Below are 110,637 nucleotides of genomic sequence, written 5' to 3'. Positions count from 1 at the left end.
TTGGAGCACCAGGTTCCGTGACAACAGCAAGCCTATACCTATGGATCTGGTCCTCCTGGAATCGAGTATACTCCGTTTGCTGTTCAGCTGGAAAACATCTTCAGCCTTTCCAACCTAATCCCGGAACCGTGATTTGTGGCAACAGAAATACCTCAACTAAACGCAAAAAAAAGACGCTGAGGCAAGAGGCCAGAACTGTGCCGAGCAGGAACCCAGAGTCCACGCTTGCCCAGGGCTGCTGCCGCTGACCGAAAGAAATAAAAGGGTAAATCCTCTCTTGCACTCCCCTCCCCCACACTACAGTTTTCTGGATTCAAAGTAAGTAACAAGAAGCCAGCAGGCAAAGGGAGTCTGCGAAGTGTAGTTTCCAAGATTAAGCCCTTTGGATCTGCAAGCAAACAAATAACCAGTGTGGGTAAGTTAAGAAGCAAACACACAGCTTCCCATTAACAACAGTAGAACAGAATTGCCAGTTAAACCACCGCAACCACCTCATCAGTTTAAAGAAGATGTTTACTTCAGATCCAGGGACCATCCTGTGAAATTCAGACCCAGTTCCACATGAAATGAAGAAATCTATCAGGCTGAGACTGTACCCCTTGCCCAAGAGGCAGACAAGTTCCTGCCCCTGGCAGTCAGAGAGGCAAAAGACGCCAGCAGTTGGTACACATAGCAAATGCTTTATTTTCATATTAACATTAAAACATAAAGCACAAACATTAAAACACAGAACATGATCCCACTGCCCTGTTTGTCACAGCAGGTACAAGGATATATGCCAATAAGATATTTGGAGTCTGCTTAACTCCAAACCCTCATATGGGAAACCTCCCTTAGAGACAGGGGGTTGGGAACATGTCGGGGCAGAGCCTGCTGCAGCACAGGAGACCAGAGCCTGGGACTACATGATCTCCTGCTGGATGAGGGATGCAAGGGTAGGATGGCTGGGGGCAAGGTCTTTTCTTTTAAAGAAACCAGTTGAAGTTACATAAATTTCTCTCTAAAATGTCCAAATTTACTGGAGGAATGCAAGAATTGGCAAGACATGAGATTCACCCAACTTCCCTCGTAGTTAAGTCCCTTGGTTCCTCTGCGTGGCGGAATCAATCAGCATCCGCCTTGGTCAAATCCTAACCCTACCGTGGGATTTGTCTCTGCCAAAGACAAAGGCAGCCAGGGCCAACTGCATCCTCTCTGATGACCTGCTGAAACCAGATGAGTCCTGCTTTTTAATCCAAATCCCTTTCTGCCACTGATGCTCTAGGTCTGGGCCGTCATTCTGAATCATCAACATATTAAAAGGAGTATCTCCTCTGAGAAAAGGGGCTCTTTCCCAGGCTCTGGAAACTGGCTTTTTGAAAGATGTCCTAAAACAGAAGGAGGCCACTCTTTAGAAGGCACAACAGGAACTTGAAACTCTGGGGATATCTGTGGCAATAACCCTCTGCTGGTGAGAAATGCTGGAAACCGCTCAGGAGTTGTCGGTCAGAACTATTTTAAAATAAAAATAATAACGCTTCTAGAGCAATTATTTAAAAAAGTCACACTGTTGGCCATCCTACTTCCAAGAACGGGGCACTGACCGCCCACACCCTGAGGCGCGTTCTATTGTAGACTGCAGTTTAGCAGAGCAGCCGTAGGCGAGGCAAACAGATACAAACGGAAGCCTTTCCCCCTACTGGAGAAGAGTGAAGTTCGCAATGTTGGACAATCCATGGCTGGAACAAAAGCTGATGGGCTTCTCCCTGCAATCTGCACAGGTCTCCAACCACTCTTCTCTTCCTGAGAATATTTCACTGACAAGAGTCTTTAAAAAGGCTAGAAGGGAGGCATATCAGAGGAAGCTGAAGTCACACACCAGTTTCACATGCGGAAGGCTTTAGCTTCTGTTCCCAGCAGTGGTCTCAGCAGCTTCTCTTTTGCAAGCCTGTCTTGCTTAGCCCCTCTCCCTTGACCTCTTTTACGGGGAGAGAATCAAACAAGAGCTGTGACATGTTGCTCATGTTTTCCTAGTAAGAGGGAAAAGGAAGGGTCTTCAGAGCACTGGGTTATGTAAAATCAATCCGGAGGTCCTCAGACAGCAAGAAAAAAGGAGGCTTCCCCACTGCTCAAACAACCGGTCTCTTCTCTCGGCTCCCACGATGTGATGAACCTAATGTACTCAGCATTCCGAAAGGGTCCACAGCGCATCAGCTGCCTCCATCACTGGGCCTGCCAATATCCCAGCACCGCACACCTGGAATGTATCTGTTGCTGCCACAAAGTAGACCAGATGCGCTCGACCTCACACTTCTGCGGGGATAAGACCAAGTTGCTGAAAGGCTGTCAACACGCAAGGTCAGAAATGGATCAAATTCTTCACCAGGTCGTACAGTGCCCTCTTGTGTTCAACTGAAGACTCTTCTGCATCCACACAACATGGAGATGGTCAGTCTCTTCTGGGACGTTAGCATCCGTTCCTGAGTTTGAGTGACAAGACCACTTAGGTGGGTGTCACACCCTCCAGAAAATGCTTGCTGCACACTCGTTCTAAATGACTGCTGGGAGGATACGATACTCTCTGAGGTCCAGTAGAATGTCTGATCGGAAATACAGATTCTCAACAGATTCATGAAGGCTTTGAGCCCAAGACAATGATAATGTAGATGCAATTACCAATCACGTATTCTTTGGATGGACACCGCAAATACACAGTCTGTAGTGTTTCAGTGACCTGGCCTCTTAGAATCACATTAATCCAAAGGAACCATGATCCCAGAAGTTCTAGGCCACAGACAGTAAGCAGAGATCTTGCTCAGGGCTGTTGTTACGTGCTAGCAAACATTTAACATTCACCAGCAGCATGCCTGACAAGTTCCAGACACAGTCACTCCCACCGATACATGTGGACCATCTTCTCTGTTAAGGTAGCCAAGTAGCTGTTGTGGTTCACCTCAAAAGGGCAGATGTCCAAGACGGGCTGATCGGCCTGCAGTTCCTGTAGCAACGAGCCACTGCCAGCATCCCACAGCTAAAGAAGACAGACAGAGTTCAGGGTCAGGAGTCATTCAACTGAGCTGGGGGACTTGCTTGCTCTATTGCTATAGTGCTATACAATATAGCGGTTCCACAGCTCCGTACAGCACCCGTTGCTCACCACGAGTGCACTCCTTAATATCATCGGACAACTTTGAAAGGGCTGCAGAGAGAGCGCTGCCAGGGGAGTACGACAGACTGTTCTCAACCTTCACAAAGCCAGGACATACAACATCAGGCGTGGGCTCTGCCACTGTGATCAGCAATGAGTCTACCTCTGAAAAGCAAGCCCAGCATTCAGCTCTTCCATCAAGGTGCCAGCAACTCTTCTAGGCACAGAACACTCAGCAAGACAGAAAGTCCCTTTCTCAGCCCTCATGAAATCTATCTAATAACTAGCGCTTTCTTTTCCTTTTCAAAAACTTTTTGTTATGAAAAAATTATTTTTTTTTAACATTTATTTATTTTTGAGAGACAGAGCACAAGTTGGGGAGGGGCAGAGAGAGAATGAGACCCAGAATGCAAAGCAGGCTCCAGGCTCTGAGCTGTCAGCACAGTTCGAACTCACGAACTGTGAGTCGGATGCCCAACAGACTGAGACCCCCAGGTGCCCCTGTTATGAAAAAAAATTTTAGGGGGCACCGGGGTGGCTCAGTCGGTTAAGTGTTCGACTTCAGCCCAGGCCATGATCTCACAGCTCGTGAGTTCGCGCCGTGTCGGGCTCTATGCTGACAGCTCAGAGCCTGGAGCCGGCTTTGGATTCTGTGTCTCCCTCTCTCTCTGCCTCTCCCCTCTCGTGCTCTGCCTCTCACTCTCTCAGAAATAAATGTTAAAAAAATGAAAAAAAAAATTTTAATATAAAGCATAGTAGTACAACAAATTATTAAGCTTTCACCATATCTGCTTTACTGATTCTATTGTTTTCTTTACTGACTTCATATCATTTTACCCTTAACCTATAGTGTTATCCAGTATGGTGGCCACTAGCCACATAAAGCTATTTAAATTAAAAATGAAAAAAAAAATTAAAAAAATTAAAGTCTTCATTCACACTAATCACATTTCAAGAGCTCATGTGGCTAGCACAACTGTATTGGTCAGCAATGCTCCAAAGCTTGATTACATTTAGGTTCAAGGGCATCTCATAAAAGGCGCTATGTACTTCCTATCTTCTTACATCAAGAGGCAAATTGGGGTGCCTGGGTGGCTGAGTTGGTTAAGCACTTGATTGTTGATTTTGGCTCAAGTCTGATCTTGTAGTTTGTGAATAACTTGAGCCCCACGTTAGGTTCCTTGCTGACAACATGGAGCCTGCGTTGGATTCTCTCTCTCTCCCCCTCCACTGCTCACACACGTGCGCTCTCTCAAAATAAATTTTTTTAAGAGGCGAATTATTTTTTGTTAACCCACTTACAGTGATGTCGATCACTGTGTTCAGGTTATAAAAGACTGACCCATCCACTCTACAATCCCTCATCAATCATTCATCTTTTGGTGATGAAACTGTTGCCTGAAACAATTGTTTTATAGGAGTTTCAGTAGTTCCTTAATTTTTGTTTTAAAGGTTCACAAGACGGCCCATGGGATACTACAGCTCATATAAAAAAGAATGAGGCGAATCTACAGATATTGAAATGGAAAGATATCCAAGCTAGGAAGCTAAATGGGAAAAGAGCAAATTACAGAGTGTGTCTCAAGCGTGCCTGGTGTAAAAACAAGCAATCGTACATATACACATACACAGATGTGTGCAATCAAGGAGAACGTCGGTTTTTCGCTTTACATACTTCTGTATAAAAAAATAATAGGCTCACCAGGGCAGAATTTGATGCTTCATCCCCAGTACACACCAGGATGCTGCCATCACTCTCCGGGTTTTGGAAAATGGCACTTTTGGTCAGTAGTTTGCAAGAGGGTCCCCCAAGGAATGTTTGCACAGGATGGCAGGAACAGACCAGCTCTCCAGCATCGTCCAGCGTGGAGGACATCTCCATCAGCACACTTCGTAAAGTGCTGTGATTTTTATCTACGGGACAGAGGAGTCAGTGTTGCTCTGTGGGGATGATCCCAGGAAATTAATGAAGATCCTGAACCTCACACGATTACAAACTACTGAGTGGAAGAGCCACAGTTTATTAGATCATCAAGAGTAGCTACAAAGCAAACAAAGCAACAAGAACAAAATAATACAGCACAAATGAAATTCCGAACCGCAGGCTAGGATAAAGCAAGTTATCTACAACAGACTTTTGCCTATGAGGGAAACAATTCTCGGCATAAGCTATCCTTTTTAGTAAAATCACTGTATCCTTCCGCCCCCTGCCTCAGTTTTTATCTTCCTTCAGGGCAGGCGGATGACACGAAACTGCGCTGAGGGGGATGCCCTGGCCGCAGGGGCAGGACTCTTCATTCCATTACTAAGTCACAGGGGCTCCTAAAGGGGCTAACTCGCTCCAGGGAGTACCTGGCAGAATTTGCCCTGTCACATAAGCGAGGGGTAGAGGCGGCATCTATGGAGGAATGCGGAGCCACTAGCCTCAATATAGTAGCAAGAGCTGTTAGCCTGCGAGGGGCTCTCTGGTGCCACCTGAAGGGCAGGGCAAGCTCTCCCCTCCTCCCCTGAACCGACTTGCTCCCAAACAGAACAAGGACGTCCCAGCACTCACCAGGCCTGTAGGTCACAAGACAATGCCGGGTGCTGCTCTCCGTCTGAAAGTCTACGCAACCCCCTGGCTCTATGGGCAGCACATGAGGACAATGAGAAAAGCCCATCTTTAGCTCCCAGAAGGAAGCGTTCTCTAAGGTTCCAGCCAACACGCCACCATAAGGAAATGCAGCCGAGGCAGCTCTGGGTATGTATGACAGGGATACCAGTGGGCATCTGAAGGGAAAGAAAGGAAATGATGTGTCACATTCCAATACTTGTACTACTCCAGACTCCACTAGCAGGAGCCCTCAAGCACACTTCCACCTCTACAGAAGAGGTTAAAGACCTTCTGGAGCACCTGGGTGGCTCGGTTGATTAAGCATTCGACTTCAGCTCAGGTCATGGTCTCACAGTTTGTGGGTTCAAGCCCCATATCCAGCTCTGTGCTGACAGCTAGGAGCCTGGAGCCTGCTTCGGATTCTGTGTCTCCCTCTCTGTCCCTCCCCAGCTCGTGCTCTGTCTCGGTCTCTCAAAAATTACCGTTCAAAAAAAAAAAAAAAAAGACCTTCTTTGGGTCACTATCCTTTGACATCTGGTAAAATCTACCAACCCATACTGCAGAAACTTTAAAAGAGTACACATATAATCTTTGGCATCTAATTTCAGAGGAGATGCCGCATATTCTAGAATTAGCTTTTAAAAATGACTAGGGGGGCACCCGGGTGGCTCAGTCAGTTAAGTGTCTGACTTCGGCACAGGTCATGATCTTGTGGTTCATGAGATCGAGCCCTGCATTGGGCTCTGTGCTGACAAGCTCAGAGCCTGGAGCGGCCTTCAGAGTCTGTGTCTCCCTCTCTCTCTGCTCCTCCCTCACTAGTGATTCCTCTCTCCCATCTCACTCTCTCTCAAAAAATAAACAAACATTAAAAAAATTTTTTAAATTAAAAAAAAAAGGACTAGGAAATTTAATACTACAAAGTCACAGTTACAAGAGAGCTTGACCAGTGTGAAGTTTCTAGAAATGGGGTTAGATGTGTACACAAGGAAAGTCAGAAAGGAAATGCAGCTTATACATCTAATAAAGTCTCCAAGATGCAGTTGACAGACCCTTCAATTAAAATACAGCCTGAAGCAAAAACATTTTTTTTAGATTTGTGTAAGTAATCTCTACACCCAATGTGGAGCTTGAACTCATGACCATGATATCAAGAGTCACATGCTCTTCTGACTGAGCCAGCCAGGCGCCCCTGAAAAAACTACATTTTAATTCAGAAACAGGATGGTTTCATTAGAAATGTTCTAAATCTCTTTCTGCAAGCACATGACCAGGAATGTGTGCCAAGAATTCTCTCAGAAGTGTCAGCCGGTAGACTATGTTCCTGTGAACTTTGTTTCTGCTGAAGTTGCCCAAGTGGTCGCTGTGCCTCCTTTCTTTCATTGCCCCGTCATGTCACAATGAAGCAAACTAAAACAGAAATGAACACTGCATACAACTATTCTTTCCTTGCTATTTGCTCTATTCGATTGCCTACTCTTGAGCAGAACTCTCCACATCAGTGGCAGTTACCATGCTTGCCTGCAGTTCACACTTCTAGAAGTTTACATCAAGTCATCTTCAGGCCTACAGACCACATAACTGAAGCATGATTCTACCCCACTCAAATGAAAAGACCTCAAAGTGTTGAGCCTAGGTTTTCGTAACCAGTTACTACTATGGTGATATCTTCTGAAGAGTCACAGTGGTGCTGGTGACCAGCCATCCTCAGAATCCGGGCTGACTTTATAAACCTCCCAACTTTGTAAATGGTTATAAAGGATAAATCATAGTAATTGGTATCTTTAGACCAAGTTGGTTTAGCTGGAGATTAGGGAAGTTTTAAATCTTTTTTTTTATAGGCCTGCCTCTTACTGATCTCTTCCTGTGTGTTAGACATGTGGCCATTAAAGCAAGTCTGTGTAACAGGCCAAGAACTGAGACCAAGGAGTTTGGTTTTGAACGCAGATCTGACTTCATTTTGCCACGCTGGGGGAGGAGCGACTGTATGAACCTGGCTATACTTGGTACCAGGGCTTTCTACTGTGTAGAAATACCACGAACACATGCTCTAAGGATCTTAGTGGTTCCCAAGTGACAACACCTCACTGGACTCAGGAGAACTGCCCTCTGAGGAATTCTGATCAACTGTGAAACACACTCAGAAGACAGGATTCATACAACGGTCCAAGAGAAAGCTGCTACAGGGGAAAAGTAAGTGGCTACCCACCTGGCTTTCTGGGGTACTAACTCCTGGATGTGACAGCTCGTGTTTCGAAGGTCATACATCAGAATTGAACCATTGACCAGTCCAGCATAGATGTGATTACTTTCATCAAGACACCAGCAGCAGCTCCAGACAGGACGTCCAGCGTTGTAAGTCTGGACCACTGTATTTGTCTCCAGGCTGTGGCGATAGAAGACTTTTACAACCATGTGTTAAGGAAATCAATTATAAAACAAAGATGTAAAGACTATCACTGAAATGATAATCCCTTAAGAACACACCCCCACACCCAAACTATTTGGGATTTCCAATTTCCTCTAGGGACTGCCCAGGTAATCCCTTTTAATTCCAAAATATTTATTTTGGGGGTTACAGGTTTTCTTCTTGAAATGTAAGGAGATCAAAGAGATATTTAAACAGTACATTCCCTACTCTACCCCTATTTTCTATAATTACTATTATGCAAGTAATCCATATTCAATGCTGAAAAAATTAGAATATACCTATGAGAAAAATAAAAACTAATAATCTAACCACCCAGAGGTAGTCATTAATAACACTTTGGTATTTAACCTGCCCTTTGCATCTATTTTTTAACACGACTAGAGAAAAAAATCATAACCTATATATACATATAAAACATAATGCTACATGGAGTTTTGGGGCAAATTAAGCTGAAGCATTCTTGAAAAGTAAAGAGGCTGGGGCGCCTGGGTGGCGCAGTCAGTTAAGCGTCCGACTTCAGCCAGGTCACGATCTCGCAGTCCGTGAGTTTGAGCCCCGCGTCGGGCTCTGGGCTGATGGCTCAGAGCCTGGAGCCTGTTTCTGATTCTGTGTCTCCCTCTCTCTCTGCCCCTCCCCCGTTCATGCTCTGTCTCTCTGTCCCAAAAATAAATAAACGTTGAAAAAAAAAATTTAAAAAAAGAAAAGTCAAGAGGCTTCTCAGGTCTGACAGTGCTATCATGATATTCCTCAGATTTAACTGCAGAATAGGAAGCCAACTATCAGACATCTGATCAGAACTACTTTCTAAAAGATGAAGGCACTTAAGTACATCCCATCTGGTTCACAGCAGTCACATGAAAGATGAAATATCGTGACTGAGGGTTACTGATGAGAGAAGTCATGGCACCCCAGGACAGTGAGTTCCTGGTGAGCATTTCTGTTAGGCAGAATGGTCCTCGTAACAGACCAGCAACAAGCAGTTCCAAGCTGGTTTGGTAACTCCATGGTGCCAGGTACCAAGGCTCCTTCCACGTTGTCATTCGACCATCTCTAGCGTATTACTCTCATCTGCGCGGCTTAAGATGCATTTTGTAACATAAGTAATTTTAAAACATAACGTTGTACATAACATTTATGATGTCGCATCTACTTTGATGAGCAGCACATTTTATATTCAATGAAACTGGATCTCAGAAGACAATGCCTTAGACCAAAAAATGCAAGCTAAGGCCATCTTAATACAGATACTAATTTCTACGCTGTTTAACACTAAACAGCCCAGGCCCCACCGTCCTCCCTAAAGCACTCACCTGGTCAGTTTAATAGTGCTGTCTAGGGAAGCAGAGAGCAGTAGGCCTTTGGGCTGATTGCTGAAAGCCAGTCCACGGATCTGTTTGCTATGCATGGGAATGTACTGACTGCTTTGCATGTTGGCAGTACTCAACATCTTAACACCAAAGCCTGCCAAAGACAAGAGAGTGTGAAATAGATCACCGAAAGTCAATTCAAGGCAAAGCAAACGACCTTTTCAAGTAGCTCCTTCGTTCACCTTTCCTGGCATATAAATCCCTGGAAAACAGCTGGTCAAACAAACAAAAAAATTCCCCAGGGTTATAATTATTTTAAAAAGCATATTCTACTCCAAATGCCCAGCAACAGGTGAATGGATAAACCACTATGTGAACATGTACACAGAACAGAATGCTACCCGTAATAAAAGGAAATGAAATATTGATATACATATTAATACGGACGAATCTCCAAAACTTTATGCTGGAAGAAGCCAGACAAAAAAGAACAATGCTGCATGATTATGTTTAAGTTAAATTCTGGAAAATGCAAACTAATGTATAGTGACAGAGAGTAGATCAGTGGCTGCCTGGGAATGGGGAGAGGAGGGAGGGGCAGGTGGGAGATGGATTATAAAAGGGCATGAGAAAACTTTGGGGCAATAGATATGTTCATTATCTTGATTACGGGGATAGTTTCAAGGGTGTATACATAACTCACCCAACTGTATACTTTCAATATGTGCAATTTATTGTATGTCAGTCATACTTCAATAAAGCTATTAGCACAGAGACTATTCTACTTGAACCACAGACACTGAAGATGTAGAAGAGAAGGAACAATAAAGAATGAACACAGGTAATCTCTATATCAGGTGGTTAAGATATGCTACATTTGTTTGAATGGAATAAAAACAGATGACACTTCAAGTATTCTAATTAACTTGTGTCATTCCAGAAAGGGAAAAAAATCCCCCCCAAACTTGTCCTTGATAGGTCCTTAAAAAGTCATGTTACTGTTCTCTTACTAGGCTATGTAAATATATTATATTTGTTTTTACTAAGTATCCATTATTATCCAAGTTATCCACAAACAGGATTTGTCAAATCCTAGATTCAGGACAGCCTCGAGTCATACCTCAGCTTCTCCAGGGAACCAAGTGGGAAAAGTTTATTGTGTTCTCTGCTGAAACAGAATTAGGACAGCCAGAGAGACAAACAGAGAAACCACAGGCTTTAAAGCAACAAGGGAACACGAATACTGGCCTAGTTAATGATCAAGAGAAGCAAGGAGAAATTAGCACCAACAGGCTATCAAAAAGAGCTAGCTGTACACTGTGGAATACGTGCATTAGAAAAAAGGAACCGGGGCGCCTGGGTGGCTCAGTTGGTTGGGCGGCCGACTACAGCTCAGGTCATGATCTCGTGGTCTGTGAGTTCGAGCCCCACGTTGGGCTCTGTGCTGACAGCTTGGGGCCTGGAGCCTGCTTCAGATTTTTTGTATCCCTCTCTCTCTGCCCCTTCCCTGCTTGCTCTCTGTCTCTGTCTCTCTCTCAAAAATAATAACCATTAAAAAAAAAAAAAAAAGGAACTGGGTGGCTGAGTCAGTTAAGTGTCTAACTTGGGACTTCGGCTCAGGTCTCACGGTTCCCGAGATCATTTGTGAGATCAAGTCCCACATCAGGCTCTGCACTGACAGCATGCAGCCTGCTTAAGATTCTCTCTCACTCCCTCTCTCTCTGCCCCTCCCCTTCTTGTGAGCTCTCTCTCAAAATAGATAAACTTTAAATAAACAAACAAGAAAAAAGGAATGGGGTCTCCTGGAGGCTCAGCCTCACAAACCATGAGACCATGACCTGAACTGAAATCAAGAGTTGGACGCTTAACCAACTGAGCCACCGAGGAATCCCTGAGCTTCCAACTCTTGATTTTTGGCTCAGATCATGACCTAACGGTTGTGGGACTGAGCCCCACATTGAGCTCCGCGACAGCGTGGAGTCTGCTTCGGATTCTCTCTCTCTGCCCCTCTTCCTTGCTCGTGAGCTCTCTCTAAAATTTAAAAATAAATATTTTCCCAATTTGGTGAATCTTACTAAAAATGTGGATGGGATACAGAAACATTATAAACAGTCCTTTTATGTTCTCCTCAAAAGGACTTTCTCTCAACTCACAGCTATAAGTGATTAGAAAAATATATAATAATCTAGGAATTCTACTCCAAATCCTGATTATACCTAAGTTTGGAGGGACAGAGTTTTGAAGCATTTGAACGGAATGTTTAAGTGAGTAAACAGGAAATCAGGCTAAAGCAAAAAGACCTGACAGCTGGAGGAAATCATATGCTGAAGATCATGGAAAGAAACATCTATAACCATCAGGAACAATTTAATTGAGCATGTGAGGAGATTTGTTTTTCAACCTTAAGACAATCTAAAATTTGGGGCACCTGGGTGGTTCAGTCAGTTGAGCCACCGACTTCACCTCAAATCATGATCTCACAGTTTGTGAGTTCAAGCCCCACATCGGGCTCTGTGCTGACAGCTCTGAGCCTGGAGCCTGCTTTGGATTCTGGGTCTCCCTCACTCCCTGCCCCTCCCCGGCTCATGCTGTCTCTCTCTGTCTCAGAAATGAACATTAAAAAAAAAAAAAAAAAAAAAAAAAAAAAAAAAAAAAAAAGACAATCTAAAATTAATCTTAAAAAAGCACAAAATTTGAGAAAATTTAGTATTAATGTATTATTATCAATACTAATCTATGTATTTCCAAATTCTTTTATTTGGAATTTGTCAATTTAACACTACTGAACATAAGTATTAAATCTCGTTTCAACTTGAATTAGCCCTTGGGATATTATTTTAAAAAAGAATTCGAGGGGTGCCTGGGTGGCTAGTTGGTTAAGCATCCCACTCCTGATTCTGGCTCAGGGAATGATCTCACGGTTCATGAGATCGAGCCCTGTGTTGGGCTCTGCGATGACAGCACAGAGCCTGCTTGGGATTCTCTCTCTCTCTCTCTCTCTCTCTCTCTCTCTCTCTCTCCCCCTCCCTCCCCACCCTCTCTCAAAATAAATAAATAAACATTAAAAAAAAATTATTAAAAAAATATTCCTAGTCTAGGGATGCCTGGCTGGCTCAGTTGGTAGAGCATGCGACTCTTGATCTCAACGTTCTAAGTCTGAGCCCCACGTTGGGTGTACAGATAACATTTTATTGATTTAAAGTTTATTTAGAGGAAGAGAGAGAGTGTGCGCACATGAGCAGGGGAGGCACAGAGAGAGACGGAGAGAGAGAATCCCAAGCAGGCCCTGCGCTGTCATCGCAGAGCCCAACACAGGGCTCAATCTCACGAATCATGAGATCATTACCTGAGCAAGAATCAGGAGTGGGACACTTGACTGAATGAGCTACTCAGGCACCCACCCTCCTTTTTTTTATTTCAGAGAGAGAGAGAGCGCGCGCGCAGGCGTGCACATGAGCAGGGGACAGGGGCAGAGGGAAAGAGAGAGAGACTCTTAGGCAGGTCCCACACTGAGCATGGAACCTGACACAGGGATCATGACCTGAAAAAAAAAATCAATCAAGACCAGAGCAAAAATCAACAGTCGGACACTGAACCGACTGAGCCACCCAGGGACCCCAAGATAACTCAAAAAAACTAATACCTTAAAAAAAAAAAATTCCAGTGTAAAATGAATCTGTGACAAGGGCAACTGGGCAGCTCAGTCGATTGAGCATCCAACTTCAGCTCGGGTCATGATCTCACGGTTTCCGAGTTCGAGCCCCACATTGGGCTTGTTGCTGTCAGCCTGTCAGCGCAAAGTCCGCTTTGGGTCCTGTTTCCCGCTCTCTGCCCCCCACCCCCAAACTTACATTCTCTCTCTCTCTCAAAAAATTAAACATTAAAAAAAAAAATCTGTGACCTTATTTATTAAAAAAATTTTTTTTGCCCCTAAGTAATATCTCTACACCCAACATGGGGCTCAAACGTAAGTCACATGCTCTACCAAGTGAGCCAGCGAGGTGCCTCCAAGGGGCATACAGGGAGTGCTGTCCTTGTCCTTGGCCTACACTAGTAACCCATACTTCCAAGAGCCCCATCTTCCTCTTACTTTATCACAGTTATTGGCATTTCTGAGCTCTTGGTGAAAAAATCTACAGGATGAAGCCAACACTTTGGCCAGACACTAAAGATACCTTTGCAGTACCTCAGAGGACCTGCATTAACAGACTAGGGAAGGTGATCTGGTGGGCCAGGGTCAGTGTTCACCCACTAGTGAGTCCTGGATTCTCCAAAAAGAGAGAGAAATAAATGAAGTCCAATAATGAACACGAACGCTGAGGATCTGGATGGTTCACCTGGCAGGAAGGAGGACTGAGGAGAAGGCTGTGACACCACCAGGCAGCTCAGAGTGTCACAGTATGTCATGATTCGGCAGTTTCCTGTCTGAGACACCGTGAAGGTCTTCTGGAAACGGTACTTGTGCTGGCCCTGGCTGGAGGGCAGGCAGCTCAGGAAACGTGCCTGGGAGCCCCCGGGTTGCTGTGAAATCTGATCCCGATGCTGCACAAGAAGTTTTTGCAAATCCTAAAGTGAAAAAGATTTTGTAAATGTGCAGTCTTTTCATTTGATATTCCCCTCATACACAATTCCTTGATTTAATATGGGATGTTTTCTCCATTATATGAAACCGCTGACATGAATCCTAGAGGACTGATGCGGTTTTCACAGTATTTCAACCAGCAACTGAACTAAGGAGAGCACAGATCATAAAATAGTAGAGTTCAAAGTCTTTAATGGTCATTTTGTCTAAACCCATCATTTTAGGGGTGGATTCAGGGAGGTAAAAATGACTTAGGGTTCAAATTATCAGCTAGCTGACTAATGTTTTAAAAGTTCAAATTGCAGAATTCACCCTCAAGTGTGCACGCTGCCGTAATCAAGAATGAAACACTTGTTCTTGTTTATTTTCTGAAAAGCTAGATAGATCCTTCTTTGTATCTGAGAGGAACGGAAATCCAATTTAGATTCCTCTTCCGTTTTTATCCCGAAAGCTCTCTGGATGAGAAAGGGTAAACCTACCTGGACACGACTATGAAGCTTAGCGCACTCATCAGTGAGGACTTGAAGTTGGAGCCGGCACTGTGCCGATTCTAACTCGGCCTGCTTCCTTAGCATCTGCTCCTTTAGTAAGGAACTAGAATGGGAAGCCAACAACAGGGGGAGATTAGAAAGGCGGCAAAAGACCTCCCATCAAGATGTCAGATTAACTTCATGCTCTGATATACACACTTTGCTGTAAATATGTCGCGATGGTGAATATGAATGTAACCAAAGAGAAAGCTCTCACATCCAGAAACACTACAGAAAAGTAGCATGCAGGGCCGAACTCTTGAATCACTGAGGTTCAGTGTTAAGGAAGGCAGTGAGGACCAGGAGTTTGGCTCTTACCATGGAATGAGACTAAAAATGCAAAAATGCCAAAAGAGGGAACAGAGCCAAACTTATCACTTGAGTTAGGGCCAAAAGAGTAAAATGGCATGTTAAAAGACCACAAAGTTATCTGCTGGATTAAAAGAAAATAATAAGCTGCCAGCTGTTCATCAGATACTGAAATTAAGTAATACTACAAAAAAGAGGCTGAAGTTAAAAAGATAGAAAGTATATACCTGGAAAATACTAAGATCGTTTAGAATTCAACAGCATGAATAGGTATAAAGAGGAATTATACATAAGGAAAAAAATACATTCACCAAGAACAAAAATAAATTTGTATGTACCTAAAGACACTTTCAAAATATGAAATGCAAAAAAAAAATATTTCCACTCCAACAAGATAGGATAGAAAAAAGATGAAAGCTGGAAAGGAAGGGATAAAGCTGCCCAACTTATCTTCACGGAAAATTCAAGAGAAGTCACAAATTATTAGAGCTCAGCAAGGCGCTGGAATTAAGATCAAGAAAATTAGATTGGGGCACCTGGCTGGCTCAGTAGGAGTAGCATGTGTCTCTTAATCTCAGGGTCGTGAGTTCGGGCCCCATGTTGGGTATAGAGATTACTAAAAAAATAGACTTAAGAAAACAAAGAAATTTAGATCAAGTATTTCCCATATGCCAGATAACTGATTAGTAAATGTAATACAAAAAAATTCATTCACAACAGCAAGTCTAACAATAACAACCTAGGAATACAGTGAAAGGGCATGCCAAGACCTTTATGAAGCAAAGTACACTAGTAGAAGGCACAAGAAAACAGCGAATAAGCGGAAGGATATTATAGAATGCTCATGGCTGGAAAGACTCAAAATCATGAAGATGGAACTTCTCAAAAATTTAATGCAATTTCAATCAAGATTTCAAAAGTTTCCTTTGAAATCTTGATTGAAATTACATTAAATGGAACTCAGCCAACTAATTTTAAAATTAATATGGAAGAGCAAAGTGCCAAGAATAGCAAAGTCAATTTGAAGAACAAGGTGGGGGGACGTATTTTAAAGCTACAACCTGGGAATACTGGGGTGAGAATTAACAAAGAGACCACAGAACCTAAGAGTAGTTCGTTTATATACAGAAACTTAATCTAGCGTAGAGGTAGCAATGAAAACTTACACAGGAAGAACATATTACTTAATAATTACACTACAACAACTGGCTATCTGTAAAACGAGATTTAAGAAATATTCAAAACCTATGTAAAAAGCAAAAAATTTAAAGACCTTTAGATAATGTTACGTCTTTAAGACTTTGAAGTACTAGAGACAAAAAAACCCACAAAACAAGTGATAAAGGACTGTGTTAAAATTAAAAACTCATGTTCAACCAAAGATACCATAAACAAATTAAAGAGACAAGCCCAGACTGGAGGCCTATATCTGCAATATACACAAGCAACAAAGCATCAGTACAGCTGACCCTGAACAACACGGGTTTGAGCCTTGCCAGTCCATTTACTGTGGATTTTTTTCAATACATACATTGGAAAACTTTTTGGAAATTTGGAACAATTTGAAAAAATTCACAGATAAACTGCGTAGCCCAGAAATATGGAAAAAATTAAAAGTTAGATATTATTGTAAGGATATAGTGTAGAATACATATAACATATAAAATATATGTTAACCCACTGTTTATGTTACCAGGGAGGTTTCTACTCAACAGTAGGCTATTAATTAGTTCAGCTTCGGGGGAGTTGAAAGTTATATGTGGATTTTCCACTGTGGGATGGGCTGGCACCTCCAACTCCTGGGTCAACTGTATAAGGAAAACACAAAAAACTATACAGATCAATAAGAAACAAGCAATGTATTTTGCTCAGTATCAATGAACAAATGATAAAAGCAAAACTGACAGAAGAGTATGTCCAACTTCGTTAATAACTTAGGAAATGCAGATTAAGTAAATACTATTTCACTTCATGAGACCATCAAAATTAAGTCTGATAATACAAAGCAGACAAAGTATGAAAAAATAAGAAATCTGGCTTCTGCTGGCGGGAATATATATATTGGGAAGAGCTTCTTGGAGGAACAATTTGACAGTATCTAGTAAAGCTGAAATTATATGTGACCTATGATAAAGTAATTCCATTTCTAGACCTAAAGAGACTATTGCTCATCTCTCTGCATCGTGGCTTATGTTAACAAAAACTGGAAACCACCTTAACTGTCCACAACTACAAAATATGGATAGGAAAATTTTAAATTAGAGAACTAGAAGACTATACAGAAGTTAAAATGAATAAGCTAGAGCTATACGAAGTTGGATATGTGCCCCAATCATAATGCTAAACCAAAAAAACAAGTTACAGAGGAAAATCATAATCTAATAACATTTGTATAAAGTGTAAAAACTTCCTAAATCATACTATAATATGATTTATAACTCCTCTGAGGAAAGTGATGGAATTAAGGACATGTAGTTCACAAGGAAGCTTTTGCTCTATCTGTAATGATTTATTTATTTACTTAAGGCCTTAAACAAATATGGCAAGTTGTTAAGATCTGAAAAAGTCAAGTACAAGGGTGCTCATTGAAGTCTCTATTTATTGGCATTTTCAAAATGTTCACATTTTCTAAAGAGGATAGGGGGCATACTGATTATGTGTAATCAGCAAGGTTTATTTTTAATTTTACTTCCAGTGTAGCTAACATACAGTGTTCTATTAATTTCAGGTGTGCAATATAGTGTTTCAACAACTCTATATATTACTCAGTGCTCCTCAAGGTAAGTGTACTCTTGGGGTGCTTGGGTGGCTCGGTAGGTTGAGTGTCCAACTCTTGATGTCGACTCAGGTCATGATCCCAGGGTCGTGGGATCAAGTCCCGTGTCTGGCTCTGTGCTGAGCATGGAGCCTGCTTGGGATTTTCTCTCTCCCTTTGCCCCTCTTCCTAGATTGCGCACTTGCTCTCTTTCAAAAATAAATAAATAAATAATAATAACAACAGTAAGTGTACTCTTAATCTCCATCACCTATTTCACCCATCACCTGCCTCCCCCCCCCCCCCCCCGCCCCCATCTCCCCTCTGGTAACCATGTGTTTGTTGTCTATAGTTAAAAGTCTGTTTTTTGGTTTGTCTTCCCCCACCCCCCCTCTTTGTCTACTTGTTTCTCAAATTGCACATGAGTGAAATCATACGGTATTTGTCTTTCCCTGACTGGCTTACTTCACTTAGAATAATACTCTTTAGCTTCATCCATGTTGTTGTAAATGGCAAGATTTGGTATATATATACTACCTCTTCTTTCTCCGTTCATCTATTGATGGACACTTGGGCCGCTTCCACAGTTTGGCTATTGTACATAATGCTGCTCGAAACATAGGGGAGCATATATCCCTAAGAATTAGTGTTTTTTGTAAACTATGGCTAAATACTCAGTAACATGATGATTGGATTGTAGGATAGTTCTATTTTTAATTATTTGAGGCAACTTCCATACTGTCTTCCACAGTGACTGCACCAGTTTGCATTCCCATCAACAGTGCACGATGGTTCCCTTTTCTCCACATCCTCGCCAACACCTACTGTTTCTTGTGGTTTTGATTTTAGCCAACAGGTGTGAGAGGATATCTCATTACAGTTTTGATTTGCATTTCCCTGATGAGTGACGTCCACCATTTTTCATGTGTCTGTTGGTCATGTGTACGTCTTCTTTGGAGAAATGTCTGGTCATGTCTTCTGCCCATTTTTAAATTGGATTCTTTGGGGGGGGTGTGTGTGTATTGATTTGTATAAATTCTTTATATATTTTGGATACTAACCCTTTATCAGATATGTGATTTGTGAATATTTTCTCCCATTCCATAGGTTGCCTTTTAGTTTTATTGGTTGTTTCCTTTGCTATGCAGAAGATTTTTATTTTGATGTGGTTCCAATAGCTTATTTTTGCTTTTGTTTACCTTGTCTCAGGAGATCTATCTAGAAAAATATTGCTACGGCTGACGGCAGAGTAATTAGTGCCTGTGTTCTCTTCTAGGATTTTTATGGTTTTAGCTCTCAAATTTAGGTCCTCCATCCATTTTGAGTTTATTCTTGTGTATGGTGTGACAAAGTGGTACAGTTTCATTCTTCTGCATGTAGCTGCCCAGTTTTCCCAATACTATTTGTTGAAGAAACGGTCTTTTTCTCATTGCGTATTCTTTCCTGCTTTCTCAAAGATTAATGGCCATATAACTGTGGGTTGATTTCTGGGCTTTCCAGTGTTCCAGTGATCCACGTATCTATTTTTGTGCCAGTACCATACAGTTTTGACTACTACATCTTTGTGATATAACTTGAAGTCTGAACTGTGATGCTTTCAGGTTTATTTTTCTTTTCCCAAATTGCTTTGGCTATTCGGGGTCTTTTATCATTCCATACAAATTTTAGGACTGCTTGTTCTAGTTCTGTGAAAAATGCTGTTGGTATTTTGACAGGGATCACATTAAATGAGTACACTGCTTTGGGCAATATAGACATTTTAACAATATCTGTTCTTCCAGTCCACGAGCATGGAATGTCTTCCATTTCTTTGTGTCATCTTGAATTTCTTTCATCAATGTTTTATAGTTTTCAGAGTACAGGTCTTTCACCTCTTAAGTTTATTCCTAGGTTTTGGGGTTTTTTGGTGCAATTGTAAGTGGGACTGTTAATTTCTCCTTCTGCTGCTTCATCATTAGTATACAGAAATGCAACAGATTTCTGCACACTGATTTTTCATCCTGCCAATTGACTGAATTCATTTATCAGTTCTAGTAGTTTTTGGTGGCCTTTGGGTTCTCTACATATAGTATCATGTCATCAGCAAACAGTGAAAGTTTTACTTCTTCCTTACCAATTTCGATGCCTTTTATTTTTATATTTTATTTCTCTTGTCTGATTGCTGTGGTGAGAATGGACATCCCGGTCTTGGTCCTGCCCTCAGGGAAAAAACTCTCAGTTTTTAAGGATGATGGGTTTTCCATATATCGCCTTTATTGTGTTGAGGTATGTTCCCTCTAAATCTACTTTGTTGAGGGTTTTTTATCATGAACGGATGTTGTACTTTGTCAAATGCTTTTTCTGCATCTACTGAAATGGCTATGCTTTTTATCCTTTCTCTGAGAAAATATATCACACTGGTTAATTTGTAAATAACAGATTACCCTTGTATCTCAGGAATAAATCCCACTTGATCATGGTTAAATTTTTTTTAAATGTATTATTGGATTTGGTTTGCTAATACTCTGTTGAGGATTTCTATATCTATGTTCATCAGAGATATTAGTCTATAGTTCTCTCTCTCTCTCTCTCTTTTTTAGTTCTCTTTTTTTTGTGTGGTGTCTTTATCTGGTTTTGGTATTAGGGAGGCACTTGCCTCATAGAATGAATTTGGAAGTTTTCCTTCTTCTTCTATTTTTTGGAAAAGTTAGAAGAATAGTTATTAACTTTTCTTTAAACTTTGGTAGACTTCACCTGTAAAGTCAACTGGTCCTGGACGTTGGTTTGTTGGGAGTTTTCTGAGTAATCAGCAAAGTTTTTTTTTTTTTAATTTATTTTTGAGACAAAGAGAGACAGAGCATGAGCAGGGGAGGGGCAGAGGCAGAGGGAGACACAGAATCCGAAGCAGGCTCCAGGCTCTGAGCGTCAGCACAGATCCTATGCGGGGCTCAAACTCACAGACCGTGAGATCATGACCTGAGCTGAAGTCGGACGCTCAACCGACTGAGCCACCCAGGCGCCCCGCAAAGTTTTAAATACAATCATATATTAACTGCGACACCTACAAAGTAAGCTTTTTAAACAAAATTGCCCTCTCCACACAGCTACCATGTAAAAATGCTAAGTATTTGTTGGACCAAATACGAAAAAATAAGGAAGAAAATGAAAATCACCTGTAATTCCACTACTCAGTGACTACCTGTAGTATTTTTTTTTCACTTTGCAAAAATATAATCACCATAATGTACTTTCACATGACAAAATATTATGTGCACTTTAACATCAGTTTAAATAAATGTGTAGAATTCTATCACATGAATATGCCAGAGTTTACTCAATCAGTTAATTCTCTCAGTTTGGATTATTAACAATGCTTACATTTTTTTTTTTTAAGTTTCTTTTTGAGGGGGAAAGAGAGAGAGACAGAGCACATGAGTGGGGGAGGGGCAGAGAGAGCGACACACAGAATCTGAAGCAGGCTCCAGGCTCTGAGCTGTCAGCACAGAGCCCAAAATGGGGCTCGAATCCAGGGATAAGATCATGACCTGAGCCGAAGTCAGATGCTTAACAAACCAAGCCACCCAGGCTCCCTGGATTATTAACAATGTTTAAATGAAAAGTCTCATTAAATAAATCTTTGCACGCATTTCTTCACAAATTGTTTCTTTAGAATAAATGCCTGCAGATTTACTTTTGAAGGCTTTTAAAGCATAGTGCCAAAGGCCTCTAAAGAGTTGTGTTGGTGTACATTCTTACCAGCAGTGTTGTGAGAAAACCCAAGTCCCTACACTCTTGCAGTGGGGGGATATATATTTTTTTAATGTTCTTAAAGTTTATTTTAAGTAGTGTTATTACCAATTGTTCTTGGGCTTCCAAAATGCTGATAATTTCTTGTACTGCACTACACGTGCAAAGCTTCACTTAGGAATCTTCCATGGAGAGTGCTGCTGTAGGAGGGCTTAGCGACACGAACAAACAAACGGGGGAACAAATGGCAACACTTAAGCCGTGTGCCAGATCCTCTTTTCTGTTACTGGTTTGTTTAAAGTATCATTAAGCCTATTCTAGGGAAGAGGAGATTAAGACTTGGAGAATGTTCCAAGTGGTCATGAACTGTATACAAAAAGTAAGATGAGGAATTCCTGACTAAGGTATTTAGCAGCAGAGGCAGGCAGTAAATGTAATCCTTAGGGAAGAATCTGAATAAGCTACAAAAATTCCAGGGACTCACTCTGCTGGGGTCTGCCGCCCACACCAGGTGTGCGGTATTACTGGAGGGCTATAGGTTTCTCTATGACTTTTGATTTGGAGAGGGCTTAAGACACCATGGTCTTCTTTCCTGGGTCACGCTACTACAGGCTTAAGTGTCAGAGCTGATTCCAAGTTGGTGGGGATAGCTAAGTGCTCCTGTGAAAGGAGAAGTCACTCCATTCCTTCTGAATTTACCTGTTCTAATCTGCACATGGCACTCAGGCCCTGAAAGCAGAAACTTACAAGACGTACAGGGCACAGAAGAAATGAGCGGCAGGTCTACCACCTGTCATCCTTCTTTCACCTTTCCCTTCCCCCCACCCCCCCCTTATTTTAGACTGAGAGAGCGAGCGGGGGAGAGGGGCAGAGGGAAAAACAGAGCGAATCTTAAGTAGGCTCCATGGTCAGTGTGGAGCCCAATGCAGGGCTTGATCCCACGACCCTGGGATCATGACCTGAGCTGAAATCAAGACTGGGCTCAATTGAGCCACCCAGGTGCCCCTTCCCCTCGTTTCGAGGAAGGAGATTTTCATGATCCAGGTGTCAGTCTTCCCAGAATGAAAATATTATGTGATGAAACACTGGTTAATATTCCTTAGATTACAGGACAGAAACTTTACTTTAGCTGGCCAACTAAAATTGAAAACTAATGTTATCACTGAGAAATCCACTGGAAACTAATTTAGGCATGGCTGAATTGAGGGTCAGGAATCCGTCTTCCTCCACTGCTTAGCTCTGCTTTCTGTGCACTGACTTCATTTTTAGATAAACTCCCCCTACCCTATAGTTGAGAAGGTTCATTCAGTGAACCTGGGGCCTATACTCACTGAGCTAGCTGAAGTTGGAATTAGTTGTTGCTCTGAAACCGCATTTTAAAAAAAATGTTCATTTATTTTCAAAAGAGGGTGAGAGAGAGAGTGCAAATGGGGGAAGGCAGAGAGAGAGAGAGAGGGGGAGACAGAATCCAAAGCAGGCTCCAGGTTCTGAACTGTCAGCACAGAGCCTGACACGGGGCTCAAACCCACAAACCACGAGATCATGACCTGAGCCGAAGTCGGACGCTTAGCTGACTGAGCCACCCAGGTGCCCCTCCAAAACATCAAGAACACATCATGTAGACCTCCCTCAGAAGACATCAGACGTGTATTTAGAAATCACAATGAGAGACAGATTGCCAGTGATCCCCAGTGCGGTCCAAGTAAAGCCCGAGAACCACATTAAGTGTGACTCATACCTCCTTTTTCAGATTTGCCAGGTAGTCAGATTCTTGTCACCTACCTTTTCATTTGCTCATGTTCACTAGTGTCCAGAGCTCTCAGGGTTCGGGCATAAAGAACCACGATGTCACTGTGCTTGGCTTTCTTGTTGCACTAAAGAGCCCAACAAGACAAAGTTAGTGTGGTTCTAGGAACCCTGACCTAACATGCTGACTGTGCACATGCACAGTCCTTATGTACGGTTCTTACCTGAGGACATTTTCGTGTCTGTCCCTTGAGCCACTTAGAAATGCACTTATATCCAAAGAGGTGCCCACAGCGTAACGCTGAGAGTCGGTGATCCCCAGCATTGGTCCAAAGTTCCAAACATATTGTGCAAGTGTCCCCTTCTTCATCATCCATAGGAACAGAAGATAGAAGAGGACTGGTCTTCTGGGGAGACTGGACGGAAACCAGAATACATTCAAATTAGAGAGAATGCATATCGGTCTTGAAGAGGATGTGCGACTGTCACATCAACAAAACGACACAAAAACAATACAAACCGAACTGAAAACACCATAGCAAAACTGCAACAGCTCGGAATCACTTGCCATTCTTTGTTAAAATGCAAGCTGGCCAAATGTTTCATAACAAGCCAGGAAAATACTACCATCCTTTCATCTTAGGAAATTCTTGGATATTTTTTTCATGCAAATGAAGAAAAGGAGCTATGTTTACAAAGATACAAAACAGAACAAAACAGACCTGGCAGTTACCCAGATAATCAACAACAGGGAATAGCAGGTTTGTTATACGTTCAAAATTAGATTCATAATCAACTCAAGCAGTTATACTTGGCTCATGTAAATCAAAATTAAAAACAAAAACAGAAAAACAAAGGACATAAACAGCTTACCAAAAAATACAAATGGTTCGTTAAGTGTTTATTTATAACTGAAAAATGCAAATTAAAGTAAGAGATCATTTTTTCATTTATTAGATGGTATAAGCTGATGTCTGATGACACCAAGCAATGTTGAGGGTTAATGAAGAAATGGGCATGTTTATATATTGTTGCTGCAGGTAGAAAGTGACACAAATTGTCCATGGCATTATCTATAAAGACTAAAATACATGTATCTTTCCTTTTTTAAAAAATGTCTATTTATTTTGAGAGAGAGAGGAGAGAGCACGTGCATGTGAGTGGAGGATGGGCAGACAGAGAATCCCAAGCAGCTGTCAGCGTAGAGCCTGATGTGGGCTCAATCCCACAGGCCATGAGATCATGACCTGAGCCAAAATCAAGAGTTGGATGCTTAACTGACTGAGCTCCCATGTATCTTTCCTTTGACAGAGCAATCTCTCTGCTAAAATATACCTAGCATATATTCATCACAAATACTTGCAAACAACTGTACAAAGCACGCACTTGTACCAGGGAAGGAAGGAAGGAAGGAAGGAAGGAAGGAAGGAAGGGAGGGAGGGAGGGAGGGAGGAAGGAAGGAAGGAAGGAAGGAAGGAAGGAAGGAAGGAAAGGGAGAGCAAGAGAAAGAAGAAACAAGTATAGTGTATGTGACAAAAGAGTTGACCAAAAATTTATTTATAGATGGGACACTATGCAGTGATTCATGAGAGTCAACTTTATGTACTGATAAAAGGTATAATCAAAACTTAACCTTGTTAGGTAGGTAGGACAAGTTATCCTCACATCTACCCCTACTTTTTATTTTTTAATATTTATTTATTTTTGAGAGAGAAACAGAGAGACAGAGCACGAGTGGAGAAGGGGCAGAGAGAGAGGGAGACATAAATCCAAAGCAGTCTCCAGGCTCTGAGCTGTCAGCGCAGAGCCTGACGTAGGACTGGAAACCATGAGCTGTGAGATCATGACCTCAGATCATGACGTCCAAGTAGGACGTCTAACACCTGAGCCACCCAGGTGCCCCTACCCCTGCTTTTTTAAACCTATGAGGAAGCAGCCACATAAATAAGTGGACTGGACCCACACGCTGACCTCCCACCTACAAAGTCTGCAAACTTTCCACTTTAGCCTGCAGCCTCTTCTTTAAATGCAAATCACCACTTCATTTAAAAGGATGCTCATATTACCTGTTTGGGAAGGGTCTCTCCTTCACGGATACTTGTAACTTCTTGTTCTGCTGAGGTACCTCCTACTTGGTCTGCCAAGTCATTTCCAGAAATGATAAGATTAGTAACGCACAAAAGAAGACAGAAGTCAGGAATGAGAGTCTAGCAGGAGAGCCTAGCGTATCACAGCTTTCCATTTCTAATTGGTAGTATTGTTTTAAGTTCCTAAGTTGTAACAGTGAATTTATTTTTTAACTTATTTTGGATATTTTCAAATATGCATAAAACTAGACTGAACAGTATAAATAACATGTAAGTACTCATCACCCAATTAAAAAAAAAAAAATCGATCTTGTTGCCAATCTTTTCCCAACTAAGCCCCCCCAGCCCCATTATTTTCTTTTACAAAGCTTAACAACAAACTCTAAAATGTCATTTCACTTATAAAAACTTTTGTAATACTAACTGATAAAGATTTCTTTTTACATCAACACTATCCTTATCACGCCTAACAAAACTAATAATCTCTTAATACTAATACCCAGTTCATATTCAAAATTTCCCAGTTGTTTTCAAGTTACTCATTACACTACATTTATTGCTATCAGAATCTAAGCAAGGCTTCCACAACGAGTTTGACTGTTACATATGTGACGTTTTTTTCACTCTAACAATTCTTCATTTTTATCCCTTCCCTGTCACTGATTTGTTGGAAGATATCTGGTCATTTGTCTTATGAAACACTCTAATCCCAGATTTGACTGACTGCTTCCCTGTGGTATTGCTTAACTATTTGCTCTATCACCGATATTTCCTATAAACTGGCAGTTAAACCTAAGGGCTTCAGTGGATTCAATTCTATTTTCTGGCAAGAAGAGGGGCAGCAAGAATAATTCTTTGGTTGTATGCTTCTTCTTTTTTTTAATTTTTTAACATTTGTTCATCTTTCAGAGACAGAGACAGAATGCAAGCAGGGGAGGGGCAGAGAGAGAGGGAGACACAGAATCGCAAGCAGGCTCCAGGCTGTGAGCTGTCAGCACAAGAGCCCGACACGGGGCTCAAACCCACGAACTGTGAAATCATGACCTGAGCCAAAGTCAGACGCTCAACTGACTGAGCCACCCAGCACCACCACCCCCCCACCGACCAAAGTTTTTTTTTTTTTGTAATTTTACTGTACTGTCTCTAGACTTCAAAGTGCTCCCTACTTCTGGGTTTTATCACATCTATTATTCTAATAATAGAATGGTTTCTTTTTTTACACTAGGTCTCTGATTCACTTATTTCTTAATTTTATAGTGTGAGGAATGAATCCAGTTTGTTTTCCAGTTAGCAATCCAGTTTTTACAATATTAATTTAAAAGTCTGTCTTTTCCCCACTATTTGAGATATTCTCTTTCCAATATACTAGAACTTCATGTATGTTTAGATCTTTTTTCTAGATGTTCCAATGGAACACATTTTAGATTTAAATGGTTGCATCTCTGGTATTATTTACCTTGTTCTTCTACTTACTGCAAACTGGGCAACCTGGTTATTATATCTAGAGTCTTAAGCAGACTCAGGGATTTGGGGGGCAGTAACAGTATTTCCTAAGTGCTATGGATGTTTCTTTCTTTTTTTAAATTTTATTTTTAACTAATCTCTACACACATCATGGGCTTGAACTTACAACCCTGAGACCAAGAGTCGCTTGCTCTGCTGACTCAGCCAGCCAGGCGCCCCTCTATGGAAATTTCTGATTGCAACACATCAAAATGCACATTATGGTCTGGTGGTGTCAGCTTGCTTCCTCCACTGAAAGGAATCCCATCAACCTTTCAACCTAATGGTTTTAGGATCCACTGCTGATCTTTGCCTAGATACAGAATTCCATGAGGAGTCACACAATTATGACTTTTTCCTGTCATCTCTGCTCCAATATTAGCTGGAGTTTTTCTATTTCAAAGAACTTCCTTGGGGGTAGGTGGGAGAAATGAAGAGGCAAAGAGAATTTTTAGGGCAGTAAGAGTACCCTGTATAATGATGGGGATGTCATTACACATTTGTCGAAACCCACAGAATGGAAAACCTGAGGTGAACCCCAAGGTAAAGCACGGACTTGGAGTGAACATGCCACGGATTAGATGCACCATTCTGGCGAGCGGTGCTAACAGGGAGGCTGTGCACGTGTGAGGACAGGAGTGTGTGGAAATCTCCACGCTGTCCTCTCAATTTTGTTGTGAACCTTAAATACTCTTAACAAACAAACAAAACCTCCTTCATCAGCCAATATTTGATTTTCCTGAATACAGTTCACCCAGGGAAAACAGGATAAATGCGTAATCCTTTATTTACCAGTTTTCAGAGTAATGCGTCAGGGCTCTAATAACTTAGGATGCTGATAAGTGAGCTTTTAAAAAAGCACATAATTATGAATTAGGATTTTTCACAGATTTGATGTATTTCAACCTATATCTCAATCCATACTCCAAGAATACACCCATTATTCGTTTTGATGCTCAAACTGTCCCATCTTGAGGCCACTTAGGAGCCCCTTTAAAGTTGCCCCTACGCCTACCGAACTGATGACTCTCTGAGAGATGGCTCCCTTGCTTTCTAGCACAAACGCCCTAGGCTCATTTTGTATATTTCCTATCCCAGTCTTGGAAAGCCACTTCTCCAAGAAGTCCTGGGTCCCTTTAGTGGGAAAAGACCATAATCTGGGGTATCAGAGGGTAAGCAGGACATATGCTCCAGGGTCTCTGCCCACTACTGCTAAACATAGCTCTACTTGCATAATACATGGCATTATAGTAGGACTTAAAAACTGGCCGACTAGACAGGGTACCGAATTTACAATGCTTTTCTTTAAATAAAGAACCTACTACCTTATAAGATGTCAAAGAAGATGAAAGAGAATATAAAATGCCATCACAAAGTGACCAACTGACTGGGTCACAGATCACATTAAATTTCAAGTCAGATCAAATCCTCTATATGGAATCATGGCCAGTGAAAGCTTTGTACTGTATGAAGCAGGAATCTACTGACATCTGGGGGCAAAAGGGAAAGTATCACATCACAAGTCTAGACTTTCTAGCTTTCTGGGTATTAGCCCTGTGAATCCAAAACTGAGCAACATACTCACCTTCTATAACAACGGCTCTAGGTTCCTCTCCCTGGACAACAACCTCCTCATACTCTGTGGAGCTGTCGGAATCAGAACTACTAGAGACCTCCAAGTCCTCAGAGACAGGAGTCCTGGTCTCTGAACCATGAGACGTGGTTGGCAACTGAGGCTGGGTCCGGCTCACTTGAAAGTAAGCATCCAATGGTGCTCTGGACCTACGTAAGCAAAAAGACAACAGAATTACAGTACCATGGACCATCAACACGAGAAAAAGCCACAGTAATCTGAGAGTAAATCCTGGTCATTTCAACCCATCTCCAGGCAGTTAAATGTGCCATTGAACACTGAAGCACAAATAGCAGTTTTAGGCAGATGTTGGCTGGCCCGGATATTCTCTTTTCCACTCAATTATTACATTAGCCACACTGGAGGTTGACTCTTGCTAAAACCAAATTCTACTTTACTGGCCTTTGGCCGTGTGTCAGTATCTTTTCAAGGACACAACTCAGCAATCTGTCTCCTGATATTAGGGGTTGAAAGAGAGCGGGAAAGAAGAAAAAGGGCTCTGCTGATCAAAAATGGCCTCAAGGGAATTCCTGCAACAACACAGACCAAGGTCCTTCGGGGTAGAATGTGAAGTCCTGCTTCAGTCATCATGGTTTTACCTCTTATTTTAAAACATTATTTTTCTTTTTAAGTTTAAATAATGTCAGCTATGGTATCAAATGTCGGCATGATATCAAAAATTAACTCAAGATGAGAAGAGCAGGGAGCAGAATTAACCCTATTCTGGCTGGCTGAGTTTTAACCATACCCATTACTGTGCTGTAGTTTCGTTCACAAGCCACCTATCAAACCACACCCTACTTACAGCACAGAATGACATTCGATAGTAAAAATCAGAAAGGTGTTCTGTACTTCCTCTAGGTGATAATTATAAAGTATTACTGAAAGGTAATCTACTTTTAAGTTTTAATAACTGTCTTTATAACATTAAGATACATTATTACCCAGAAACATTGTTGGAGACTGCACACTCAGAAAAAAATTGATTTCTTCTAGTTCAGCTACAATTTATGGCAAACTAGGGTGTTCTATTAAAAATGATGATAGAATGGAACAAAATAAATATTTGGTATCTAATTCAACAGAAGATACACCTTTGTAAAAAAAAAAAAAAAAGAAAGAAATGTGAATAAATTGAAATGAGAAGTAGCAATTGTGAATCCTTTTTGACTCACAATTTAAAAGTGTGCCGTTCAGGGCACCTGGGTGGCTCAGTCGGTTAAGCGTCCGACTTCAGCTCAGGCCACGATCTTGCAGTTTGTAGGTTTGAGCCCCACATGGGGCTCTCTGCTGTCAGTGTGGAGCCTGCTTCAAATCCTCTGTCTTCCTCTCTCTCTGCCCCTTCCCTGCTTGCACTCTCTTGCTCAAAAATAAAAAATACGAATTTAAAAAAAGTACACCAATTCAGTGGTTTTCAGCATAACTACAGGTTAGATAACCATCACCATTATCTTCTTCCAAAACATTTTCGCCATACCTAAAAGGAACCCTGTACACATATAACCAGTCCTTCCTTCTTCTCCCCTTTCTGCAACCTCTAGCAATCACTAATTTAATTTCGGTCTCTGTAGACTTGCCTATTCTGGACATTTCATATGGTACAATCATAATATATATGGCCTTTTGGGTCTGGTCTCTTTCATGACTTCATGATATATACAAGGACCACATCACCTGTGAATAGCTATAGTTTGATTTCATCCTTTCTACTTGGAATGACTTTTATTTCTTTTTTTTTTTTTTTTTTTTTGGTCTAATTGCTCTGGCGAGAACCTCCAGTACAGAGGCAAACAGAATTGGCAAATTCTTGTTCCTGACCTTAGGAGTAAAGCTTTCAGTCTTTAGTAAGTTAGTAAGTTAGATGAGGGTTTTTTTATTCATGGTCTTTATCAGGTTGAAGAAGTTCCCTTCCACTGCTAGTCTGTTCATCATTAAAGAGTTTTGTCAAATGCTTCTTCATCTATTAAGATGTTCATGTTTTTTTCCCCTTTATTGTATTAATATAGTATATCACTATTTATTATTTTTTTTAACGTTTATTTATTATTGAGAGACAGAGACAGAGCATGAGCAGGGGAGGGGCAGAGAGAGGGGGAGACACAGAATTCAAAGCAGGCTCCAGGCTCTGAGCTGTCGGCACAGAGCACGACGCGGGGCCTGAACCCACAAACTGTGAGATCATGACCCGAGCTGAAGTCGGACACTTTACCGACTGAGCCACCCAGGGACCCTATTTTTTTATATGTTGAATCAGCCTTGCTTTCCTAGAACAAATCCTGTTTGGTTTTAGTATATCATCTTTTTTATATGTTGTTGGATTCAGTTTGCTAGTATTTTGTTGAGAAACGTTGTATCTACATTCATAAATTACCAATAAACGATATTGGTCTATAGTTTTCTTGTGATGCCTTTATATGTTTTTGGTATTGGAATAATACTGACCTCAAAGAATCAGGAAGTATTCCCCCTGCTTCCATTTTTTTGAAAAGTTTGTTAAGTATTGGTGTTATTTCATTTTTTCTTTTAACTGGGAAAATAACTTTATTTTCTTTAGGTGTATGGGCAGATGTTTAGTCTCAGAATGTTTGGAATTGCTTCTTGGTACCAGCAGCCTTGGTGACTTTGAGCTCAGGGAAGCACACAGACTTGCTCAATGGCTAGCAGTCGTCCACTGTTACAATGTTGCCAGTCTAGACATCCCCGAAGCAGGGGGACAGGTGCACAGACAAGCTCTGGTGGCGTTTTTCAAAGCAGTTGTATTTTTGGAGGTAGTGGAAGTAGGCTCAGTGGATGACAATGGTTCTTTTCATCTTTATCTTCATCACCAGACCAGACAGAATCTGCCCTCGGATGGAGACCTTATGAGTAAAGGGGCATTTCTTGCCACTACAGGTGCACTCAATGGCCTCCTTGGGCATCTGGAAGCCCCAACCAATGTTTTTGTAGTATCACAGGAGCTTCTCCTTGCTGGTTTCTCCAAACAAAACCCTCATTTTTTGCTTGTTTTTTAATGTTTATTGAGAGAGCGAGCGAGCGAGCGTGCGCGAGCAGGAGAGGAGCAGAGAGACAGAGAGAGAGAATCCTAAGTAGGCTCCACATTGTCAGCACAAAGCCCAATGTGCTCGATCCCACAATCCATGAGATCATGACCTGAGCCAAAATCAAGTCAGACGCTCAACTGACTGAGCCACCCAGGTGCCCCTAGCAGAACCCTCTTCTTATTTTGAAAGATAATTGGCTGCTTTTGGTAGGCATGCTCAGTCAGAATGTCTGCCATCTTCCCAATCGTCTGAAAAAAGGAAAGTCCAGAGGGTGTCTGGGCTTCCTCATCAACTGCCTATTGATTTCCCCTTTAAACATTTGGTAGACTTCACCAGGGAAGCCACTTACTTCTGGGCTGTTCTGTGTGAATTTTGTTTTTAAATTACTAATTCAATCCCTTTATTTGTTAATCATCTATTCAGATTTTCTTTCTCTTCTTGAAAGAATACTGATAAACATGTCTTCTTAGAAGTTTGTCAATTTCACCTAAATTATCTAATTTCTTGGTATAACACTGTTCACAGGGGTGCTTGGGTGGCTCAGTCAGTGGAGCATCCGACTCTTGATTTTGGCTCAGGTCACAATCCCAGGGTCACAGGATTGAGCCCCACATGGGGCTCTGTGCCAGGTGTGGAGCCTGCTTGGGATTCTGTCTCTCTTCCTTTGCCCCTGTCCCCTGCTCTCTAAAACACCAAAAAAATCCCAAAACAAAAACAAAAATGTTCACAGTATTCCCTTATAAAATTGCTTTCTTCTGTAAGAGTGATAGTGATGTTCTTTCACTCCTGATTACTCTGGGTCTTCTCTCTTTCTTGATCAGTCTACCTAGAAGTTTGTCAATTTTGTTGATTTTTCAGAAAACCAACTTTTGGATTAGCTGGTTTTCTCTCTTGGTTTTCTATTTCTATGAAGTCTATTTCATTCATATCTGCTCTAATGGTCATTATTTCCTTCTTTCTGCTTGCTTGCTTTGAATTCTGGATTTTTTATTTTGTTTGCTTTTCTTTTTCTAGTTCCTTAAGCTAGGTTATTGAGTACTTTATCCTTTCTTAGCATGGCATTTAACAGCTATACATTTCCTTCTAAGCACTGCTTTAGCTGCATCCTAAAAGTTTTGGTATACTAGGTTTTTCTTTTCATTCATCTCAAAGTATTTCCTAATTTTTCTTGGGATTTCTTCTTTGAACTGTTGGTTATTTAGGAGTTGTGTAATTTCTGCATACTTGTGAAATGCCCCAAATTCTTTGTTACTGATGTCCAGCTTCATTCTGTTGTGTTCAGAGAACATATTTTATATGATTTCAATCCTTTAAATTTATTGGTCTTGTTTTATGCCCTAACATATGATCTGTCCTGGAAAATGTTCCGTGTGCACTTGAGAAATAGGGTACTCTGCTAGTAAGTGGAATTTTCTATTAGATCTAGTACGGTTACAGTATTGTTCAAGTTTTCCGGCTCCTTGTTGACTTTCTGCCTAGTTGTTAAACTCATTATCAAAAGTGTACTGACATCTCCTATTATTACCGGTGAATGGTAGATTTCTACCACCAATTATGACAGTTTTTGCTTCATGTACTGTTACATGGGCACTGTTACAGGGGCATATAGGTTTATAATTGTTGTATCTTCTAGATGGATTGGCCCTTTTATCATTATAAAATGTCATTCTTGACTCTTATAACAATCTTTAAAAAAAATTTTTTTTTAAAGTTTATTCATTTTGAGAGGGAAGAGCATAAGCACAAGGTGGGGAGGGGCCGGGAGAGAAAGGGAGAAAGAGAGAGAATCCCAAGCAGGCTCCACACCACAAGCACAGAGTCCAATGCGTGTCTTGAATGCACGAACCTTGAGATCTTGACCCAAACTGAGGTTGGACGCTTAACCGACTGAGTCACCCAGGCACCCCGACTCTTATAACAATCTTGGTCTTAAGGTCTATTTCATCTGATATTAGTACATTAACTCCTACTCTCTTATGGTTACTGTTTGCATAATGTTATTTTGGTCCATCTTTTTACTCTCAACCTACTAATATCTTTGAATCTAAACTGTCTTGTAGACAGAATACAGTTGGATTAAAAAAAAAAAACAAAACTCAATGCTGCTGATCTGTACCTTTTGATTTGTGTTTAATACAACTGCATTTAAGGCAGGATTTATATCTACTGTTTTGGTGTTTTCCTTCTTTCTTTAAGATTTCTTTTATTTTTAAGCAAACTCTACACCTAACATGGGGCTCAAACTCACAACTGTGAGATCAAGAGCCACAGGCTTAAACTGAGAGGCACCCCTGCTTTGCCCTTTTCTATATGACTATGTCTTTTTTGTTCATATAGAAATGTCTATTCCAAATTCTAATAGAAAAGTTTAGGGGTGCCTGGCTGGCTAGTCGGTGAAGCATGTGACTCTTGATGTTGGGGTTGTGGATTCAAGCCCCGTGTTAGGTGCAGAAAATACTAAAAAATTTTAAAAATCTTGGGACACCTGGGTGGCTTAGTCTGGTGAACATCCAACTCTTGATTTCAGCTCAGGTCATTATCTCAGGGTTCAAGAGTTTGAGGAGTCAATAAGTCTCCTGGTCTTCGCTGAGTGTATGACCGTGTGTGTATACTGGGGCACACCTTCAGTAATCAGCCAGGCAGGTGACAATTCTTCCTGCTTGTGCAGAGCCTCAATGCCAATAAGAGTTAAGGAATTAGTGCCTTCTTAGGTCTTTCCTGGGCGCGGGCACAGTTGTACACAGCCCTTGGCATATGTGTGGCCTTCTAGATTTCTAAGAATATGTCAGAGCTTTTCAAAACCCCTACGAAGATCTCATTCCTTAGCTTTTCCTTTTAAGCTTTTTGGTTAGTTTAGTTTGCCCCAGTCATTATGCACCACCTCAGGCAGCCTCTGGGGAAAAGGCTTTTAGGCTTTTTAGACTGGGCCTAAGTGCTAAATCAGGAATAGCCCTGCAGGTGAGATCTTCTAGGAAACCACCAAACAGGACAAAGAAAGGGAATTCTCTGGGAATGAGGCTCTGAAGGAGCTCCCATTCCATTCTACTCCCTCACGTTTTCACCGTGATCGCAGGCAGTGGCTTTTCATGGTTACACTAAGCCGAAGAGGGATCTGGGAACAAGGAATGTCACGAAGCTTACTGTTCTACTGACATCAGCTGTTTGGTTTGGTTTGGTTTTTAATATTCGCTCCCTGAAAATGGTGTAAGTATCTGTTTAATTTCCAGCATCCTGCAAGTTGATTCTGCTAAATTTTGCCAACTGTTTCAGAGGTCCGGCCATTTTTACTGAGGTCACTCAGGTTTTCTTTTTAAAAAATACTAATAAGCAACTTTATCAACTTATTTTTGGGAATTGTGTGTGAACAGCAGCTTTAGCTACCACGAGACCAGCACATAAGAACAGTATTTCTTAAGTACATTTTAATCAAATGAAATCCACACTAACGTGAGGCTGAGGGGCTACTGGGCATGCACACTGAGCATTCCTGCATAGAAACTGGTAAAAAAATCAAGTGATTAAAAAACACTCATTAACATTAAGATAGTAAAAGGCATTTCCAAAGTCAGACGGGGACACAGGAAAGGGGACTATCGTCATGAGGAAGTGCTAGGGTGTCTTTGGGAGTACAACCTTGAAACCCAAGAAATCCTCTTTCCCTCCACTTATTATCTCTGAATTAAAAACCAGTGTTAGTTCTTGCCCCTTGCCTAGCCTCTATAGTCCCAGATTCCATAAGCTCCATGAAAACAGGTACCCTGATCTGTCCTGTTCACAATGTATCTCCAAGGCAAAGTTCAGTCTCTCCCAGAGTGGAATGTCAGAAATATTTGATGAATGAGTGATGATGCTGACAGCCAGAATCAGAATCAAGCAGCCTCAAACAAAGAAACGGGAAAGGAGTTTGTGATCTTGGCTGAGAAGCCTGTTAGGAAAAATACCTCATTACTCACTTTTCTCCGACTCTGGCTTCTCGGTGGTCTGAGGCACAGCTGCTCACCCTGGCCCAGGCTGTCAGCACCTGGCCCAGAAATGGTCTATCAGGGGAGTAAATGCCAAACACCATAGTGAGAAATTCATGTTAAGAATTCAGAAGGTATAGGGGCGCCTGGGTGGCTCAGTCAGTTAAGCGTCCGACTTCGGCTCGGGTCATGATCTCGCGGTCCGTGAGTTCGAGCCCCGCGTTGGGCTCTGTGCTGACCGCTCAGAGCCTGGAGCCTGTTTCAGATTCTGTGTCTCCCTCTCTCTGACCCTCCCCTGTTCATGCTCTGTCTCTCTCTGTCTCAAAAATAAATAAACGTTAAAAAAAATTAAAAAAAAAAAAAGACTTCAGGAGGTATAAAAAAAATAATAAAAAGAAATTTAGAAGGTAAAATAAGCAATTGGTCCTGGAAAAGCTCATATTTTTATGTGAATTTAGTATGGCATTTACTTACCACACAATATTCAGGGGGAAGAAGTTTCAATACCACATTTACGTGGCTCCAGAATCCATGTTCTCTCCATGTAACTGCACAGTCCCTGGCCCCTTAGATTTATTCGCTTTGTACAGACAAACATACAGTTGTCAAAGAGCTCAACTAACATCCTTCAATATCTAGATTCTGTAACCCAGTTTCTGAGCACAGAAGCAATTTTCTGATCAGAGTTTAGCTTCTGTGTATAAATACCTTTTAGGAGAATTATGCTAACGGTGCCAGCAAGAGAATCTGGTCTCTGTGGTATTTCCATTTGTCTCTGTAAATTGGCATCTGGTTTATAAGCATCACTCTCCTGTGAGTTGGTAAGTGTACCCCACCAAGAGCAATCAACTCTGCCCCCAACTCCCCTCCCCCAAGAGAGTATATGAACATCCAAGGCTGAGGAATACTGTGAGGCCTCCTGGCAGTCAGCCAGTTCCTGGGGACACTACTCTCAACTCTCAGCACACTTACTTTGAAAGGCTCCCCAAACAGCACTGCAAGGTGCCTCCCCTATGACATAAACATACGAAATCTTATTCTGCCTTCACAATCAGAATGGCACCTTAAATAACAGTAGCATGCGTGTGAAACTCTTGTCGACACAAAATGAAGCACATCAACCCTGATGGGTCACATCCAGAAAAGACCAGGCTCCAGAGACTGGACCAGCTGTAACAGAGCACCCTCCCCTTGCCCCAAACAGTAATCGCCAGAACCCAGGCAAAAGGATGCCGAATCCAGGATCAGAAGGCGCAATCCCAATTCCAGAGGTACCACAGTCAAAACACAAATGATTCCATCAGCTTCCTCATTTGTAAAACACAGTGAACAGGTGGCCTAGTTACTGCTTGTTAGTATCATCTCTTCATTTCCATAATGTAAGGAAAACACACGGATCTGACCGAAGCTTCCTCTGTCTGTCTGTATAGAAAACAAGTGAGATCAGGGTTCCAATACCAGCTCAACTCCATCCCTGCAGTGGCTATGAGACCCTGAACAAAACACTTTCTCAGGGTCCAAGTTTCCCTCACATATAAAATAAAGATCTTAAATTCAATCTACGTGAAATAAAGGGTTTCAAATAAAGGAGGAAGTTAAAAAACAGACAAGGCATAGACACCGGTTACTTTTCATAACGACCCTGTCAGGACCTGACAGCTAAGGTCTTCAAGAGGCAAGTTCAACCCAAAAACTATAAAAGAAAATTACTTTCAACTCCGCAACACACTCTCGGGTGAGGAGGGGTGGAATGTTTCCCCACTTAGCGAGACAAGCTCTAACTTTATTGACACCGTACTTTTCACAAGGCTTCTCTGAATCCAGCCCGCCTGTCTTCCAAAGTCTACTACCCCGTTACACGGAATGCCAATGAACAACGGATCCTGGGTAGCCGAAGTGTGGACTCAGGACTTAAAAAAGTACTTCTGCGACATGCCAGCGATCTGAGGAAGAGCCACTTACTTCTCCAGAAGCCGCTGCCAACGAACCAGCACCTACTTTCCAAAGCACCTCAGTGTAACTGAGTCTCTCGGTTACTCTGTGAAGTGAATAAGGCAAGCGCTTTCATTTTCATCTAACTCCCGAGGAAATGGGGGTTCAGCAAGGCCACCTGATTTGCCAAAAGTCACAGTGGCAGCCCTCGGCGCACTAGGGCCAGAACCGGCGTTGGCAACTCCCAGGGCGGCACCGATCCCGAGACGGACACGAGTTTTTACCTGGCACGGTCAGTCCTCTGAGACGCTCCGGGTCTTGACCTGCGGGAGGCAGACCCCCTCCTCCTCCTGGCCCTCACTGGCCCCACGCCGTTGTCTGAAGGGGGCCTCAGGAACTCCAGCATGCCGTGAAGCCTCTGCAGCCCGCTGAGGAAGCTGTTCATCGACTCCAGTGACGACACTTGGACGGGGCGGTTAACACCAGGTCCCTGCCCACGCTCCTCCGAAGCTCCCGGATGAACGTCCTCCACACCATCTTCTCCCAACCGCTCCACTTCCTCCGTCGGGTCAGCAGACACCCGCGGAGCAGGCTGGAGCGGGGGCGGCCCCCCGTGGCTGCTGGCCACTTCGGCAGGTAGAGGCTGGAGCAGGGACGGTCCCTCCTGGCTGCCGGCCACTTCGGCAGGGGCGGGCTGTTCTGCAGCATGATGCTCTAACTGCATCTCAAGACTATACTCCATTTCTTCATGAGCCATCACTGGGGAAGTAATGTTTGTAAAAAGTATCAGCAAAGGAGAGAAAACATGCCAGGTAGCCGATATAATCACATCTAAGTCTTCTAGATGTTCTGTTTAAGATCATTCTCAGCAAAACTGAAAATCTTCAAGAGATTTTAGTTACTTATTTTAGGTCAGAAGGGTTCGGCCATCAACTTTTTCCCTCCGTAACAAGTACTTATAAAACTAGCTTTCCGGCTTACCCTTTACAAATGTGAAGGCATGTGATTACAGTACTATCTTCTAAAGCAGAAACATCTAGGAAATAAGAGGGTTGAACTACTGTATCTGAAAGTAATTTCCCAGACCTCCTGCAGTTCTTTGTCATGACCTGAATACAGAGATTCACCAAAACAAATGCATAGAATGCTACATCTGATTTTAGTGGGCAATATTCATCTTTCACAGCACCAAGTTACAAAGGATAAGCAGAAAAAGGACATTTTTACACTTGCAAAATTAACTCAAAACTAACTCAAAACAGAAATTTACCTAATTTTTCCAAAAAAGGCTGAGCAAACCTGATTTACTTCATCCTTGTCATTATTTTTGTTTCCCCTCTCTAATGCCATTTGTTAGCCCATTTAACAAATATTTATTCAGTGCCTGTCATGTCCCTTTCCTTATTTGGTTCTTGTCTCTAATTCCACTATGTTAATCCATTCAAGAAATATTAAGCACCTGTTAAGTAGTCAGATCCCCCACAGAGGCAATGACAGGATAAAACTGTGTAAAGGATAAAATTCTGTCACAGAGTTTACATTCTAGCAAACGCAAGAATAATCAAATAAATGTGGAAATTATACATGGTGATATTTGGTTTTGGGAGGAGTCGTGGATTACCATTTTAGACGCTCTTTCAGAAAGACTGAAAATTGAGCCCAGGCATGAAGGACTAAAAGAAGCTGGCCATAGGAAGAGCCAAAGAAGAGTTTCAGAAGGAAATCAGTACACAGCTCCCTGATGAGCATGGGTTTGGTAAAACAGAAACCAGGCAGATGTAATGAACACAGTAATGAAGAGTCCAAGTATGGGATGAGGTTGATGAGGCCAAACACTAGCACTAAAAGCTTTGGTAAGGAGTTTCTTTTCTTTCTTTCTTATTCTTTATTTGAGAGAGAGAGAGAGAGAGCGCGTGCGTGCACTACCAGGGCAGAGCGGGAGAGAGAGAGAATATCAAGCAGGCTCTACGGTCAGTATGGAGCCCGACACGGGGCTTGATCTCACATCCCTGGGAACATGACCTGAGCTGAAATCAAGACTCAAGAGTCACCCGGGCGCCCCAGGAGTTTCTTCTATGTTAGGAATGGACTGTAGGGGGAGCAAGATTGCAAGTAAGCTAAGCCGTTTACAGACTACTTGTGGGAGTGCATACTAGTGGTCCAGAAGCCTGGGCAAGAGCGGTAGCAGTGGAGATGGAAAGTAGTAGACAGCTGTAAGAACTGTCAGCATAGACATGCCACTTAAAATCATAGATTAAACTACCTAAGAAGGAAAGGGAGAGAAGAAAAGTGGGCCAAGGATTCAAAACCGAGAGGTTAACATTAAAAGGATAAGTTACAGGACAAGAGCCCAGAACAAAGGCTGTGAAGGAGGAGAAAACCTGGTAGAGCATGGCGTCTTGGTCTTGGAAGAATGTTTCAAGGAGGGAATGGTCAAGTGTGTCCAGTGCAGAAGAATGGTCACTAGATTTAACAATGTAGCGAGGACACATAACCTAGAAAAGAGCAGTTTCCGCACAGCGAGGGGGCCCGAGGCCACACTGGGGTGGGCCGAGTAAGATGATGGAATACAATACAGATGGTGGATGAAGCACACGTATCTTTCTTTTTCTAGTCATTCCTGAAAACCCATTAACATGACAACTCCCCCCAACTGCATTAGAGAAAGGATAAAGGATAAATCACAAAGACAAAGCAAATTCAAACAGGGCACGAGACAATGCAATTTTTGCTAGAACTGGTAACTTCTTAGTAGAGCTGAAAAGATGAAGCCCAAGTGACTGCAAAGAGGGGGTTACTGTGTGCTACAGAGAAGCAAGCGGACTCCCACCAAGGGGACTGCAGAAACCAGGCAACACAGAGGACAGTGTTGAACGTGGAGCTGAAGAACAGGACTGGTTGAAAGCCTGTCTCAAACGAACAAAAGCCAACCAAACACACACCTCCTCCACCTCTGCTGTAGGAAGCTGGAGGCTTGTACCAGACAGGCTTAAGACCAGCATGGGTGACAGCAAAGCAGTGAAAATAAGCAGTTAAGTGCAAGTCTACAAACTGAACAGTGTGAGACTCTCCCAACTCTTCTCCTCACCTTTTCCCCCTGCACAAATCCAGGACACAATATTCTGGTTTATATACGTCCTCTGCCTAAAGCAGGAAATTTAGAGGACTCTTCTCTAGAAAAAAAAAAAAAAAAACTAAAAATATTGACAGTTGTGAATCCCCAAGAAAGTGGGTGAGGCTCTGTCCCTCTATCTAACAGTAAAAGCCTACTACCTGATAGCTTGACAGGGTTCAGCCACTCATATAAAGCTTCCAAACAGCCTCAAGGGGGAGGGCAGGGGCTCTCCTTAAAAAGGAACTAATAGCCAAGGACCAACTGACATTTTGAGTAAAGCCTCCAAAATGAGGGAGAGACCAGAGCAGACAAACAGAAAAAACTTGGAGGGAAGAAAGGAAATTAATGCAAGAAACTGTAAAAAACAAAACAAAAACCAAAAACATATACAAACAAAAACAAAACAAAAAAAAACTCCTCAAACTTACAAGAAAAGAATGCCAGGGAGGAAAAAAGGACACATTGGAAAGCAAGGAAGAGCTCTGGGAAATGAAAAATGCAAGATGACAGCCAAAATAAAATAGTTAATACAAGGATCAGAAAAAGTCGAGGAACTCTTTCAGAAAGTAGAATAAAAGATGGTCAAAAAAAGACAGTAATAAAATACAAATGTTAAGCCAGGATATTTCATTACCTTTAGTCCTGGAAAGAGAACTCAGAAAGTGGAGAAGAAACTAAAACAGGTTATAAAGGAATCCACTATAATGCCATTTTTAGGATAATGAAAAACATGAAAAATCATGCTACTATCTGGACTTATACAACTGCAGTACAAAACAAACCTGGGCATGAAAAATATCAAATTCAGGAAGAGAGTTCCGAGGTTCTCATGGGCTTCAACTCTATACATGTATGTATGTATGTGTGTGTATGTCTATATATATACCTTTTTTTATTTCTTAAAAAAGAAAAAGAAAAAAGAAAAGGATGCAATTACAGCAAAAGGTTTGTTAGATCCAGATGGTGTGTGCACAGGTTTTTATTTTTTATTATTCTCCGTACATATCAGTATGATTAAACATTAGAAATGAAGTTTCTTCCCACCTTATGTCAGTTTTCATTTAAGAGCAACCAGTTTTCATTAGAACAGCAAAGCAGACAGCTGAATCCAACCGATTCATTACGGTATACACCGCAGCAACAAGTACACAGCAGGTGCTAAATACCTACTGAATTATCCACACACCTAGAGGCAGTCTGGAGCAAAGCTTCCCAACCACTGCGGGGAAATATACATCCTCCAGCCCAGGACTATGTCAGGAGTGACCAGAGCCAAAAAGCCACCCCAAGCCTTGAGCTGCCTTATCCTGGACCTCGGCATGCCATACAAATGCCATTTTCTATGTGTGGCGTTTAAGTGGACGCTTAAGACGTTAATTTCCCACTTGTCATCTTTCCAAACTTTGTTACTCAGATATGTCTGTAACAGGTGGGACGATGGTCGCCAATTACAGGATAAGGGGCCGAGGCATGCAGTGTAGCCTATCTGGTTCAAATCCCCGTACTACCTGTGGCACCTTAGGCCGGTTTCCTAGCCTCTCTGTTCAACTTGTTCATTTCTAAAACGGGGAATAAAAGTATTTACTTTTTATTTATTTACTGAGTAAATAGTATTTACTGAGCGCCTGGGTGGCTCAGTCGGTTGAGCGTCCGACTTCAGCTCGGGTCATGATCTCACGGCTCGTGAGTTCGAGCCCCCCGACGGGCTCTGTGCCTGCACAGAGCCTGGAGTCCGCTTCGGATTCTGTGTCTCCCTCTTTCTCTACCCCTCCCCCGCTCATGCTCTGTCTCTCTCTCAAAAATAAACATTCAAAAAAATTTTTTGTAAGTATTTACGTCACAGTGTCGCTGCGAAGTAAAGCTGGATAAAACCAAAGAACAGGTTCCTCCGTGAACTTGAAAGTTACGCAAGTAACGGGCGCCCAGCGGGAAAGCAATTCTATTTGTACATGAAGAGCTAGGGGCTCGGCACCCCGGATGGAGAACGGCCGGCGGCGGACTCTTCTCCTGCCTTCCCTGCCTTCACCCCCACCTCCGGCACCTCCCCGATCAAGCCAGAAAAAGCGTGGGTTCGGGGCCCTCAACCCCAACCGTTGGGGCCGCCCGGAGCCACCGAACCTCCCTATGCTGCCAGGTTCTGTGCCCGCCCGCAGCTCCCCTCGTGGGGGCGACCCCAGGCCCTGCAGCCAGGGATCCAGCCCGGGAAGTTATCCTGGAGCCAGGGGCCCAAGGCCTGGGTAAAGGCAAGTGCTGCCCTTACCTAAGGCCGGGGGGTACACTGCAGGGCTTGCAAAATCGCTGCGGTGGCGGCCGTTTCTTCGGAAGAACTCGCACACTTCGGAGGCAGCAGCTACTTCCTGAGCAGCTCAAGCTGCCCGCCCGACTTGCGGGCGCAGCCTGCTCCTATTGGACAGCACTCCTAGACGGCAGCCAATACCCTCTCTTCTTCTTCCGTTGGTCTCCGCGGGCTGAAAAAGTGGCACTCTCATTGGCTGGTTCTTCATTGGCTTGTTCTTCGTAAACTGACTGCGCGAGGCCACGCGCAAGGGGTCCTTCTACAATTGGTAGAAATCTTCGTCCGTCACCTTGTGCCCAGCCCACAAAGAGAAGACTCCAACAAGGGTTTCCCCGCTCTTTATTTGAACTTTCTGGCGGGAGAAAGTTGTAAAAAGATCCCTCGGATCTTTCTGGAGCCCGAACCGTGGGACAACCCAGCTCATGTATATCCTTTCGTGAGGTTGAAGAGCTCCTGAAAAAGAACTTGCTTACACCATCTCTTTAATCCCAAACCATTGCTATAAATTGCTTGCTAATAGTAGCAAACTATTGTAACTAGGTGACTATGGTCACATTATTTGACAGCAAACATTTTTTGAGGAATCTTGCTTAAAGTCGAAATCTCACTTTTTAGAAGGAAGACCTAAAAATCTAAACCTCAGGCAGAGACTGCACATTGCCAAAATTTTATTTACTTAGCTGTCAATTTTCAGTGGAATTGGTGGCAGAGGAGAGCATAAATAATTGAAAGTCATGGATAATCCAATTTTCTCCTCTGAACCTGTTAACCAAAGTCAGTGTTAGCGTTTGTATTTTTTTCGTTTCCTGCCGCCTAAGGGACCTGCTACTGAGCTGTATAGCCTGGCTAATATGAGGAGAAAGAAACTTGCTTTTGTAAACAAACATAAATGAAAAACGTATGTGCTCATATAAATCCTGCATGTTCAATGGAGCAAAATTAGAGGATGCAGAGAAGCAAAAAACAAAAATGATCTCTATCCAGAGAAATCATTATTAACTTTGTTTAAAATCTTCATTTATCTAAATATATACATTTAGATATAGATGCGATAGTGTTTTAATCTTAAAATATATTTTTTTGAATTGCTTGCCATGTTAATAAATACATAGGCACATTATTGAATACTGGGTGATTCTTTGAAAAAATTTTAAATAAAAATAGGTGACATAATCACATGATAAAAAACATTGGACAACACAAAGAGCTATTTAGTGAAAAGTATACAGAATGTTTCTAAATGGTTCTGATATTCATTCATGATGCACCTGCTGGACTAGCTAGGAGAAAAACAATAAAGACACAAGTCAGAAACTTATAGTCTTGGGCACCTGGGTGGCTCTGTCCATTAACCACCTGACTTGCGCTCAGGTCATGATCTCACCGTTCGTGAGATGGAGCCCAACTCACAGCCTGCTTGGGGTTGGTTCTCTCTCTCCCTCTCTCTGCCCTTTCCCTGCTCATGCTTGCACATGCTCTCTCTCTTAAAATAAATAAACTTAAAAAAAATAAAGTGCAGCACATCCATAAAACTACAATACGCTGCAGAGCTTCAATGCAAGTTGGGAAAAAGAACAATCTCCTTTACCAAATATTGACGACCAGAACAGTGTTGGCCTGCAGTCCTTTTGCTAATTCCCGTAGCAAAGAGATCATAGACTTAAATGTAAATTCTAAAAACTATAAAACTTCTGCAAGAGAGCAGGAGAAAATATTCCTGACCTTGGGTTAGGTAAAGATTTTTTAGATATGACCCTCAAAAGCATGACTCATACGAGCAAAAACTGATCAATTGGATCCCATCAAAATTTAAAACTCTGCTCTCCAAAAGACATTGTTTGGAAAATGAAAAGATGAACTGCATACAGGTAGAAAAAATTTGCAAATCATGTATCTGATAAAGGATTTGTACCCACCATTTATAGAGAACCCTCAAAACTCAATAACTGGCAAAACAAAACAACCCAATTTAAAATATGGGCACAAGATTTGAACAGACACTGGGCCAAAGAAGATGTATCAACAACAAGTTAAATGAAAGGATCCTCAACATTATTAGTCATTAAGGGAATGTAAATTAAAGGCTCAATGACATACCGCCATTATATAATTATTAGAATTGCCAAAATTAAAAATCTTGGCCATACCAAATGTTGGCTAGGATATAGAGGAACTGGAGCTACACTGCTAGTGGCATGGAAAATTCCACAACCCTTTTGGAAAACAGTTTGACAGTTTCTTAAAAAGTTAAATGTGATCTTATGATCACATATAATCCAGCAATTTGTTTTTAGGTTTGTACCCAACAGAAAGGAAAGCATATGGTCAAATAAAGACTTGTACGTGAAAGTTCGTAGCAGCCTTAATTTTCATAGCCAAAAGCAATAACCAATTCAAATTTTCATCAACAGGTGAATGGATAAAAAATGTGAAATCCATACAACGCAATTGTTTTCAACAGTCAGAAGGAATGAATTAGCAATACATGCAAGCACATGGATGAATCTCCAAATAATTATATTGAGTAAAAGAAAGCAAACTTTTACACACCAAATGATTTCAGGCACATAAAATCTTAAAATGGAAACTAATCTATAGTGGCAGTCAGTAGGTCAGTGGTTGCCTAGGGGGAAAGGGGAGTAGAAGGCAGTGATTACAAAGGAGCATGAGGACGCTTTGGGAGTTGATGGGTATATTCATTATGTTGATTGCGGTGGTATATACATACATCAAAACTTATCAAATTACATTGGGGGGGCTGGGTGGCCCAGTTGGTTAAGACTCCGACTTTGGCTCAGGTCATGATCTCCTGGTTTGTGGGTTCAAGCCCTGCATTGACTCTGTGCTGACAGCTTGGAGCCTAGAGCCTGCTTTGGATTCTTGTCTCTTCCTCTCTCTGCTCTTCCCCTGCTCACACTCTGTCTCTCCCTAAAAAATAAGTAAACATTAAAGAAAGTTTTAAAAACTTATCAAATCACACACTTTTAAGTATTATAGTTTATCGTATGATAATTCTACCTCAAAAATGCTGCTAAAAGTCAAGATTGCGGGGCAGGAGTGGATTGTGTGGGCATAATGGAACTTTCTGGCATGATGATAATGTTTATTATCTTGATGGGGTTTGAGTTACTCATGTGTATACATTTGTGAAAACTCATCACATGGTATGTTTAATATTTGTGCATTTCACAACATCGAAAATTTACCTGCCCCTTGCCCCCAAAATGCATAAGCAAACATTAAACTCTAGTTCATGATAGAAATGCTGAGCTGTTTAGAAATGAAGTGTACTGATGCCTGATATTTTCTTTTAAATGCATAAAAAATAAGGATGGATTAATGGGTATAAAGAGGCATGGTTATAGGGGTGTGTGATAAATATAGTACATCGTTAGTTGTAGAATTTAGGTGATGAGTACACAGGTGTTTGGAGTGTAACCCCACTGATTTTTTGGTGTATTTGAAAATTTTCATAAATAGTGTTGGAGAAAAAAATTAGGTACAAGGCCTTAGAGGATGTCCTGTGGAAGAGAGGGACCCAGGAGATTAAGTGTTGTAAGTTTCTTTTCTTTTTTTTTTTTTATGTTTTATTTCATTTTTGAGGAGAGAGAGAGAGATATAGAGTGCAAGTGGAGCAGGGACAGAGAGAGAGAGGGAGACACAGAATCCAAAGCAGGCTCTAGGCTCTGAGCTGTCAGCACAGAGCCCAATGCGGGGCTCGAACCCATGAACTGGGGGATCATGACCTGAGCCAAAGTCAGAGGCTTAATCGACTGAGCCACCCAGGTGCCCCTAAGTGTTGTAAGTTTCACAGTGAATCCACTTCTGCTGTGGGTCTGCCTGAGTATAAATAATTAATCTACAAGAAAGACTTCTCATTGTACCTCCTACAGCAAAGACAACAAGGGATTTTAAAGATGAAAATTGTAGTACCTGATAAACTCTAGAAAAGAATACTTTTAAATGTTCAGCCTGTCCATATTTATTCTTCTCCATTTTTTTATTTATAGAAAAAATATGTTCCAGGTTTTTAAAGAAACAAGAATAAGTAAACAGTAAAAAAAAAAAAAAAAAAAAAAAGAATTCAGCCATAATTTTATTCCTCAGAGATGATTACTAGACTATAAGCTCCAAATGTATTTTGTCTATTGTCTCCTCAGTGATTGGAACAATGCCCAGCGCATTTGCTATTGAATGACTTGGGATGAGTTCTGGGTGGGTGGGTGGGGGGGAACAACACGCAGAGGTAAGTGTTGGTGTATCCTAGGTAAAGCATACACCATGAGCAAAAGCGTAAAAATTCAGAACAAATGGCCACATGCAGGAGACACGGGTCTGAGTCCGTCAGGGTTTAAAATTGAGAGCTCTTAGGCTAACATACTGTGTCCTCTACAACACTAAAATAATTTTTAATAGATGCCAACTTTTAAAAAGATGAAAAATTTACAGAAAAATATGAATTTTCAGCAACTTTTTTTTTTTTTTTTGCATAACAGAAAGCTCTGGAAATATTAGAACCCCTTTCCTATGTGATAAAAATAGGCTGGAGCAGAGTAGAGGCTGTCCTTCTTTACAAAGTTCATCTGTTTGCTGAAGTCCCCTCCAGGCTCAACTTAACACATTTAGGTTCCCCTCCTAGACACTTTAGGTAACCAGAGTTTGCAGTCTCTAGTAGGAGAGCTCTGGGATCTGATACTGGAAGTTAGGTTTGGGTCAGATATACAAGGCCACGGGTATCCACTGAAGAATTTGTACCGATTTCTATGGGCAAGAGGAAGGATTGAACAGTGTTTGCTCAGTTACTACCCTTTATACTCTGTAGTAACTTTAGTGGAAACACTTCCCCATTCCAGGGATGCTCTCCTCTGTCTGGAGCTTTGTGGAAGGTCTGAGAGATGTGGATCTAGAATGGGAGGAGACATTCCCAGGGACGGAGATGGTGTGAAGAAACTATGGATAAGCAGCTAATAACACGGTGAGATAAAAATCCGAGGAGGAGAAATTATCCCAGGGATACTGGAAAATGGAAGGAAGGAAGAAAGGAAGGAAGGAAGGAAGGAAAGAAGGATGGAAGGAAGAGAGAGAGGGAGGGAAAAAGACAGAGAGAGAGAGAGAGAAGGAGAGAGGGGGGGAAGAGAGAGAGAAAGAATATAGGCTGGCGTAAAGTAATCTGCCTTCTGAACCTACTTTGGACTAAGCAGTGGCCTTAGGGCAGGGTTTCTGAATAACACTGATGTTTGGCTGGCTAATTCTTTGTTGTAGGGGGCTCTCCTGTGCACTGTAGGGTGCTAAGCAGTATCCGTCCACTAGATGCCAGTAGCATGCCCCACCCGCCGAACTGTGAAAACCAGCAATGTCTTAAGAGATTGCCAAATGTCCCCTGAGAAGCAAAACCACCCCTGATTGTGATCACAAAGGAAATCTTTCACAAATGTGAAATAACACGTGTGGTTCATGCTCTTCAGACCGCAAAGAACCCCACCATTAAGAGAGAGCCACCTGGAGGGCTCACGTGCCTGGGAATCATCAAGGATCTCCCGCAACTGTGAAGGGCAGTCATCACCCAGTGGCTCCTAGTGCCGGTCCACAGATACCAGCTGGTAAATTTTAGAATCACAGCCTGGCATGGAAACAATGACATGAGAGGTTTAAAAAATTGCTCTGGCACTCACATACCTCTCTGGATGCTAATGGTTGGCATCAGAACTAGGGAAGAAACAAGAAACAAGAGCTTCCAGTGACCCACTGACCAGTCCGGGCAATGCCCACTTTGAAGAATGGACCTCCCAGGACAGCATTGATGGGAATCTCTAGTCTATTGAAAGGGGAACCCAAACCCATCTGAGCCAGCCTTCACACCGGTTACTTTCAAACGGGATCTTCACAGTGACGATTTCCCAGAGGACAGTTCCAAAGCCAAAAGAAAACCAAAAACTGAACAATCATGACGGGTTTCCCTTTTTCCATACCTCTCTATTTCCATAAAGCTCTGAATTTTCTCATTACCACCCAGTACCACTCAACAGAGTTGAGTTCTGAGGGTCCTCAGAAGTTTGACTTGGGCTTTCCCACTCAGTTCACTGAGTTAGAATCTTCACGAGAACACGGACATAGCTGTATATTTAAGCTTTTTTTTTTAACTTTTTAAAATTTATTTTTGAGACAGAGAGAGACAGAGCATGAACGGGGGAGGGGCAGAGAGAGAGGGAGACACAGAATCGGAAGCAGGCTCCAGGCTCTGAGCCATCAGCCCAGAGCCCGACGCGGGGCTCGAACTCACGGACTGAGAGATCTCGACCTGAGCTGAAGTCGGAGGCTTAACCAGCTGAGCCACCCAGGCACCCCTGTATATTTAAGCTTTTATGGCATATTTATTATACACATTTTCCAGTATCTGAAGTGAGAAGTAGGGTGCAGAATTGACTCTCTTAGCCTTTTTTCTCCCAGTTTCTTAACTGATGGAAGTCTGTGATTTGCTCACTTGAAATCCTACAGGCTAGACACCAAGGCGACTTACAGACAGAACGAAATAGCACAATCTTGGGTGGGGGTGGGGGGTAGAGAGCAGAGGGCTGGTGTTACACATGACTGTCAGGGAAAAACTACAGGATGCATTTCCACCGGTATCTTCTACCTGGGTGTCTACACTAGTAACATTATGGGTTCAACTTATTATTGGGCAGCAACCAAGAGAAACACAGAGAAGTTTCTTCTGTATAAAATGGGCAACGCGGATCACTCGAGATAATGGTTATAAAGCACCTGTAAAACTTGGTAAGTTGTAGTTGTCCTCTCATTCCTGTATTAGATACGGGGCTTTCTCAGTTGAGGACTCAACTCCACTAAGTGAGGCTGGACAGGGTGCACAGAGCCACCCTATGCCTTGCTTTCTCTCCGAAGCAGGTGAAGACAGAGGGTATTACGCTAAAGCGAAATAAGTCAGAGAAAGACAAATATCCTATGATTTCGTATGTGGAATTTAAGAAGCAAAACAGATGAACATAGGGGAAGGGAAGGAAAAATAAGATGGGATAAAAACAGAGAAGGAGGCAAACCATAAGAGACTCTTAAGTACAGAGAACAAACTGAGATCAAACTCAGGGGTGGGGGATGTGGGTGGGGGATGGGTTACACAGGTGCTGGGCATCAAGGAGGTCACTTGCTGGGATGAGCACTGGGTGTTGTATGTAAGTGACGAATCACTAAAGTCTATACCCGAAACCAATACTGTATGTTAACTAACTTGCATTTAAATTAAAAAGAGATGATGTGAAGAAACCAATTTTGCATCATGTTAGAGTTTGTTGATTACTATAAAATTGAAAATTGCTGTTCTGCCTTCACTAAAAAAATAAATAAATAATCATGCCCCACGTCGGGCTCTGTGCTGACAGCTCAGAGCCCGGAACCTGCTTCGGATTCTGTGTCTCCCTCTCTCTCTCTACCCCTCCCCTGCTCACACTCTGCCTCTCTCTCTCTCAAAAATAAATAAGCGTTAAAAAAAATTAAAATTAAAAAAAGCAGCAGGTGAGAAAATGATATGGGGGCATCCCTCACCCCCTCTGCTCTATCCGACCCTATAGGATGGCCAGCCTGTGCCTTTGGATTTAATGTGACAACTGTGAGTTACTCTGTTGCCCCTGCTTGGTCAACACCATGACTTTAAAGAAGCCACAGCACAACTGATGTTCCCTTTGCTCCACGCACGCTGGCCATTAGTGCCATGCCTTAGTGCAGAGAACTGCCAGCCCCAAACTCAGCCAGACACCCAACTCTAGGGGCAAGGTCAGGAAAAGGAGTCGACGCTTAGATGGCTCATTCCCCTTTCACTCACATGTTTACTGAGCACTGACGTCCTCTGACATCTAGCGCCCTGCTGGATACTGGGGATGAAAGGCTGAGAAGCACATGTTTCAGTCCGGTGAGGACCACGAGAGTGGTGCAGGCACGGTGTTTGAGAGCACTTATATCCCACTGGCGAGGGGGAAAGGCATCTGGAAGTCAGGAAAGACCTATCTTGTGTTATTTAAGGGCTGTCCCAGGCACTTGTAAGGCTGGAAGAAAGTCATCTGTGGATGACAAAGAGAATATTCTTCTAGCATTTGGGAATTGTGGACATCGAGTTAACAAAACCCTTTCCTCTTTTGTAAAAGGATCTTTCAGTTAACTTAAAATTTTTTTTAAATGTTTATTTATTTCTGAGAGAGAGAGAGAGAGAGAGAGAATGACTGGGGGAGGGCAGAGAGGTAGACACAGAATCCAAAGCAGGCTCCAGGCTCTAAGCTGTCCACATAGAGCCTGACGTGGGGCTCTATGAACTCATGAACCATGAGATCATGACCTGAGCTGAAGTCGGACGCTTAACCCACTGAGCCACCCAGGCACCCCTCAGTTAACTTTTTAGCTCCATTCCCCTGAGAACCTGATAAGGGCAGATGGTCATCTATGTGCCCAAATATTGCTGATGACTAAAGACCCCTGATTGGTAAATTGCTTATGAGCTAGGCGTTGGGAGGGTATGAGAACTATAAATGAGGGATGCTGGGCTCTGTGGCCACTCTTATTACTGACACACCCTTTGTGGTGACACCTGAAGATATGCCCATGGAGTTGTTACAAGAGAATATTGACTCCTGTGTGTCACAAGACTTCTAAGCCTGGATGGCCCCACACCCACCGGAGGGGAGCTTCTTTCGCTAGCACCTGGGGTGAGAGCAAAGAGACTATCTCCTGGATGACTGTGGGGACAGCTGCGGGGACTCCCACTGGAGAGAGGGATTTGATGCTATCCTCCGCCAAGCCATGTATCCTGCATGCCATTACTCTCAATGCCAAGTGTGGCTTATGGTAGTCCCATGAGTCTGAATGCCTAGTTGGATCTAGGAAAATCCTGCAGGGACACAGAAGTGGTGTCCAGGTATTTAACTGGAAATGACTCTTAGCCTGTCCCTGCTAAGCAGGTGTGAGGGAAGATAGGCATCTGAACAGCAGGCAGGATTGAGCCTATCCTGTGGTGGGCGCACGGAAAACTGTCCAGACAGGTGTAGAGGTGAGCCCAGTGCTAAGGTTAAGGCAGAGAAACAAGCAAGCACAGCCTTTCCGGGAAACATGTGTCCCTTTCCCAGCATTAGTGACACAGGTCGAAATCAGAGTCACCTGGAAGACTGTGCTCGCCATCACTTTGTAGCAGTCTGTCACCAGGAAGCTCGAGCTCTTGATGTTTCCGTGGGGTTCTGCAGGTGCTTCCAAATGGTGCTGTCTGACACGACCAAAAGCATTATATACCCACATCAGTTGTTTGACGGCTATGGACGGAGGGCGAGGGGCCCTGGGACAGGGACGGGAGGCTATAAAACTTTTAGGCACTTTCAACTACCCATAAGTGCCAAGGGTCTTCATAATTTTACATATAGAAATTTTACATATAGAAAACTCAAAGAATTCATAAAATTCTTTTTACTAGAGCTAATAAATGAATTCAGGGGTACCTGGGTGGCTCAGTTGGTTAAGCCTCCGACTTCCGCTCAGGTCACGATCTCCCAGTTCACTAGTTCAAGTCCCATGTCAGGCTCTGTGCTGACATCTCAGAGCCTAAATCCTGCTTCAGATTCGTTGTCTCCTGCTTTCTCTGCCCCTCCCCCACTCACGCTCTGTCTCTCTCTAAAAAATAAATAAGCATTAAAAAAAGTAAAATAAATGAATTCAGCAGAGTTGCATGATACAAGACTAACACATGAAAGTCAGCTGTGTTTCTATAAATCAGTAATGAAAAAGACAAGAAGGAAATTAAGAAAACAATTCCATTTACAATAGCAGCCAAAAGAATAAAATATTTGGGAGTAAATGTGAGCAAGTGGGTGAAAAGACATGTACGCTGAAAATGACAAAACAGTGCAGAAAAAAAAAAAAGAGCTCTAGGAATAAATACGTGGACCCCACTCTCCATCCTGCCAATCTCTTGTAGGTGCCTCTATTTGCAGCCAATAAGCAAGTGAAGAAACTGACGCAGTTCACACACAGTATGGTGTGGAATGGGGGAAAGATGCAGAGTGAATCGGGAGAACAAATGGAAAATAACTAGCACATCTCGTAATTCTAATGTTTGATGTCTTTTTGAGTGTATTTCTGTTGCATATTGTTTCTTTTTTTTTAATATAATTTATTGTCAAGTTGGCTAACATACTCTTGGTTTTGGGGGTAGATTCCCATGCTTCATCACTTACATACAACACCCAGTGCTCATCCCAAGTGCCCTCCTCAATGCCCATCTGTTGCATATTGTTTCCATCAGCTTTTACTCATGGTGCCTTTTTTCCTTGTGCGTTTTGTTTTGTTTTTATTGTGAGTTTATAGTCCTTGGAATTTTATCTGTGGGAATTTTAGGGGACCTTGATTTATGTTGCATTTCTCCACTGAAATGTATAAGGGCTCCTGCTGAAAGCCCTGGGGTTTCACCAGTCGGGAATACTTTACATGAAATTTTTGACCTGGGGTGTTTCAGACCACCCAGTTTGCATAAATTCAGGCTTCAGACCTCCATCAGGGCTGTGCTTGTGGTTCTACATTCTCAAGAGAAACTTTCTCCTCTCCATGCAGGCAGTGCCCTGGGAAGGTAGGTGTATTTCTGGTTCACTCTTACACTGACAATACAGCCCTTTGGGTTCTGTGGCAGACATATATGGTGACCCTGTTCTCACCCTTCTGTCCACCTCTGGTCTTAACCTTAATTGTGGCGGAAGGTTCTGTCTGACCACTGTCTCAGCTTTGATTTTGGCCACAGTTACAAGCGAAGCTCCCACTCAGCTTGTAGTAATTGCATCCCATTTCAAGTACACACATTCATCTCTCTGCTTTTGCTCCAGGACCTTTGTCAAAGAATCTGGTTGGCTTACATGCCTGGACAACTTATAAGTGAGGAGGGAGTAGACACCCCGGAAGAAATCCTCAACCAACAGGAAAGGAAGCTGGTCGATAAACGTTCCAGCCTCTTGTCCTTTAGGTGGACAATCCTGGCAGATATCCTGTCTGCTTCTCAAGATGACCCTGTAGAATCTGCATAAGAACCTCACATACTCATCCTTAAAATTTAAAAAAATGTTTACTTTGAGAGAGAGAGAGAGAGAGAGAGAGAGAGAGAGAGAGAGAGAGATCTTAAGCAGGGGAGGGGCAGAGAGAGAGGGAGACACAGAATCCGAAGTGGGCTCCAGGCTCTGAGCTGTCAGCACAGAGCCCGATGTGGGGCTCAAACTCACAAACGGTGAGATCATGACCTGAGCCTAAGTCAGATGCTTAAGCAACTGAGCCACCCAGGCGCCCCTCACATACTCATCCTTATATGCTCTCCCCCACTTTCCCTTTCTAATCCTTCCCAATTCCTCACTCTATTTCCACAATCACCTCCCAAATTAACTACTATGTCCATGTTCTCATTTTAGGGACCCTAAATGAAAATAGGTTCCCCCTGCTTTATGCTTTTGCCAAAACAAGATCTCCTTCTCCTTCTCCTTCTTTCTCCTTCTCCTTCTTCCTCTTTATCACTTCTTTTTTCCTGCTACAAGCTTATAAGGTATTGGGGATGGAGTGAAGATGGGAATTCTGGCATTTTCCAAATTTCACATTCAACTTGCAGCATCCTTAGTAGATACAATTTATTCATTGTGCTATTATCACCTCACTGTAAAGAAATCTCCAATCAAATCTCTACAGCCAGCATATCTTCATAGAAAATTAGAACCAGAAACTCCTCAACATAGTTCCAGGTTTCCCTCAAAAACATCAGATGAGACAAAACAGTAAGTCAAGAGAACACGTAAAGTGGAAAAGTGCTGGAATTTTACAACCAGCGACGTGTGATTTGCAAATAGTCACGAAGGCAGTCAGAAGGGGCAGAGCCCCATGCTGTCACCAGAGGGCAGCAGAGGCCAGAGAACAGGTGGAGAAGCAAGACTCCAACAATGTAACCCGTCAGAGATTTGACAGAGACAAGACTAACATTTATTGAAGCCTGTTACAAGTTGGGCATTGTGCTGGGCACAATAAGAAATAGTACAAAGTTCAAAGACAGAGAACAGAAGCCAGAGCCAATGGAGGAAAAGAACGGAGTCCAGTTAAAAGGGCAGTTCTTCAGGTCAGCCAAGAAACGCCCAAAGACAGCCTATCTAGAAGTACAAGCACAGCGCCAGAAATAAATATAATGGCTAGGGCCTGTCCTCTGCCAGGGCAGCTGGCTTGTTGGTACAGAATCAGATAGGGTAAATTGCTCAGATCACTGAATCATTCAGCCTGGTTATTTACACCAATCAGAATTTCAATGGCCCTTTGCCTGAGCAAACATTCAACTTTCTTGATGGTTTTGTGTCTGCTCCCACTACAGAAATAAATATAATCACGTGCCATGAGTTCCAGGCTTTCCCATCATGCTATCTGTGTTGGCATTTTGATAATGCCCCCTGCTTGCTTTAGATCTGATCTTTGGCTCATGTCTCTTACACATGATAATAAATTCCCTGACTCTACTAGACGGTCGCTGGGCAAGGAATGCACCATGAGTACCAATTTGCTTGAGGTTAAGGGCCTCATAGCACTTATATTCTTTTCTGTACAGTGAGACTTACTGTCTTTCAAAGGCTCTGTGGAAATTCCTAACCCCCTGGAAAGTTCTAGTGGGCACAGGAAGCTCTGGGGGAATCTGTCCAATGTTCACCAAGAAGACTTTCTCATTAATAGGTTGGCTTGGTTTTACTATTTTTTCCCCTAAATCTTATTACCATGCTATAAACTTACTTAGATTTCAGTGTTTCTTATGAGTTTTGTTTCAATCTTTTTAAATAAGTTTTTTCCAGTGCCTTTTTTTTTTCCTCAAACTTGTTCATCTTAGACTTTTCTCTGATGGACTTACATATTTACACCCAAGCAATCTCTTCCTCTGTTCTTCCTTCTTGTTTCTTCCTGTTCCTTGGGTGCGATGCTCTGCTGTCAGATTTCCAGCAACATCGAGGAAACACAGGTTGTGATTTCTGCTGCTTGGATGGGCCCGATTCCAGGAGCTTGTGGGATGGGTGGCTCAGACAGGTCACACCTGTCTTCAGGCTGGGAGCCACATGGACAAAGTCACCGCGTGGCTGCTGGAGCAGGGAGAGGCAGCAGGGGCGGGGGCTCTCGCCTCGTCGCCAGAGTCTCACCAAGGTTAGCTTTCTTCCGCTTCCCCATCTTTAGGCAGGCAAATTCAGAGCCCACCTCCGCCAGACCAATTGAATTAGACACTGAGGGTGGAGGACTTGGATCTGTACTTCGACAGGTTCCCCAGGTGGGAACTGACGTGGCTGAGAAGGCATCCCAGGAAACTACGTTACATCTAGACCGAACTGGCCTGAAATTCTAGTTCCCACTGTGGGCATTTGTTGTTACAGCCTTTCCCCCTTCATTTTAGGAAAGTCGACTGGAACCTCATTTGGGATCTGATAAATTCCAGAAGAAACACCTCCCCAGTGGTGCACCAAGGCGGCTGGGAAGAATGCCGACCCTCCAGCTCCAGCCCATCTCCCAGCAGTGAGGGGAGATGTGGTCTGCGGAGAATTTTAAGACAGTAATAAGACTGAATAAGATGATAAGAGTTGGCAAGCTTTGTAGCATGGAGCCTGCTTGGGATTCTCTCTCTCCCTCTTTCTCTGCCCCTCCCCTGCTCCTGCCTGCTCTCTCAAAATAAGTAGAATAAACTTGAAAAAAGAAAGAGTCGGCAAGCTTTTTATCATCACTATGCTCCAGCAAGTCCACACAGCCTGGTCAGTAGTAACATAAACACCCCTCCCTGCTGGACCAACTGCCTTCATCCCCCCCCCCCCCCACCCCGTCACCCCTCCCCCACTCCCCCCCCCCCACCCCGGCCATGAAGTTTGGTGAGGCCCCAATCAACAAGTGCCAACAAACTTTTGTTGATTTCTTTTTCAAGGTTTTTATTTTTCAAAATATACAATTTATTTACACCTTTATGTCACAACTGTAGTTTGTATATTTATTCCAAAATCTTTAAATAACTCCACAGTAAACAGTACAAATCACAGGATCCGTCAAGCTGCTTCTCTGTAGCCTTTACACTCTTAGAGATTCTAAAATGTTTCAAGTAGTAACGGTTTCTGGGTGAGAAGAGAACAAAAACGGGACAAAATGTCTTACATAAGCCTGACGTGTGGGATTAGATACGGCGATCTGAGCAGCTACTCGGTCGGGGGCCAGACTAAGGGCATTTATATAGTTGATAAATAAGACCCTCTCATGAGCAGTGAGGGTTTTGGTTACGAGACAGGGATGGGAACCTCATCTGCTGGGGGAGGTGCAGGGAAGCAGCTGGGGAGGGGGTAAGGCACCGCACGAAGGCTCCTTCTCGGCGTGAAGAGGTGCTGGCTGGAAGGGTCCTGAGTGGGGCGGCAGAGGCCCACCGGTGCCAGGCGGAGGTCAAGAATGGCCAGAGACGGGGTGGGGCTCCTGCCCACCGAGAGGCCCCGGTCGCCTCCCCCGGGGAAAAGCTGTGTGATTCTGAAGGCAGGTGGGGAGGTGGCTAGAGGAGCTGGCGGTTCCTCAAGAAAGGGGCCCGGGGTCCCGCCACCTAGGAGGCCATGCCAGAGGCCCCCCACCCCTCTGCATAGGCCGGTAAAGGGCCGAGCGTGTGGGTGGGGCACGTGTGGCAGCCTGAGGCATCCGACGGTGCAGCTGGCATTTGTGATTGGGGGCAAGGGGACAAAGGCACTGCCCCGGGTCTGGAGGTGGCCCATGGGAGGCATCATGTTGTCTCTCTCTTTGTGAGAGCCCTTCATCTACCTCAGTGTTCTCCTTTCATCAGGAGAACAGCCAGAGCCACCAAACCCTCCCCGGGAAGGGAGGAAGAGGAAGACAAGGACCCCAGGCCCCGTAGACTCACTTTGCTGTTAACACCGGCAGCTCCACCACTGGGGGGTGGGTGGGGGGTTCTCCCAGGTGGCCCAAGGTGTTGAGACACAGGTGGGTCACAGGCCTGGCCCCAGGGGTCAGTTTCCTTCATTCCCCTTGGGAAATTCCCCATTGGCCAGGTCCTGAAGCCATCCTGTGGGCTAAGGCTCTGGGCAGGGAAGCTAATGGAGAGGCCATGATGCTCTAGAAAAGAGCTAGACCCTGAGAGCCACCTGGGCACCTCATGGACATGACCCTCCAGTGGGGGGTCAGGAGGGCAGTCTCAGGGTCTGTCTCAGTCTTCCGGGTCTCTCCAGCATGCCCCCACCAAGCCCAAAGGCCCGACAAAGCCTGTCCCGCCTGGCCAAGCAAACCTTCTTTTCAGGGTCTGGATGGGGGGTGGGGGTGAGGCAGGGGCCACGGCTGGGCTGAGGGCAGGACGGTGGGGCTGGGAGTTGTCACTGCATCTTCAGGTGGGGCTCTTCCGGCATAAGGGTGTGGAAGAAATGATCCCACAATTTAGTGCTGATGCCAAATCCTAGAGAAGGAGAGAAATGGGGAGAAGATGAGGGACCGGTGAAGGCGTGGGAGAAATTTCCTCGGGAAGGGAGCCTGGGGAGGGCTAGCACGCAGGCAGGGTTTGAACATCTGTCCCCGCTGGCCTTCCCAACTCTCAGGGCCCTCCTGGCAGAGGTTGAGAGCAGAGTACTTGTGTTTGTAGTCTCCCAAGGATGCCACTGGAATAAACCCAAATTCCTTATCCAGCCTGTGTTTGGTGGGACAGCCTGGCCCTTGCCTGAGTCTCTTCCCCTCTGTCTCACACTTCAGCCTCTTCCTTCTCTTTGGAGATGTCAAGTTCATTCCTGCTGCAGAGGCTGGAACAGAGGCTTTGCACCTGTTGCTTCTGGGATGTTCTTTCCCCAGACGTTGGATGCTGGCTTCTCTTAGCTTAGGCCTCAGCTGTAAAGACACTTCTGCAATGATACGTTCCTAGACCCCTTTACCTAGTGCTGTTTCATCCAATGCGGTAGCCACTGACCTGTGTGGCTGCTGAGCCCCGAGAAGGTGGCTGGAGCTACGGAGGCACTCGATTCCTAATTTCATTTCATTTCATTTTTTTAAGTTTTTTTTTTTTTAATGCTTATTTATTTTTGAGAGAGATAGAGACAGAGACAGAGCATGAGTGGTGGAGGGGCAGAGAGAGAGGGAGACACAGAATCCAAAGCAGGCTCCAGGCTCTGAGCTGTTAGCACAGAGCCCGATATGAGGCTGGAACTCGTGAACCACAAGATCATGACCTGAGCCAAAGTTGGAGGCTTAACCTACTGAGCTACCCAGGTGCACCCCCCCCCCACCTTTGTAAGTTTTAATTTCATTTTATTAAAAAAAATTTTTTTTAATGTTTATTTATTTTTGACACAGCTAGAGACAGAGCATGAGTAGGGGAGGGGCAGAGAGAGAGGGAGACACAGAATCCGAAGCAGGCTCCAGGCTCTGAGCTGTCAGCACAGAGTCCAATGTGGGGCTCAAACTCACAGACCACGAGATCATGATCTGAGCCGAAGCTGGACGCCCAACAGACTGAGCCACCCAGGTGCCCCAATTTCATTTTAAATAACTCTAATTCCAATTTAAAAATTTATAGTTGACTGAGTTACTGGAAAACTTTTTTTAATTAATTAATTTTTTACATTTATTTATTTATTTTGAAGGGGGGGCAGAGAGAGAATCCCAAGCAGGTTCCCTGCTGTCAGCACAGAGCCCCATACAGGGCTTGATCTCCTGAACTGTGAGATCATGACCTGAATTGAAATTAAGAGTCAGAAACTTAACCAACTGAGCCAGAGGGAGACAGAGTGAGCGAGCAAGAATCCCAAGCAGGCTTTGCACTGTCAGCATGAAGCCTGACTCGGGGCTCAAACTCACAAACTGTGGGATCATGACCTGAGCCGAAATCAAGAGTCATGAGTTGAGTGATTACTCAACCAACTGAGCCACCCAGGCACCCCGATCTACTGAAAAACTTTTAGGCATGTTTAGGACAACTCACCTAATGTGAATTCACTTTTTTAAATAGTCAATTTTATAAACTCTAAATATAGATCAAGTATTTCTAATAAGGGGCGCCTGGGTGACTCAGTCGGTTAAGCGTCTGACTTCGGCTCAGGTCATGATTTCGTGGTTTGTGAGTTCAAGCCCTGCATCAGGCTCTGTGCTGACAGCTTGGAGCCTGGAGCCTGCTTCGGATTCTGTGTCTCCCTCTCTCTCTGCCCCTCCCCTGCTCATGCTCTATGTCTCTCTCAAAAATAAATAAGCATTAAAATTTTTTTTAAAGCATTTCAAACGAAAACTTAGCACTTGAACTGAGATGTGCTGTAAGTGCAAAGTACACACTAGATGTTGTGAAGATGTAACATAAGAAAAATAATGTAAAATATCTCATTAGTGTTTTTTTATATTGGTTACAGGCGGAAATGGTAATATTTTGGTTGTATTTGGCTTAATAAAATATATATATTTTTTACTTTTTTTAATGTTAATTTTTTTTTTGAGAGAGAGAGACGGAGTGCAAGCAGGGGAGGGGCAGAGAGAGAGGGAGACACAGAATCCAAAGTAGGCTCCAGGCTCCAACCTGTCAACACAGAGCCTGACATGGGGCTTGAACCCATGAACCAGGAGATCATGACCTGAGCTGAAGTCAGATGTCCAACCGACTAAGCCACCCAGCGCCCCTTAATAAAATATATAATAAAAAAATTTTTTTAATGTTTTTATTTATATTTGAGAGAGAGAGAGAGACAGAGAGAGAAAGCGAGCTTGAATGGGGGAGGGGCAGAGAGACAGAGACAGAATCTGAAGCATGCCCAGGCTCCAAGCTGTTAGCACAGAGCCTGATGCAGGGCTGGAACCCATGAGCCGATGTCAGGCGCTTAACCCACTGCGTCACCCAGGCACCTGTAAAATATATTATTAAAACTAACTATATCTGTTTAATTTTGCTTGTTAACGTGGCTACTAGAAAATCTGAAATCATATCTGTGACTCGCGTTGTTTTTATGACACAGAGCCGGACCCTCCCCGACAGCTCGTGGTTTCTTTTCTTTGTGGCCCTTATCACTGTCTAAAGTTATCTTTGCTATTTGTTGATTTCCCTGTTTGTCTCCCAGTGGGTAGGGTGGGAGCCCCCGGCTTGCCTTCCTGTGTATCCCCAGCACCCAGAACAGTACCCGACCCTTGGTAGGGGCTCACTGGTGGCTGTAAAATAAATACGAGAACGAATGAAGGAGGCTGGGTGTGGGCGGCCTCACCTGACTGCTGATGTGCAAAGTGATGCTTGACGTGGTGAGCCTTCATGTTGTACAGGTAGGAGCCCTTGTGCGGCGAGCCGAAGTGCAGGTAGTAATGTGTCATGTCGTAGAGGATGTACCCCAGGAGGCCCCCAGTGAACACAGTGCCCCCCACCGCCTCCGGCAGGAGGAGCTGTAGCAACGCGTAGAAGAAGGCAATCCCCAGAGAAGCCGGCACCGGGGGAAAGACCAGGCGGGACTCATCGAAGGGTGCCTGCGGAGGGAGAGGCTCACGCGTCAGCAGACGGCCGGGCCGGGCGGCCTGCCTGTGGTCCCAGCACCGCAGAGGACAGGGGCAGAGCCGCCCGCGCGTTCCAGTGAGGCGGCAGCAACCTGTCACGGGTGGGCTTGGCACCTTCGGTGGCTTTGGGGAGGGCAGGCCACCATGCTTGAAGGCCCTTGAGAGACTGTCCCGCTCCCAATTTCCAAGCCAGGACGGGCCCTGGAGACCTGTCCAAGAACAGGGCGGCGGTGATGTGGGCGGCGGGCTCCCAGCCCACGAGGCCACGTTGGCTCCGGAACTTGTTAGGTGCTAGAGAGGAGCCTCACCGCCAGATACCATGCGGGGTACCCGGACGGAGGCCTGATGTTGTCTGGGGGGCCAGCACACCAGCAAGAGGAGGTTAACGCAGGCTCACAAGGTAGACCGGTACCAGAAGTGTGAGCGGACGCGGTCTCCCTGTCCCCACCTCCTAGGGGGCGTTCCAAGGGGGTGTGGTCACAGTGAAGCAGATAAGAGAGCCAAGCCTTAGACTCCAGCTTCAAGAGCCAAGGGCCTGGCATAGAGGTAAGGTTTTAGAGACTGCTTGGTGAGTGTTCTGAGAAGGGACAGACCCTCTCTGGGCTGGAGGAGAAGAGAGAGAGAAAGCAGGTAACAGCCACAGAGCAGTGCGCGGGTGTGCGCCTCCCCACCCCCCCCCCACCCCCCCAGGACCAGCTCCTGGAAGCAAAAGGCAGGGAGAGAGGGAAGCGGGGAGGGAGAAAAGAAGAAAGACAGTTGAGAGCACAGACTCTGGGGTTCACAGAATGGGGCCCAACATCCTGGCTGTGCCAGGTGTGACTTTGGACAAGTTCCTCAGTTTCTTAATTTCTCTAAGCCTCAGTTTGCAGCTCTGCGGAATGGGGAGAACTGTAGCACCATCCTCAGAAGGAAGCTCCACCAGGACAGTGAGTTTTTAGTTTTGTTCTGTTGTATCTAGAACAGTGCCCGCAGGTAGTGAGCGCTCAGGGAACGTCTGTTGAACGAACGAACGAATGAATGAGATGGTGTGAGGATTAAAGATGACGGCTGAAACGTACCTGCAGCGTGCCTGGTGTCAAAAATGAATGGTGTGCAGACACGCATGCTCACTCTGTCCACGCCCGCTTCCAGTTAGGACCCAGTCACCCGTCTGAGCAGCAGCAAATGCCCTGATGGCCACTTGTTCCCGGCCTGACTCCCAGAAAGATCAGCAGCTCCCCCGAGCGGGTCACGGTTGCCAGGCCCCGGGCAGGAGCCTGCCCTGCTCACCTTGTGGTGCTGGCCATGCAGGACGAAGTGCAGCAGGATAAGGTAATAGCTGTCCCCGGGGGGCTTCATGTGGAACAGGAAGCGGTGGATGAGGTACTCCGTGAGGCTCCAGAGGAGCAGCCCCAGCACGAAGAGGCCCGGGAACACGGACTTAGGCATGGCCACCGAGTACTCTGCAGAATGGCCAGACAGAGGCAAAGTCAGGGCAGACAGCCCCAGTGGGCGCTAAGGCCTGGTGGCTCCAGACACGCCATCTCAAGGCCCCGTCACCTTGGGGGCTGCTGCTCTCCATCCAGCAGCTATGGGGCCGGGCCACACTGATGGGACTCTTGGGTCAAAATGGGAAGGAGGACGTGAGGGGCTGCGGCGCTCAGAGGGGTCCTCCTCGGGAACAATGGGGCTGCTGGCCAGAGGTCTGAGATCTTCCTTAGGGGGACTGAGGGGAGCAGCTGTTGCCAGTGCTGGAAATTTCTCTGGTGCTATGTTCTGAATGTGTCCCCCCCCAAATTCATAGGTGAACAGAAACATCACTGCCAATGCGATGGGATTAGGAGGTGGGGCCTTTGGGAGGTGATTGGGTCATGAAACGGGAACCCTTATGAACAGGACTAGTGTCCTTATAAAAGAGACTGCACGGGGCGCATGGGTGGCTCAGTCGGTTAAGCGTCTGACTTCGGATCAGGTCATAATCTCGTGTTTCTTCAGGCTCTGTGCTGACAGCTCAGAGCCTAGAGCCTGTTTAGGATTCTGTGTCTCCCTCTCTCTCTCTGCCCCTCCCCCACTCATGCTCTGTCTCTCTCTCTCAAAAATAAATAAACATTAAAAAAAAGGGGGGGGTGGTGAGAAAAAAAGGACAGAGACTGCACCTAGCTCCTTCCCCTTTTGGCCATGTGAGGACACGATAAGACATTTGAGACCTGCAAGAGAGGCCTTCACCTGACCAGGCTGGCATCCTGATCTGGGACTTTTAGTCTTTTGAACTGTGAGTAATACATTTCCTATTTTTTATAAGTTACCCAAGCTGTGATGTTTGATTAAAACGGTCCAAATGGCTGACGCTTCTGGGAAGGGTGACTTTGTTTCGGTGGCATAAGGGAGAGGGAGGGACGATCCCAATGAAGCCAGCAGAGCCTGGGGGTTATTGATGAAAACTGTTAACAACCCGGGATCGGTGGGGCTGGGGGTAGGGCAGGAGGGACAGGAAACCCAAGCAGAGAAATCTTAGCAGACAAGACTTAACATCACAGCTGTGAGGGAGACGTGAAAAAACCGAAGATGATTCGCTCGGAGACCAGAAGACTTCAGAGATGTAACTGTCATCAGGTGCGAGTTCCCAACACCCAGTGGTCTGAGGACAGCCCACAGTCGCTGAGGGTCTCCTTCCCTTTCCCCATTCATTCTTGACTTCATGGTGACGTCAGCTCTGGTCACTGTTTTCTCCAAGCCTAACCTCACCCTCTTAGCTTCACTTTTCCCCACAAGCCACTCCTTTAGCCAGACTTCCTCTCCCTTTTTAAAAATAATAGTCTCACTGAAATATAATTCACATGCTGTACAATTTACCCACTTAAAGTGTATAATTCAGTGGTTTCTAGTATACTCAGGATTGTGCCACCATCACTAGTCAATTTTAGAACATTTTCATCACCCCAAAAAGAAACCCTGTATCCATTACCAGTCACTCCCCACTTCCTTCCACACCCCTGCCACTTTGCAACCCATGGAAACCACAAATCTATGTTCTGTCTATGGATTTGCCTATTCAGGACAGTTGATATAAATGGACTCATAAAATACGTGGTCTTTTATGACTGGCTTCTTTTACATACACTATTTTGAAGGTTCACTGATATCGGGTGCCTGGGTGGCTCAGTCGGTTAAGTGTCTGACTCTTGATTTCTGTTTAGGTATTAATCTCACGGTGCATGAGATCGAGCCCTGCGTGTGGCTCTCTGCTGACAGCTCAGAGCCCGCTTTGGATCCTCTGTCTCTCTCTCTCTCTCTCTGTGTCTCTGCCCTCCCCCACTGCTGCCACTGTCTCTATATACGTCAAAAATAAACATTTTTTAAGAAGGTTCATCCATGTTGTCGTATGTATCAGGACTTCCTTCCTTTATAAGACTGAATATTTTTCCATGTTATGCATAGACCGTCTCCGTTTATCCATTCCTCAGTTGATGGGCATCTGGGTTATTTCTATTTTGGGGCTGTGACGAATAATGCTGCTATGAGCGTTCATGGACAAGTTTTTGTGGGGGCATGCTTCAGTTGTCCTGGGGATAAGCCTAGGAATGAAATTGCTGGGTCGTATTGTAACTATGTTTACTCTTTTGAGGAACCACCAAACTGTTTTCCAAAGATAACCGTTCTCTTTTGATCTTTCCTCCATCTCCCTTACCCACCCCCATGAATCCTCAACCCAGTACAAGAACCTGTGTGTCCTCTGCATATGCAAGCTGCTGAGCACAGAGGGACAGCTGTGTAGACACGGGTCTGGAAGCTTCAACCTCAGCTCTTGCGCGGTGATCCTTTTATGTCTCCAGGCTTAGATCCCTTCCTGCTGCTCTCAAACACTGCCCCCCTCCGTCCACCCAGCCTCCTACTTCAGACTTCCTCCACACCTTCCCTTCCACCTTTAACCATACCCAATTCTGCCCCCGCCCTTGAACTTCTTTCCTGCTCCTCAGGGAAGAGAGAGGCACCCAGGCACCTGGGTACTGGATGGTGGCAATAATCATAACAGCAGGTGTATACTGATCAGTAACTACATACCGAGCACCATGTAAGTGATTTACATGGATTACTTCATGTTTCCCCTCACTGCAACCTTATGAGGGAAGCCCTGACATTACCCATATGGGTGAGGATATGGAGATACAGACAACTTAAGTTACTTGTCAGGCTCAACCCACTAGGGAGTGCAGAGGCCACAGCCTGCTTCCCCCACCCCCTCCATCCCGAGCCCCTCCATCCCAAACAACTCCTCTCTGGGCATCTTCAACTTCTTCTCTAGTGGGCTTTCCCGTCATAGACTCTGTCCCTGATTCATAGCCAAGCCTATGGGAAAGACAGACTAGACTCATATCTCTACTTGATTGCTTCCCATTTGATTCTCAAGCCCCTACAGTCCGTCTTCTGCCCCAAGCCACTGGAATTGCAAAGGCTATTCAGGATGTACTTCTTGCCAGATCTAGTAAGCTTTTCAATTCATCCCCTGCTTGGCTGTGGCATATGATATTAGTGACCAGTCTCTTCTTGAATCTGGAGCCCCCACGAGTTCCTAACCTGAGGTTGTTGAACACCCAGAGTCCTCAGCTGGATTCCAGGGTGTCTGTGAAACTCCTGAAATGGTAACCCAAATGATGCCTCTTCGTACGATTTTTCAGGAAAGCGAGTCCACAGCTTCGCAGAATATCTCGAAGGATCTACGACCAGTATGGTGAGAATACACAGCTTGGCTTTTCTCCTCTTCCCTAGATGCCCCTTGTCAGGTTCCATCATGGAAATGCTGCCTCAGTCCCCAGCGTCAAAGCCTTCCTGCTCCACTCTCCCGTACTCCCTGCTCGATGCGGGAAGGTGGCCACACCCACAGGCTGACCACCCCCCACCCCAGACCCACACTTCACCCCAGCCCCGGACAGCCACTTGCTACAGGGGAACCTCCACATGGCTGTCCACAGGCCCCCAAAGTCAACAGTGGCCAGACGAGACCAATCTTCTTCCTCTTCTCCGTGCCCACCCTATCACTCCACGATGCTCCTCTTGGGTTCTTTCCTCTGCCAGAGGCACCAATATCCACATGTGACCAAAGGCTTAACTTATCCCCTTCTCTCGCATCCATCCAGGCACCTGTAGGCTCCCCCTCTTTAACATGTCTTGGCAAAGCAAAAGAAGCCAGACACAAAAATCCATGTTCTGTATGATTCCATTTGTATGGAGTGTCTAGAAGTGGCAAATGTGTAGAGACAGAAGGTAGATGTGGTGGTTGCCAAGGGCTTGGGGCATGGGAAATGGAGAGCAATGGGATTTCCTTTTGGGGTGATGAGAATGTTCTGGAACTAGACAGAGGCGGCAGTTGCACAATGTTGTGGATGTACTAAATGGCACTGAATTGCTCGCTGTGAAATGGTTACTTTTGTTATGTGAATCTCATCTCAATTAAAAAAAAAAAATCTCTCTCTGGTCGATTCTTTGCTCTTAATCCCCTACTACCTTATTACTTCTTGCCCAGTGATGGCATCTGCCTCCCATCCCAGTCCCCTGCCTCCCCGTGCATGTTCAAACCCTTCCACGGCGCCTCGTTACCTTTAGGTAAAGTGCAAACACCCAACGAGGCACTCAGAGTCCCTTGAGACCCGCCCAGCCAGCCACATCCCGCCTCGGTTCCCTGTTGCCTGGTAGTGGGACCAAACCAAAGCATGCGTGGCTCCTTAGATGTACCACATCCTCCCACCTCCCCATCTTATCCCTAATTTTGTTCATATTTTCTTTACTGGGATTCCCTCCCTGCTCCCTTATCCTCGGAGATTCAGCCCATGTGTCTCCTGCGAAAAGCCTCTGCAGACGCCCCTCATCCCCACTGGGGCTGGTTTTGAAGCTCCTACCCCACCCTTCATATCATATCACAGCTACCGTGCTGCACCCTGGCTTACGGGTTTTATCATTGGTCCCCATTTTATGGCAAGGGAGGCCTTTCATTTGATATCTCCAGGGCTTCACACAGCAGGTGCCTGGATACTTGAGAGATGGGTGGTTGGAAGCAAGCCCCTCTGAAGGGCTGTGCCCAGGTGAGGTCTGATCTGTGTCATTCTAAGTGTAGAACTGGGCCTAGAGGAAGGCAGCTTCGGGTTCTGTTGAAGGAAGCGTGGATGGCCACAGGTGGCTGCTGAGGAAGGAAGAAAGCCCAGGAAGGCAGGGAGGAGGAGGTGAGCTTCTAGCTCTTTGGAACAGAATCTAGGCCCAGCCCCATTCGGACAAAACAATGAAAGACCAAGGTGAACCTGACCTTTTGTACCAGGCTGAGCTGAGGGTGGGGGGAAGGGTGGGCAATAATCATGACCTTGGCTTGAAAACTTCTCAAATGGGACCGTAGTGATGACTGTTGGCTCAGTGGGGAGGGAGCAGTGGCTTTCTAAAACCCCTCCCCCACACAGGGCCTACCAGCCACAGAGTGGTAATTTAGAGCCAGATCCCTAAGAACGGGCACTGAGAGGAGGCTGGCTTCCTCCTTTCTACAGTTCCTGACCTGCAGCTCTGCAGGTTACTGTCCCACTGTGGTGGGCTCAGTGGGTGGCAATTTATCAGGACATCAACCTACGCCACGTCCACATTTGGTACAAGATGCTTCCCTAACAGCTCTGTGCGAGTGGCCGCCTGACCTTGGCTGAGCTGCCCTGGTAGGCGAGGAACCCTGCTTCTAGGGAGGTCCTGACACCTTTGGGGTCCTTCAAAACACGCTGGTTTTGGGCTTTGGCTTTGCAGACGTGGGTTCAAATCCTAGCTCTGTACCACCTACCTCGGTGTTTTCTCAACAGTAAAATATCCTACGCATTGTGAAAGGCTGTTGTTAGGATGGAGGGAATAGACCACCTAATTATATGATAAGTATAGATAATACACAGTAAGAATAATATATTTTCAGATAGTAATACTGATAATATAATGCTCCTCATATATAATAAGTAGCTACTATAATATTTATTTAGCTACTATAATTTTTAAATGGGATCATTCACATTTAAATATGAGGCAAAATACATCTAAGTTCTAACTTGTGGTCCTACTGTGCCCATCTTCTCTTGATTCTCCTTGTAGAGTTCTGGAGGGTTCCTGCTTGAAGAAGTTCCCCAGCCCCCCGCCTCCCCCTGCCCAGAGTGCAGGATCCCCACCTCGGTGCTCAGCTTTCCCATCAGCAGGGAGAGGACTGGACACACAGGAACATTCTGTGGCCACAGACTTTGGTCTTGACCTTGGCTCGGACTCCCACAACAGAGCCCGTTGGAGGCCTGCAGCGCCACCTGGGGTGCCGCTGGGCAATGGTTCTGGCTCAGCACTCCCTCTCATCTGCTCCCAGGAACTGCTCTAGGGGCCATCCTCAGTTTCCAGAACCCCTCTGCCTTTCAGAGCATTCTCATTCACGCATGTAGGCATCTCAGCATCGCACTGGTGTCTCCGTTCAGCTTCCACTGCCTCTCGGCCTCCCGAGTCCTCTGCCTCTATTCCAGCGCGCCCTCTGTCCACCAGCTGCACCGGGACCCTGCTGAGCACCCCCCTGCCTCACTTCGCCGGCTCTTAGTTTCTCTGCTGGCACCCGTGCCTTGCCTGACGAGCTTGGGGAGGAGGGAGGGATGTGGACACATCTCTCTCACGCCATCATCACTGGCATCACGGTCACAGACTCTACACTGGGCCTCTATTAGCGCATTTCAGCGCTCTGCAGAGGTCTGCCTTCAGGCCAAGCCCCCAGGTCACCCTCCCTGCCACGCAGAAGAGTCCCCTCCTATAGGTCAAGTCTCTGCCCGCCCCCTCACCCCAGCATCACCCCTGTCGGCCCATCCGGCCGGAGCTGGTACCGAGTGGCATCTCTGGAGGGCTCCTGCAGAGGGACCCGGGCCAAAGCTCTGGCATCCCCTTCCCCCTCCGGCTGCCAGCCCCGGCGGCCCAGCCACTGTTGGTGATTGTTAGGGGAGCGCCGGGTGGACAGTGGGCGATTCAGCGAGCAGGCCTTCTGAGCAACAAGCCTTGTGCTGTGCCTGAGCTATTCAGCGTGGGCAGAAAAGGGTAACCTTGGCATGTGGGGCGTGCATATTAACCCTTGGTGACCGGGAGCAGTTTGGGGCTCAGGGGGACTTCCTGCACTTGTTCGTCCCCCATCCCAACCTGGGCCAGGTGGGAAAACTGAAGCTCCCACCGCTGTGGCCAGGGCCCCTCTCACCTAAGCCATTCAGGCCCTCAACTTGTCCCCCACCCCGCAAAGGTGGGCTGGGAAGAGACGTCGGAGTGTGGGGAGAAGGAGCCTGTGTCCGGCAGAGAGAGGGAGGCTCTGAAGGTGCACAGTCAGGAATGGGAGACATGCGATCAGAAGAGGAAAGCCCGACTCACCCGCTCCCGGCACCCCTCCGCTGCCTGTCCCCTAACCTTGCCTGGGTCCGAGCCACCCACCAGGGGCTAGCACCTCCCTGAGGCAGGCTGTGACAGGACACGGGACCATCTGTGCAGGCGGTATGTTTCTGGGGACACAGGTAGGCGGTAAGCTTGGGAGGCAGTGGGCAGAAGTGGCCACCCCCAAATCTTAGAGACCCAGTCACATAGGCTCTTTGGAAGTTGCCCCACATCGGCCCTTCCCTCTGTCCCCTGATCCTCAAAGCTGGGGGGCACCCGACATTCACATGCTAGCCATATGACCCTGAATCCTCATTTGACTTTTCTGAGGCATTATGTCCTTGTTTCTAAAAGGGCATGATGATAGTACCTTTCTCATGGGGATGCTGGGAGGGTTAAGTGAGGTGGTCCCTGGAACCTGACACGTGGTAAGCGCCCAATAGTGGTTAGTGGGGTTCGTACTCCAAGTCAGGGGTTCTGTTGCATGAGCTTTTGCTCAGGAGACACCGTAGGACACTTCCAGATCTTTCTCTCCCAGGTTCTAATCTGTGCTGTGTTCAGTGGGCCATTTTGAGTTAAGCTCTCAGCTGTGCATCTAGTGAAATGATTTCATTTTGGTTTCTTTGACAGTCCCAAGTCATACGTTTTCTAGTATTACACTCAGCAAGAAGCCCTCTCCTTCATTGCTACGCCTCCTGATGAAATAATTTCGTTTAGTTTCTGCTCACGTATTGTTGTTGTTGTTGTTGTTTTTATCCATGTGGGGCTGCGGTCGGGGGAGCCTGACAGTTTTCTTTGTCTATTGCTACAGATAGGTCTCATTTACAAATGTTTGTGAGGTGGTTTGGGGTTCTGTGTTCTTCAAAACTCAGGACCAGAGACACCACTGAAATTTCCTGCCTCCAGGACCCAGGGGAGCAAACCAGGAAGGAACCAACGTTACCTGTGGAGAAGGAAGCAAAGAGTCGAACGTTGCCCTGGGCAAAGGTTCGGTAGTAGGACCAGCTGAGGTACAGCACCAGGGGTGTCCAGATGAGGGGGACAGAGTACCTGCAGGAGGATCCTCAGGGTGAGAAAAATACATGCACAGGGGCTCGACAGGGTTCAGCTTCCCCAGAGACGCATCGCTCAACTAGAGGAAGGAGTAAATGATACCAAAGCATGTGCGGAAAGCATATGGAGACATAGGGCCAAAGGGACACTGCTTTGGGGATGGGGAGAAGAAAAGAAGAGAGAGGCTGTAAGTCTATCTCCTTCTGTCTCTGAAGTGAGTTACTGGCAGAAAAGAATTGCATCCCTGTGGCCAGACTCTGCGCCGCTGGATTGATGCCGACCTCTTGTGGCAAAGAAGCCAATTGCAGGCAAAATTGTTCCCATGGGCTTTCCAGGCTGGAAAACCCTCCTAAGAGTCTGGAATGGAACAGGGTGGCTGTTCTATTGAGCCTGGGTGGCTCAGTTGGTTAAGCATCTGACTCAATTTCAGCTCAGGTCATGATCTCATGGTTGTGGGATCAATCGTGGTGTTGGGCTTAGCACGAAGCCTGCTTGGGATTCTCTCTCCCCCTCGCTATGCCCCTCCTCCACTCATGCTCTCTCTTAAAATAAATACATAAACTTAAAAAAAAAAGAATGAGGTGACATTTAAAGTGGCTTCTGGCTACATGTTAGCTTGCCACTCACTCAATGGATAAACCATGCATAGGAATGGATTGTATCTATGGCATGTTCCACTATCCCCAAGAGTTGACACTACAGCTCTGGGCTCTGGAGAGGGACCCAACTGTCCCTTCTCCTTCTGTATCCGACTGGCAGCAACAGGAGAGAAGGACAGCCCCACCATGGGCCCAGAGCAGGGCTCACCAGGCAGTCTTGGAGAGGGCCTCGATGAGGTCGGAGTGGAAGAGGCGGATGGGCCTGGTCACTGGCTGGTGGACCCACTCGTCATACTTCTCTCCCAAGTGGCCTACCTGCCACAGCAGGGGCTTCCGCCAGTCTACCAAATCCTGCAAGAGACAAAGTCAAGTGGAATTGATATTCACACCTGTGCACATTCACTCTCCCATTTTCTGGTACGATATCCCAATCTCCATTCCCCACCTAAGCTCACATGATCTGTACCCACCCCTCCACTTCAATGATCCTAGAACTGACCAAGACACTCATCTCAGCCTTCCAGTCACAGAAACGGGATCCAGGACAGGTCCATGGCCTAAGCCGGTGCAATGAGCTGTCAGACACCCTTTCTTCCTGCTGGGGTTGCTAAGCTGGCACGGCACGACCCTGGAGTTGCTAGCAGACTTGGTCAACACAGAGGATGGCCAACCTAGGAGCTAGAGACACTGAATCTGGGTCATGACACCCGAGCACCCAGATTCAACCACACCCGAAGACTGAAGTCTCGCTCAGGACTCTTTAGGTCCAGAAGCCTCAGACAACAGGCCTGCTCTCTCAGCTGAAGGTGGGGCAAAAGGTGCAGCATCAATCTGAGGACACAGCTGTGAGGGTCCATGTCTGCATCGTATAGGCATGTTTAGAATCCAGGCCTGCATGTTAATGAATTGGAGGTGATGTGCTGTTGGAATTCTCCAGTGTTAACTTTGGAACTCTGTATCCGATTGGGACAAGAGTGCTGTGGAGCCTTTATGGTCAGCAACCCAGTAAACCTCACACAAAGTGAAGGCTGTTGGACACCGTTTTGAAGGTCATGGCTGGCAGCCGACACAGGTCTTTTCTGATAGCACAGCATCTGCTGAAGCCGGAAGTTGCGATGAGATTTTGGTAGGAGAGAGACCCTAAGCTTTCTGTACATCTTTGCTCTTCTCCACTGTAATTTTTATTTCTTTGCACATTTTGAGCATGAACACTTGATGTGACATTGTAGCAAATGATGCATGACTTGCCTTCCACATCTAGCTTTAGTCCCTCAAACCCATGGCCGGGTCGTGGGCATGGACTTACTTTAGATAGGAATGGGAAAAAAGGTCTATGATAGGCATATTAAGTCTGCAATTTTATGAAGTTAGCTAGAGAAAATAAATTATTTGGCCCCTGCAAAAATGAAAACAAAAACAATAAAAAACAAAAAAAACTATATTAGTGGGGCACCAGGGTGGCTCACTCGGTTAAGTGTCCGACTTCAGCTCAGGTCATGATCTCATGGTTTGTGAATTCAAGCCTCACATCGGGATCTGTGCTTATAGCTCAGAGCCTGGAGCCTACTTTGGATTCTGTGTCTCCCTCTCTTTCTGCCCCTCCCCCACTCATTCTCTCTCTCTCTCTCTCTCTCTCTCTCTCTCTCTCTCTCTCTCTCTCTCAAAAATAAACATTTAAAAATTAAAGGGGCACCTGGGTGGCTCAGTCGGTTAAGCGTCCGACTTCAGCTCAGGTCACGATCTCGCGGTCCGCGAGTTCGAGCCCCGCGTCGGGCTCTGGGCTGATGGCTCAGAGCCTGGAGCCTGCTTCCGATTCTGTGTCTCCCTCTCTCTCTGCCCCTCCCCCGTTCATGCTGTGTCTCTCTCTGTCTCAAAAATAAATAAAAACGTTAAAAAAAAAGTTTAAAAATTAAAAAAAAAACTGTAGTAGCAATAAAATAGGCCTTTTCCCTTTTACCATGGGCTTTCTTCTTGATATTGGTCTGGATGATTCATTCAATCACCCATTCAAACTATTATTCATTCAAAAATTTGCTTGATATTTCATATATGTGTATATTTTTATGCAAGCAGCTGGGAAAAAGAAATGGAAATGTAAGAGACCATCTTTGCTTTATATAGCTTAGTGCTTAATTAGAGTTGACTGTAGAGTCAGGCCTAGGTGCAATTCCTGCCTCCATCACTTACTGTGTGACCTTAGGCAAATTACTTGACTTCTCTGAGCCTCAGTTTTCCCAGCTATGAGATGGAAGTAATGATACCTGCATAAAGTGTTCAGCAAGCTAAAACACGCCAGGGGAGAGGCGCCTGGGTGGCTCAGTCAGTTAAACGTCTGACTTTGGTTCAGGTCATGATCTCACGGTTTGTGGGTTCGAGCCCCACATCAGGCTCTGTGCTGACCGCTTGCTCAGAGCCTGGAGCCTGCTTCGGATTCTCTGTCTCCTTCTCTCTCTGCCCCTCCCCCACTTGGGCTCTGTCTCTCTCTGTATCTCAAGAATAAATAAATGTAAAACTTTCTAAACAACAACAACAACAACAACAACAAACACACCAGGTGAGGTAGTTTAGTGGTGATGCAAGCAGACTGAGATTAGAAGGCAGAATGATTGATACCAACGCCTGGGTCCAGGGTAGGAGAAAGGCCTTGCAGAAAACCTAGGGTTTGGGTTAGAGCCCACAAAGCATGGAAGACTTGGAAAGAAGAGGGGAAGGGTGCAGGAGGAGATATGGAGTTGAGACTATGACCTATGGAGGTCAACTCTATGGAGTTGAGACTGTGGCCTATATGGTATTTTGACACCAGTCTGCAGGGCAGTAGGAAGAAATCTGTTGATGGTCTTAGATGACAGAACACCCAGTACCAGGCCCAGGAGTTGGTACTTTATCCTCCAGGCCAACTGTCTCCAGGGTGGGGGTGTATGCATCCCCTAGGGGTACTCAAGGCTGGTCCACAGATGCAGGGAGAAAATTTTAGAGACTCTTTCTGTTTGTGACACATTTATCTCATCTTTAAACCATGTATGGATATTTTCTAATACAAGAGTACATTAGCACATGCAAATAATTTAGAGATAATTAAAATAGACATGTAATGGACAAGGTGCTCTAAATGTTTTACTCATAGGGATGCAAGATCAAAAAAGCCCGGAAGCTGCAGCTCTAGGAAACGCAAAGCCCTTGAAGATTTCTGAGGAGTCCGCATATTGAAGAAGATTAACCTGGGCGCAAATCAGTAAACCACAACCGGTAAAGAACAATGAACTTGTAGTGAGAGACCGCTTTCAAAGCCAGCCATGTATCAGCCATGGGCATGGGCAAGCGCCTTTACCTCTTGGAGCTCCTAGGCTCTGGCATCTGTAAAGCTGGGTGTGCCCTGACCTTCCACCCACAATAGGAGAGGGGGTCAGATGCGCCCAGTGCATGGTGGGTATCAATAAATCTCCAAAATAAGGGAGTTAGGCAGTGTCAGGAAACTAAGAGTGTGTATGTGGAGGAATAGCACTCGCGCCTGGGACAAGGAGTCAAAGTGATTCAGAGACCTGCCTTCCCGCGTCCCTGGCTGGAACGTCATCCTTGCACAGGCCTCCATGCCAAAGCTGGTGTGGCTTCAGCAGATCCCAGCCCTGCCAGAGGCGAAACTAGCCCCATTATCACAGCCTTGGAACAGGGTTTAGGGGCCTCAGGGCCAGCAGGGAGTTCACTGGGCATTCTTTCTGCGCCTGTCACCAGGGAGGAAAGGCCCCAAATCTTTGTGGTTCCTGCCATGTGAACTTGGTGATTCCCAGGTGGTGGCTGCCTTCCTGCTTCCCAGGCTAGAGGATGACTCATGTCAGCCTGGAGCCATCCATCCAGCACCAGTTACACCTGGCGATCACCCAAACCTCACCTGGCCCCAGCTCCCTTCCTGGCCCCAGTCCCCAAGTCTCCTTGACTTTCTCCCTTGGTTCTAGCAGCAGATAGATTCATTGGGTACACACTGTCTCATTCCTTCCATTCCTCTGCCTTAGGTCTCTACACACGCACGTACACAGCACCATCGCCACCAGGAAAAAGAACTGGAGGAACCAGCTAGCGGCCTTTGTTTACACCTTATCTTGCAGCGCCTCCAGAGCCCCACCTCAGAGGAAGCTAAGCCGGGGTCATGGTGAGAGCTTGAGGCTTTGTCCCAATTGCAATAACCTTAGAACTAACATTCTACAGGGCATTTGTCATCTGTATATTCATCATGTACCAAGCATGGTTCTAAACATCTTACGTGAATTAAATCATTTGACCCTTGCCGTACCCCTAACTAGGTAGCTACTATTATTACTGTTATTTTGCAGATGGGAAACGAAGGTGGGCAACTTGCCCAAGGTTGCCCAGTTACATCTTTTTGATGAGTTGGCTCCTTTATCATTGGGAAATGGCATTTTGGTCCCTGGTAATATCCTTTATCCAAAGCCCACTTCGTCTGATTTTAATAGAGGCACACTGGGCTTTTTTATGCTTGGTGTTTGTACGGTCTGTCTTTTCCTACCCTTTTACTTTCCTCTTGCATTTGTCTTTACATTTAAAGAGCATCTCTTGCAGACAGCATATAGCTGGGTCTTGCTTTTTTATCTAGTCAGACAATCTCTGCCTCTTAATTGGAGTGTTTGGTCTATTTACATTTAATGCTGGGTAGGTCTACTACCTTCTTTACTACCTTGTTTTCTATTTGTCTCCTCCACTTTTCTTTCTTGACTTGTTTGCATTAATCAAGTATTTAAAAATATGCTATATTATAATCTCTATTGGCTTTTTAGCTATGTTTTTGTATTTTTCCTCCAGCTATGCTCTAAGGATGATAATATGCATATTTAACCTACCACCATCTATCTTTTTTTTTTTAATTTTTTTAATGTGTTTATTTGTTTTTGAGACAGAGAGACACCGAGCATGAGCAGGGGAGGGGCAGAAAGAGGGGGAGACACAGAATCTGAAGCGAGCTCCAGGCTCTGAGCTGTCAGCACAGAGCCCGACACGGGGCTTGAACTCACAGAGTGTGAGATCATGACCTGAGCTGAAGTCGGACGCTCAACCGACTGAGCCACCCAGGCGCCCCTATCACCATCTATCTTGAATGAACCCCCTGGATTTTGTATGTTCCATTTTTGCATGTTACACACAACACTCTATGCCTGTACACTTAGTTCAGACTTAGCTACCTTAGACAATGAACCTTTCTAGCTATATATAACACAAGGGTATGGCCAGGCAGGCCTCTCTCTCAGCCTAGCAGTGGTTTGGGCAAATTTTTGCCTGTTGATCCATTTTGCCCTTATTTCATAAAGTGAGTAGAAAACAGCATAGGATTTATAAGCTTAATTCAGTTGAGACACAGGAAGAATGTCTAGGTGAGCAGCAAGCTGGGAATCTAGCCTGAATCTTATACCCAATTGCAAAGGGAACAGAACAAAAGGACAGAGCAGGTGTGGGGAGCTGGTTGTTTACAGGTGGGGTAGATAGGGCCACCTCCCTCAGCCCCCCCCCCCCAACATGGGCATCTCTTGTTTGATGTCCTGTGGCCCACCTGGTCTTTGGACATGACTTTGGTTCCTTCCTGGGTAGGCCAGTGGGCACTGGCCATGTACGAATGGAAGACTTGCTATCTAGAGTTGGTCACAAGGCTGCCTCCGACCTGATCACTGGCCTTGGAGGACCTCAAACCTGGCTCCATGTCTTGCCCACAGTACATTTCTGTGAGGGAGCCCTCCTTGGTGCCAGGGAGGGCCATGTCACTCTGGGGGCTGAGGCACTGCCCTGAAAGAATCCCAAGGAGGCTCATTTTCCCCTCTGCAAACATCCCCCTCAGTCCTCAATAGCCAACACCTATATTTCCACTACTGGAGCATTAGCCACTGTTCCAGGGGAAGTAAAGCGAGTCTTCCATGCAAGTATGGAAATCCAGGCCCACTGCCCTCCTCCCCATTTTATGGGTAAGGGCATTGTGGCCCAGAGGGTACAAGTGACTCTTGAGGTGGGACTGGTTGGTCCTGGGGCAGGGGTGACCCCGCCACCCCCCCTTCCCTCCACACAATCTCCTAGGAGCTGGGACATTCACCATATGCTCAACCTTCAGTTAGATATACATGCACTGACAGGGTGTCTTTTCTCAATTCTCTTCCAGCCCCAATCCCTGCCCGAGAAAGTGTCAGCTGGATGCTAATGCGTCCAACACTTCTCACTTCCTGGGTCATTTCCAACATGGCAGCTGGCTGGGAACTGGTCTTGAGAAGGGAGGATGGTAGAGAGGAGAGCTCAGAATCCAGGGAGATGGGAAGGGTCTCAAAGTAAATTTCACTTCCTCTTCTCCCCGGCTGAGGGCCCTTAATCCTCCCATACAAATGGCTCTCTTCCTTCCCCTTCCAAGCGGGGCCCCAGGTCCTGGCCCCTCCCCACCTCTACGTCCTGGGGCTCTGCAAAACAAGGAACTGCAAGGAAAAAGATCTGCAGCCTTTGTCTGGTCCTGAGTGGGGAAAGGAGGGGGGAACAGACCACTGACCACACTTCCAGTTCCCAGGCATCTGGGGGTTTCCATAGCAACCTTCTCAATAACAAATCCTCCTTTTTCAAATGCGGAACCTGATGCTCAGAGACAGCAAGTCATTCACTCAGGGGTGCCCAGCTAAAACTGACAGCATGGGTGAGGGTGAGGATGTATTCAGAAACTGTTTGTTGGGGAGGGGGGTGGTCATTTAATGAACTCAAAAATCCTGAGCTACAGGCTGGGCCCCGGAAAACACATGTAAATCGGGATAAATTTGGCCCAGAGTCCTACGCCCCTCCCCCACCCGGCTCTGCCCTTGACCCAAGGGTGGGGGAGGGCTCTCCCGGCCTATGTCTGGAATGCAGCTGCAGCAAGGCCTGCAGGGCGAAAGGGCAGCCTGCTGCCCAGAGGGAGCCTGGAAGGGTTTGCATGCTGCCAGGGTTGGAAGGGAGCCTTCTCTGCTCCCCGGGTCCCCCTCCCCCCAGGCAGCACAGGGGTCTGCTGGCACAGAACTCTTCTGAGGGCCAGCCCCAGCTCAGGAGTGGCAAACTGGGAATCTGCTCTTCCCTGGACAGGGCACGTGTGGGGAAAGGGGACAGCAGCTCTGTGCCAGCAGCTCCTCCCACCTCTGCAGCCATAACCTAAGGCAATTGTTTAAAGAAATGTCCACCCCAACCGCAGAGCTGCTGAGCTCATAGCTCCAGGGATGGCTTCTGAGCCAGAAAGGTGGGGGATGGGCTTCTAACCAGCAGTGGCCAGTGGGGAGGGGAGTGAGGGCTAGAAGCTCTACAAGAATCCTGGCCACTGTTCCTTTATCCTTGTCACAGGTCCCCTGGGCTCAGACTTCATGTCCGTTATCCTACATAAGTTGCGATTTTGAGAACTGAAGCCTGACATGGTCCCATTTTACAGGTGAGGAGACTGAGGTCAGATGCTCAGTGGTATATGCTGCAGGGGGGACGTGCGCCCAAGCCAGCGCAGCTCCAGAGCCCGAGGTCTCAAAGGGCCAGGAGGCCTCCTGTCAGCTGGCTAGGCGCTGCGGTGACTGTGAATTCGCCAGCACAGAGGCTTTGAGGGTCCCACAGGAGGCCTTACGGGGTGGCTGGAGGCCTGTCCTGTACAGTCTAAATGGGGGTTCCCAGCTGGACAAGCTCAAACCCACAAAGGCAGTTCTGGACCACCCACCTCCACCCTATACCCCGGGGGAAGTGGTGGCCTTCCCCCATGAGGGTTCAGAGATGAGAGTGGTTGGGGAGCAGGAGGTGAGGGCCAGACCCCAGGGAGAGAGGTGTGGCCATGTCATACAGAAAGCCAATGGGAACTCAATCCTCAAGGCTGAAGAACCCAGAGGGGACCTGCCCTGCCCCCCCACCCCATCCCAAAGCGAGGTGGGCTCTTCTTTAACCCTTTCTATACCCTTTCCTACACTCTGGGCAGCCTGGCTTTCTTGACACCTACCCTGGGGAGGGTCAAGGTGAGACAGGAGGCCCAAGGAGACCCAAGGTAACCAGGGGACAGAATGCTGGGAGGTGAGCCAGGCCTGCACCCACAGTGTTGAGGTTGACCCTTCCCCAGATGTGGGCTGGCCAAGGGGCCCTTGTCTGATCCAGGGGCTATTCTCCCCAGTTCTCAGTGACATATCCGGGTGTGCTGAAAAGCTAAACCCATGCAACCAACGTCAACATCTTTGTAGGTGCAGGGGAACCCCGGAGCAGCCCCTGATGCCGAGGGTCATGTGTGTGGGGACGTGTGTATAGACCTAGGGTTAGAGAGCTTCCCAGTGCTTATTGCTTCGTGACACACCTGGATGGATGGTTCTACCGGTTTCTTAGGGGAAGAGAGTGGGCCTCACCCCCTGGTAGCCTGTGGAGCTACAGCACTTCTGGCTCGGCTCAAGGCAAGATGGGAAGGAAGACTATACCTCAGCCTCCACCCTCCCTTCTGCCCTCCCCTCCCCCAGTACAGGCCTCAGGGTCTTATTCGTGGCCAGCTGTCAGGGTGGAAGGGGCCCAGGACACATGGAAGGAACAGGTCAGGGGAGGGGGCTCAACAGCCCTGTGGTTACAGGTAGGGCCACTGAGCCAACCAGCAGAGTCACTTGGGACAGGAGCCCTCAGCTCTTCCTCATTAGTAAAACCAGGATCATTTTTTTTTTAAGTTTGTTTTGAAAGAGAGAGGAAAAAAGACAGAGAGAGAGAGAGAGAGAGAGAGAGAGGGAGAGAGAGCATGAGCAGGGGAGGGACAGTCAGAAAGACAGAATCCCAAGCAGGCTCTAGTCAGCACAGAGCTCAAAACAGGGCTTGAACCCATGAACCATGAGATCATGACCTGAGCTGAAATCAAGAGCCAGAGCTTACCTGACTGAGCTACCCAGGTGCTCCAAAGCAGGATCATTCTAATCCTTATCTTGTCCTGGTGTTCAAATGATTGGATCAGACAATAGACAATGTATATAAAGTGCTCAGCCCCGCATCTGGCACTTGGTAAGACCTCAATGAAAGAAGCGTTAATTCAGGGCTAACTCCGCTTCCCCGGGGGGATCTGGGCTGGGAACTTTTGCAAACCCCTCGAATCCCTCCAGTTCTGATTCTTGGGAGGCTGGCCCCCAAACTGGGGAGGGTGGAGGAGGCTGGGGGTGCAGAGAGACTGAAATGGACACAGTCGAGCGGTGAAAAGAGGCAGTGGAACAAATAGGACAGGTGCATCTAGAAGCCAGGAGCAGTGGGTGGCTCCGGCCGCCTATACGGAGACAAGCTCCAGGCTGGCTGGGTTCCAGAACACGGGGAGAGACATGCAGGGGCTAGTGTAGGGTGAGGAGCTACAGTGTGGTTTCTCATCCCACAAGGAAGCTGGGCATGACTGAGTGATCCAGTGAATGATTTAGAAATTGTTCCAGTAAAATCCCATGCAGAGCCTGAAAGTCAGCCGATATTGCACCTGTAAGCAGGGCGAGGCACCCTGGGCTTGCTTCCTGGCCCTTTCAGAACCTTCCGCCCTTTGCCCAGGTACCCCCACCTCAGTTTCCCCTCACTCTTTCCAGAACAGCTCACTCTGTCCTCCAGCTTCCAGGCCCTTCCTTAGCAGCCCCCCAGAGGGCCTCCCTTGAACACAAAACACGAAGGGTTAACTTTGGCAAGTCCTGCCCTAAGAGCGGTGTCCAAGTCCCCGCCAGGCCCGGGACCCCGGGCCGAGTCAAAGCTACTGCCCTGTTGGTCTCTGAAGGTCCAGACCCAACAGACGCCCCCAAGCCCCTGGCCTGGGGCAGAAACAGGTATAGGGTCTAAATCAGACCAGGGGCTTAAGGGCTCGCCCAGCCTCTCCACTCCCCCAAAGGGACTGGGATTGAACCTATGGTAGACGAATGCAAAAATAAGGAAAAGCGGGGCACCTGGTTCAGTCAGATGAGCGTCCGACTCTTGATGTCAGCTCAGGTCATGATCCGACCTGGTTCGTGAGATTAAGCCCCGTGTGGGGCTCTGCAGTGACAACACTGAGCCTGCCTGGGATTCTCTCTCTCCCTCTCTCTCTCTCTCTGCCCCTCCTCAGCTCACGTTCTCTTTTTCTTTCTCTCTCTCTCAAAATAAATAAATAAACTTAAAAAAAAAATAAGAAAAAGCAAGCCAGGCACTGTTCACTCTCCCTGAGAAGCCCAGCTTTGCAGGCTGACCCCCACTGCTCCCAGTGGGTGTGGGGACCCCTTCCCAGGACAGGTCTCCAAGCCCTCTCTCAGCTGGAGACACAGGAGGAGGGGGGAGGAGGAAGAGAGAAAGTGTGTGAAAGAATGACGGAGGGGCAGGGAAGGTGAGTCAGGCTGGGCTGCCAGGAGCCAGGAGCAGGCCCTGGGAGGGGAGGAGGAGGAGGGAGGCCTCTCTTCCACTCTGGTGGGGAGTGGGGCTGGTGGGGAGCGGGGCACGGGGCACATGGAGGAACAGGACTTGATTTCCCCTCCCCCTGCCACATACAGTGACATGGCTGGAGTCAGCCTTGAACCTGCAGCCTGGGGAGACTGAGAGGACCCTGCCCCAGGGCGGGGCTGGCAACACAAGATCCCCTTGTCCCCTGGGGTGCCGGGGTGGCCCAGTCTGTTAAGCGTCAGACTTTGCCTTGGGTTGTGTGTTCATGGTTCGGTTCGTGAGTTTGAGCCTGCGTTGGGCTCTGCGCTGACAGTGTGGAGCCTGCTTGGTGGGGCGGGGGACTCTTCCTCTCTCTGCCCATCCCCGGCTCTCGCTCGCGTGCTCTCTCTTCAGATAAATAAATAAACTTAAAAAAAAAAAAAAGAATCCCCTTGTCCCCAGCCAGCCTCCCTTAGCAGTCCCCTCCCTTCCAGGATGATTCTCTCTGATTCTCTCTTGCCGCGGTGCCACAGGGCTGCCCACATCCATCCAGTCCTGGTTGGCTCTCTCTTTATTGCCTTTCCTACACTCAACCCTCCAGGCCAAGCTCACGGGCCCCAAGCATCCCTCTTCGCTGCTCCTTTCCAGACCACCTGGCTGCTGAGCCCTGAGCTGGACACCCTCAGCTCACTCTCTGGGCCTGCCCTCATCCCCACACCCTCCCCCCACTTCAGCTGCTCCTGTTTTTCCAGGATGAGGCCCTGACGCCACAGCTTCCGGGGTCCCTGTCCCATTCAAGCTGGCTGTCTCCCCATCCATCCTACCCATGTGCAGAACAAGTCCAAGCCCCCAAAACTTCCAGAGAAGACACCCAAGAGGCGTCTTTGCCATGGGCTGAGGGGCTCCCCCAAAGGCAGTGGCAGTTCCCATGTGACAGATGCTGTCTCCGGGTTCCCGGGGTCCTTCCTGAAAGGGGCCCAGGAAACAAGCAGCTTTGTGGATCCTCCCCACCTCTGGCCACCTATGTTCTCTGGGTGTGCTTCTCACATCTCCCCAAGTTGTAATAACTGTTGGCCGGGATGCTCAGTCCTCCCCAGCAGGTTGTGTGCTCCTTGGGGGCGGGGGCCTGTCCTGTTGTCTCCTGACCCTGGTGTCCAGCACAGGTAGGGGACATTCATGGATGTGCACGGTGGTGTCTATTCCAGGCTTGGGACAGTTCCACAACCCAGGTTGGAGGGAAATGGCGCTCAAGTCTGGTTCCCCCCAGATCTCCCAGGTGATACAGCTTCTACCCCTGTTCCACTGAATGACCTCACTTCCTCTGTGACCCGTCAGCTCATCCAGGATTCCTCAAACCAGCATGTGTGACCCGCTTCATCACAGCAAGAGAGGTCAGGTGCCACAGATGGATGTTGTAAATGGTGCCAGCTGTCTCCCCCGGGGCCTCAAGGCTCCCCCCTCCCCCCACCCCTCCCCTGTACGGCCGGTGACCCCTGAGAGTGATTATTAGCGCCTAGGGGCAGCTCTGCCCTGCAGGCTGGTCAAGCTGGGTTTGTCTGGACCTTCTGAACTTGTCATTGTGTTCTTCTCAGCCCCAGGCTCTGTGGGAGACCACCCTCTGGGGTGTTTGGTCTGAAGAACCCCCGTGTGCGCAGTTTCCCCACACCCACCACCTCGGCTCTGGTTTGCTTTCGCGCTATGAATGTCTGCTTCCCCATCTCAACCCTCCTGGGAGGATGTCACAAACACGCACAGCCTCTGGCTCCACACACTCCCGCCTCGGCCCCAGGAGCCCCCGATCATCTCCCAGCCCTGCCCTCTGCCAGCTACCTTGTCCCAGTCCACCACTTTGAACTTTGGCTCCATCAAAGGGTCTGTCTTCTGAGTGTTCACAGAGGCCACAGTCCCATTCTCCACGGAGCCCTGGGGAGAGAAGATACAGGTGGTTATCTGTGGTGCTGGGGTGGGAGTGGGGGGAAGGGAGCAGGGAGCCAGCCCAAGGCGAGGCAGCCCACAGTGACGAGAGCCTCTTGCTGGGGCAGGGTGGGCGGAAATCAAGGACACCGAGTGCATCTGAAAATAGGTAGACGCTACTTGTGTCGTTCTCTGCACTTTTCTCCTCCTTTTAAAAAATAATTTCTGTAAGAACAAGAGGCAGAAAGGTATGGGAGAGAAAAAAAGCTGGCAGAGAGTCTGTAGGAAGTTAGAGCCATCAGTGGGTATGCTGTGGGCAAGGGAGTCCCTGCCAGCCTCTCTCTCTCTCTAGGTCCCTGGCAGGTGTCAGGCAGAGGGAGGCACAGGGTGGCACCCTGGGCACCTGGTAGGCTCACTGTGCCGTTCCAGTGACCACCGCACCTCCCTCCCTTCCCAGGAATTGCAGAGCCCATGGGTCACAGGCTGGGGCAGCTAGGTCCACATGCCCATAAGAAATGCAGCCCAGAGAAGACAGTCCCTCTAGGAGCTCCCATGGGTGGGTCAGCAGCTGTACATGGGGCAGAACTGGCAGAGAGGTGCCCAGATGGGCTCAAGGTGAAATCGAAGTCACAGAGAAGCCAAGTCAGAAGGAAATGGAATTGTGGAATGTACCAGGAAAGTCACATGGCTGCAGCTGGCCCTGACGTCATGGGGTGGTGGTGAGGAGGCTGGGGAGGGCAGGAGAGAGGTGGGGAGAGCAATGCCACTGGGAGGCCTGCCCTCAGATGCCCCGTGACTAAAGCATACTGTGGTGCTGGTGACCGTGGTGGGGACCCCGGAAGCAGCGTACTTGGCAAGGACTGAGGAACCGAAGCAGCCCTCTGGGGTTTCTATTGGCACAATTCTTCCGTTTTTGCTTCCAAACGAACCAAGAGAAACTGGGGGTGACAGCGAAGCTGGCATTCTCCGGGGAAACCCATATCAACCCAAGTAAAAGTAGACTTCTGTGGTCCTGTCTTGGGGTGGATATGTCAGTGTTTTTAGTCTGGGTCACCGTACTGATACCTGAATTCTTTTCTTTTCTTTTCTTTTTTCTTTTCTTTTCTTTTTCTTTTTCTTTTCTCTTTTCTCTTTATTTCTCCCTTCCTTTCTTTGCTTTCCTTCCTTCCTTCAATGTTTTTAAAGTTTATTTATTTATTTATTTAGAGAGAGCACACGCAGTGGTGGGGCAGAGAGAGAGGGAGAGAGAGAGAATCCCAAGCAGGCTCTGCACGGTCAGCACAAAGCCGGATGCGGGGCTTGAACTCATGAACTGTGACATCATGACCTGAGCCAAAATCAGGAGTCAGACGCCTAACCAACTGAGCCACCCAGGCACCCCTTGAATTCTTAGAAAAGGATCTTGGGGCACCTGGGTGGTTCAGTTGGTTGAGCGTCTGACTTCGGCTCAGGTCATGATCTCACGGTTTGTGAGTTTGAGCCCCCCATTGGGCTCTGTGCTGAGTGTGCAGAGCCTGCTTCATATCCTCTGTCTCCCTCTCTCCCTGCCCCTCCCCCACTTGCTCTCTCTTAAAAATAAACATTAAAAAATTATAAAAAAGGATCTCGAATGACCTCTTAAGGTCAAGGAAGAGTGGATTTCATAGCATATTGTACAATGAAATTCCCTAAATATCCAATACAAATGTCACATAATAAACTCGTCCCTTCTAGTTCTGTTCTACCCTCAAAATACTCTGGAGCACCCCCAGTCACTGAGCTATTGATTCTCCCTTCCTCCTGATAGTTATTTTCTCCGGGGCACCCCAAATCCTTTCTTAAAAATTTTTTTTAACATTTGCTTATTTTTGAGACAGAGAGAGACAAAGTATGAACGGGGGAGGGGCAGAGAGAGAGGGAGACACAGAATCCGAAGCAGGCTCCAGGCTCTGAGCCATCAGCCCAGAGCCTGATGCGGGGCTCGAACTCACAGACCGCAAGATCGTGACCTGAGCTGAAGTTGGACGCTCAACCGACTGAGCCACCCAGGCACCCCCCAAATCCTTTCTTAAATTGTGTAATCTGACCCTTCTCTGCACCCCCACGTCCACTCACTGCAACCCCATCGGTCCCTCTCAATAAAACAAAATGCTGGTCTTGGGGACCTGCCCGCCCATCCCAAACAGGGAAGGAGTCAGCACACGTATTATCATTTAATGTTTCTGTGCTACGCTTTTCACACATCCCTGAATGGCAGACCCAAACCGGAAGCAGAAGAAAGGGCCATCCCCTCACGGCCCTGGGCCGCATCCAACCCGTGTTTCTGCTCACTCAAGTCTGGACTGTTTCCTGAGATTTCCAGTCCTTGGAAAAGTCTTCTTTCTGCCCAACTGGCTGCCTCCGATTTTCCAGGAGTCGCTCCTGGTTCCTTCCCTCTAGGACTGTGCATACTTTCTCCTTTTCACCTGCGAGGCTCACACCTATTTGAGGCTATGCAACACCCTAGCCCTCTGTCATCTGCTTTTCCTCAAGACCCTCTTAGCACATAACAGAGTCTCTCAGAGTAAGGATTGGCCGGCTGTTCCTCGTCTAAGGCAGATGTGATGGGGCCAGCACAGAACCCAGCAGCGTTCACGCCTCCCTGGTGTGGAACATGAGGGGGGCTGAGCTCCCGCCGGCCCTTGGGGACTGCCATCCGACGCACACACGTTCACTTAGCTTCCACCCCCCCTTGAAGCCTTTTGTATGGACGTCTGCTGCTGGCATCGTGTGGAGAGCTGGTGTGGCCCGGGAGGTGGTTTGGACCGGCACACCTGTTCACTGGAGGGCCCCAAAAGATATGTGATGAGGGTTGGGATGCCCAGAAGAGCAATGAAGGAGAGACCAGCAGGCAGCAGAAAACAGAGAAAGCCTGAAAAGGAGACCTGCAAGGGGGAGTTTGCAGGGACCGGAAGCCCTGGCTCCTCATCAGCTTCCTCTTCGGGGCTGATGGTCTCAGCGCGGCACCACCGTGGCCCCTGCCTCTTCCCTCACATCTTTCCTCCCACGCGGCTCTCATCCACAGCCACCGTTTTCATGCATTCATCCAGCCACACACGTCCGAGCATCCATGATGTGCCTCAACATCAGCCCAGAAGACTCCCCATCTCTATCTCTCTGACCCTGGCCCCACTCCTTGCCTCCGGAGAATGTTCCCAACTACCCACATTATGGTCTAACCCAAAGCCCTGCTGTCCCCTGTCCCCTCTGACACCACTTCCTAAAAGCGAACACAGTATCACCTCCTGTAAATCGGCTTATGGTTGACTTCCCTATATTTAAAATCTTTCCCCTGTATTTCCAAGCTGCTCTGCTGTCACGCCCTTGGATTTAACTCTAATTTTCCCCTCTAGCCAGCATTTTCCTTCTCGAATGTCATCCTTCCAGGATGATGACAAAGGTGAATATTCACAAATGCTTCCTCTGTGCCCAGTCCTTTAATCTTCAAAATGACTGTATGAACAACTGTATCATCTCTTCATTTGCCAACTTTTTCTTATTTTTGTAAATATTTATTTATTTTTGAGAGAGAGAGAGAGAGAGAGAGAGAGAGAGAGAGAGCGCACAGAGAGAGAAAGGGAGACAATTCCAAGCAGGCTCCACGTTGTCAGTGCAGAACCCGACGCGGGGCTCAACCCCCACACACCATTAGGTCACGACCTGAACCGAAATCAAGTCAGACGCTCAACAGACTGAGTCACTCAGGCGCCTCTCATCTGTCAATTAAAAAAAAAAATAAATACTGTCCATGTGTCCCCCCTGCCTCAGTTGGTACTTATAATTTCCTGCCTCTTGCTTGGGCAACGGATTTGTGCAATGGATCCCAATAGGGCAGGATACATTTCCTCTTTCTTACGGTGCCTAGGATGGGCTTCTGGAAATATTAGGTGCTCCACTCATTATTTCTTGAATGGACCACGTTTCAATGTTCTTTGCGAAACGGCCAGGGTTCCCTGAGGGTCAGGCAGTAGGGGGGGCGTGGCCGCCGGGGGCTTGGCTGCTGGGTATAAAGTCCTGAGGCTCCACAGGGCTACTGCTTCCTGAGAATGTAAAATGAACCTTCTTAGATGAGACAAGTGGCCCCGGACACTGAGCACACCTTCTTAAGATGCCACTCTGGATAGGGCAGTGCCCAGATACAAGGGTCAAAATTACAATAATCTGAGCCATATATTCTTGGCGCTCTTTGGCCAAGTACACGTGTTAAGCAGAATCAAAAGTGAGTCAGACTTACACAGGAGTGCTAGCATTTTATTTTGCCAAATAAAAATATTTTTTAGGGGTACCTGGGTGGCTCAGTCTGTTAAGCATCCGACTTTAGCTCAGGGCATGATCTCAGAGTTCGTGAGTTCAAGCCCAGCATTGGGCTCTGTGCTGTCAGTGCAGAGCCTGCTTTGGATCCTCTGTCCCCTGTCTCTCTGCCCCTACCCTGCTCTCTCTCTTTCTCTCTCTCTGTCTTAAAAATAAACATTAAAAAAATTTTTTTAAGTACCATCAGCAGCATTTCATAAATGAATGAAAATTTCAACACCAAATAGGTAGGAAACACATACTTTCAGAATGAAAGACAGTTCTTCCTAAGGAAGGACATTTGGCAACTTTATGTTTACTTTTTTTTAAAGGGACCTATTTATAAATATTTATTAATGCAGAAAAATTACAACCTAAAATTTTGTTTTGTGAGAACTAATTGTGCATAATTATTTTCTTGATTCAAACTGGCCTGTGTGGGGCTCTCTCATCTACATGTGACAGGAAGTACAGTCAATGTCTACACGTTCCACTTCCAAGGTTTTCTTAAAAATTAGTAAAAACCCAGTTTCACAGACAGGTGTGTGGGCTTCCAATGGAAACAGAACTTTTACTTTTTTTTTTTTTTCATTCAACTGGAAAAATCCTAGATGAAAATAGGGAAGTGGGAGAGAGCCACACCCATGGCATGGCCAGCACGCGGCGGCTGGGGATTCCCTCGAGGGGCGCCTGGGTGGCTCAGTCGGTTGAGTGCCCAGCTCTTGATTTCGGCTCAGGTCATGATCCCAGGGTCATGGGAATAGGGCTCCATGCTGAACTTAGAGCCTGCTTAAGATTCTCATTCATTCTAATTCCCTCTCTCTCTCTCCCCCTCTCCTCTTTGCCTCTATCCCTGGTTTACATTCCCTCTCTAAAGTAAACAAACAAACAAAAAAAGATGGGTCCCTTGAACCCTGGATCAGGCCAGTGAAGGCTGGCACGGGGGGGGGGGGTGCGCTGCCCATGGAGGAGGAGGGCAAGAGGGAGGGAGGAAAGGCAGCAGGCACCCTTCTTCCTTTCCATCTCCCTCCCTCCTTCTGGGACCCCAGCTTCCTCTCCACTGGAGAGTCCTGGAGCCGCCAGGTAGCAATGTCATGGGTGACATGCTCTCGGCAAATAAGTTCCAGACTGACCACGCATAAGCCAGGTGCTCTCTGGGTGGCCTCCTCAGGACCACACCCCTCCTTGGCAGACGCCCAGGTTATTAATCACAAGACTGTACACACCTCTGGTCCGGGAGGAGACTTCAAGGGGAGTCAGCACGCTGGAAGCACCAGGAGCAGATACACTTGGGGAGCAGGAAGTGTCCTCTAGCGTGTCTTTCGTTGACTATTTTTCTCGAGTCCAGCTGTGAGACTTCCAAGGCCTCAGCACCTTTACCCCCACAAACAGGACAAAGACCCTCCCGAAGAAGGGCTTCCACCCCCACTCTGGAGGCTGCTCCCATCTGACCCTGGGCGCGGGGGTTCCAGGAACGGGTCCTCCTGGGAGCCGCTGCCCCACACGCACTGGTCTGGGCCACATTTTCCAGCCTTCCATGCCCGGTGTTTATTTTATAGTTGAGCCGGGCTCACCCTTGAATTCCACAGGCAAACACCATCCATGAATCAGAAGTGTGTAAAGGTCGTTCCTGGGAACTAGGGTACAAGCTGAAGCGTTAAAAAATATTTTTTTAAAAAAGTTTCTTGGAAACTTCCACAATGCATTATTTAAAAGACTCTCCCGCTCCTGGAAGCAAGCCAGAGAGATCTTTAAAAACCGAAATGCGTCAGAGAGGGAAGAGCACGTGCGTTCTTTTCCAGTATTTGGAAACCGTTCTGCCTTTGGGCTGAACAAGTTTCAGTGTTTTGGTAAAGGAGGGGAGAGGTAGGTAGTTAGGCTCTCAGTGGCTTTTGTAAGAGTGGTTGGCGCAAGTGCGAATGAGTGTAGTTTGACAGGGGGTGTGCGGCCCATCTGTGGAAGGCGATAGCTTCCTCAGAGGGTCCGCCTGGAGGACACGGGTGGCTGTGGGGCAGCAAGAATGGAGTGGAACACCCACCCCCTCATCCTGGCATCCTTCCCCCCCGTGAAGGGGGCAGGAGACACGGCTAGAGGCACTTTAATGGTCAGGTCCGAGGCTGTTTGAGAAGAGCCTGATAGCTGGAGCAGGGTGGTGCTCCAGCGGTGGTGAAAGCATCTCACTCTCCTGCATTTCCCCGTGACGGTCTCCCGAGCTAGAACATGAGCTCCATGAGGGCAGAGGTTCACTGTCTCGCTCACCCCTAGGTTCCCAGATGATGGCACAGGGTCAGCATTCGTGCTTGTGGGATGACACATTAATGCGTACATGGTGGCTTGCTGAGGCTCTAGGGGCCCAGGCCTGGAGAGGCCACGGAAGTGTGGGCGGGGCAGGTGGAAAGAGAGCTCCCCGATGCTTTCCAAACCCTGTGCGTACTTAGCAAGAGATGGTCAACGTGCTCAAGAATGGCCGATGTGATCGGCCAAGGAGACCCCGGAGGCAGGCCCCGCCCATTCTGAGGTGAGAAACTCTGACCGTATTGGGAAATATGGTGGCGGCGGCAGGAGGGCGTTTCCACCTCCTCAGATCCTCCAGCCCCTGTTCAAAGCTGCAAGGAGACAAGCCGGTGGGACAGCAGTGCCAGCCCTAGCTTCTCCCAGGGCAATGCCAGTTCCTGGCTAATCAAGAGGCATTATATCCAAGCCGAGGCTCTCCTCTCATGGAGAGTCCTGTGGACACAACTGCCCCTCCTGGGTTCTATCCTCCTCCGTCCTCTCTCACACTGAGTTCAGCAATCTCAGACCCCAACTCAGAGAGGACCCAGGAGTCACTCCTGTCGGCTCCCTAAGGTTCCAGCCAGTGCCTGCGACACCCATCTCTCAGGGAGGTAGTCCTGGGGGGCAGCCTGGGGCCGGGGGAACAATCTGGGGCCAGCCTCTAGTTCTAGACGCTGCAGATTCACCTCTAGACTAAGGGGCATGGTTCTAGACCAGGCTCCATTGCCAACTTGCTATGTGACCTGAGGATCCTTCTCTAGCAACGAGAAACCGCTTAGGCCTGACAGGGCATCCCGAGTTCCTGCCCTGCCCTTAGAGGTTGGGCTGGTGACACCAATGAGTGAAGTGGGCAAAGTGTGGTTCGTAATATAGACTCATTTTGTTTGCATAAAAACACGTGGGAATATTCTTCACCTCCACAGGGAAAAACGCTCACTCTCATTTTTAAAACATGAGGTGCCGAGACACAAACAAACAAAAAACAAAACCGTGAGGCACCTGTTTGCTAGAGATGAAAGAAACATGGGAAATGCAGCAGGAGCAGAAACCAAGGGTCATGGTCACTTGGTCTTGAATGGAGTGGACCTCAGGAAGCCTGAGGGGGTGCGCCCCACCCAAGGGGGAGCAGCGGTGACTCAGGTCCAGGTCAGGTGAGGAAGGAGCTGAGCGTTTCAGACCTCCCCGTTTCTAAGAAAAGCTGGAAAACTAGATATTTGTGTGAAATTTCCAGATTTTAAGATTTGTTTTGCATTTAAAACCGACAGACAAAGGATGTGGGCTAAACCGACCTGAGTGCAAACGCAGCCCCTGGTCTGCCGGGTTGAAGTGCTGGGCAAGCTGTAGCCCTCCGCCTCGCGGTACAGCCACAGAGAAGGATGCGCGTGGACAGCCAAGAGCAGGGGTTTTGTTCTCCCGTGCAAGGCCAAGAACACGGACTCTGCACCCGCGTGGGGCAGGCCTACAGCCAGCTGTATCAAGGCCCTGAGTGGATTGGGTGCCAGAGCCCCAGCAAGGTTCACTGCAGGGTGACCGTCGGCCTCCTCCCCGCCTCCGGTCTAGCAGGGAGGACTGACTCCAAGAGGAAGCCAACTACTGGTTCTCTTTCCCCATGTGTGGCTGGAAAGGAGACAAAATCTGTGACGGTGGGAAGGAATCACAGCGGAGACACAGGCCGGGCACCAACGGTGTGACCTACGGGGCCTCATTTCCCAGTACAGAGGTCTGGTACGGGTTGAACTATGCCCCCTCCCAATTCATATATTGGAGGGCTAACCCCCAGTATTTCAAAACGTGACCTTATTTGGAAGTAGGGTCATGGTAGAGGTGATTAGTTAAAATGAGGTTCTAATCCTATCCGATCTGTGTCCCTATAAAGAGGTGAAATCTGAAGAGCAGGGAGGACACCACGTGAAGGCAGAGACGGGGGGTGAAGCACCTACAAGCCAAGAAACTCCAAAGATTGCCAGTAATCCCCCAGAAGCTAGGGAGCGCCCTGGAACCCGTGCTCCCTCCCAGCTCTCAGCGGGGACTAACCCTACTACCGACACCTTAATCTAGAACTTCTAGCCTCCAGAACCACAAGACCAATAAATCCCTGTTGCCTAAGCCACCCAGTTTGTGGGACTTTGCGACCCTAACAAACTAGCATGAGGCCTGAACCAGGTTCCCCCAGGATGGAGACAAGACCACGGAAGGAGAAGGAAATGAGCCAGAAAACAACTGGAAGAGGCATCCAGGGACGTGTGGAGAGTCTGTCGCTCATCCTCTGCGGGGGAGGCGGCAAAAACCAGGGTCTCGTGCCCAACCCAGCCTTCCCACCAGATCTGCCGTGGCAGCCGGCACAGAGAGCCCTCGGCGGGGAAGACGTTCAGGCACCGCCCCCTTCCTAGCCCGCTGTTGGCTGTCTGGCAGCCAGGGCTGGCCTGGTTCCCCTTCCTCTGGGCCTGAAAAGTCACTCCTAGTTTTCCCCACAGGGAAGAGGCAGGCTGAACTGGGGAGGGGGGCGGGTGTCGGGCAAACTGCCGCCTTCTTCAGTGGAAACCGTGGCCAGCTTTGCCCCGTTCCCCCTCCACTGGGGCACGTGGCTCTGGGACAGACGAGCCACCTCCATGGTGAGCACCTTTCCCACCCCACATGTGTAGCCGGCATCTCATTGGTATCGACACAGTTGTCCCTGAGAGACTGGCATGAGGTATTGCACGGATGGGGGAAACAAAGGCACAGAGGGACCAAGTCACCGCTTCCAGGAGTCTCAAATGGTTGCTGGGACAGCCAGACAGGAAGCCACGCCGAGCGCGGTCCCACTAAGGTTCTTCGCGCACCACCCCTACCTCTTCTGGGAGGCCTCACCGCGAGGCTCGGAAGGCTCCCGGGTCCCTGGCGGGGACTCTGCCTTAGCCCCCCAGACCCTGCTGTCCCCAGGGAGGGCTTGCCTGGAGGGCGCACAAGGGGGAGAGAAAAGAGAAGAACAACAGAAAGCCTGCACTCTGCAGGGTAAACAAACAAGCCGACCCAGAGGCGGTGAAAGGAAGCAGTGTGCTGAGGGTGGGGGCCGCGGGAGGCGGGGGCTGGCATAAAGGAATGTTGTTCAGGAAAGCCGGGGCTGGGCACCCAGGGATGGACAGATGGCCTTTTATCCCGCAGCCTGGGTTTGGCCTGAAAACCCTTTCTCTGAAACGAGATGGTGCCCAGGCCCTGTGTCCAGCTGCCTCCGGCCTCTAGGGGCCCAAAGGAAGGTGGGGACTCCAGTCCGCACTGGACTCGATGCGGTCCTGGGAAGGTAGGAGGGGGGTAGGCCGGGGTGGGGGGCGGAGGCAGGCCCAGAACCACAGCTGCACCAAGAGTCTCCCTTGGGAGGAAGCCTTCTGTGTTAACAAGCCCACCCCTGAGGCCTGTAGGGGACCACTGGTTGCTTTCAGTAGCTAGAAATTTAGGGCTAAAAGGAAGGCAGCAGGATCTGCTTGCTTTCATTTCTAACGAGCTGCCCTCTGCCAGACTAGGTCCAAACCAGAAGCCCTGGGGCCCGTCCTCTCCTTAAAACATTTAAAATAAAGCCTTCCTGTGCAAAACTAAAACACGACAATAATACCTGGCAGGTGACAAGGCACCCCCCCCAAACACCCCCACTTGTTGCCCACCCATGATGGCTGCAAGGTGATGAACTCTGCTGGCCGCTGTCCCTGGATTCACGATAGGAAGAAGAAAGGAAAAGAGAGCGAGTGGCAAACGTGTGCCTGGGGTGTGACCAACTTATCCCGCTCAGGAGGTGTGGGGGCATGGACCAGACCACCCCAGCCTCCAGGGTCCCTGACATCGGTTCGCTGTGGACCTAGTATTGCTTCCCCTGATGACACGATCCCCCATGGAGCACGTCACGAGCCACCCTGTCACCAGAAGCAGAAACCTGTATAGGTGGGCAATCCAGGACATCAGAAAAGGGAGACAGTCGATTAAAAATACTAAATCACTACTCAGATCTCTCCAGAATACACCCACAACTTTTCAGGCTATTAACTTGATTCTCTACTAGGCTCTGCCTAGTAGACCATGGACCTAGATAGCCATGGACCATCTGCATCCACAGGGAGCCTCTCTTCTCTACCTCTAACCTCAGATTAGGGCACCACACCCAGGAATGCACCGAGTCAAGCGGACACGTGTTTTTTTTTTTCCAATGCAAGCCTGACTCTGGGATTTGGGGCAGCTGGGAGCCTGAGGTTGGGGTGGGGGTGGGGCCTGGGCTTGGTCAGGGCGGACAGGAGGAGATCTGAGGCTCACCTCCTCAGTCCTGCCTTACAAAGTCCTGGTGGGCACTACAGCACCCGACTTTTAACCCCAATGAGCGGCACCAACAGCCTGCAGGACTGGATAGGACACCTCTAGACCGTAGTTTCTCAAGACCTAGGCCTCAAAGCACCTCAGGCAGGCTTATAGAATGTGCTACGTGCAAGGAAAATACATTTAAACCATCTAACATATATGATCTCCTCACTGGCCCAACTTCTATGTTAAAATACATTTTGGACTTATGGAATGCTCCAGTCCTATAAGGAGTATGCTGAAAATACTATATTCTGCTGATTTTGTTTGTTTTGTTTTAAGGAAGCTTCATACCCAGTACAAAGCCCAATGTGGGGCTTTAACTCACAACTGTGAGATCAAGACCTGAGCTGAAATAAAGAGTTGAACGCTCAACTGACTGAGCCCCCCCAGGTGCCCCTATGTTTTGCTGTTTTTTTTTTAAATCTTTTTATTTATTTTTGAGAAAGAGAGCACAAATGGGGGAGAGGCAGAGAGAGAGAGAGGGAGACACAGAATCGGAAGCAGGCTCCAGGCTCTGAGCTGTCAGCACAGAGCTCATTGCGGGGCTCGAACCCATGAACCATGAGCTCATGACTTGAACCGAAGTCGGCCGCTCAACTGACTGAGCCTCCCAGGTGCCCCTATGTTTTGCTGTTTTTAAAAGAAGAAACAAGACCACTGTTTACAAATGACCTCATATCTCGCTATCCCAGAGATAATATTCCCAAATTTTCCTTTTACGATCTACTAGTTTAAGAGAGATAATTCACTGCTATTGTCAACGTTGGTTACAGATGCTATATTGCCAAAAAAGAAGGCACTGAACTGTTTTGCAAGCAAAACAAAACAATAACAACGACAAAAATCAACCTGCCTTATACCTGCTACTTTTTACGGATTCCAATCTACTGATGCAAACTATTCTCTCTCTCCATGCCCGGACATGGAATCTTCTCCCACTTACAGTCGAGGATGTTTATGTTCAGAGAGGTTGACTGGCTTGTCTCCAGGGGTATGGTTAGTTCTAGAACACAAGACTGTTGGGTTCTGAGCCTGTGTCTTCTTTTCCACTCTCATTTAACCTAGTTCCAAACTCAGTGCACGTCTCTTAAACTAAGAAAATTGCCATGGCGAGTCCGAGAACTGGTGTCTCCTGGTGAGCTACAGCCTGTACTCCATGTTTTGCGCTCATTAAACATCATGTTTATACTCGTCGCTATAAGGTGCTTTAAGGGATGATGTCCTTGAACAGTCCCGGGACAAACTGTCCTTCTGGGTGTTCAGTGCCTCTTTGATATAGCTACCGCTCAGGGACATCACTTAATACACAATCTGGTGTGGTCAAGGGCAAGAAGGAACTATTTGTTGAACAACACAGGCATACCAACTTCCTGGAAAGAGTCACCAGATTAGGATACCATTATCCTTTCTGGGTCACAGCTCTAGCTAGACCAGTGCTACCCCAGAGAGCTTTCTGCAATGATGGAAATGTTCTAGATCTGTGCTGTCCAATATGGTCCCCTATGTCTACTGAGCACTTGAAATGTGGCTCATGTCACTGAAGTACTGAACTTTGATTTTATTGCATTTTAATTAATTTTAAATTATAAAGCCACATGTGGCAAGGGGCTACCATATTGGAGAGCATAGCTTTGGACTCATATATTCAACTACCACTTAAAATCTCTACCCGAGTGTTTCCTTGGCATTTCAGATGCAATGTGGCCCCGAGGGACTTTGATTACCCCACCCCAAATCTGGGCTTACACCTAAGCATTCACTTCCCATATATCAAACCACCCAGTTACTCAAGTCACCTTGGCATCATCCTCAACTCTTTCTCTTACTCTCAGTGTTTGGTCCATCAGCAAGTTGTAGTGGTTCTACCTCCAAGACGTTTCCAATTCTAGACACTTCCTCTGTCTCAATAGCCGCTCAGTCCAGGCAACCTCCCTCTGTCATCTGGACAATAGCGATGTCTTCTTAGCTCTCTTCCTGCTCCTCCTCTTGGCCCCCTGCAACCTACCCTCCACAAGGGAGCTGGAACAATCTAGTAAAATACAGACCAACTTTGTCAGTCTTCCACTTAAAATCTTCCAGCCTAGTCTCGAAATAAAATCGAACCTCCCCGACGATGACTATGAGCTCTACAGAGGCAGGGCTCCTGCTTCCCTCCCCACTCCACCCCACACCACACTCCTCTTCACCTGCAATGCTGTAGCAGCAGAAGAGCCTCCTTTTGGATTCCTGATGCCACATACCCCAGGACCTTTGCACTTGCTGTTCCTTCTGCTTAGAATTTTTTTGCTTTTTTACCCAGTTCTCCTTTATGGCGACTCCTTTGTTTCCATCAGATATCAGTTCTTCAGAGAAGACTTGCCAGACTACTCCTGTCAGAAGCTGCAGCTGTTACTCTGTCACAGCCCCTGTTCTAAAATACATGATCTATTTTGTTGTATGATGTATGCACATATGTATATGTATATACACATAGACTATAACAGTCTATATAAAATATGATATTCTGTTGTAGCTCTTGTCACCACCTCTAACTGTCCTATCTGTCTTCTCCCCTCCACTGGCAGGTATACCCCATGAAGGCAGTGATCAGTTGTCTTTTTATCCTCAGCACTGAACTCAGTCTGAGCATGAGGAGACATCATCTATGTTTGTGCCTGAACAGGGAAAGGAATGGCAGGCAGAGGAAGGCAGGCCTGCAGGTCCCCGGGGCCACTTGAGGCTTTTGCCAGCCTCATCTTTGGAGACATCCCGTCCTAACAGTGGTCAGTTCCTCGGTCCAGTTCACTTGTCCAGGTGAAGATAGAATGAGGGCAGCAGGTCAGAACAGACCCCACAGGCCCTACCTGGGGGAAGGGGCCACACTGGGAGATTAGGATGTCACCACTCTCCAGCTCCTCTGGGGGATGTGTGGCTTTGCCCAAGAGGATCTGAGCTACGTAGCAACTCGGGTTCTGAAAACATCTATCTCTTGCCGCCTAAGAGAAATCTACCTTTTCTTGGCAGAAGCTGGGGCTGAAGGGGCTTATTATCACCCTATTTTGGTTTAATCTACACATTTCTGTCTTACAGATCTCACGTGATTTCACTGTAGCCACACAAATCTGGTAGGGATGCAGGGAATAAGGGAACCGAGGCCACGAGCGTTTGCATGAGTCACACAGCATCACACAGCCAGGGCACAGGTCTTGGACTGCAGACCCCAGCCTCCTCCTCTTTCTGGATGGTGGGTGAGAGGGTGGTCTGTCTGCATAACTGCTCTGTGACAAGCCCCACACCAGGAGCCTGGGGATGCCGATTCTTTAGGACTCCCAAGAGACCTGCCCACCAAGAAACTTTCATGTTCCCAGTTTTCCATCCCTATTTTCCCTCTGCCCTGAGCCTTCTAGGGCAGTGGGCTGCAAACTTTCCAGTGCTTCTGAGCCACACACAGTATTTGTTAAAAATACGGATTTCTGGAAGCTCGTTTCCAGAGGTTTTAATTTTATAGATTTGAGGGGTGCCCCCCAGGAGAAAAAAAAATATATATATATATAATATATATATTATATTACATATAATAATTACATATTATAATATACTATTATATTATATTATATATTATATATACTATATATACTATATATAGTATATATATACTATTATATTATATTATATATAAAAATAATTATTATATTACATATAATAATTACAAATTATAATATACTATGCTAAGTAAATCTTTGAGTTAGTTTACATGCATGTTTTTTCATTCAAATGAAACATCAAACTTGTCATCCAAGTCTTCAATCTTTGGACCTCTGTTGCTACTAGAGTAATTTTCCTGAAATCTAACACAGTTCTGTAGTGCATACCACACTTGCTTCCATCTAGGTTGTTCGAGTGGTAGAGTTGTTTAGTGACATCTGTACCGGGTAGAATGGTGTCCCCCGCCCCCACCCCCCCCAACCATATTCATGTTTACCTAGAACCTGTGAATGCGACTTTATTTGGAAAGAGGGTACCTGCAGCCGTCATGCAGTTAATTTAAGGTCCTACTGGATTAAAGGGGGCTGTGAGTCCAATATGACTGGTGTCCTCAAAAGAAGCGGGGAAATTTGGAGATGCAGACACAGAGATACAGGCAAGGACGCGTTTGTGAGGATGGAGGCAGAAATCGGAGTGGTATAATCTACAAGCCAAGAGATGCCCGCCCCACCAGAAGCCAGGAAAGGGGCAAGGAACAGATTCTCCTTCAGAGCCTCCAGGAGGAAACGACTCTGCCCATACCTTGAAGTCAGACTTCTAGTCTCTAGAACTGTGAGATGATTAATGTCTCCTTTTAAGCCACCTAGTTTGTGGTACTTTGTTACAGCTTCTTGAGAAAGCAATACAATATTACTAGAAATGTAATGTTTTGTTGCGCTTAAATGTGCATGTGCTGTGGATTTTTCTTTTAGTTTTCCACTGTTCCTTTAAGAATTTTTCTCTGTGTAATGTCTACAATGTAACTACTTAGTATTTTTTTCCAATGTTTTCTTATTGAAACATTTTAAACTGCAGTCCAGCTGAAAGAATCTCCCGTGAACGCCGAGTAGTATCCCCACTACCTAAAGTCCTACCATTTACATTCCACAGGGTCTTATTGTAAAAGCAATCTTTAAAGCTTTGTATGTATCAACACTAGCTTTTGTCATCATGAGGTCGTATCTACAGGAGTGAGTTACTAAATAAGTATTAAATTTATTTACTTCCCTTTAAAAAAATTGGGTCTAATTCTCATAGAGTAAAAACAAAAACAAAAACAAAACGAAACAACAAAAAAACTACTGATCTTCAGTGTATAGTTTGATAAGTTTTGACAATTACATGCCTCCTGGCAGCCAATGTCCAAGTCAAGATGCAGGACATTTCCATCAGTCCAGAAATACCCAGGAATCTTTTTTAAATAAGCTTCTCACTTGATCTTGATGAAGGAAGGTGGGGGCAAAAGCATCCGTGTCCCTTGGCCGGAGGGACAAGAGTTGGAGATTTACGGCGCTTTGCAAGAAAGACACCAGGTTCCCCGTTAGCAAATACAGCTGCTTCACTGCTCTTCCAGCCTCCGGCCACGGGCTGCGGACACACTGAGGGTGGGCACACAGGACCCATCCGTGTGCAGAGCTCCAGCGGCAATGCTGCTTTCACCACACCCCTCCCCGCCCCTGCATTCCCCGCTGAAATCGCTACCATTCCATGACCGCTTGGACACCCACTTTGGACGCCTCCCTCCCTTCCAGTATTGGTGCCTGGGGCCTGTTGCCTGCGTGAGCTTCCTTGAACTCCCTCCGGGCTCTCGCCACATGACCTCAGGGTCCAGGGCATGCCAGGCAGCCCCAGCCCCTGAAAGTCAGACTGTTTCCCCAGCACCAGCAACATGGCCCAGAAATGATGCTCAGCCCCTGTCCTGCCCTTTGCTTTCTCTGGTAGAACATGTGACAACAAAATCCTGGCTGGAATGGAACAGAAGGAAGGTGGTGGAGGGAGGAAAACTTAATGGTTAAAACCTAAAGAAAAACGAATGATTTCATTGGAACAGAATAAAGCCCCCACATGGACCAAAGTATATCTGTGAATGGTTGATGTGTGATAAAGGTGTTTTTTCAGCCAGTGGGAAAAACAATTATTTCATAAATCTATTGGGATAACCAGCTGGCCATCTGAAAAATATAAACCTAAAATAATCTCTATTTTTTTCCTGATATCAAAAAAATTTCAGGTAGATAATAAATTTAGGCAACTACAAAATCATAAAGTAGAGGTGTCCTTTCTAAGAATGATAAGACAATGTTTTATGTTTTAAAGGTTTAATTTTAAAGATTTAAATAGAGAAAAAAACATTAGACAAGTCAAAAGACAAATAACTGAAGGAAATATAGTAATACATATGATGGGAAATGGTTAATATCCTTTACATGTAAGGAGTGATTATAAATCAGTAAGAAAAAGATGCCCCTTGGTTTAATCTCATGCCTAAGATTTGTCCCTAATGTGTATGCACTGGAAATACTGGGCACCTAGAGACCAGCCACATTGCGGGATCTCTCAGAACTATAGGTCTCCCATCTATGAAATGGGAGAATGGATATCTGCCCCACCTACCTTGAGGGTTCAACTAGAAATCTATGAGAAATATCTAGAAAAATGTAAATCGCTATACAAATTTGGATGTGTTACTATTAGTCCTAGAGGCATCGTTATTATCCAAGTGTTCTTTATCTGAGTCCCTGAACATCCAAGTTGCAAAGAATGGTAAAAATCCTCTTAATGTACAGCTATTCACAAGTCAGCTGACCATTTATGAATTTGATTCCTGCTCAGATTGACCACCGCCTCCCCCAAATCCCCAGTCTACCTAGGCAAAGTGATGGTTGGGGTTGCTATCATCTGACAATATACAGTGTAATGAAATGCAAGCTCACTACAAAGTGAAATTGAAAATCAATACCAAGGGGCGCCTGGGTGGCTCAGTCAGTTAAGCGTCTGACTTCAGCTCAGGTCAAGATCTCGCAGTTTGTGAATTCAAGTCCCGCATCGGGCTCTGTGCTGACAGCTCAGAGCCTGGAGCCTGCTTCAGACTCTGTGTCTCCCTCTCTCTGCCCCTCCCCTGCTCATGCTCTGTCTCTCTGTCTCTCAAAAATAAATAAATGGTAAAAATGAAAAAAATTTAAAAAAATTAATGCCAAAATACAAAGAATTTAGTGAAGTCAGTGAAACTGAAGAAAACTGTTTTGCTCACAATTCTACTGCAAAATAAGGATTTGTCAAAGTTGGGCTGTTTAACGCTGAAACACAGGTAACCCACAAAGGACGAGGCTCTTCAAAAGAGAATGAATGAATGACCTGTTTATCACAGGATCAAGAAAGATCCTCAGCTCTTAAATACTCTAGCTAAAATGACTCTCTTTACGATCATGCTGTGAACAATGTGAAGTTTGGAATGTCCCACTGTCACTTTCATACAGTTTTGTCAGAAAAACCACACATGTGCACAAAAAGCACACCGCTTGATTCGGTATTTGCTCAATTAAAGGACCTGCCCACGAATGCAATCTTAATTTTGCTGTCAGGTTAAAATAAACTAAAACAATTTTCAGTTTCATTTTTATTTTTTAATTGTTATTAAATTCTTCCTTTTTTAAAAAGTAATCTCCACACCCAATGTGGGGCTCAAACTCATGACCCCGAGATCAAGAGTTGCATGCTCTACCAACTGAGCCAGCCAGGCACCCCTTCCATTTCATTTTAAAAAATAATCGCTTCCCCTCTCCCAAACCCCTGCTCCGTTTTCTATGAAAGTTTGGTCTTCATTTAAAGTAGATTCATTTTGGGGCGTCTGGGTGGCTCAGTCGGTTAAGCATCCAACTTCGGCTCAGGTCATGATCTCACTGTTCGTGGGTTTGAGCTCTGTGATGGGCTCTGGGCTGATAGCTCGGAGCCTGGAGCCTGCTTCAGATTCTGTGTCTCCCTCTCTCTCTGCACCTCCCCTGCTTGCACTCTTCTCTCTCTCTCTCTCTCTCTCTCTCTCAAAAATAAACATTAAAAAAAAAAAAGTAGATTCATTTCAAGTGACCTTCTTTCCTAGGAGTCAAAGACTTTCCCACGTAGGTCTAAGGAACAACTGAATTTTTTATGACACCCTGTTTTCCAACCTGCAAAAGCCATTACACTTGGCAGGCCAATGGGTCTTGCTGGGATAACCACTAAATCAGGTTAGTCTGACCTTTTTCTGGCCTGTGGGGGGTGGTGTACAGGATCACAGAGTCTTGATTCAGCCCCATATACGTGACCCTTAATATTCCTCCATAGCAGTCAGTCTCACAGTGGGGGCCTTGAATTGACTTAAAGATTGGAGGTCTATCTTTCATCCTTGTGGATAAATGATGCCTGTTTCATAGCCTTTCATTATGATATAAGACTAAGGACTAGATCTTAGGAACTAAGTGGGTTATTATGGACCATTAACATCTGGAACTTATAAAACTAAAACTAGCCATTACTAGAGATCCCTAAAAACCCTGATTCCACTTTCCAGGGGGAAAGCTGAGCATCATGCAATGCTAAGCAATGTTGAGAAGGTTCTAATGGGCACAGAAAAAAATGTAGAGAACCAGAACTCTACTCCTTTGAAATTCTGTTCCCTTTAAAGGAGAAATTAAGACTACTTCATGTTGGTAATTATTAGTCAAGTTTGCTGTAGATTGCATGGTTTAGTCTACGTGTGTAGTCACATGTTCTTTATCAACGGAATTTCTGGCTACTAGTTTTCCTATGACAGGACTTTACGATGTATCTATAGGAATCACAGTTCAAATACTTTAAATCCCCCCAAATTTGTTTATCTGGTACCGGTATTTAAATATTTGGCAATATACAATCAAGGCAAGAAAACAAAGTATTTGGAGAATTATGCTTTACAACAAAAAATCCTAAATCCGAGGTTTATACATCATCTCGTGCAAGATGAGTGGCGATTAGAGAAGATTGGGAACTACTGTTCGGAGACACACACTTTAGAGAGATTTGCATGACAAGACACAGGAAAGAGTAAACGGAACTGGAAATCCAGGCAGCCCAGGTCCTGCCTGAGCACGTCATACAGGCACTTACAGCCACATGGGGCTGGTCACAGCCTTGACAGCAAAGGAGGCTCTTGACTGACATTTTCTTTTCTTTTTTCTTTTTTTTTTAAGTTTATTCATTTTTGAGAGAGAGGGAGAGCGAGCAGGGGAGGGGCAGAGAGAGAGAGAGAGAGAGAGGGAGAATCCCAAGCAGGCTCTGCATCGTCAGTGCAGAGCCCCATGTGGGGCATGAACTCACAAACCACGAGATCATGACCTGAGCTGAAATTAAGAGTCAGATGCTTAACCGACTGAGCCACCCGGGCGCCCCTTGACTGGCATTGTCTATGGTTCCCTTCATGTCTTGTAGGCAGACTCATGGGCATGGGTGAATGGCAGTAGCCTGGTATGGAAGACATTTTGTCAACTCTCTCTGGCTGAGAATAACTGAGGGCGAAGGCAGAAATGAGTGATTCACTTGATAGCCCTCCATCCTTCCCATCAAACTCCCAACTCTTTTAGCCAAAAAAGAGGAACTGGAAAGAGACTTAACTTTGTAATTCTTGAAGTATCTTGTGTGTGCTAATATTACCACTTTCCTTTCATTTTCATTTTCTTTTTTTAGTTTATTTAGTTTGAGAGAGAGAGAGAGAGAGAGAGAGAGAGAGAGAGAGAGAGAAAACGAGCATGCACAAGTGGGGGAGGGGCAGAGAGAGAGGGAGAGAGAGAATCTCAACCAGGCGCCATGCTGTCAGCATGGAGCCCAATGTGGGGCTCAAGCCCAAGAACCGCGCAATCATGCATGACCTGAGCCCAGATCAAGAGTCAGACAGTCGACCGACTGAGTCACCCAGGCGCCGCCCCCACCTCCCCGCCCCCACCACCCGCTTTCCTTTTCAATAGTGCACATGCCTCAATTTTCCAAGCAGCGCAGTCATTCATTTATTCAAACATTGATTAGTTTCTGTTGGCATTCGTCAGTGTGCTACTGTGTCCTAAAGAAACCCAGATGAATCAGACGAGTCCAGTTCTGGGGGTGGGGGTATACAGTTTAGTTGAGGAGATAAGACACATAGTGAAAATACAGTAAATAAGGACGAACATCATGAGCACTGTAACACAGGTACGGGCAAAGTGCGGGGAGCTCTGTGGAAGCAGCAGCATCGGAACCGGACTTAAACCGGGTGGCGGTGAGGAGCCCGCGAGGGCTTAGGAATCTTGCTGTAACATGAAAAGGTTCCAGGCGGTAGGGTGTGGAAGTACCGGCAGGGAGAGGCCTGCCTGGGAGATTTTGCTGTAAGAATGAGCGGAGTGGGGCTCTGGCCAAAGTAGGGGAGTCGTGGGGAGACATCCTGGAAGGAAGACCAGGAAATTCATGCGGATCAGTGTGTGGTCTGTGCAAGCCATCCACTCTGTCCTTCTAGTTAGTCCCCGTTTCCCCCCCTTCTACGGCCCTGGATTCTCCAGGACAGAATGGGGATAGTTGCTATTCAGAGGAAGGAAAACACAGATAATCTCCCATGACATAGTGTTGAGGGGAAGCAGCCATCCAGCAGAGTGCACGTTGTATGATTCCGTTTCAACTTTGCAAATGTTTCTTTGAAATGAGGAGCAAGAGAAATGAGCAACGGAGACTGAGAAGTAACAACCAGGGAGGGGGGTACAGGTGGCGAGGTAGGTAGAGTAACCCCCCTCCCCAGTCTGTGTCCCAATACCTGGAACCTGTGGATATGTTACCTTACATGGCAAAAGGGACTTCACAGATATGATTAAATTTAGGACCTTGAGATGGGGAGGTTTTCTGGATGATTCTGGTGGGCTTAGTGTGATCACAAGGGTCCTTAGAAGTAAAATATGGAAGCATGAGAGTCAGAGAAGAGACATGAGAGCAAAGGTTGGGGCAATGCAATTGCTGGGAGGGGGCCACGAGCCAGGGAATACCAGCAGCTTCTAAAAGCTGGGAAAGGTAAGAAAATGGATTCTTCCCTCGAACCTTCAGAAGGAAGTCTGCCCTACTGACTTATTTTTGACTTCTGAACTCTAGAACTGTGACAGAATACATTCGTGTTGCTTTAAGTCACGGAGTTTATGGCAATTTGTTACAGCAGCCACAGGAAATGATAGTGGAAAACGAAAGGGTGTGGTCTCGGGAAGCCCATGAAGAAAGCGTATCAAGGAAGGAATTTGGTGACCACATCAAAAGTTGCTGCCAGGCCAGGTGAGGCAAGGTGCAAACTGGTGACCGGCTTTAGTGAGGCGAAGGTCCCGATGACCTCGACAAGGGCAGTTTCAGCGGCGGGGTGGGAACTCTGAGTCCTCCTGCACTCAGATATCCTACCCAGTGAGTTACTCAAGCCCTGGAGCTCTGAATGGCCAGCCTCCAAAGGCTGGCAGAACCACACAAGGCAGAGTCCGAGGACTTCTCAGCCGCTCAGAGATGGGTGCACCCTGTGGCATTAGGACACGGCACCCAGAGATGCTCAGACATCCGGGTTACCTGACAACAGTGGCTGGGGCATCCGTGTGTGTAAGATGGGGAGGTAGGAACCACCCTTTCCCAGTTATTAGCCTCTTGACGGCAGGTTCAGAGGGAGGGGAGGATCCTGGCTGGACTATCATAAAAGCTGTAGCTCTCTCACTAGAAAAATGCACAACCATGTATATACTTTACACACAAATTCATCTCTTTCACCAGTCCCAGAAAATGACCCACAGAACCCCAGGTGCCTCAGTGGCTCAGTCTGTTAAACATCTGACTCTTGATTTCGGCTCAGGTCACGATCTCATGGTTTGTGAAATCGAGTCCTGAGTTGGGCTCTGCGCTGACAGCACGGAACCTGCTTGGGATTCTCTTTCCCCTCTCCCTTCCCCTGTTGTCTCTCAAAATCCTGTTGTCTCTCAAAATAAATAAATAAATTTTTTTTTTAAAAAGGAGAAGCTATTCTTTGGATGTTTTCCGAAGTATGATATCCACTCCACTGATGGTACCCAAGATGATTTTAGGGAATACAAGGGATGAGCCTTTCCTACCTTAATAGCTCTCTATTTTAAATTGCATGTAAAACTTGTGATTTCACTGGTATTATTGCTTAGGGTGAGTAAATGGCAAAATAAAAAGTGAGTCTACTTAAATATTACATATAATAGTTCGAGGGGTATACGAATTCAGAAAAAAGAAACTTGACAGTGATTCATGGATGACGCAAGTCCGGGAAAACACAGTATCTATGATCTTGGGAGGAGATGTGAACCCAAAGTTCCTTCCTTTCCTATTTATTCCTTTTAAATGCTGGTTGCAGCTCAGTAAATGGACCTCATGTGCCACTAACAACATGAGCTCCAGTTGGAAGAGCACTGCTTGTATCTGAGCTTGGACTGAGCAGCTTGACCCTGTTAGCCCCTGAGGGCCCAGGAGGAGAAGGGGGCCTGACTTCTCTGCTCAGCCATAGCTCTGTCACTTGCTCAGGGCAGGCAGCTCAGCTTTCTCAAGTCCAAGACCACGGCCACAGCAGACTTTGTTTCATCCCCACAGTATGTTGGCTCAAACGAGTTTGACTTGTTTTGTGTGTGTGTGTGTGTGTGTGTGTGTGTGTGTGTGTGAGTGTGAATGTGTGTGTCAGAGTACATACGGGTGTGTGAAGGGGTGTGTGGCAAACTGGGGAAGAGGAGAAACCAAAGGGACCGGGACTTCTCCCTGGAGATTTCACAGCAGAGCCCCAGGACACTCTCCTTCAAGGACCCCTCCAAGGGGCACGATTCAGAAATGAACTCCAAACAAACAGCTGGGTCATGACATTTCCTTTCCCATCACCCCACCTGGTCCTCACATTACAGAAGCTAGGCTCTGAGCTCAACAGAAGTCAGCATCCATGGCCTGGCAGGAGGAGAGAAGGGAGGTGAAGAAAGTGATATAGGGGGTGCTTGAAGGGCTTAGCCAGAAAAAAGAACAGAAAGTCTCCGTTCAGCCTTAAGAAGAGGGCTTCTCTCAGTACAGGTACAGGTACATTCCAGATTTCTCCTCTGACTACCTTTCTCCCTCAGTTTAAAGACAACATTATACTAGTCTCCAGGATAGAAATCTACAGACAGAAGCCGACAGGCCACTGCAGTATGGGGTAAGTACGGCTCCTGGTCAAGTTTGACCATGGGTTCGTGATGCGAACGTGACAACGACTACACTACGGAAACGGAGCCACGGGGTTTCTAAGTGTGTTATTAGTTTTTAGGTTTTTTTCCCACATCCTCAGACTGGGGCCCAGATATAAAGATGCCTGCAACATGGCCACATTGGGACCCTTGGGGTAACAGGGGAGTCGGGTAGGAATCAAATTTGGTCGCTGTCTTCTCTGAGTCCTCCCTGAGGGTCAGGTAGGGCAGAGCAAAGCAAAAGCATGGGGGTGGGGCCATCTAGGGCAGCTGTTGGGGAAGGGGGGTGGGTTGGGAGTTTGGAGGGTGGCTCCCAGTAGCCATCACAAGCCTGGAGGTCTCTAGTATTCTGGTCCCAACCTCTCATTTCCTGCACTCAGCTTCAGTTGTATCCACGGCTAAACCTCTGCCCCTTCAGGACCTGGCACCAAACGCCAACTTCCAAGATTCAGCTGGGCTCCCATTGCAGAATGCTGAGCCCTGGTGCTTTACCTATGAAATCTCTCCAATTCAACCCCGTTCTGCCCTTGGTCACAGCCACCATCGTGCCTTCTCCTCTTGCCCAGTCCACGCGGTGGCCTCCTGCCTGGCCTCCTCACACCCACTTGGGCTCCCTGCATTCCTTTTTGACACTGGAGCCAGGGTGATCTTCCAGAGATGCAAATCTGACCACACCCCACCCCTTCCTGAATCCCTTCCCTGGCTTTCTGTCATTTCTTAGAATCAAGTCCCAAATCCTGCCCACAACCTAGGAGGCCCTGCATGATGTAGCCCTGGCTGACCTCTGGCCTCCTCCCCCTTCGCTCTCCATGCCCGCCAGCCTCTGGCCACATTGGATTTATTTCTGTCCCTTGACTGCTGAGCCCTTACCCTTCAAAGCCTTCTTGGCACATGCTGTTCCCTCTGTCTGGAATGCTCTTCCCACCACACGTCACCAGGCTAATACCCTATTTATGGTTAGCTCTCAGTCCAAATGTTACTTTCTCAAGAAAGCTCTCCTTCAACTTCTCACCTCCAAATCCATATTCTGATAGCACTAGGTAATTAATTACTATGCAGTTAGTATGTTCCCTCATTAGCCTGTTTGCTCTACGAAGACTGTATTGGTGCTGATTACTGGCGCCTCCCCAGGCCTACCCAGCTCAATGCTGATAACCATCAAGGGACCAAGCCAGTGAGTGAAGAAGTGACTGAAGTATTAAACAAGGTGGTCCAGTGCAGAGCCGCCAGGAACAGTGAGAGGCAAGTCCTTTTATCCAAAGATCTAAAAGCATTTGCTGGGCCCACCCTGAAAGCAAGAGCTAGAAGCAGGGAGCGGCTGTCAGCGTAATGCCCAAGCACGATGGCCCCGCTGTCACCAGTCCTACAGCTGAACCTGGGGAAGGCCCAAGGAGGCAGTTTGCCTCTGGCTCGGCCTACCTGCAGCCCTGTGGATAGGGGCCATCTCCCATATCCTGAGATCCTTGGGATGGAGGTGGAATCGATTTTGCAGCCAGGTACATTTGGCTTTGGCGCTAACTAGCTCTTTGACTTTGGGCAAATTACAGAGACTGCTTGAGCCTCAGTTTCCACATCGTAAAATAGGGATAACAAATCTACCCCAGGATCAGTTGGAGGTTTAACTACCGTAATGAGGCTGTCCCGCATGGCAGCATGCTGTTCACGGTGCTAATCCCCCCTCCTCTAAAAAACTAGCTTAGTCTTGTCATTTCGATCTTTTGGACCCCCATGCCAGCATGCAAGACAAGCAATACTGAGGGATGGAAGGACATAGTCCACCCCGGACACGGCCCTAACCTCTAGCGATCCAGGGAAGCCCTAGTGCCGGATAGGGCAGCACCAGGAAATCCAAACTGGCTGAGAAGGGTAACGGATCCGTAACTTTTGGAAGCAGGAGCAGGGTGAGGTGGGGAGGGGAGCACAGGTGAGGATGAAGCAATTATTCAACAGAAGTGAAGGACGGATGCAAAGGGGGTGAGGCTGATAAGGGAACAGGGAAGAAAGGAAAGATTGAGAGTGTGCGTGGCTGGTAAAAGGTGATCCAAATTGTCAGATGGCAGAGGCTGCAGAAGGAACAAGTAGGAAGGAGGGAGCAGATAGAAGCCGGTCAGGGGAAATGCTGGAGAGCAAGGGCAAGTTCTGGTGAGGGGGACCGGTCGTGACCTGTTACCTGGAGAGAAGGGGGAAGCGAAGGTGAGGGCGGAGGCTGTCACCTTGGGTCCTCCTAGAGGGCAGGTGAACCTGGCTTGCCGGCGAGGGGAGAGTGGGGGAGGGGGGAAGGCGAGTAGAGGGGTGCGACCCCGGGCCGGGCTGTACCTGAGGGTCTCCTTGCAGCTCGCCCACGTAGTACTGCTCGAGCCAGCGGCGCGCGTTGGCCGAGTGCCGGTGCGGCGGCCCGTCCAGGTCGGCGCTAACATCCTCTCCAGCCCGCGCCCGCAGCAGCTGCTCGCCCCCCGGGTGGTGCCGCACGAAGCCAGTGAGGTCGTAGAGGCGGGCCCCGCAGCGGACCCAGCAGTCGCCGGCCGCCAGGCGCCGCTGGACCTCGGCGGGTGAGAAGGAGGCGGCGGGGGGCGGAGCGGGGGCCATGGCGGGAGAGCGGAGCTCGCAGCTGGAAGCCCGGGCTTCTGCTCGGCGGCAGCCCAGCTTGCTTCTAACATCCCCGGAGCCGCGGCCGCCTTGACGGGCCGGCCGCCACCGCACCTGCTCATTTGCATGCCGCTCTCCTATTGGCCGCTCGGCCGGACGCTGCTCGAGCCCGGAGGCGCCCTCTTCCCCATTGGCCCGCAGGAAGCCTGGGCGACGCGTGCGGGGCTGGCCACCCGCTGCGGGGGGAGGGGGGGGGGGGAGGGCAGCCAGGTGGCCCCGGGCAGGTAGAGGGCGCGCCGGCCAGGTGTGTCCCGTCGCAAGAGACCGAAGGGGACGGGCGGATGCAGGCGGAGCAACTCTTCCTGTCGCGGGTGGCTGCCTGGACGGACATCCTCGGTGGCGTGATCGCTACTGGAATAACTCTTCCGCTGCTGTCTTTTTGGGAGAAATTTGCAGCTTTCAGATTCTCAGGCTCCTAGAGGGGGCGAGGAGTGGGGGAGGCAGGGCGAGGACTCGAGTAAGGCGAGTGAGGCTCTGGGCTCGGACGCCCTCGAAGCCGGTGATCACAATATGTAATATTTTAACGTAATATTTAAAAGATGTTCACAACAACGTGAATGTACTATTTAATACCACTGTACACTTAAACATGATTAAGATGGTAACTTTTACATTGTGCATATTTTATCACAACAATATAGAATCGTTTTTTAAATCATGTTTTTGTAAATAAAGTTTTATTGGAACCAGGGCTAGTGAGGCGAGAGAAGCAAGCTGGTTAAGTGCAGGATTGGATCTTGTCTTCAATATTTAAATTTCTGGTATTGTGTTCACCGTGGACTTTTTGCATTAATTTCAAAGTTTTAAAAACACTGCGTTAACATATTCTTTATCTTGATTGTGAAGTGTTGTGGGCACAGACGTAAATTGTGCACCCACAGTGACTGCCTCATTCTAATCTT

At 46.6% G+C, this 110,637-nt stretch overlaps 2 protein-coding genes, 1 long non-coding RNA gene and 1 pseudogene across 5 annotated transcripts; 1 reads left to right on the top strand and 3 right to left on the bottom strand.

Annotated features, from left to right (window-relative positions):
- Nucleotides 1-660: 660 nt before the first annotated feature.
- Nucleotides 661-42,791, bottom strand: RFWD3 (ring finger and WD repeat domain 3). 2 transcript variants are annotated; one of them, XM_015087199.3, is made up of 13 exons: nucleotides 42,637-42,791; nucleotides 37,546-38,020; nucleotides 28,279-28,475; nucleotides 25,170-25,240; nucleotides 23,328-23,519; nucleotides 23,140-23,231; nucleotides 14,517-14,631; nucleotides 13,793-14,021; nucleotides 9,459-9,609; nucleotides 7,927-8,103; nucleotides 5,682-5,896; nucleotides 4,830-5,041; nucleotides 661-3,010 (listed from the first exon to the last, which is right to left on the bottom strand). In XM_015087199.3, the coding sequence occupies exons 2-13, from the start codon at nucleotides 38,016-38,018 to the stop codon at nucleotides 2,867-2,869; spliced, it is 2,268 nt and encodes a 755-aa protein (XP_014942685.3). In that variant the 5' UTR covers nucleotides 38,019-38,020; nucleotides 42,637-42,791; the 3' UTR covers nucleotides 661-2,866. The 2 variants fall into 2 exon arrangements, with proteins under 2 accessions (XP_014942685.3, XP_053066017.1); XM_053210042.1 differs by lacking the exon at nucleotides 42,637-42,791 and adding an exon at nucleotides 42,213-42,572.
- On the bottom strand, nucleotides 30,055-35,690 carry LOC106988714 (40S ribosomal protein S11-like; annotated as a pseudogene).
- Nucleotides 42,792-56,598: 13,807 nt separating the features above from the next.
- Nucleotides 56,599-109,785, bottom strand: FA2H (fatty acid 2-hydroxylase). Of its 2 annotated transcripts, none has more exons than XM_015087193.3 (7): nucleotides 109,406-109,778; nucleotides 83,379-83,471; nucleotides 71,413-71,555; nucleotides 70,496-70,602; nucleotides 62,452-62,624; nucleotides 60,903-61,155; nucleotides 56,599-58,132 (listed from the first exon to the last, which is right to left on the bottom strand). In XM_015087193.3, exons 1-7 carry the CDS (start codon nucleotides 109,673-109,675, stop codon nucleotides 58,053-58,055), a joined length of 1,119 nt encoding a protein of 372 aa, XP_014942679.2. In that variant the 5' UTR covers nucleotides 109,676-109,778; the 3' UTR covers nucleotides 56,599-58,052. The 2 variants fall into 2 exon arrangements, with proteins under 2 accessions (XP_014942679.2, XP_053066138.1); XM_053210163.1 differs by lacking the exon at nucleotides 56,599-58,132 and adding an exon at nucleotides 59,884-60,549 and having other exon boundaries at nucleotides 109,406-109,785.
- Nucleotides 82,391-84,479, top strand: LOC128313194 (uncharacterized). Its single transcript, XR_008293512.1, has 2 exons — nucleotides 82,391-83,490; nucleotides 83,920-84,479. It is a non-coding gene; the product is annotated as an uncharacterized LOC128313194 (long non-coding RNA).
- Nucleotides 109,786-110,637: the final 852 nt, after the last annotated feature.

This window comes from Acinonyx jubatus, chromosome E2 (assembly GCF_027475565.1).
Source record: "Acinonyx jubatus isolate Ajub_Pintada_27869175 chromosome E2, VMU_Ajub_asm_v1.0, whole genome shotgun sequence".
Taxonomy (NCBI): domain Eukaryota; kingdom Metazoa; phylum Chordata; class Mammalia; order Carnivora; family Felidae; genus Acinonyx; species Acinonyx jubatus.
Note: the sequence above shows the minus strand (reverse complement) of the source record. Positions and strands in the feature narration are given on the sequence as shown.

Excerpts from the sequence above, each read along its gene's own strand:
- RFWD3 (XM_015087199.3), bottom strand. The coding sequence starts at position 38,018 with ATGGCTCATGAAGAAATGGAGTATAGTCTTGAGATGCAGTTAGAGCAT. Across the intron at positions 14,632-23,139 it reads GAACATGAGCAAATGAAAAG|TTCCTTACTAAAGGAGCAGA; the intron begins GTAGGTGACAAG and ends TTCCCATTCTAG. Across the intron at positions 5,897-7,926 it reads TTAGTACCCCAGAAAGCCAG|ATGCCCACTGGTATCCCTGT; the intron begins GTGGGTAGCCAC and ends CTTTCCCTTCAG.
- FA2H (XM_053210163.1), bottom strand. The coding sequence starts at position 109,675 with ATGGCCCCCGCTCCGCCCCCCGCCGCCTCCTTCTCACCCGCCGAGGTC. Across the intron at positions 83,472-109,405 it reads AGCTGCAAGGAGACCCTCAG|GGCTCCGTGGAGAATGGGAC; the intron begins GTACAGCCCGGC and ends TTCTCTCCCCAG. Across the intron at positions 62,625-70,495 it reads CTTTGCTTCCTTCTCCACAG|AGTACTCGGTGGCCATGCCT; the intron begins GTAACGTTGGTT and ends GCCATTCTGCAG.